At 39.5% G+C, this 144179-nt stretch overlaps 2 protein-coding genes across 7 annotated transcripts in view; one reads left to right on the top strand and one right to left on the bottom strand.

Annotated features, from left to right (window-relative positions):
• vav3b (vav 3 guanine nucleotide exchange factor b) overlaps nucleotides 1-7051 on the top strand; it is a 53638-nt gene extending 46587 nt beyond the window's left edge. For 3 of the 4 annotated variants that reach the window (XM_065954312.1, XM_065954311.1, XM_065954310.1), the window contains exons 26-28: nucleotides 3241-3294; nucleotides 5817-5965; nucleotides 6180-7051. In XM_065954312.1, the coding sequence (XP_065810384.1) occupies nucleotides 3241-3294; nucleotides 5817-5965; nucleotides 6180-6221 (245 nt within the window). In that variant the 3' untranslated portion in view covers nucleotides 6222-7051. The remainder of the gene's footprint in view (nucleotides 1-3240; nucleotides 3295-5816; nucleotides 5966-6179) is intronic. The other variant, XM_020629629.3, reaches the window with a different exon arrangement.
• An 18300-nt stretch (nucleotides 7052-25351) lies between these two features.
• LOC109975356 (netrin-G1-like) lies at nucleotides 25352-97272 on the bottom strand. 3 transcript variants are annotated; one of them, XM_020625861.2, is made up of 7 exons: nucleotides 96921-97272; nucleotides 90567-91216; nucleotides 64015-64658; nucleotides 42512-42684; nucleotides 36143-36169; nucleotides 34168-34212; nucleotides 25352-26345 (listed from the first exon to the last, which is right to left on the bottom strand). In XM_020625861.2, exons 2-7 carry the CDS (start codon nucleotides 90810-90812, stop codon nucleotides 26119-26121), a joined length of 1362 nt encoding a protein of 453 aa, XP_020481517.1. In that variant the 5' UTR covers nucleotides 90813-91216; nucleotides 96921-97272; the 3' UTR covers nucleotides 25352-26118. The 3 variants fall into 3 exon arrangements, with proteins under 3 accessions (XP_020481517.1, XP_020481471.1, XP_065810381.1); XM_020625815.3 differs by lacking the exon at nucleotides 96921-97272 and adding an exon at nucleotides 95480-96039; XM_065954309.1 differs by lacking the exons at nucleotides 34168-34212; nucleotides 96921-97272 and adding an exon at nucleotides 95480-96039.
• Between the last annotated feature and the right edge of the window lie 46907 nt (nucleotides 97273-144179).

Raw genomic sequence — 144179 nt, 5'->3', positions numbered from 1 at the left:
ACTCTGACTGCATTGTATTCTGCGTGCATTTGTAGGTTGAATTAATAAGACATCCTAATACAGATGGCGTGTAAATACCAGATGTAAATGGGGGAAAAATAGAGACGCGACAGGAACAAAGGGAAGGCAGGAGGTTGAAAAGAGAGAGAGAGAGAGAGAGCAGAAGACAAAACAAAGTGAGAGAGAGACAGTGAGTTAAAGAAATAGAAATGAGCCTCAGCAGCTCACCAGGCTCGGCAGAGAGGTCCCAGTTAGGGCCCGATGCCCCAGGCAAGCACCAGGAGCCTGCTACTCCAAACGTCACACTCCACACGCTGCTCAGCTCTGAGATGGCTTCACAATTTTCCTGACAGGACATGACATTTCACTTGGGGTGGCAGCGGAGAAAACCGCGTGACAGCCGCCCGCTGACACACTCCTCGGGGATACCCCTGGTCCAACGGAGAAGATGCGCCTGTTTCTGCAGAACTGGGGGGGAAAAAAGTTTGCAAATACGATCTGATGTAAAAGAGGAGAAAGCAGCTGGAGGTAAACTGTCGTAACTTAAAGAGAGGTGTACGTGTAAACAACCACGGTGATGGCGTCAGGAGCCACGGCAGGCGGAGGAACGCCGGAACAAAGTCAAAGTTAGCCCTTTGTGTCTGTTCGGATGTAAAATTCTGCTACATCCTTGTCCCTGTGCCTCCTTTGACAGCCTCGGTCTCCCAGCGCATCAGGCTTCAAAGCAGCTCGGCAAGAGGTGTGTTTGTGCATCAGTGCCATTCACAAACGCCCTGTTCTATGAGAAAGCCTTGACATACCCGCTGTTGCCTCAGTGCATTCTGGGATAGATTATTATTGCCTTAAGTCGTCCACCCCCATAGACAGACTTAGTGTGGGCACCCGCGTTCTCTTGTCTGGTAAACAGCCTCCATGGAAAGACAGATGTCATGCCAGAACAAAAAAACACACACACGCAAAATGGTTTGGATCTCAAAACAGACTCCTCATAGCGAAAGAAAACAGAATGAAAGGCTGAGCAAACATTCACAAGATGCACAACTGCTGAAATGCCATCAAAACTCTGGAGTAATTTGTTTGGAAAACCCAGACAGCATCTTTAAATAAGTCTGTCTGAGTGCGTCTTATCTGTGTATGTGTGTGAATAGTAAGACTGGGAAGCAATTAAATCTGTCAGGCTAATATTTTTGCTTTGAAATATCATCATTATAAGGGTATATCATTCTGTTACCTTAAAGCTATGAGACACCTAAACCTAATATTGTCAGAATTTACTTGTTTACATGTTTGTAAGTATCTATATTATAGTACTAATACTATATATAGTATAAGAAATTTGGAAATGTTTTGACATTGATATTGGGTTTGAACTGCACGAGGTAATGTTCTTGTTTTTATCTCCGGTTAGTTTATCTATCCAAGTTAATTCTCTCTATCCAATGATAACAAAAAGCCAAGTCTGTGGTTCTTTAAACTTAGGGTTAGTTATTGTTACAGACCAAGCATTGATGGCTAAGGGTAAATAGTGACCGTAGTGTTCAGTTTACACTTTGAAAGTCTTTTTTTAAGGATTATTTCAGGACATTGTGAATGTGTCTTCATCAGCGTTTGTTGGGCATCGGAAGGAGCAGTTCAGCTTGGGAATCACACAACACTTTCTAAAGTTTCAGTGAGCATCCTTTAGCATTGCATTCATAGCCAAGTAGGGGCATCTCAGCTAAAATTGCATGTGGTGCTAACTGATATGAATAGAAAGCAATTTGTAAATTTGTAACGACCATTCAGCAGCCACTTAAAATTAATGTTTTTACAAGTCAGTCATTCAGCGTTCTCCAGTGAACACTCACTCAGATGACTCTCAACATATCTAGGGTGTCTCATTGCTGCTTATCACATGTGGAGATGCCCTCAAGGGTAGACAGGCAGATATCAATCAAAATGTGATCTCTGTGCCCACACGGTTGATTTGGGTTTTCTAATATTTCACTCAGAGTTTTTAAAGGGCACTTAATGAGACTCTCAACTTCGCTTTTTGTATATGCCAGAGGCTCAAGACTAACGATGAGCGGTGACAGCTATTCAAAATCAGTGGAAATGAGATCTGAGAATCTGAGCATTTATTGAACCATGAACCAGATATCACAAGATATTAAGTATGAGCTTACTTAATGCTTCATGTAGGCCGACAGTTCACGTTTTGTGCACCTTATGTGTTTGTTTATGCTGTGTGTACGCTTCCTGCAGGTATGTGTGTGGGGTTTATTGCGTACACTCTGGTCACAAAGTTGACACATATTGGCCTGCATTTACTTATCCCTGTGGGGGAGAGGAAGAAGCCATGGAGCCATATTGTCGTGGTGACAGGAGGAGTTTTTTTTTTTCAGTGTAAGGGTCTGCCGGCTCAGATGGGATTTCATATGGGAGCAGAAGTCGTTGGCTCGGTGGCATGGATTCCCAGCCGTTGCCTTGTCAGGGCACCGTGCTGTGCCCAGACGTATATTTACCCCCATGCTGCTGCTGTAGCCCACCTGGTCTGATACTCAAAATGTTGTTTTTCCTGTTTTGTTCCTGTTTGTTATGCAGTAAAAATCTGACTAAGGTTGTTGAAGCTACACTACATGGCTGAAAGTATTTACACAGTTGGACACCTGATCTTTACAGCCAAATGTGATATCTCATTCAAAAAACGTCCTAGGCATCAATGTACTGCCTCCAGTACATTTTTCTTAAACTGTCTGCAAGAATTTGAATCCCGTCTACAATGTTTACCACAAAACTAGTAAGTAGGCTACCCTAGTGCTAAGTCAGCTAATGTTGCTAATGTGCAGTGGAGACTTGTGAATAGTGAACACTGAAGGGTCATTTAAATACTTGTTTTGTAATGTTTACAGCCTGCTGATTGCATTTTAACTCGAGGTGTTATCAACTTAAGATTCGACTCCTCAACTCTTGAGGCTGTATTAAATATTCATATTTGTCAAAATTACACATTAAAAACCATATACCAGGGGAAATTACACACTGTCGTTACTAATGCTTTTATTGTTTTGCCCTCTACTCAACTCACTCCTCTCCCTTCGTTCTTGCTTTTTGCTTATTTTTAACTTTGCCAACTTTTCCTCTTACCCTCTCTCTCTCTGTCAAACTTGTGTTTTCTTTGCTTATGTTCTGTCTTTTCTCCCACCACGGTCTAACCCCCCCCCCCCCCCCCCCCCCATCACTCGCTTCATTTCTCTGTAGTTCCTCCTGGCGGCTGCAGCTTTGTTCCTCCCACCTCCTCGCCTTTTTGGTCAGGTACAGGTACAACTTTTCTATACTCTTTCTTTGTCTCTCCCTTGCTGTTTGCCCACATTTCCGGGTTTCCAAAGACTGTTATCTGTCTTGTTTTTCCCATCTCTGTTGAATAATAGAGTCTAATGGTGGTGCTTTTTACGTCATATTGCACAGAACGTACTGGTTGCCATGTGGGAAGAAACCTTCACTTCGTTCGCGTTCTTTGAAGCTAAATCAGAAATGCAGTGAATTTCTGACAGCTATGATATCTCCCACTTGGTGAGAAGAACTGCAAAATTGCCAACCAACTTGTGGCAGAGAACAGCAAAACCTCTGCTGGCATCTCCTTTTTTTTACCTAATTAATAAAATAACAACATTACACCAGAAAGTCAGCAGTTTGGAGTTTCCCAAAATGTGACAAACATAAAAAAAGGCTCATTTTGGTTTAATACCTTTTTATTGGATAACTACAAGGCTAATAACTTTAGCAAATATGTTGAAATAATACGAGAATCTGCCAACATGGCATGAAAAGAGCAGATTCGTCTACTTCAATGACTTTATTTTTCCCATCTTTGCGTGCACTGTGGTCCATAAGCATGTAGGTATACGCATGCATGTATGTATGAGTGTGCTGAGTCTGTGCTGGCATAATGTGGCTGTGTGATGCATGAGGAGGCAGATGTATTCCTTTCATATCTCTCCATGTGTGTCACCTGTATTTCCACAGATAAGGTAAACAAACCTATGCACACACATGCTCACATGAGATATGAGCCCTGACCTGCCTGTGTAGTGATAACCTTGAATAACCTGAATGTGTGAGCTGTGTTGAATATTAACTTTTAAAAAGATCAACACATGACAATGGTAACCTGTGGCCTTTTCTCGGCTGCATGTTTGGGGCCATTGAGCTGGGCTGCTGTGTGTATTTCTTCATTTGTCACCACTGAACATGATGAGTTCTCTCCACTTAATCTCTGTGATTTTATGAGTTTGACTCAAACACAAGAGTCGAGCCTCTTTGTTGTCTTAAATCCTACAACAGAGCCATACTCATTTTACTGTAGATGATACTTGGGAATAAGGTGTTAAAATACTTTGTACATACTGCAGAAACATCCGAAGATAAAAACATATAAACTAATGATACACAACTGTCAGGCCTAGGATAGGATTTAAATCAACATATGCAGATTTGATCAGTAATGTTAGCGCTATCCTCCTGGCTAACATTAGCTCCCTCTGCCTGCGCTCCGATCAGCCTTTGGAGCTGGCTGAAACATGTTCTTGTTGGGTTCAAATGCCCTCGCCAACTCCCTCCTTTTCTTTTCTGGCATCCTCACTTTGTGCAGGACCTGGAATGGCTTTACTGATTCCAAACTGGCATAGCATTTAAGTTCACTGGACCCCCTTTTGTTAGTAACAGAAAACAAAACTGTCCTTTGCTCGAGCTGCAATTGCCCGTGGCCTGAATAGCTGTGTTAGCAGGCTAATGTTAGCACACTTAAGTTAGCACATAGCTTCACATTGCACATAGATTGACACAGAATGACCGTGATCAACAAACTCTTACGCAACATTTAAATAAGCAGTGAGTAGGCTATTCTTCTTTTCTCTAGTTCTTGACTGAAACAGCTTTGTATGCAAGGCCGTCCTGTCCATGTAAACACGATGTAAACACAGCTCCGACAACAACAGAGCCAGCGGGACTCATGCTTCTCTCTCATTGTCGACAGTCATGACTCAGAGAGACATTTACAGAGGAAAAACTTGATTTCTGCTCTATAAATGTGTAAAATGTTTTTTTTGCTTACCTCCCTGGGCCCTCCCCATGAAAAAAAGCCCCATAAAGCCTTATCCCCTCTAATGGGCGGCTTTGACAACTGTAAAAACTAGAATAATGAAGTTTAGTTGAGCTTAAGTTGTCATAGTAGTGCCAAACATCTTGTTAGTAACGCTGCCCTGTGTGATTAAGTTATAACGTGCCTGTTTTTCAGTTTCAGTCAGTTAGGGGTTAAGTTAAAGAGTCAGTCATCAAACATCACTGCCCCTACTCGAGTGAGTGACAGACCTTAGAGTTAAAAGGAAATCTTTGAAAAAGTTTCCAATTCCAAATACAAGGGAGAAAAAATGGTTTGAAAAGACTTCAAAGGGGCTGACAAGTGAGAAGTTCTCCCAGCACTTAATGGCAGGGTATCTTAGATGAGAAAAATGCAACATCAGAATGTTTTATTATTATTCCTAATATTAAGTGAGTAATAAAGCTTGAAACTGTTGCAGCACCAAGGGGGTAACTCTTTCATCCACACTTTGGATTAGATTCTGATTAAATTGTCTTACTGGGAGTGACTGATTTGTTGACGACCATTGACAGCAGAGCGCCTTAAATCCACAGTGCTCAGTTATTTTCCATTTGTACGACCAGAGTTATTTGAGACCTTTACTGAAACACTCTGAATCTCTGATAGTATAGTCTCAAAATAGCTGAGAAATTGAAGGAGGTGAATTGCAATAATACTAAGGAACTCCTTGTCTCAGTGTTTTCCCCCAGGGTGGTGGGTATTGCAGTAGCACGCTATGACTTCTGCTCCAGAGACACACGAGAGCTCTCCCTGCTGCAGGGAGACATCATCAAGATCTACACCAAGATGTCCAACGGGTGGTGGAAGGGACAGGTCGACGGCAGGGTAGGTCTGTTGTAGGGTCCTGTCACCATGGCAAATACCTCTACACGTGTATACATGTTTTTCTTTGGTGTCACCCCAGGGCAGTAACCTCTTGTATATCAGTAATTAAAATCACTGTATTCTTAATTAACATGAATTGGAATAGTTCAATTACTCCCTGTGTGTTCAGATAAGTGCACCTGCCTAATTTGTATCCTGCCATTCTGCTTCTCAGGTGGGCTGGTTTCCCTCTAACTATGTGGAAGAGGAGGACTGACCTTGCTGGATTAAGTATCCATTCAACACTGACCACCTCCAGTGAGCACTATTCAGCTCAGCCACTCTCTGTGCCCTGCAAGTCAGATCTCTTTGATAAAACCCAGAGACTTGGACTGAAGAGGGAAGCGACAGTGCCCTCAGAAACCTTCTCCTGCCCTCTGACGGACTCCTCACACCGAGCAGACGTCAAATCACAGATTCCAGGAGCGTCGCGCCATATCTTGCCTTTCTGCCGCCACGTCTGCCCCCGCGGCCAACTGGGAAGTGCATGTGCTGTGCCCAGATAACTCTTCCCCCCCCCACACACACACCTCCCCTCTCTCCCTTCTTTCTCACCTTGTCTCATTATTGATGACTCCATTGGATGGTGTGAGACTCGCCTTCACTGTCATCATGTTTTGATACCAGGAAAGCTCAGTCACCCAACTGGAACACAGATCCTGCTGACAGGTTCAGTACAGGTACTCAACCAAGGTGAAACGCAGGAGCTGAAGAGATTTAACTTTAGTTGGAACACTTCAGCGTCAGACTTTTTGTGTTCAACTTTCTAAGACCCAATTTATTTTTTGCTTTTAAGGAAGACTTGATTGAGATTATATTTAAATGCCAATCGCCAAAAAAGGATTTCACACCGTCAAGAGGCAAATGAAGATGTCAGAACCCTATCCTGAAGGACTCTTCTGTAATTCACACATTATGTGTACACAGTCTTAATGATGTTAAGTCTTTTGGAACCTCCAAATGATTCAAATCCTGAAAGGAAAACACTTCTTCATAATGTCACTGATCCTGAAAGCCACTGCTTATAAAGTTGTCTCTGAGCTTTTATTCTTGTTTGATGACCATTTCTTTCAAATGTAAACATCTACATAAGGAGCACATTGATGCATACATTCCAAAAGTAGTTCACTGTTTTATTGGGAATCTAAATGTGAAGCAAAAGTTCAACATTTTCTAAAACACATTCACAGCATTCTTGCTGAAATGTAGATGAGAAGACTGTTACCACTGTCATGTTTGTTTGTTTATTATGAAGAGAGGCCAGTAAGCTTAGCTTAGCACTTAAGAGTTAACATTTTGAATGAGCAGGCTAAGCTCAAACAGCTTTAAGCACCTTGAGAGCTCACAATGTAACATTTAACTTTGTGTTTTTTCAGACCTAGCTATGTTAAAGCTCCTATAATGAGTTCAGAGCTGGTTATTAAACAAGCTGAAATTAATACTTAAGCCTCCATATGAGCTAAAATAGCAAAGTAGCTCATTAGATGCTATTGGCTATTTTTCTACAGTGATGAATAACGCCTGAAACCATTGATGTGGGGTAGGTGTCAGAACAAGTGATTTACAGTGTGCTCCATAAAAAGCCTTGTTTAACATTTTTTGACTAAAGAAAGCAGGATGAGATTTCTTATTGGAAAAACCCCCCACTATATTAGTGATAAGACATACATCTTTGTCCACAGGGGGGCGCCAAAATCAACCAAAACATAATTTTAAAAAAATCCTCACAGGAGCTTTAAAGGTATAGTGTGCAACATTTTAATATATCAGATATCAAATATATCCTCACTAAATATATTGGTCAGTAATGACTGATGAAAAAACGAGCAAAGTCAAACTCCCTCTGATTTGTTGTTCTTAACTCTGTATTCATACTGACTGGACAGCGCCTCCTTCAGCTTGTTAAGGGATGCTGTATGTTGATTCACAGTGGTAGATTTTTAGAGTACAATTTTCCAAACCAAAGAAAACATTTAGTTTGATTTACTTAAAATAAATAAGAACAGAATCATCTTTGGGCTCAGAGTGGAGATCAGTTCTACAAAACGCTGAACTCGGTCAGAACAAGTGGGGTAGAATGGGAAAGGGTGCGCTAAGAGACAGTGGAGGACTTTGAATGTCGAGGACACTAAGATGTCTCGAGCCTTAGCTGCAGCTTGTTTACTGAAGTTGAGAGTTGCTGGTCGCTACTAGAGCAGAGCCCTAATATAGAGACCCTAATTAAGAGCAGCATCATTCTTCTCAACACATTTTAGTCAAATAAACTGATTTACCAAAGACATCAATTAAAGTCAGTACCGACCACACTGACATCATGTATCATCAGAGAAATGAGGAGCAAATGCTTGGATTATGTTACACCATGTTTGCGATGGCACCAAAGCAAAAACAAGATGCCTGGTTTCAAGGTTCGGCTTCAGACGTGTGAAGTGACCAAAGAGGAATATTTGCACAAAAGGTAGGAAGCCAAACAAGTACTAAAAGTAGGCGCATGTGTCGTTGGTTAGCTTGTGTATCTGGAGGTGAAAGTTTATACTTCAAATATTCTCATTAATATTTGGACCACTCACTGTGGAAACAGGAGAGCTCTTTTACATTCTGCAGATTTTGTGTTTACCTCAACTCTTTTTGGTTTCAGAATGAATGATTCAAGTGTGATGTAAGAGCTGCTAACTGCAGAGCAAGGTAGCACAAGGGCGTTAAGTGATGCTGTTTTCCTTCAAACGTTAACATCCCGCCAAGCATGTGTGTGACATCAATATTTAATAATGCCCGCTCTTTGAATTGTACTTGATAGGATATTCTTCCCTCTTCAGAAAAATCTTTTCATTGCACTAACAAAGGCTTTTCAGTTGCATCACAAATCACATCTGTGTCTGTCAGGGTGCTGGAGGTGCAGTGGAGAACTTCCAGAGCTCAAATAATGGCTTAACAAACAGAACAGAGGAGAGAGAGAGAGAGACGTATGAAAGCAGGGCTGATATGAGAACATGTCAGCTCATCCACATAGCATGTTTCCTTTCTAACTTTCCTGAAATGGGAAACAATCCGCGGTCGCTCTCATCAAATTTTCATAAAGTGAGCTGCTATTTGCCGAATGAGATCATTTCTCTCTTGTTTAAATCGGCCACATTTCACGAGTTAAAACAAACACTCACTTCCGAATTAATCTCCCATCTGCATGGCACAAGTCATCTGCAGTGTGCTGCTTGCAAATCACTTTGGTGAAACAGGTCCCTTGTTTTGAGCCATTTCTTTTCTTTGCCATGTTCTGCACAAACCAGCATATTATTAAAAGCTTTACAAGAAGATATATTTCTATTCTAAGAGAAAATGTAGAGATAAAAAGTCACTGCAGATATCTGGAAGTTATTTTTCTCAGTGTGCTTGCAGGGATCTTTGTGATGTGTATTGCATGCATTGTTTGGACAGAAAAACTCACTTATCTCTCAAATAAATAAAGAATAATGGCTGTGAAGTTGAATCCTCTATGATAGTGATCTATGCTGTGTGGACATCAAATTTCACACCCTTACTGGATTTTGATGTAAGTGGATCAGAGAGTTAATTGTTACTTACAAGCTAAAATGTTGCTTTGATTAGACTTTAAAAATTGGAGCGGCCTAATGTAATAATGCCATATTCATCCATTATTGAACTTGCAAGTATTTCTTTTTAGCGTACCAAAGCGTATTAGTGGGCATACACAAAAGTATGAAGTATTAAGTGCACTGTTTTCTCTCTCATTCTGCGTGCGACTGAGCAAGACGAGTGAGAACAGAAACTTGTGGAAGGACGTATTTCAGAAAGCAAGCCAACACGTGTGGCTTTACAAACACAGTCCCTTGCTTGCGGTACCCCAAACTTCGCTATCCCGTGATGGACCTCATATAGCATTATAGCCTTTGGCCAGGACCCCCCTTTCTGAGGTAGGTCTGCTTGAATTTCTGTAATTCCTTGTTCATAACGGAAGCAAATATAAAAAATGAAACGTAGCATTGCTTAACAGGTAGGTAGCTTTTCAGAGGTACAGCAACTTTCTGATAGCCTGTGTCAGTGTCACTCATAGCTGCTGCTTGATTCTAATTGGCTAGAGTGATGGGGGTTGTTTCTTTGAAATTCAAATATTGGTATTGAAAAGGAACAGAAAAATGTTGCGGTGATAAATAACATCTAAAAGTAAATACATTATAAAAGAAAATGTTATTTGTTGATTTCTATTTTTGTTCAATTTCCCCCCTCCTCCCTTCAAGCTCCCATGACCCCCCATAGCTTCCGTAGGGGAGCTGCAATTTGAAAAACACTGGCCTATACGATGAATAAAGCTTTATAAAAATGACATCAGAATCAAACATTTTATTGGCTGTAATAAATTCTTCGTCCGCATACTTAAATATGCTGAGGCAAACCAGTATAAAAAGACACTCCTGGGAGAGACTGTCATCACTGCACCCATACAGCAGTATTTATGTATGTTCATTTTACGTTCCACTCTTTTGATTTTGTACAGTACATGCACCTCCCTTGAGCTCTTCAATCAATTCAATCATAAAATTCAAGTTATGCTTTGTGTCAAACCTGTTTTTGAATCGTAACGTGTCGCAAGTAGCCCCATTAACGTCTTTGTGGTGACAGATTTAACAGGAGCGACTATTTATTCAACGTGTTAAAGACCTCTGAAACTGTTGCAGCTGGTAACAGTCAAAAGATCTCAACTACAGGAATATTCACACTGGGGTTATCACATATTTCTCCTGCAGTGTTGTCATGCTCTTAATGTGATGTCTCCACGACTGTGCGGCTTAGCAGTTGATCTGCTCTCTCTGCTGTTTTATACACCAATATTATTCTTGTTACCCTTTTGCATCTTGGAATATAACACTCGACAGAAGTCCACTGAATGCATTTTTACATGAGCGTCTCAGAAATATCAGTATTCTTGTAATGTAAACACTCCCTCAGGCTTACGCCCCCCCCCCCCTCCCCGCTCTGTAGCTTCTCTAACGACCAAACTGAGCAGGGCTCTGCTGCACTAACAGCACCCCTCCCTCACAAAGAGGCAGAAAGAACGGCTCCCCTAATACTCTTCCTCTCCTTAATCTGCCTGTTCCTGTCTTAGCCAAAGAGATGAAAGGCAGCGACAGAGATGTTGGGCTGCAGCCAGAGAGAGAGAGAGAGAGAGAGAGGGGAACGGGTGTACAAGGTTGCATGGAGTAGATAAAATACATGGAGAAAAAGGGTTGTGTGTGTGCATCTGAGATAGAGAGAGAGAGAGACAATAGGCAGCAGAAAGAGAGAGAGTGAAGTCATGCATCATCTTCATCTGTCTGAATGATCTCCTTAACCCTCGGTCTTTGCCAGTCAGCCCCTCTGGAGCTCTATATGGGGTTAAAAAGGGATTTAACAAAAGCTGAAGCTGCTCGCAAATACGGTGAGCTCTCCGCTTCCCTCTCCTAAAGACTTTATCTGTAAGATTTATATTCAACTGCTGACTTGTGACCAACAACCTCTCCCCTCAAAAATCATAAAAACTTCAGCCGAAGAGTTCCTCTGTATTCAGAAAAGGTTTAAAAAGACGCCTTGCGACGGAAAAGAAAAATGTAAAAAACGAAACAGAGATTACCACACATCAGATCTTATTTATGTCTAATCTATGACAAAGATGAGCACTATTTTAGACCTTTTTGGTCTATTTTCTCATTTGTTTCAGAGACGATCCTGAGACATAAAGGTGGTTCGTCTCACAGTGAGCCCTGTGTGAGCCCAGCATGAGATCCGGTATATTTCTTACAGATGTGGAGAATAAGGAGACTACAGCAAGCTCTCACACAAAATAAAAGTTCAGTCTACAGTCCTTGATCCTTGATTTGTCTAACAGATATCTCAGACAAACACGAGACGAGTCCATGTTCTTTAAATTGTCTTGGCTGTCTCGTTCAGAGATGTGAGCTCAAAGAAAAATGAGACAAGTGTGAGATCTCAAATAAGCCTCATTATGATCTTAACAAGAGAAAACACCAGGGGCCTATATGTCTACTGTATATACGTCTTATCATATACTGTAAATCTTAACCCCACTTTGCTATAATGCTATAAAGATGATTAATTTATGGGATGTGCTATAAATGTTTTATTCACATGGAGGAGTCTGTGCAACTCATAGAAGTGATTTCACACACAATTCATATCATTCAAAACACATCCCCATAGAGCGGAAATCTTTCTGTCAAATAGATCACTTAAACAGAAACAGTGTTTTTTTATTTACTATTTTGAGTAAAGGATCTTCCATTTTTGGACAATCATTCACAAAATCATTTTTTTTTTGCCTTGAGCTCTGCCTGAGAAAGTCATTGGATAAAACTTTCAGTGGTACTCCATGTTTGGGTTGAATTAATCGATTTGAGTTTGGAAGCTGTAGTGTAGTAATTAACATCACTGCCCTGCTATCAGAAGATTCCAGGTTCAGAGCCAGGTCAGGACACTAAGACCACCTGCAGCAGGACGAGTTAGAGCAATAGATGAGACATTGATTAGACATTGATAGGACCTCATCAGGATAAAATATTTCTTATTTGAGAGACTAAAATGAGACATAAATGAGACAGAGACAAGGTCACTTAATTATGGCTTTGATGAATTTCGCAATTTCTCGTTCTCAATCTCTTTCTCGTCTGATTTTACGCTCTGAAGGGTTCCTTTGGAGAAAGAAACTCTGACCAGACACAATAAATACAAAAAATGTGATTCTTTAAGGGAAAAATAAGTCATAGATTTTGAGCACATGTAAGAAATTGGGCAGCCCCCATTAGAAAATTAACAGTGATTGTTAAACGTGAATTAAATGATCCATGTTTCCTTGAACGTAACAGTCGTTAGTTTTTTCCCTCATACAGTAAATTATGTCAGAAGTAACACGATCTAAGCAAGAAGCCCTACAGTACATGTCTACCTAAAATACAATGAGGACGTGAGGGCTGAAGCTCAAACAATTGTCCTTATGTACCTTTCATAAGGACAATCAAAGGGAACCTTTCAAAGTGTCACTCCCCTTGGACTCTTCTGCAACCCACCTCAAATTTATGGATTACTTTGTGTTGGCTCGTTACAAACAATATCTACTTTTTATTTGAAGTTCTATTTTGACAAAATATGAACAGTATGTTCATGTTTTACTTGGAACACTGATTCACAGTGTGAGGGAGCGCAGTCCAATTACAAAATGTTTGCAGAAAAAGAACAAGAGCGCGTGGTGACCTGCACAGCCTGTTCGCTGACAAACAGAGCAGGTCAGGAAATCATCACTGAGACAATTATAAAAAAAAACCCTGATGTTCGCTCACTTGCTCTTTGACATCACGTAGAGTTAGGGATCAGTGTCTAGATGGATAAGCTGAATTTTGGTATTTAAACCCACTGATTGTTTCTTCTGATGCTGATTGTTGGCTCCATTAACAACAAAGGCAATCTGTTCTTAACCCCAAACTTTGACGGCAGGATTTCTCCTAATCTGAACAGAGCAACATTTCAAAGAGGAGAGGCTTAATGTTGTCTGAAAAAGTTGCAACATGTAATACTATCAGACCTTTCCCCTAGTGCAAGCTGCATTTCAAATGTATCCAATATAAATGTGTCATATCCTGTGAAATGTTTCCACATCTGCACACTGGATTGGTATAACAAAGAAATTAAAATGTTGTCTCAAATTTCCCAAAGTGTTATAATTTAGGTTCACTTTTACTGTTTCCTGTAGTTTTTTGTACAGTATGAGGAAATCGTCATGTCGGATACGCATTGATTGCTATATCTGTGAAGTGCAACATGGCAAATATTAGCATGCTAACCAAGTATACTGCTGCTGAACATGGCTGAGATTACCTGCTAAATATCAGATTCTAAAGGTTCATTTAAAGCCCAGCTGTGCCAAACTACATCCTGCCAAGGCTTACAACATGGCTGTAGAAGCTTATTCTTTCTAATCATTAGAAAACGAGAATGTCCAGGAGAGTCGATGAGTTTATCCAGAGAAAGAAGGAATGAGGAAGAGAACTTAGAGACACGACCACCCTCCTCCCTCCTCGCCTGGATGGTGTTGCGAAGTCTCTCTGTGAGGACTCTATCAGTGCTACCCAGCAATTAAGATCTCACAGATCAAAGCAGTCTAAATGAGCTAATCCTCAGAGAACCACTGCTCTCCCCTCCTTCGTCTATCTCTCTCTTCCCCTCTCTATCTCCCCCTCACCCTAGTTACTTCCCTTTGACTCATGGCTCTATGCACTGCGCTTTGATTCTCGGCAGCGGTGGGTCTCCTAAATGTAAAATGGTAAATAAATGTGCATTAGTGGGAAACACTTTCATATCCTTTCTGCCAATTTGCACGGGCTAGGGAGCATGTTTTCAAAGGTCTTAAGACGTAATTGGTGATCACGAGTCTCTCCTGCTACTTTATTTGACGCCCACATGCAGCGCAGCCCAAGCGCTGAGGCCCAGCACAAACTTATGGAGACCAAAACAGCAGAGAAAACTTGAATACAGCATTTAATAACAAGCTTGATTCAATCATCTTGGCCCATATTCAAAAATTACGATGCAACAAGTATCGTGGGGCAAGTGCAGCTAGTTAGAACATGCACTGGTGTGAAACGGAGTGACAGCTTTGAGGTCAGTGGTTGTTCAAAGGAGCGTGACTCCGCTAGCTCCTTAGCAGGTCGGCCATTATCATAGAAAAAGCAAAGCGTCTGCCTGTGACTCCTGCGGTCAAGTTTAACGAGGTGGCACTGCTTGTCATTGGGGCTCGCTTTGGCAGGGCCTGTCTGTGTCTAATCCTCACCCCTCACCCCCCTCTTTCCTCCTTGTTTCTCCAATCCCTTCCTCAATGTCTGCCAAACAGGGGTGTTGATGTTTATTGCTGCCTCCTTCCATCAGGGAACCATTGTTTCATGGCAGGCTTTTGTAATGAAGGCTTCTGTCTTTCTTTCCTTTATTTCTCTGCACTGTAACATGCATGTCTGTGTTTTTGTGTGTCTCTAAACTGCCTCTTTTTCTGAATCTGGCTCTCTGACAATCTCTATGTATGACTGTATCATCTCAAACTGCTTCTTTGTAGCAGCTCTTTGTTTAGGGATTTGCTGCCATCGTGGCCACCTGTGTCATTTTCTTCTCCAACACGACAGTCCTCGGTTTAACTAGTGCCATTGTCAACACTGATTTGTTACACTTATGAATCAAATAGCGTTTGTTCAAATGGAGGACTTCTCAAAATAGAGTCAGATGTTGCTTGGGCTGCAAATTGACTAAATTAAGATTTGCTAGATACAGCTCAGATATTTTTCACTTTCGCTTATTTCTCAACAGTGTTTGGAAAACTACAGTAAGCTAAGCTAGTTACACGACATGAAATTAACTGTCACTACACAGAAGCTACACCATGGACTGCATTAAGAATGGCCACAACAACAACTTACCTAATGTGAAGCCAAAAGATGAAGAGCTCCCCCTACTGGCTGGCTGCAGTATAGGTCATTCTTCATGTTAACAGATGAGACATTGCTAAAAGTTGGAAATCAAAATATATGTCAAATAAATTTGATTTTATCAACATTAGTTAATTGATGCTATAAATAGGTATAAAAGGCCATGATTGATAGGTCTATATGTGCAATGTGTCAGCAGTATTTTGGCTTCATCTTTGTACAATGGGAAGATGTTGAGACACATTGTCCTTCTGTTTATTTAGTCTTTTAGCTACACCCAAAGAAATAGTGCAATCTAAGCTTCAGCAAGATGACAAAAGCAGGTTACTTCATCAAAGTCATTTGCAATAAGTTAAGATTCATTGTGCCCAACCAATCAACAATCTCTGGAGTTGAAAAATAAAGCCAATATGGAAGTAAAACTCTGCAGTTCCTCAAGTGTTCACTTGAGGCGGTATGCAAAAAGCAAGGAATCCCACTAAGCGATACACACTGCAGAGGGGTTAACCTTTTTTATTACTTATCTGTTTTTATTGTATTAAGCCTAAAAGTTATTTGTACATTTGCATAATTATGGGCGTGGCTTGATTGACTTAACGGTGGGCATGTTGTAACTGTTTGTAAGGAGGCTCAATGTCTGCTACAACGCCCTCCAGTTGCCTCTTTGTCTGTTCCAAACTACTGGATGGTGAAAAACTGACAAAATTAGCCTCTCCACCATGGCTACAGTTGGTTTCCATCAGGTTTCTATCCATAAACAAATTCACCTCCTTGCATTGGACACTAGGAGGCATCAGTATATTCACCGACATAAAGACACCAGTCACGAACGTAAGTGGAAAACGAGACGTAATGCTCAGGCTTATATATTTTTCATTCAACAGACAGTGAACACTGAAACCAAAGTGGTCAGCTGTTGACTATTGCAGACGATTGTTTGCAGGCTGCACTAAATGTAAATGGCTAGCTTGGTTGCAGTGAATTTAGTACGACACACATCAAAACACCTGCACTTATTGTAATCCATGTATGTAAGCGTGCACAGTGTTGGCAGAGCTCCATGGGTTGATGTAAGCCAACACAGCAGCACACATCACTGTCATATTTCTGGTTTTGATCCACATTGACTCGTCAGAGTAGCAGCAGTTGTGCTGCATCACATTGGCTTTTTTCTTCTGTAGCTTGGAAGATTTTCCTGGTGATGTTACAGTATGCATTTGGTTTGGGTTTTAGGCCCTAAATTTGGCATGTATCAAATGACGGCACACACTCCACCATGGTTGTAGTTTGTAGTTTTTTGTCACGAGCCCCAATGGTAAATCTTAACTGCAAAATATGTCCCCACTAATGAAAAATTCAATTAACCAAAGCCAATTTTAAACTATGTGCATGCTTTCTTAAAGGTCCCATATTATGCTTTTTCTGGTTTTATATGCTCTTTAGTGTGTTTTCCATGTGTCCTGCATGTTTAGGCACATCTATGTGCAAAAATTCAAAGTCCGCGGAAACGTGGCTTCTCCTACGTCCTCCTGTTAGCTGTAGCATTAGCTGCATGTAACGCTCGGTTCTAGCCCCCCTTGATAAAAATTTGTCAGTGTGAGATCACTGATCTAAGCCCATTGGCTCAATGTGGCAGGTCCAGCAGCTCATGTTGAAATTTCTGAGACGCGTGCTGAGCAACTGACCAATAACGACAGGGTCTAACAGTGTGGGCTCAACAGAGCGTAGCTGACGGACTCAGAGCGTAGAGGGAGCAAGGAGGAGCAGTACATGAAAATAGACACTTTTTTTTTTACTTGTGAACGTACAAAAGTAGGTACATAGATTAAATATACGAACCCCAAAAAGGGCATAATATGGGCTCTTTAAGTCTCTCAAAATGTTTGCATTAATTTTCATCAATGCAGCATGAAGCCTCAGTTTTGTGTATCCTTGGCGACTTCTGTTCATAGCACATTTTAAAAATGGCATAGATATGCTTTTCAGGACCCACTGCAGAAAATGTTTTTATATCAGTCTTTTGCAACTGTAGATAATCTTTTACACATTCTACAGGTGAGTTATTTTTGTTTTCCCAGTCAGAGGTGCTCATAACCCAGGGACCAGCACAAACCTCACATCCATCGCAGCATGTGCAAAAATTGAGTCTAAGCCATTTTCTTCCAAGCCCCGGGAACTCTGAGACAGACTGTGAATGGTATCTTTTATTTATGGACGGCGTCGGTGTGATACATAAATAATTTCTTCAACAGGGTGTTGGGGGCTTGTGGTGCCAATCCCAGCCGGGGCTGATTTGCACTTTAGGTGTGGCACTGAAGGCCAGAAGTGCTGGATTTGGCATTGAGAAAAAACAGACAAGAGCTATGATCTTGTGTGACACTAAATTGGATTACCATCTGTAGCCGAAGAGCCGATTGCTGCCTTGGATTGTATCAAAATGAGATGACATCGGATTGGTTTGTGGACGTGACGAGAAAGCAGATTTTTCTGTTGGTATTTCTTTTGCAGTGAAACAGAACCTTACAGGGTGCTTCTTCAAGTTTCATTTATTTAAAAACATTAAGTCGATATTTTCTATTAATAATCCACAAACACATCAAACCTGTCCCACACAGGTTAGCTTTTGATTTAGACAGTGGCATTTTTCGAATCCTTCTGGCACTCATGGGCAGGGGCAGAGTGGAAATATTGCTTCCTGTTTAATCACCTTTAGAACTCTGAGCATGCGGTAGGGAGAAAGGTATTTCCATTATGTTCCAGCGGAGGTAGCTTAACTTCCTCTTTGTTCAGTCTATTGATTCCAGTGTACTCTTGCTCCGTGCACCAAGCCAGCAAACCACCCACCAGCTGTCCTTGCGATGTCAGGGATGTGAATAGGAGTTTGATAAGGCCACAGACGGCATGCTGCTCCCACCCCTCTGTAAGTGCCATTACTGATGTGTCGCCACATAAACGGAGTCGATAGAATATCTACTGCTGGAGCAGAAAAATTGATCAGGTTGGAGAGGGGGCAAGGTCCTATAGATGGTTGTTAGTCAGTCTGCCTGGCTGCATGTACAGTATGTATTGTACACATGAAAGAACATGTTCTACATGGGTGTGATTTTCTTTCCTGATGATTAGCCTCTTTTTACTGCCCTTCACATCGAATGTACATGGAGTAATTAGTTAACACAAAGTGTAATCTTTGCCATTAATGCATTTCCATTCCTGGTTATATTTGTATTAAACAAAATGTCTTAATTAGAAATGAATGTAGATAAAACATGAAAGGTTGATGAAAGTGATTACTTCTTCAATAAGGGGAATTCTATCCTGCATCACTCATTCCTCTGAGTTGTAGTTTCAAAGCACTTTGAATATTTGCTTGCTGTACCTCAGAAGGGCAGGAATCAAAAACCGATTCAATCATATGCAGGTCGCTGACTGAGGCTGAAATTTCTAGCAGGTCCCAATTACTTTGCCATTTGAAAGGACAGGAATAAACAGGCCAGTGTGTAGAGAAAGTAAAGAGACGGCCAGAGAGCAGTTGAAAGTCATTGTGCTCTGCTATGTTGTCTGCTAACTAACGTGTAATTAGAGTTGAGCTCAATCCTTACAACTTTCTTTGAGGCGTCCAAACACAACCGAGTTTATCAGACACTTTGTAAAGACAGCAGACACATTATTCTGTGCCAGTTCATCGTCTGACCAGGACTTTAAAAAAGTGATGAAATGTGTGTTGCTCAGACACTTAGATCACTTTCACCTGGTGAAATACATTCCTGGAATAAAGGAGCCCTGCCGTGTGTGAGCCGTTTTTATCTTTGTTTTTTGCTTGACTCTGCACCTGCACTATTTGGTTTGTCTGTGCCTGTGTCCTCGATTGTTGTACAGACAAAGACATGGAGATTAGACACTTCAAGAAGCTTTAAGACACTTTCTTTTTGTGTCAGTTTCGATGGCCATGAAGACAAAAGTCTTATGACTAACCTCTCACTCTGCATACTTTTAACTGGTATATGTATTACATATGACAACATTAGCTTGGGAAAGTTTGAATAAAGGATATTCTCTGTGTTAATACTTTAAATCACTTTGTCCGAATACAACCTATTCACAGGCGTTAAAAACAGATGTACACATGGTCAGTTTATTGCTGATTGTCTTGTAGTTCTTTGAGGCATCAGTATAAAATCCAGGCTGTCATGATCAGTTCAAAACTCCTCGAAGCAGGATAAAAAGGAAGAATAAAAAAAAAGAAGAATCTGATCATCAGTTGTGGAGTGCAGTCGTTCTCCAGCTGTTTCACTTACATGCTGTGCAGTAATTAGTTTACATTTGGTGCCTACAGTTGTTTGTTTTTCAAGACTATATGTGTAACTTTTATGAAAAGGTTGATGCCTTTGACAGAGAAACTTTCAGAACAACCAAACAAGCTGACAAGAAAATAAATAAATAAAGCAACTTCCATTGTGAGGCAGCAGGCGGCTTTTTCGCTCTGTGAGAATAGTGCTGCTTGCTCAAAGGAAGAGAAGGTCTTTGTGGAAACTGCAACTCTCCATATGGAGCTGCACTCCGAGTTTCATCGCTTTTGTTAGAGTGACGGTTGAGCCGGCAGCTGAAGCTTGCTCATTGTCAGGTCAAGGACGACTTATTGCTACAAACACATCAAGACTTGGGAGAAGTATACAGACCTGAAACCTCTACCTTATGGTCAGAGCTGTATATCACTGTATACATTCTCAACAGGCCTGACAATTACTGTAAGAGAAAGAAATGAAGCTGTACATTCTTTATAACTTTTCATTTGAAAACAGCCAGAGAAAGTAACTTACACAAGGCATTGCATCTATAATAAAACTCAAATGACTGCGGATGAGGGCCTGTGTCCACAAACTGAGTTTTTTGTGTGCTATAAGCCCCCTTTTTCTCTTTAAAAAACCCATGTAGTTAAGCGTTTTCAGGGGTACAAACAAGAGGTTTCTGAGGGTATAATTTCCAGGTCTTTGTTTATACCCAGACATGTTTCCTTTCCATTGTTTTTACATTTTCTTTGTAAAATGTACTTAAATGAAATTGAATCAAAAGCATTCAGAGCAACTTAAAACAGACCTGTCACTACTAAGGGAAGCGGAAGCGCAGCAAGACAATGTTTGTTACCTAGCAACGGTAAGCGCCAGTTAGAATCCTTTTTAAATTAAGGTTGTGAGCACTGTCAGCACAAAAACACCAACCAAATGTTGTTAGTGGACACGGGCACTCAAAATTTTCAGCTGAGAACTCCACACTGCTTGTTATCATCTATGCATTCAACTATGTACAACAAATAGTTCCAACCAAGTGATCGGATTGGACAAGATACCCTCAATGAGCGTTGGTATTCAGTGTGACATCATCTCATCCAGTGGTTCTGAATACAGTTAATTAACATGATAGCAAGTTGGGCATTGTCTTGAGTCATCAACCCGCTGCCTCACAAATGCTTAGAAGAAGAACAAGTGTTTTATTAAAGCAATGTCACACTCAAGTCTTTGATGTGGTGCTACATATCACTGCGGCCTCATGCCTACAAGTGAATCTCCACTGCGCTGATAGTCAGTGCAACATCACTCCCCCTGTGATATACAGTAGCTCCATGGTCCAGATGAATACTCTTATGATTGGCTACAGGGTGCCAGATAATAGATACCTATGACAAGGTTCAGGTAAAACTATTGCTGTTCAATTCACAACTTTATGTGTGGCCAAAAGAACCCAGACTCATCAAAAAACATATAGGTAATTTTGGGACAATGGCATGGCTGCCTAGCTAGCTACTGTAGCTGGTCTTGTTAATAATATACCTTGAAGTTATTTTTGTTTCTTTTAACCTTTCTCAATTTGTGGTGTTTAATCTTGCTTAAACTGTGTCCTGCCAGCACACAAGTGTCAGATATCACATGTCATTATGCAACATCTGATGCTCACTGTTTATACAGCGTCTGTTAAATATGTAACCCTGTGTGCTGTGAATATGGATATTATTGTTGCGCTAAGAAACACAGGCTTAGCCAGAGCATAAACGCTTTATAATGCTTTGCTTTGCTGGAGAATGCTAAGCTAAACTTCTGTCACGAAGTCGGTTGTATCTAAGATCTTGATGTAGCCTGTTGGGGTAATGAAAAAATAACTCTATGGTGTTATTAGATTTAGAGTTATCTCCTCTTCAAAACTGAAGTTTTTTCACTGATTTGTTTTAAAATTATTCTATTAACTGGCCTGTAATCATAAATGTCTTACCCATGTTGTTTTGTAATTTGTTTGTTTTCTAGTAAACACGTGTCTTACAAGTGTTTGTTGTCTTATAAATGTAAGTGTCTTACCAGTGTCATTTTTCTGTTGTCCTGCAAAGAAAAACTTAAGATTTTGATTGCAAAAAAAAGGTCTATTTTTTTTCTTCCCATTCTTTGGCAAGTAAACATGATATGAGCCATTATAGGTGTCCCTAAACTTGTGATAATGGACACCTTTCAGGCAATATGCCTTACGTATTCACTATGTTAACTAGCAAACATGTTTAGCTCTCTGTCCCTGAATGAAGAGCACCAATTAGTGGTAAGAGGAAGGCTATTTCAAAGGTGATAAGCCAAATATTGGTATTGGATTGCTTATAAGATTAGTTCTCCTGTCATGCTGCTGAGCCTCTTCTTTCCTCGATACTGAATACCTCTTGTCTTATGTTATGCAACTCTGTGTTGGTGCCACCAGTGCTGACAGTGGCAGAACACAAGGACTGCTCGTGTCTAAAAATGTCCTCCTAATACCCCCTCCTGAGTCTTAGAAGTGAAAGCAGGAAGGACAAGGCGATGCTGTGACACGGTCTAGTTGGGAACATAAAGTGAACAAAAAACTAAGGTCTTTTCTTTGTGCTTTAAGTTCTGATCCCTGCAAAATAGCCTCTTACTGTTGCAGCTCAAAATGAAACCAAAAAGTAATTCTCTCAAGATGCTCGATTGCTGCTATCTGAACAAATCAACATTTTGTAAATGTATTGTATATGTTTTAATATGTGTTCAATAATGCACTACATTTTTGTCTCTTAATCTAGTTTAGAAACAGTAGAAGTTGCTTTAGATATTGCAATGCCCATTCTCCAGCATTAAGAAGGCTGTGAGGAGGAATTATGATGCTCATTTTACCTCAGTGGCTGACGTTGGCAGAGTGTTTCTTTAGCTTTTGAGGCAGAACAATAGTCTCTTTCCAATTGTTCTTCAGCTTCTTGTGACATGTTCTGCATTCAAGTGCAAGAGACTTGGATTTAACCTTAAAACTTCTTGGTGCTAATAGCAGCCTAAAGCCAGGAGCTAGTATCATAAAACACCGGTTTTATTGCACTAACATGTCATAAATGTAATTGTCTATCCCGCACACACACACACACACACACACACACTGTGGCCCTTAAACACAGCTCCAAAGCTTTTTTGCTTTAAACTGTCACCACAAACGGTCCCAGATGTGCCATTTCACATTCTGCAAAGCCAGTTCAGAGAGAAGAACCTTGAACAAAAAGTATTAAATCACAGACAGCGGTACAGTTGTAATTCTGCAAAGATGTAATGATGCTACTGTAGTTTTGGTTAAGAATTATTTTTCAGGTTTAAATCATATTAACAAGCTTAAAACAACCCATCAACCTGTCGCTTATCTCCACATCCCTTAAATTATGTTTGCCGCCACTGAAACCTCGAGTTCAGGCTGGTACTTAGGTGTTTTCAAAAAATCAAGTCCCATTGGCATTCTTGAGTAATAGTCTTTGTTTTCAGACAGTTGCTGTACCTTTTGTTGGCTAACAATCTTTTGAAAGCTGTAATGACAACATTTGTTTTTCCTGTGGCTGGCTAGCTATGCATTTAAGCTAAAGTTAGCTGAATTAATAGGTTAAAAACTGACTTTAGCTAACTTCTTTAATTGGAGGAACTTTTCAGATTTCCTTCAGAAAAAAAGGAAAGGAAAAGGGCCTCTAAAAGACCCTATTTATTGCCCACATAGGCATGGTAGTTTTAAGTCAGAAGAAAAGCAAAAGCTACATGCTAGCTTAAAGTCAGCATTATTATCCAACCCCCTCTAACGACATTAAAATTAAGAAACCGCATGTTGAGTGGTTGTAGAGCTTATTCTAGTACTTTGATAAGTTTCAAGCAGCTTTGCATACATGCTTTTACAATAAAACAAACATCTCTACATATGTATTACAGTATGCTTCACTTTAAACATTTCAAACTATAATGTTTAAGATGACAAACACATTTGTTAACAAGGATGAGGCCTAGCTAGCCTTAACACTGATCCATTTTTTAGGAACCCTTTCCGTCTTTGGGAAAACCCACTTTGAATATACTACTGTGTACACTACTATTTACATCGTATTGTTAAAGTAAGCTGTAACAAACTATAGAGCCCGCTCTAGAACTGTAGTACTGCTAGGTTTGGTTACTGTTAGAGGCAGTGAGCTAGTTAGTCACATCTGCTCACATTTGAAGCTTAATGTAGCAAAAGCAGTTATTACAACATTCCCTGGAGTTCTGCCTTTTTGTTTTTAGATTGAGAAGGTGAAAAAAATCTTCATATCACTGCTCTTAGTATAGTCCAATGTGAATTATTTCAGCAACGCCCAAAGCTTGACGGACCAGCTGTGTTTAGATACACAGCCTATTTGTAACTCTAACAAAAGGCACTAACAAAACACTATTGTTGTGATACGTTTGGCAAACGGTCCATTTTATAGGATGGTCTGAAATTGCTAATGGACAACACAGAGTTGCTTCTTGTTTTTTAAAGCAGATGTACTGACCATGACCGTGCGTTTAAAAAAAGGTATAATATGGTCCTCGAAATCAAAACATCCGTTCCTCTCCACTTATATTACTGAATTAAGCCATTTCAGATGGCTCATTTTAGTTTCCAAAAGTTATTTTCCCAGTCTGTCAAAAAAGGCATGTGCTACTCTTTTCATTAACAGTGGCATTTAATGAGAGGCACTTACAGTAGACTCTAACACAATTAGGTATTTCATGACAACCTTGGGAGGAAAATTAATCTCTCAAATGAAATTGGTCTCAGTGCTCAATATGTCACCCAGTGGGATGCGACTTCATTTCTATTCATTGACCCTCCATGAATTAAAGCTAATTTCCAGAACGTGTCGCTTCTCAGAGGCTCCCGCAGCAGGATGCAGGCTTTCAACCGTACCAGCTCGAAAAACCTTCCCCTCTTCCCATTTGATTCGAGGATTAGATCTGATTAAAGATTTGAGCTGGACAACCTCTGCAACAGCCATGCAATCTCCTTTTTTTCATAACCAAGTCTTCTTGTTAAATTTACATAAAGCTGATGGGATTTCGGCTTGAGATTTGTCTGATTCTCCCACATTTCACGAGTAGGAGGATGAATTACAGCACACTGGAAAACACACCCTTTCTAGTTGTAGAACTGGGAAATCATTCGTTGACTGATATATTGTTCCATGCAGCTTTTGCTTCAGTGAATGGGTCATCGATTGGCAATGATTGCTTTGAAAAAAAATCCATAAAATAACATTCAGCTATTGTCATTGGTTTTACGCCTATCTACAAACAACATCTGTACACATCTGGTCTCATATGTCTTGTTAATACTTGATCATATCTCTAATGTTCAACAATAAGACAAAGACATGTGTTTCTTTTTCCCTTTGGTGGAAGTGTATTGTGTAAGTATGTATGTAAACATAGTTTTGACAGCAGATCTCGAATGAAGAGAACCATGTGCCACACAAGCAAAGGAAATAATACAACCAAACTCCTTACGCACTCATATAGTCCACGTCTAGGACAGATCTGCAGCAATAGAAAACAAGTAATACATCCTTTTGTTTTGCGTAGTCATGAAAATATCTGTTTTATACAAAAATTAAATACAGTTACAGTATGTTACAACTTTTTTTTTTTTTTTAATCCCATACAGGTGAGCTCAAGCATGACTACAAAGCCTCCGGAAAAAGGAAAAAAAACCGAAAAAGATTGGTACTCATCTAGGGGCTCGTTAACATTACATGTGCAGCATTTTGCAGAAACAACAGACACCCTTCAGCAAAGTAAAAATCACCAGAGTCACCAAAGCACAGGGAGGAGCAGTGAGGGACAGAGTGAGGGAGCGGAGAGAAGAAGAAGGGAACAAGGAAGGAAGGAGGCAGTGAGGTGAGATGAACTAAAATGTCCCCGTCCACATTATTATTTTTTAATTACTTCAGATGATACTTAGAAATCATGTGTCTAGTTTTGTACAGTTTGCTCTCAGAAGGTGGGTAGCTCTACCCGAGTCTCCAGTCTGCCTTTTTAATGAAGCATCAGCCAATGACATAACCGCAAAGCCAGCACTCCAACCGTGTCCTCTGTGACATTATAAGACTGCAGCGACTTTACCAATACGTTCATGAATCCATCTAGTATTCGGTATAACAGATCCTGTTGCACTAGTTACACTTTCACCCACACCTGTGGCCTTGGATATACAAAAGAGTTGCTTATATTGTATGCCGAGCACATTGTCCACACGTCCTCTGTTCTTCAAGTTGAGAGTTCAGTCTCAACATATGTGGTCTTAGGGTTTTGGTTAAGGATGTGAGGCCACTCTGGTCTCTCAGCAAAGGGGTACAATCAATAGCAGGAGCACTACGAGGGTATAAGCGATGGGGTGGTTATGGAAGGCGGCCCGTCCAGACAATTGGTCCTCGCACTCCCCTGGGCCCTGGCAGCGAGCTCTCTCGCACAGGACGCCCGTGAAGCCAGGGGGACAGTGGCAGCGCTGATGGTGGTGGCACGTGCCGCCGTTCTGACAGCGCAGCATGGCGTTGTCACACACGCGAGCTGCGGAGACAAAGCGAAAAAGGGCAGGGGAGACAGGAAGGGGTGATTAATAGATCACTCAGCGATAGAGCAGCAGAGAACATCAACAGGCAGGTTCACAGGGCACAAGCTGCCTCTTCGTGTCCTGTCTGCAACGCTCTGTGTCCTGAGCACAGCTGACACATTAGGGAAGGGTGAAACCAAGGACTTTTGAGTAAAGTGAGCAGACAGAGAGGAGACACATACAAAAAAAAAAACAGGACATCATAGTGCATGAATACTAGAAAAGCCTTTACATGTAGGACTCTGTTATGGAAACACAGACATTATACTGATATTTTTAGGTGCACAAATGGGAATGTAGGGAAAATAATCCTGGCAAAACAAAAGAGCAAACAAACCATGGCAGCGATGAGGTGAAATCAGTGATTAGTGAATCAAAGGATGCCAGAGTATTGTGAAACAGCCCCCCATGTGTTGGACTGGAGGAATAAATTTGGCATCCCTCTGGCACAGTGACACTCGAAGAACAGAGGAGACAGACACGGGATGGATGCCTGGCTCCAGCTACACTCCCCTCTACCTTTCATATGCAAATACAGGACTGCCAGGTAATTTGCCAATTGCTGTTATTTTCTTCTGCAGTTAACCTTACAACAAACCTTACAACCCTGTTAGAGGAAAAGGACATAATATCCACAAAGAGATTGTTGTCGTGGCCTCCAAACATGTCTTTGTTTTGATATAGAATGATAAGAACGACATAAGCCGATATCCACATTTCCAGACAAAAACTCACGACTCAATTATCCCAGGAAGCCCCGCTGCTGGCAGAGGTGAAATCCTAGTAGAGGTAATATTTGCCAAGAGATTTCAGTGTAATTGGATATCTCTCCCTGCATAAATAGTAATCATATTTTTTGGGGTTTTCAGTAATATGTCTTATGCATGAGAATAAACTTGACAAATAATCATTTCTCCTTGCAAAACTAATTAAAAAGGCATTGGTATTGCATTTTACTTGAAAACACTCCCTTCTACTTCAACCAAACACAACTGAAGTTATGTGCTTTAGAGGAGATTCTTTAATTTTTGTGAAGAAGTCCTGTAAAAACCTCTTCTAATGACTGCAATTTCCTTGCCTCATTTGACTTTATACTTTTTTTTAAAAACTCGTAGAGACTTGATGCGACAACTTTGCTGCATTGAACATTTTTACATGTTGTTTAAGAAAGCTCGATAAAGATCTCAGTATTGGAGTAAATATAGCTTTTCTACCCATCACTCAAACTCATCACTTGAAGTGCAGCAGGTCTTGGGGAGGCATTAAGTGATAGATTTCTCTGTGTATGACTTTTGAACACCGGATGCAAAATAATGAGTCTGGAGACAAGCCACTGCTCTTTGATTCAGGGACTGATATCAGAATCTGACATGTTCATAGAGCGTTGTTTGAGACAGATTTAAAATAAAATGGGCCACACAACTTATTAGAATCAATGCTGGAAATATGACTTTGTTAGAATTTTGTAAACACTCACAACAGATCCTGATCCGCAAATCATATTGTGAATAAGCTGTTTGTTTACATTCATTTCCCCTAAAGGGCAAATCAATGTGAAGCAAGGGGAAGACTTATGGCGCAGATGCATTTGAGCATGCTGAACACATTTTTGATAATATTTGTAATTGGAGGCGGTAAGTAGTGCAGCTGTTAAGGAGGTGTATTAGAGGCTGGCATAGCCGATTGCTCCTTTCATTCCTTTAAAAACTCTGTTCTCCTTTCCCTGACCCGTAGACAGATCCTGTTCAGCAGCTTCTACAAAATAAATGATAATGAAAATGCCTGAAGTGCAAAGCAAGGGGAAGCAAGACATTTTTTGGTAGTTGTATTCAATATTTTAACAATAAAAATGTACTAACGTTCTACTTGATAAGTAATGAAAAGTCTCCCTCAGCTCTTCAGAAATTTGAAACTCAAGTGAAAAACTTTTTTGGTTTGTGTAGATGTTTGGCTCCCCCTGTGGACAAAGTGGTACCTATTATGTCTTTGCTGATCTTTTTCTATACATATTGAAGTTGTGTTTTTAGACAAACTAAATAAAAGCCCTCACTGTGCAATCTTTTAACAGTCAAATGTAACACTCATTATGACTCTTTATAATTGAAAATGAAAAAAAAAATAGAGTCTGTGTTTGCAGTGTGCTGTTCATCCTTTGTTAAACCGACGGTGTCAAGCACTGAACATTTCTGTAGAATGATCAATTATGTCAATTTTGCTTGTGTAGGCTATAAAGAGGTATCAGTATTAATTTCAGTGTATTTCACAACCAGTTAAAAAAATCCTCAGAGGAGCGTCTTTTAGCTCATTGTATGTTTTTAAGCCTTAGTTTTGGTTCTGTTTCACGCACTAATACTGTAGTTTTTGGCAACTGCAGGCAGCTGTTTAGCTAAAACATATTAGCATTGGCGAGCTCATTGATTAACAAAGAGCTACTTCCTATTAAACAGCATTGGAGTATTTAACAGCTTAAGAGCCAGTTATGTCCCTGAGCTGAGAGCTATCAGGGGAGTGAATACTGGACCGTAATTTTTTTTCATACGATTTTTATACTTTATTTGTAATGTTGTCATCAATATAACCCTTACTCAAACCTGTCCAAAAACTCAGCATGCAACACAAGCTTAGGCCGAGTCCAAATGTGTCCTGACAGTCCAGGCCGAGCTCTGACAGGACAAAGACCTCAAGACACTCCCGACATGCCAAACAATATGAACCTCTTTCTCGACAAAAAGATGTCTGAACTTGAACTTTGCGTGCCAGAAAAGGACTCCTGATTCCCAGACTGCTTCTTCCGTGTCCTCAGTGGATTGAGACATTAATGGCCTCCTGGCTACGCCCCAAACCGGTCTGTCAAAGGAGCTTTCCCATTTTACTGCTAATGGAATACACCTGCTATATGTGCATTTCTAAAAATGTCCATGGGATCAGCTGGGTCTCCATTGTATAGTCTAGACATTAACTTTGTGGCTTGTGGTCGAAGGATAATCTGCATGTCCTCCAGCAGACCCAAAGGAACGCTGTCTTTCTAAAAGCATCTGTAGCCCAATTAGTTTGCTTATCCAGAGGATTAAGCATGCGGTGTCTTTATGCAGCCACAGGGTCCGACTGTCTGACAAAATACACTGTAAAATAAGTCAATTATCCCGTGTCACTTAGAAATCTCACAAAGTGACTTGGTATCTGTGAAATAATAAAAGTTTGTAACTTAGATTCAGTTCCTATCAGTTATAGATAATGAAGGATTTTCAGTGACACTGTACAGGATGGTGTGCAACAAGATGCTTTCACACATGTATAGTAATCATCAATACAACTCATTTAAAGGTGTAGTATTTAAATCACATTTTTAAAGAAATCTGAAAGTGTTAATTATGTCAAACAAAGTGGGTATGGCAACAGTCTAAAGGATCATTTCAGTGATTAAGTATTGCACTTTTATAAAATTGGTAGACATGGATTTAAAAAGTTTAAGCAGCAAAACCTGACATATTCTCACATCCATTCAAAAGTACTGCCCATGCACAAGCTCCTATATTTCCCATCATGCAACTTAGGGAGGGTCATATTCCTTAATATATTTCCTGCTGTGTTAACTTATCAGACAACCTCAACTTCATGCAGATATTTTACAAGGGGAGTTCCAGGAAAGGAAGGGTGAAAAACTTGGCCGTTTGTGTTCACACAAGCAGCTCACCCCCAAAAAATTTGGGAAATTTTCAGGAATTTTGTGCATTTTCAGAATATTTTTCAGAAAACATTACTTAGCTGATACACATGCCGTAGTAGTCGCTTTGATGAGGACATTTTGCAAGTTTCCCTTTTATAAGAGATGGTAAAATACACTATAAGGTCTTTAAATGAATTTCAGCGAAGAGCTTGTTGTCATATTATAGACGACAGTTTTGCCTGGTATGACATCACTCTCTCTCTCTCTCTCTCTTTCTCAGACTTTGCTGGCAGCTGGTGAGAACACAGCAATTCGAACTCTGGGCTGCCGAGCACTAGCATACTCTCTCTGGGACATATGTGCACCTCACACCTCTGTCAGATGTGTGACATTTTAGCTGTATAACTGTTGTGACACATCCATCATTGGGTCTCGGTGTTGCACGAAGCAACATGGAGAAAATCCAGCACAGCAACATTGCAACAGTGATGGATAGGAAAGACAAAGAGCTGAATTTAATTTCATGCTGCTGCTTTGTGTGAATGGGAAAATAATGCACATGCATGTTATTTAACTGTTGACTGTAATCTTCTGTTAAACGACCACATTTTACTTTATAACATAGTGTAAAAGTTTTGTAAAGAAGAATGATATCCTTTATGAATTAGATAACTCTTTCTGTGTATTTTCACAGAATTTGTTAATGTTGTTGTTAATTTGTTAAAAAACAAAAAGACAAAGATAAAGACCTGCTTGTATTTTTCGACCAAACCTCTGGCAGTTTATTACATTTGTGTTTCTGCAACGCAAATCTATAAGTTCTTTGTGTTTCATTTCTTAATGGTCTACAGTCCTTTTTAAAATACCAATACGATTTTTAGGCTTTTCTTTTTCAGATTTTGGAAGAATTTACATTTTTTTAAAGCTTTAAGACTGAGCTATCGGATATATAGGATAGTGGATCAAGTAGGAAATCAGGAGAGAGAGAGTATAGGCAATAACGTGCAGGAATGATGCCACAGGTTGGATTCAAACCTGGTCGCCTGCTTGGAGGAGTATTCCTTCTTCCATGGGGCGCGACCTAACCACTAGGCCATCTGTAGCAGAATGACTGCACTCTAAGACGTCATATATGTTAAAGCAAGCAGTGTGATGGAATTAATATGGGGAACTCTCCCTAAATGACTGTAACAGATAATAGTTATGTTTGAGAAAACAAAATGCTTTTATTTTTCAAAAGTCATTTAATGGCCCCCCCGCTGTCAGAGAATAACCATGTTTTCAATCTTTTACAGAGTAACAAACAAATCGACTACGATACTAAAATGTTGGACAAACAAATCCCTATATTGGTACTGTTTTTTTAGAAGATCTGTTGGTGTGTTTATGTCCTAAACATACTCAGGCAGTTCTCTAATCTCTCATCTCAGAGAGAACTCAGCTCTTGACGTCCTCAGACTCTCTTTGACAGAAGTCTGTGAGATACAGAAATCACTGCATGATGCAAGTTAAACAGTCAGAAATGAATGAAGATCCTGTCACAACTTTTTTTGTGGTTGAGGATTTGGAAAAAACAACAGCATTCATTCTTATCTGCTGATCTCTACACGAATCAAATTCGTCATGTGGAGCGTCAAAGAGAAAGACCCTGGAGAATAGTTGGCAACTCAGTTTAATTACACACAGAGAAGAAAATCTTATTTAAAAATCATATTTATAGTCATTTATTGAAGCGTTTTTAAAGACGCTTTTACAACTATAGATCGGCCAGTGCAATTAAGTATAACTGGAGACAGTTTCCAGATACAGGATCTGCTAATTATATGCACCGAGACAGAATAGTGTTTCTTCAATTACACTGGATCAATATCTTTTCCATGATGTCAGGGAAAGCTGAAACCTGTTATCATATTAACATGGAGGCTTCATCATTAGTCATGACTCCAGACTCACAAGTTCAACATAAACTGCCTGCTGAATACTTAGCACGTTGTCGTGGCAGGGCTACAATTCTGCCTGGAATAACAGGAGGGGCCTACTGTTGCTCAAGAACGTGTCTAACAAAGGGTAAGTAAACGGTCGTCAGATTTGAAAATTAGAAAGTTAGATTTCGTGTATCTGTCAGTGGTTTTGGAAAATGTCCTCTGTTGTTGATATTTAGTGGTTTAGGTTTAGGGTTTCTGATATTTAGTTAAAAAGTTTAACTTGAATGTAGGCTAATTTAAAAGCTATAGCCAAGAAGCATGTTAGCTAACCATATCACAGGGCAACAACTCACTGGCCTTTGTCCAATATTAAATCATCCATACTAGCAGCAATGAAGCTTAAAGAATATGTTGGATCATTTATTAAAAATTCAATACTTTCTATTTCATTCTTAATTTTTAGTTTGTAGTGTCCACATTTTTTTGCCCTATTGCCTCCCTTTGTTGGGAATATGAAGTAGAGAATGAGGGTGTGATTTTGGACATCTGTTATAAAATATGGTCATTAGCAACCTGAGTTTTTATTTCTTTGCTGATTTTGTTCTCTACTTGTGTAAATAGAATTGAACAACAAAGCATCTCATACTGCTTTCAGGTATGTTCCTCCTATTGAGGTGTCAGAATTCACATCAGTCGGTTTCATAACCAACAAAAAAAGAAATATTGCCTATTTTTAAGATCATTTATAAGGACTTCACCCTTTATTGTCAGTCTCCATTTGTTGCTTTACATATCTCATGTTTTAGTACCACACTCTTCTATCATTGTTGCTAAGAAGAAGTCACACAGGTGTCTTTGTATTGCCTTTATAGGCCTCGCTATAAGAGCTGCAAATCAAATCTTTGTCAGTCTGAAAACGAGGTTGGGTCTTACTCTCTCAGTGAATCCCTACCGGTACTTAAGTTGATTACTGTTTTCGAATGTCAGAAGTTAAGCAAGTGTTTCAACAATCAACACATACACATAGTATATTTACAGGAACGAATATCAGAAAATGTTCTGTCTGCAGTGTCAAATAAAAAGGAGTACACACATTTTTTTTCAGTTATATATCAGTGAATATTGGTGAGTCAAAATCTTGTTTTACTGACTGGCTGTTCTCTTTAGTATTGAGCACTGTTGTCATTTCATCAAGTTTCGTCCTGTCTTGTCGTTAGTATGTAAAAGGAGTCCGACTCAATTACTGCAAACCAAATCTACCTACTGTTACAAATAAAGTGACCTTACCTTAGGAGGTTGACGTTACTCAAATGCTAAATAACTTTCTTGTGTTTATTTTAGAAAACATCTAGTTGCCCTGTTTAGAGAACTGCTAATAAAGTAGCAGGTAACGCAACACATCCAATAATCAAATGTTCATAGGTTAGATCAGCTTAGGCAGGTTTGATTGACTAATACTCGCACACTTGATTTGGAAACAAGCACAATTTGTAACCCATTCCAGAGCAGTAACTGGTTTCCTTTCACCTCTGACAGCAGCCAACACTGGAGCATCTGGTTCTCAGCTTTGCAAGTCATGAAAATAGAAGGAAAACAATCCCTTCCCTTAATCGTAGAAATCCCAAAAGTCCTTTTTAATTTTTTTCTCCCTCCAGTCTGTGAAAGCAGTGGTGCAGATGCAACTTAACACTCACTACACAGGATATCTGGGCCTGAGGATTAGCTGCAGATAGCTGGAGATCAATCTACATAAACCCCCCTGGAGCCTCTTCTCTCCTTCCCTCTCCTTCTCCTCTTTCCTCCCCCCTTCCCCCTTCTGATCACGGCAGAAAGGGTGCCCCTTCAGAGAGCATTCTGGGTATTTAAAAAGCAGGATACGATCAAAGGGGTTAGGAAGCTGTGGACTCTGTGATCCTGAAGCGCGAGGTCCATTCCCTTCAGTTTCCCCACAACAAAAGGTCCGTCTTGTAAGGACCTGTGTTTGTTTGTGTGCATGCAGGGATAAAAGCATCTGGGCTTTGGGAAAACAACCTTTTGCAAACTTCCATTAGCAAATTCTACATTACACCTTCAAAGCACTTTTTTTTTTTTTTTTTTTTTTTTTTTTTACGCTTCCAATCAATAAGCAATCAATTCTTTCTATGTATCGTTAAAGTCATGCTGAAGTTACAAAGCCTATAAGCCTACCTTGGTTACGATTTGCAACACCAAGAGATGAAGCATTTGCTCGATCTGTGTGGAAATGGGAAAGGTTATAAATTACACTCGAGTCGTCAGATAATTCATGCTGTTATGTACTTAAAGAACAGGGCCAGCATGCATCAATTCTTGCTTTTTAATTTTTTTTTTTTTTAACAATAATCTGTTTTATGTCTGGGCCTCAGAACTGTAGGAAAACGTCTGCCACATGTTTGGAATAGTAGGTCGACTAATGTAAATGGTGTGCATGCAACTTAAATGGGTGAATCTTTCCACAAGACAAAGGCAGAGACATGGACATATGGTAGCTACTGTTGTTATCCAGCATGAGGAGTCACCTTCAGGCATCAACATGCGTAGGGGTGCATGGTGGGAACCAGGTATTCATAATAATAAAAATGGAAGCTTTACTTGTGTTTGGCCTTGGGCAGATATCCGTCTGTGAGCTTAGGGCTAATATTCTAGTGTGGAAGAGAGAGTTCCTGCTGATTCACTGACTCAAACATGCAGGAGCTCTACCATATTTCATGAACTACACTCAGTCTTAAACTGTGCCTGTGTTGCACCTCAACTACAAATGACATACTTCATATTCATGTGTACTATTTTGCAAACCCCTTGTGAAAAAAATTAAGAATTTCTGCCTTAAGGCAATGAATGAGTTGAGGATAAGGTAGCTTTTAGACTCCCTTTGTCTATTGGTTTATTTCAATTTATTCAGGAACAATATGAACAATCAAGAGGCGACTTTGAACCTGCACAGTGTGTAACACATCCAAAAACTTACAAGGCTCAAAGGATATTAAGTTGTCTGCTAATTTTATTCTATTCCAAATGTGGAAATATATAAAACTTCGGGCTGTCAGCGTTAACGTGTTAAACGTGATGCAATTAATGTCCACAACTAATACACCAATCTTTTTAAATCCCATTAATCGTGTTCCTTTTTTGTCCCTTTCAGGGCACCGTAATTAAGCCATCGAGCGACTTCCTGCCTGCGCAGTGAAAGGAAACCATGACACCGCCGTGCCACTCACTCATTCACTTAAAAAAAAAAAACAACAACCAGGCGGCTCAGTTGGCAATTCAAAACTTATATGAACCTTATGAGATCAAACATTTCACTTTTTTACGGTTCCCTTTAATTTATTTAATTTACTCCGGTAACTTTTGTATCGTTAAGCAGTTCCTCTGTCAACTCTTAATTTAATGTCTTAACTTTCAATCTACCGGATGTTCCTTATAGTCCTCAGCTTATTTACATAATACAAAATAAAAGCACAATAAAAACAGTTTTAAATGGGAAAATAATGGAATTTCAAATCTTTTTTTCAAATGTGATTAATTGCGATTCAAATGTTTGAATTGTTTGACAGCCGTATAGTAAAAATTAGACAATGACTACCATTACTTACCAAAGCATTCAGCCTCATCTAACACTCCCCCCAGCTGATCACCCACTTCCTTTCTCCTTCATTTGTTTGTCTCTTGTTGTCTCCCATTACACCCCCCCCCCCCCCCCTTGGGTTTCATGAAAGGCGCTATATAAAGTTATTATTATTATTATTATTACATTTTTTTATCAGTCAGGTAAGAAAACAATATTTTTAATTTATTCAAAAGGAAGTGTGGTTTGCACAACAGTCGCAGGAATGTGAAGTATATTATTTCTTTCATAATCGGAAGATAAACCAAGAATGAACATTTAAATAACTATAAATGGGCTAATCTGTGGGATAATTTCCACTTTTAAAGATGTATTAAAGTCAGGTATAATGAAGTTATTCTTCATTGATGAATGAATGTTAAGATGGATTTTTTTCTTTGTGAAAAAAACAAACTGTTGAATTGTAATGGTAATGCACGGCACAATGTGTCACTCCAACATAAGAGTTAGTCATCACTGAGGGGGGAAACTATTAGTCAGCATGCCAACTTAGAATAAAGAAGCATGTTCACTTACGCACTGGTCCGTGATTACTGGGAATACCTGCAAAAGAGCAAAGAGAAAATGTTTTAGTGGCGCATTACTCATGTCTGAAATGACTCCCATTAAAAAGCAAGCAAACACTATATACTTAAGTTGTTTCCTTCAAGCAATTTATGATGACCACCACTTGGTCTCCTCTGTGTGCACTGATTAACAGCAGCTGTGGCTCTTCAGTGAACCTGAACAACACCCGCCTTCTTCTGATGATAATAACAGGTCTGCCAGCCATGAAATGTCAACAGAATCCAAAGTTGTCATTCATAAAAGACCTTCCTTCAGCACACAAAATTTAGTTTGAACAACTAGATCGTGTCTTTGTCTCAAAAGTTGAATTTTCTGTGAATAATCTTTCAGCCAAAAGGTCTCTGAATTAAAGCTCCTGTGAGGAACTTTTGCTTTGATTTTGGTGCCCCAAGTGGACAAAGTGGTACCTCTCATCTCTTTGCTGATCTTTTCCGATACACATGGAAATTATTTTGCTTTGTATTGCTCTTATAGAGGCATTGGTATTCATTTCAGTCCATTACACAACCAGATTGAACTCCTCACAGGAGATTTAAACCAGTTTAATTGAATCTGTAAAAAGACAGTGTTATCAACGTGTCAGTTTAGAGGAATCAGAATCAGAATCAAATACATTTACACATACAAGGAATTTGACTTGGTGTATTGGTGCTAAACAATTAACAAGGAAATAAAGCAGAACTAACAACAACTTAAATAATACAGTATAAGAAGCTATTACAATATATAAAATAGAATTTAAAAATCTGAACTCTAAAAAATAAAAAACACAAAATGTACAAAAGGTGCAATGTAGGAGCTGTGCAGTGGACAATGAGAAAACATCTTATAGTGTATGCAACCTACTCACACAGTGCATGTAAAGAAATAAATTTAAAGTCCAGTGGGCGTTAATGTAACACATAAAGAACAGTTTCAGAGTTTCCAATAGATTCCTGAAAAATTAAATTGAAAAAACATATTGATAAAATTACTTATTTATCTAAATAGGAAAATATGACTACCCACCGTCTGTGAAATATAAAAAAAATATTAAATACATTAAAAAACAGACACTACCAAGCACTCGCATAAAAGCCCGGCCTACAACTCAAACCTCGATGCCGTTTTTGTCTCCCACATATTTGTTATCAGTGTTTGTCTGTGTGTTCATCATCTTTGTGTTTATTAGTATAATCAGCGGGCATGTCCCATCCTATAATTAGTGGAAAACGTTTTCCAAGCTTTGTCCTTCTCAAATTATTTTTCAGCTGGGCTTCATATTGTTAGCACCCCATTCATCACTTCATTACCAGTTTGGGGCTGTCACAACAACTGTTGGCATTCACCACAGCACCGCAGCAGCCCAGGAAAAACATAGATTTTAAGCTCCAATTTGCAAGAAAGCAAGCAAACTGCAGCAAACAGTTGTTCTTTGTGCGAATTGGAGGGAAAACATCATTGGCCTTTGAAGCCAAAACACATTCTACAGTCTGATCAAAGTCTGAGCCGCAGTCCTTCTTAACCTGTGAACCTGCTTTGGAACACCAGATGAGTTGACGCTCTCCTCCAAAGTGGACTGTCAACATAATTCTCCAAGTGATTCCTCTTCTGCTCTGCGGGCAACTCACAGCTTTTTCTCCTGCTTCTTTTAGAGAAACCTCGGATTTGAATCACGATCAGTCACTCCCTGCCGCTGACAGCCATGCCCCATAGCAACAGAGGGCTCCATTTTTGGCTCTAATTTATTAGATGAAGGGTCACGTATGTCCATATATCTGAATACGCTGGGATTTAAATTTGTAATAGACCTCGCCCTGTTCATACCTGTGAGATAAAGGACTTCAATGATTAAAGAGGAAGTCTTGATGACAGATGAAAGCTATTAAAGCATAATTACATCTTGCACGTTCAGCATATTTGTCTTTATATGATATGCCTGTATGTTTAATATCTTTACACAAAATATGAGCTCCACATAATGAATACAGGCACGGGCTTTACTTATGAGAGAAAGAGGAATAATTTAAGAGAAAAGCACGTTCATTGAACACCTGGGGGACCAATATCGTTACGTCACTTCCATGTGCAACATTATTGCATTTTATTCCGCTGCCAAACAAGTGTGCTAATATTGCTTTTGATATGGCTAGACCCCTGGTTTCATCAGTCGGGTGCAGATGCGGCCAAGTGTTGGATTTTTTAATAACAGCCTGTCAATCTGGCGGTGAGCAGCACATTGCAGGGAGTCTCATAACACGGAAGAGGTGCAGAGGTAAATCGAGCAATATCTCCTCAGAGTTCACAAAAACAAACTCCCAAACGCAATCAAATGTGCTGCATGTGCACACACATGCCGTTTGAAGCACACGCGTGAAAACAAACGTGCAGTTTCACAAGATACATGCTAATACAAATGTGTGTAATCCCTTGAATTGTCATCAAAAAAATCACCCAAAGAACACATAGATATAAGCAAAGCAAATGTTTATATGTGCTCAGTGGATCAATAGCAATATCGTATCTTTGTACAGATCTAATCACAGCGTCTATGTCTGAGAATCTGAGTCAGACAATCAACCTTAGCATCTGAAAAACCTGCTGTCAATCCCTCCAGACTGCTGCCATGTTGGGTTTCTGACTGTAAGGCTGAATCAGTGTGAGCGGAGGACCAGAGGGCTAGATCTTCCACCATCTGGCCCTCGCCTGGCCGTCCACCACCACATCCCTGAGTGGCTGTATTAGATTTATTGAGGCAATGAGCCCCCTGCCTCAGGCACGGGATTTGATAAATGTGACTCAACTCCCGTCCAAGATTATAATGGGGATAATTCAAAAGAGCACCTTCTGCCTCAGAGATACCATGTGAACAGGCAGGGAAAGATCCAGCATTAGTTCACCCTTATTATGGCGTAGAGGAAGGGAATACTTAATTCAATGTTAAAGTATTGGAGGAGTGTTGTTTATGTTCACTTGATGTTGAATAAATTAAACATACCAAGATTTATCAATCCCCCAAGGGAAAAAAAAGGCAAGACATAAATACATGCAGCAAGTGCTCATTTTCAAATATGTCATTGTGGACCCTAATGCCTTAGAAAAGGGCCCATAGGATTGTTCTAAAAATGTCAGCTTTCAGTACATTCAGAAACGCTATTCTTATTATTTTATGTTAAAGCGACCAAAACAACCGTTTTTTATTTATTTTTATTTTTTGCCAGCCCTCAATTAATAATTGGGTGGGCAGGGTTGTTGATGTTTATATCCTGCAACCGGTGAGCAACCAATGTGATGCAACTGTTTTCGTGCGTATAGTAAAGTAGATTTATTCTCTTTCTTGCTCGCCAGTAGATCCTTTACTACTCTTTTTTTGGTACTTTGAATATTTACCATATCAGGGGCATGTCCAGACTTTTTGGACTGGGGTGGCCCAACTGTGGCACTGACTTATACAGGGGTGGCCTTAAGTGTGATGTGAGCACAAACTCACTCAAATAAAGATCCATTATTCACAAATCATAACAACTTTTAAAACAAGAGATAATGGCAACATTAGCTTAATTTTTATGACACAAAAAAAAATATGTTTAAAAGTCACCATTTAAAGTACTTAAAAAAAGTGCATGTGAAATTCTGCACAGTCCAACCTGCAACATATTGGTCCTGACACATTCCCAGTTAGTTCATTGCAAGTAAGACAGTGTGACTTACTTTCATATGCACATTCTTATTTGATAGATATTCAAAGTTTTTCTTTTAATTTCAAGTACAAACCAAAAATTGCTACACTGATATGTTAAGAAAACTACTAGCAGCCTTCTGCAAAAGAAGGCCTAAAGACCTAATAGTTGATTTTAACACAAGTCTCCCATCTGACAGGGCAAATAGCCAATGAAAGTTTGGGATTTTTGGTGCAGCACCTTGGGTGACCAATCACATTTCTAAAGTGGCCCATGCCACTCCTGGCCTACCCCTGGACATGCCCCTGTACAATATGTAGCATAGATATAAATGTAAAAAATGTCATCAAGGGGCCACATCAATCCATCCATTTCCACTTCCTCGTTTTTATGGCTTGTCTTGCCTCCTGAGACCTCCACCCCTCCAGTCCGTCAGGAATAGTCTCCCGCTGTGAGGTGCATATGTGAACAGGCAAATCAGAAGGATTTCAGGGGCAGCCTGTACTGAAATCTTCTAGAAATTCTAGTGCATGCGTGAAATAAGCTTTTGACAAAACTGTCTTTACTTAAGGTCCATTTACAATTGCTTGGGATGCTTTTAAGTTACATCTTAATGCCCTTTCGTACCAAAGAGGTTATGTTGAAACCGTCACTTCTTGCAATATGCTTGCCTACAACGTTTTACACCAAGGCGGTTAGATGAGATGTCTAGTCTGCTTCCAGTCTAGGTTGTTGACATCAGAAAATAACCTGAAATGTTAAGCTCATCGCCTTCTTCTGTCAGTCCCCTTTCCTTTCTGACCACTGCTGCTCTTTAGTTGCTTTAGAGCTTGCAAAAGAGACCTACCTACCATTAACTCATACAAAGAAAGCTTTACCTAATAAATGTAGTATTAAGTTATTCTCACCCTTCTTTGTCCCTAATAATGCAAACTGTGCTTCAGGAAGATGACTCGTTTAGTCAGGTAATTATTAAATCAGCCACTGGCAACCATCACAAAGTGATCCTGGGCTACACGATCAGCAAGAACAAGTTGAACTTCAACTGAAACTTTTCCCTGCAGTGTTCTGAACCTCGCCTTGAATTTTGGTCTCAAGTGTCCTTTACTGTCTTGTGAACAGACGGAGTTTGCTCAGTTGTCATGGAGATGGCTTAGTGGCCATCACTTTGAACTTCACGTGGACCTTGGTCAAGTTGTAACAGGTGTTCCTAAATAAAAGTGTGAAATTGTTGACCCTGTGTCTTTTCAAGAATGGGCCTGGCCTTGGATGTGAGGAGATCAAACTGATCAGCGAGGAGCCAGTAGACGCCCAGACAAACATCAAGGAGGCCTCTCACATCCAGCATCAAAGACAGGTGTTACAAAATGTTTCAACCTCCTCCCTGGCTGTGTGTTCAGACAGAATGTGAAGCGAATTTTAGAGAGAGCATGATTGCATGAAAAAAAAAAAAACACAAATTCGCCCAGATTTTTTTCAGTGTGAGCTGCACGTTTTTACTGCGGTGACTACTAATTGCAATCAAATGCTAATAATTAAATAAACTACAATAAGTATATAAGTTTTTAAATTTGTCACCCTCACTTTTGAATTTTTTTGAAACTGTCATTTTTTTTTGAAACTGTCATCATAACTTCAAACACTGTGGCTGTGCCCAAAACCACATACTACCGTACTGCCTACTACTCAAACAGTACTGCATACTACTAACCCGACTGTTGGCATGCCTTCATTGGATCCTCTTCTGGATGTGTTACAAACATGACACTGCGACTTCCATCATTATTAGATCATGTCCTGCCCCTCAGAGACCCTCCCCTCCAATCCCACCGGGGAAAAATCCTACTTTGAAAGACATGTGTGAATGAGCAACTTTTGAAAATGTCAGGGGCAGTATGTGCTGAAATCATTTAGATATTTATGGGAGTTCATATGTGAAAGGGGCTAATGTCATTGACATACAGAGATGAGAGGAGAATAAGGGGAGAAACTCGAGGGTGAAATAACAGAAAGTGTTGTGTAAACACAATCACTGACAGACTCTGACAGAAATGATTGGGGCACATTTTGCCAGCTAGCTTGAAACAATATCTTGTCCTCTATCAGAACACACACCAGGAGGTTTTGAGGGGAGATAGATGTATGTCTACTTCCACATTTCATTCATTTCATTTCAGTTCAAAGAAAATCTTAGGTATGCATACGGTTTGAACAAACTACTACATTTGTAGTTATGCTCATAGCTTTATAAATTACAGTGCTATTTGTTAGTCATTCATTGTACGGAAAGATATTTAAGCTATAAACTAACTCATAAACTGACAGCCAAATGACTCTATATTGTTTTTTGCATGTTAGCTCTCTCTCACTGGCAGATTTAACAAATCCAAAAAACTTGCTTAAGATGTTTTGGAGAACAGAAGCCTAGAGGCGAACAGCTAATGTGATTAAGAGGTATGACAAATTTCACTTTCAAGGGCAAAGATTTAAACTAAAAAACAAATAAAGGGTATAATGTTTCATTTTTACAACCACCCTCAGATTTCAGTGTCTGCTATAGCCAGACCAGAGATTGTGTTTTGCTACAACCAGTGCCAGCAGTATCTCCAGTTAATTAGCTGCAAGTCCAGCCTAAATTACCGAACGTCACAATACTTACATATATTTGCTGTTCCTTTGGGTATTGGAAGGTAAGAGCCCACACTCCAGGCTCTGCCGTGGTAGTGCCTCTTGCAGCGGCTGCAGTCTGGCCCTGTGGTGTTGTGTTCACACTCACAGCCCAGCTTCCCCTTGTCAAACACACAGCTGTTGGCATGCAGGTTGCACTTGCACCTGAGTCAGAAAGATAACAAAAAAAGACAGACACATAAATAGGCATCATTCTGCATCCAATGGAATCAATGCCCTTTGGAGGGGGGGATTCACAAAGTGTGCCCTTGCTGTGTGTGTTTGCGCTTTTCATATTTTTTGACAGGGGTAAATTGAAATCCTGTTGGGTTATCTGCCTTGGATCGTGCCTTCACAAAGCTTCATTATGCCCTCCTTTAAAACAAAAACAAGGCCTCATTTGTTACTGCCCCTGCGGAGAGAACAGCGATGCAAATAAGGTCACTTTTGCCTCTATGAGAGCTAAATGAAAGACACTCTGTGAGATTAACTAATTGAGCACAAAACACAGATCTGACTGGAAGATGATAGCGTGATAAAGAAGCAGCATAGCAGGAGATCTTCCCTTTTTTCTCTCTCTTCAAAGTTACCATGCTATTTGGCACGGGAGCCTTCAGGCAGGGAAGCCTGCAGGTTTATGGAGCTGGTTTATTAGACAGAACTGTGGCAGAGCTGACAGATGCTCCTGACAGGAGAAGTGAGGAGGCCTGACGGCTTTCAACGCTCAACCAAATCCACCCCCCCCCCCCCCCCCCCCCCCGATTTGACCACATGGAGCAGGCATGCGTGCATCTCCAAGTGTGGGGGGGAAAAAAACAAGCTGGGTGCTGTTGGAGTCTTAACTGTGTGTGTGTAAAGATTTATTTTTGGGCTTTTTATGCCTTCATTTCACAGATAGAACAGTGGATAGTCAGAAACTGGGGAGAGAGAATTTGGGCCTATGTACAAGGGGTGCACACTTACTTCTACTGTGTGCGTTTTTTACACCCTAAGTGAGCAAAGTTACTCTCTTCTTATTTCATTTTTTAAAGCTGAACATTCTCCAAGAATGAAGAATGAAATATGAAATGAAGAGTTCTATCAGAGGCAGAATTCAATGCATTTGTTTTCATAGTGGAAAAATCCCTTTGGGGTGAGACATGACCCTTCCGCTTTTTGCCAGGGATCCTGCTCACCCTGTTGAGATCTCATTTCCCAACAACAACACTTTCATTGTATATTATCCCTTACATAAATAATGCGTATTCCAAATATAATCCTCCATATTTGATTTTATTCCTCAGGGGGCTAAAGGTTACAACTAGTGACCTCAGCTTCTTGGTGAGTTTTGGAGGCTGATATAGAAACAGACATTGGGGGAGATGGGGTGGGGGTGGGGGGCTTGCAGCCAGAGTTGATCTGACACACGACCCGTCCACAGGGGTTTTGGGCGGATCATGGTTTCATCTCATGACTGTGTTTGTTTTTACAGAGTCCTTCTGAGGCAGATTTCGCCCATTTGAGACCGAGCGTCCGGGTATCTGTTCCCCCCGTTTAGCAGTGAACATGAGACAGAGAAATGACAGCAGCAGTCAGAAATACATCCATTCTAATTGACTTCCTGGCCTTACGGTGACATCTCACATTAATGATAGATAACTGCGGGAAACAAGGGAAACTGAAGCCCGCTCTATGTAGCTGATAAAGCAGCAGTGAGATGTCAGTGCGAGGTCTAAGTTAATGGAGATTTCTGGTAACATGCACCCATGGGCACCCAGATATTAATATGTGTGTGTATTTATGTTTACAGGCTCTAACTATAACTCCTTCTATAATTACTTTATCTAACATTTATTATACTCATGTATACCAACTCATATAAACACATACAGTATGTCTATGTTTATGTTTGTCCTCTTATATCGCTAACAGGACTGTTTTGTAAAATATTATGGCAGTGTGACAGCATGGTAATCATTCCTATATGTTTTTATTGTATTGTTCCTATCAAACATTAACAAATACAACAAATGGTTAATGTAGTGAAATGGTTTCTTTCCAATTTTATGCACCAAAACAGTTTGTTTGGGTTTAAAAATGAGGATATGGAGTAAAATAAGAACACCAGTTATGCTAAAAAAAAAATAATAATAATAATTTTACACAAGTAGCTTTATGTACGCAAGTCGTGAAACCCAGGTGATAACTCTAAAGAAGTAAATCTTTTCATGAACTCTCATGATAATCCTATCTGTCTGAGTCGCCATTCATCATACCTAAAAAACACCCAAAATGACGGATATACGGATATCTTTGGACTAAGTCACTTGGCCCCCAGTCTTTTCACCTGTAGGACCTACAGCCACTAAAGGTCCCAGCTCACTGTGAATATGTTTCCTAATCACCCTATATGTACATTGTGTGCATCTATTTAAAATTATATCAAAGGCCTACATTTATAGCTACTGTATGCAACAATAGATGGTTTAAAATTTTCCCCCCACTGAAAAGATGAACAAATGTGGAATGTAAGAAAATAATTGTTATTTTGGAAAGAGCAAGGTGAGTCACAGTAATAAAATATATGTGGTAAGAAATTCTCACTTGACAAAAATGTTGCCAAAAATAGAGTTCACATTAAGAACCCAGGAACAAAAGTTTTATTCTAATTCTATGATAAGATTTTTTATATTTCAATTACTAACATTACAACGCACTGCAATCTAATTAAAGCATCTTAAACCTCAGGTTGTCATTCAAACACACAAAAAACAAGCCAAAAAGAAATAATGAATTGAAGCAAAATGGATTTCTGAAGGTAGAAAAACATTAACCTGGTAAATATTTATTACATTTATCTGAGGAAAATCACCATATCTCCTCGGGGTAAGTGCGGTCTCACATTATAATAAGCCATTATAGATGTGACTGAATATCAGCACACATGCATAGCATCAAATGTGACTGCCACTTTCCGCGCATTCCCCACAGTCCTTAACTTTTTAATCAATTAAAGTCCCTGCCTCCATAAAATTAATGATGGGGTGTCGCTCTTCTGCCATGCAGACAGCAGCGGATCCCTGAAGAAAAGAGTGATGAGATTTGACCTTCCACTTAATTAAAAACCAGCAAAATTTGGATCATCTGGCCCAGCCGGCGCAGGGAACACGCTGATAGAGTACAGGATGTGGACTCAGGGGAGCTCTGGGATGTGATGCTTTTGCCACCGGCATTGTCATATTGAAATCAGAGAGTTTTTAAATCCCCGGTTTCAGTCACAAGGGGGAAGAGATCCCCTGAATGTCCAGCCTTCTGAACCAGTGTTATTACAAAGACACATTTCATGGAGTTTTAACGACCTTTTCTCCAGCCCAATAGCATTTGGTGTTTATCCATTATCCAAACAAGTGACCCTCCCTCTGGAGACTCTAGAGATCATCTAGTGTCTTTGTCCTTCCAATCAATTGCATTTCTTTGGCTGGGGTTAGAAGTGCTCTTAGAAAGGACAAACTCAACAGTTTAATGGATGGATTGTGTTTCTTCAAGCCAAATTGTATGTGTGTTTTTGTGTGCACAAGAAAGCGAGAGTCAGAGTCATTATGAAAGGGTCACTTCATTGCAGTCTGGATGTGTTTAGCTGTGTCTTCTTTTCCCTCTTTTGTTTCAACATAATTGTGAAACACAAAGCTATACGGCTTCGATATTGTTTTAAAAAAGGGGGGATGCTCTTGCAGGGGCCAAAATGCTAATCTATTTGCACCAGGGTTGGACCCATAGACCTGTATAACATCTGTAATGGTGGTTGCAATATTGGAAAAGCTATCTCAACCCAACTATTGATCAATCTAGTAATAGGCAAATGGGTAGAGCTGGGGTGGGCCTTAAGCCTCCTGGCAAACAGCTACAATGCCTCCACTTGTCAGTCAAACAGTTGTTAGAAAAATGAGCTAGTGATACAAAATTTGTTTTTTTTTTGTACCAGGCTGTAAACATTTTTATTACTGCTGTAAAGAAATGTAATATGGGACCTATTTGGGATTCTGTTGCGTTTGCATCCAGCCTCTAGTGGACACTGGAGGAACTGCATTTTCTTTCAAACTTCCATATTGGCTTAATTTTTCAACACCTCAGGTTGCTTCTTGGTTGTACTGCAAACTTAGCTTTAAACAGCCAAGTGTATGCAGCATGATATTAAGTTCTCTAACCAACAATACTATTAGCACCACTGTGATAGCAATGTAGTCAATAACCACCCACATCCCAAAATACTCCTGCAGCCAGCTCGAAACATACAACTTTGAGGAATTCTCCACACAGTAGACTACTGTTTACATCCAGTATGCAACCAAAACTCAACCTTTCAATATTTTAACTGAATTTTATATTCTTTCCATAACCTAAACAGGTTGTTTTTGTGCTTAAACTACAAAAAGCAACTATTTTACAATTTCCTCTCTAGCCAAAAATAAATAATTTCACACTGGAACAAAATTCCCTCAATAAGTCAGTCTCTAAATATCCATCGACTGCTGACACTTAACACCTGCAGTCAAAAAATATCTCTACATCACACTGCACTCAACTCCTGCTAAAGAAAATACACAACTGCGGACAACTCTTAGCACCAGCCGCTGTCAATAACCACCCTCTGTCCACAATCAACACCCGCAGCTGAAACTAAACGCCCACGGCAGTCAATAATCACCCACAGACGGTGCCCATGGCAGGAAGTTGAATACCTGCAGTGTTGCTTTTCTCACCTAGATGCAAATAAACAGACTGTAAAAAAACCAAAAAAAAAACAGAAATATATTTTTCTGGAATAAGATATGATAACAAAAGATACTTTATTGTCCCCTTGGGTGAATTTTCCTTGGACTCCATCTGGCTGAAATTTTAACAAGGCATGGAGTCCTTGTCGCAGATGTCTGCGCCGCCTGGAACTGGATGTTTGTCCCAGAATGGTGAACTTATAGTTATGGGATATTTCTTTTGATATAACTGGGAGACTGCCTCGGACTAATTTTATCAATGACATTTCTTCAAAATGCTGCAAAAACTACAAATTACATTTTCTTTACATTCTTTGATCCTTGTCGGAGATCAAAATGTAAGAGAGGATACCTCAAAAACCTTGGCGAATAAAAACAAAAATATCTTCAGGGGTAGATCAAATGTGAGATATTTTAGTAAACAAACCTTTAGGTGTGATTCGAATAGACCTATGCTTAATTACCTTTTCACTTCCCCCTTTCAAAAAGAAGACATTATTACAGAACTGCATCTGGTTTATTCTGCAGCAGGTGTAAAAGGTGACACAGATGCAGGTTTTTATTTGGACTAGCTTGTGGTCTGTGAGTGTGCATGTTAAATGTAACAAGTAACAGATCTGTACAGTGAAGTAAGGTGAGTCAGGGTCTAGGTTATGTTGACAGGCTGGAGCAGACATCAGCAGTGCCCTGTGTCTTCTCCTCTGGCTGCTGCCTAACCTTGGTTTCTCCTGGCTGCTTGGCACTGTGTTGACAGGCTCACGATGTCTAACACGGCTTTTCTTCCCCGTGACAGCTTCTAGCATCTCTGATTCAAGACAAGAGAGGCGCACAGAACTCGTTAAAAAAGAACCTCAAAGCAGAAGAGCCTTAGCTGACAGCTTTTGGGAAACTTTCAATCTTTGGAGTTGAACCTTGCCGAGACTTCCAAGGAAAATCTCATTCTAGCAGAATATGTCATAAAGTGTAAGTTTTGCTTAGGATGAATGGCTGTAAATTAATGTTCTTGCTGTTTTGAACACATTTTCTGTCATCAAATCTTTGATTGTTATTGATCTAACTGGATCTTGGCCAGTATAACAATACATGTCCCTGTAAAGACGGTTTCCCTGAGTATAATTACCATATGTTGCATTATCACATACTTATTCTCAGAGAATAAATAACATAAAACTCACTGTAGCAATAACCTATAAATGTTTTAAACCATGAGAATTAATGACTGCGAAGCCTTAAACGCTACAGAGATAAAGATTGTGATTGATAAGGAAAAAATAATGTCATAATTATGTTAACTGGGGCACTCAGTTGTGACATCATTATGTAAAAATATATAGGAAAAATTCGATGCAATCTTTTCAGTTCACTCCAAGTAGGCTATACTCTGTATGAATTATTTGCCTGCCCTCCTTGTACTCCCACAAGACTCTCTGGCATGCTAACAGGTGTTTTTTACTGTAGTATACATTGCACCACAGAGACATATTAAGCTACTTCTAGGCTAACTAAAAGCAGAGATTATTATTATTACATTATTATAGTTATTTTCTTGGTCTTGATCTTTCAATTTTATGTGCGACACATTTACTTCCAAAATTGCTTGATTGTTGACGACAAATGAAAGAAAAGCTGACCATTCAGTGTAACATTTTTAGTTAACACTAAGCTAACATTGCTTGCTACTGCTGTCTGAGGCCATTTTCTTTGTTGTGGAGGCTAGCAGTATGATGATGGAGTCCCATTTACGTTTAGCACTCTTACAGGTTCTGTTTCAGTGAAAAGACAAGATATCCAGTGTCCAAGTGCTGCTCTTTGAGTCACACCAACTTGTTAAGGCAAAACAGTAATGGATAGATATTCATTTGCAACATTTTTTGTTGTTTGTCAAGTTGTGTGTTCCTACTATGACAACTTGACATGCCCATGCTTTAAAAAAGGGATGTTAGCAGACTAGTAGACGGTCTGCAAGAAGGGTTTGTTGGCCATTTAAAATACCTTAAACCTTCGCACAGATCTTATCCATTTGAAACACTGAAAACATCCTAAGGGAATGCAGGGTCTTTTATCCATTTGTGGAAGATTTTGGCTTTTAAAGAACAAAAAAACATAAGCACTAAAGAGGTTTCAGCCAAAACTGAGCTACATTTAAAGCTGTAAGATAACCTTCCAACAGCATATCACTGACTATTTTTTGCTCTTTTTTGATGTGATTGACCTAATTTACTGTTTGCACAAATCCTGAGGCAGTGAAGATAAAGAAAATAAATACCACAGTGTCTATCTTTGGGGAAAAAATAAGCAGCAGCTTCTACAAAATGTTTCCTCCTTTGAGGCTTTTGCATTAAACCTGAACGCCTTTAAACTGTTTGCAGTATTCAGTCTTTTTCCATTTAAGAGTTAACCCATGACTGGCACTCTGACTGATAAGACTGACCGAGCAAACCTGTCCTCCCTCAGCTCCATATCATACCTGATCCCTTACAAGTAGCTCATGGTCAGAGCCTGTAATGTGCCTCCATGCTGTATAAATACATACTCCGGTCTCCTAAAACTTTTCCTCGACAAGACATTTAGAGAGCCTCACACCTCCTGACCAGTGATTGCTCTGACAGGTTCGCACAGATCATGGCTGACGAGAGAAACTTTGGCCTTGCAGAAAGTTTTAGATGAATGTCAATGTTTTTACCTGCACGAAACAGGATCTCCCATCCAACACTTTACAGGGAAGGAGAGGCTGCTGGATGTGATTAACATGAGAGGAAGAAACACGTTTATACAGGTGTGTTACAGGGGAGCAAAACATTTCAGAATTTTATTTAAAAACATGAAAGTTACTCCTGTTTCCTTTACCTTCACAAATACTGGGATCTCATTTCTTACTGTTACAGAATCTCAAATTGATGAACTACACCTCACAATTACAGTGCGGTTGTAGCACTGTGTATCGTGGAGCATTGAGGTTCCTCACAAAGTTTAACTCATTACTTTTGCTGAACATTTTGGATAGTTTTCCTTGTCCATACGCAGACTTACTGTATGGTGTATTCTCATCTACAAGTCTATTTTGTGGTTTCCTTCTTCATACCTACATCAGTCAGGAGAGTACAGGAATCTTACAATATTTGGTCCTCTGACCTTTTCTTTCTTTCTTTCTTTGTAAAACATTTTTTAAGGTCAGAACTGAACAATTGGAGAAGGCGTTTGAGTTGCTTCTCCCTTTATTTGAAATTGATAACACAAAAACCTGAAGCAATTGTTCTAATGAGATCCTTTGAAAGTTTTTTTCTTTAATGACTTGGAGGCAAGCACATCTGGCTCGTTGTTCTTCCAGATTTATTTATTGTAGTTCATTTTGACACATTTTGGCTGGTTTAATGTGCTACTCTAAGTCTTTTGATGTATTATAGAAATGTATATTGTGTTATGTTTGTATGCATGACCTGCTCATGGTTTGTTGAAATCTTTGTTAACTGGGCTGTTGTCGGTCTTGGCTAAAAAATAAAAAAAATTTAAGTCACAATTAACTTTTCCTGGTTAGATACAGGTTTAATTAAACAAATAATGGAGACTGGGATATTTAAAAAATGACACACTGAAAAAAATATGTAACAGAAATTATTGTGAAAATCAGCCTTGAATTTCCAAAAGTTAAATTTCTGATAGTATGTCCAAAAGCTTATAATGCGTAACCAATGCCTTCATCTTGATCGTTACTGGAATGGTACTATTAAAGGTCTCTTTAAAATAATGTAAATTAATTACTTTAAATGACTTCTGTTGGTTTTTCAGATAATTGATTTGGTCCAAAATGCTTTTCATGCCCAGAGCTCTCAGAGAAAGGAAGCTTTGAAGCATTTCAGATTGCCTTTTGTGACATTTGGAACTTTAAATTCATGTTGTGTCTTTATTTTAAGATGAATCTTGTTTCAGGTCTTAATGCCTTGCTTGGCCATGTCCAAATGTTATCTCTTGAATTTTCCTGATTTGAACACATTTCATTTATTGAAAGAGTAATCCCAGTGGTATTTGTCCCCATATATTTTAATTGGACTCCTCGGAAAACAAGTTAAGCCTTCAGTATATCCCCTTTACATTATTTGGTTGCTAAGGCTCAAGTGTGGATTGGGGCTTGAAATGGAAATTAGACTTTACTATAAATGAATAATGAATGCTAGGGAAGCTTGGACTCATGATGTCAGTTTTTCTATTTGATTAGATAAACTTTATTCCTGTAGGATGTACAGCCATTGATGTATATTCAAAGATAGATCGCTGGTTTAGACTACATACATTTTTAAAATTAACTAAGGAGATACTAAATTGTGGTTTTTAGAAATCTCCCTAAATACATGTAGAGATGTTTGTTTAGCATACAGCAACGTTTCCTGCTTCAACAACAGTCATATCAGTAGTAACATATGACATCCAGCTAACAGAGTGAGGTTACAGTGTTACCTTACAAATATTCCTTTCCACATTTGGTCTAGCATTGAAGTTTTTCTTTAGGAGAGGAGGGAGAGTCACAGAGTCACCTCATTACACCAGGCTGTGTCACCGTGAAATTGAAGAGTCCGATTAGGCTTGTTTTCGTCGCTCTGTGCTGTGGCCAATTTTGTCATTCTTTGGGGTGGTAATGTAATACATCTCAAGCAAATTGTTTGTGTCCCCCCCTCCCCCTGAAATATAAAGCAGCCCCGCCAGCGCTCCCCAAATTGTTGCAGAAATATTAGGAACGGATCACAAGTTAATTCCCCATGCTTCAATTTTCTGCCGAGGCGAAATGAAATTTGAATTTGCGAGGCTTGGGCCACTGCCACTGAAAGCCTGTGATTTGTTTCAATGACAGGGCCTATTATTGAAGTTGTGCATTGATGTAGGCATACAGTATGGTAATGTCTACCTCCCCCCCTTGTCCCACCTCGGCCCTCATGGTAGAGGGGCGTCTCATTCATGTGATGTAAGCTGCCGAGACAAGGAGGAAGCCATGAAGAAATCGGCAATGGGGAGACTTATTAATATGGAAATCAGAGCCTGGCTGCATACTCTGTGTACAATATTGTGTGTGTGCGTTGTGTACATACAAGTGCTGCTTACTGCATGCACTAACCAAGGCTGGAAGTATAAAAAGTAAAAATCTATTTTCAGAAAAGAAGTGATGCAATAAGAAAGAAAAACCCTGCTCACATAAGAACATCCTTACACACACATATGTACACCCTATCTGAGGCCTGAGCTATACTAAGCACATTCAGGCTTTATTTTGGTTATCCAGCTCCACTAACTTCACTAAGTCACAAAAAATGGTTATCATGGGCGTATAACCGGTTAGTTGTGACTGTTATAAGTGAAGCTATTCTGTGACGCTGAGATTCTCTTTATCAAACACAATTGATTCTCTGCCAGAGAACAAACTGGACACAAAACCCCTTTGAAATGTCCCAGCTTGTCTAGCTCCTACATACATAATATAATTACACATGTAAATCAGGTTAACTTGTTGTGCACGTGTAGATAGCTTGCTGTAACTATCAGAATAATTATTTCTACATGATATATAAAGTAAATTATAAATTATCAGATAGCGAGGTCAGACACAAAAATATACCAACACAAAAAAGACTGGATAACTAAGGGGATGGATAAAGATGATAAATTAGCAGACAAATTGAGATCAACAAAATCGAACAAAAGGCGACAGGGGAGTGGCCAAAACAAATGTATTTTATTTGAACAAAAGAATGAAAAAACAGAGGAGGGAGGGCTGCAAACTGCAACACAGGTACATCATGGAGTCCCGAGGTCCGATCATACAACAGACAGTCGCTAGGTAATTTGTAGTTATTATAAGGAAAAACAATGAAAGATACTGGTTCATATTTGACTCTGTTGCAGCACTGGCATGAAAGGAGCGGGTCTTACACATCTCACACAATCACACACACAGGTGCAGGCTGTTGGCTGCACATCAACATATTTAAAAAACATACCAACATACTTTACTATTGAAAATTGAGAAAAAGCAATTACATAATCCAGGTGAAAAAAAAACCAATAACACAGCGGCAGGAACAAAGGGCAAGAAGGACAGCTGAGGATTTTTAAAAATGAAGCGTTCTCAACATTTCAACACACCAGGCAAAGCGTTTGAGCCTCCTAGTGAACAGCTACGTACCAAGCACCCGCTTGCAGTCACAACCCTAATTATGCATAACTGTTATCCTTCATGGAATCAAAACATATGGGTTATAAAAACATTCACCCCCCTGTACGGTGTGTTGATAATGAACCATTTAGAGCAAAATGGGTTTTTTTTGCACTAGGCTGTAAACATGTTTATTTGTCGGAGACCACCCAAAGTTGACACTCAATGAGCGGCAGGTTTTTGTGCTTCTACACTGACTTCATTTTTCAACACCGGGGGTTGCTGCTTGCTCGGAACACACCTGCCCTCCTGAGGCTTACCTCCCTAACATGAAATCCTGCCTCTGAGCTCATAAAGCCACACCAACCCTGTCTGCTCCACTACCTCTGACGCTTGATCATACAATAAGTGCAGAAAAAGGACATGTTGACGATTTTACTATTCAAGGCTGCTGGCCCACCAGAGGCAGCTTATGTTGATGTACTTTCCCTCCATATATTATTTACAAAGAAAGCGCGGGGCCTTAATGAGCTCTAATTAAACGCCTGAGACTGAGAGATGACTGGCAGGAAACATTGCAACATGTGACAGGCATCTGGTGGAAGATAAGTGAGCAGGCGTTTGGCAGAGAAGCGTGTGGTGGTAGAAGAGGATCGCTGGGGGTCGTCTGAACCTGACTTTCAATCTCTGTCAATCAAGCTGGCTACAGCTGTCACGGTTCACAGGGCAACGGTGCAGAGGATCGGAGGCATGTGTGTGTGTGTTTAGTGCAGGTTTAGAGCCAGAGAGGATGTGCTTGGCACTGATATGGTGTGTGCAGTTTATGTTGGATCATATGGTTATGTCAATTGTACCATTGCAATGTTGTGGGGACAAGGAAGGTTGTAATCCAGTACTAGAAAGGACATTGTGTCCACTGCACGATCAACTCACTTTTTCTTTGGCTTTCTAATCAGTCACATGTTCATCTGCTCATTCAGAGACGGCCCAAAACACTCGTAGGTGAATCCTTCTATCATATCTGACCTCTTACTAGAAGGCTTTTAGCTAAAGGTTGTCTATTGCATTTTCTTCAAATTTCCTTTCAACACAAGTGCAATAAGGTTTGTCTGTGAATCTCTTAACACTTCATGGTGGTCTTTTTCAATAAATGATTTTTTTAAGAATAGCATTGTTGAGAAATGGCCCCAAGATTAAAAAAACAAAAAAAACAACTTCAAGCAGCGCTAACAATCAACATTCTGATTTGCTAAATGTAAATTGCTTGGATAGTAAAAACAACAAATCTCTCCTGACTTTTGCTCTGTAGTTTCTGCTTTGCATATAAGATAATCACAAATCTATTAAATGTACATATGAATGACAGCCTGGTGTTACACATGACTGTAAGATTCAAAGACATTTCAATTCCATAATAGAGGCTGATGACGGTAAAGTATTCTTATAAAGCTCTGTGCTGTAACACAAATCTTGACTGTAAAGGATTTACTGTTACCAGTCTGTGCACGTTTCAAATGCAAACAGGAGAGCAACAAATGAACTTTGGAATCAAACAGTCGGCTTTGACACAGTTCTCATCAGACATGAAAAACACCCATCTGAGGCAACAGATGTCCAAAGTGTACAGAAACGGAATCTTCTCAAAGATGACAGCGTATCAAAAGCATTTTGCATGAAAATGACTAAAGGAGGGAAACATGAAACAAAAAAAATAACATGGGCTGAATAAAACAAGGTAAAAAGCCATTTATGCGCTGAGCAACTTTTAATGTCATGCCAACTTGCCAAAGAAAAAAAACATCACGTTATGCGTCAGCCTTTTAAAAGGGCAACAACCTACAGCTTTTCTAAGCGTGCACAACATACTTGGGGGTTGATTGCATTAACAGAAGAGAAGAGGTCAATTGTGAATAATTACACACTTTGAATGGTGCACAAGAGCGGTTATATTGAAAGTACAAAACAAGCTGATGGCAAACAGATAGAATCAGTACTTCTCTTTTGTTCCCAATCACAGTGTTGCTTCACTTTTACATTTGGAAAACGGTCATACATTGTGTTCTTTTTGAAGAGTATACTTTGCAATAATCTCAAATACTTTTTGCAGCCACTGAACTTAACACCACCATGTTTCTCAACAACAAACTTTACTCAAAAACTCCAGTCAGTCAGAATACAACTATGTTTATAGTCAGTAATATGAATTAAGGAGGGAAACTTCTGGGCACATTATGCAGGTTATATGTTGAAATATCCTCAGTCTGCTTTTGCCTGAGTTTCTATAAGCAGCCGTTGGAAAGCACATACTGTAGATATCCTCGGGGTTTAGATCCTTTCTGTGTGGTTCAGCGAGGTGCGATGCTTGTCATGTGAATGCGCTGTGGAGGAGTTACAAATTTAGACTCCTTTTTAAGTGCAAGATACAGTTGGGGAGCGTGTTTCACTACTTTTATGAGCTCTGGATTCCCATTGGGAGAGGGAGATACCGAGTTTGTCTATAGCTGGAGGGGAACATTGGGGAGCATATAATAACACTACAATGTTTCATCCCTTAACTCAAATTAGTATTCCCTTCAACCCAAATTGTCTTTGAATAACTCACATGTATACCTCAGAGGGAAGGTTCAGGATAAAATGTGCTCTCTTTTGTCTTGAAATTTGCTTTTGTTTAACATCTGTCAGCAGACTAAAGTCAGCGGGGAATAAAACATCTCTTTTTAATTTCTACAAGCCTGCAGTCGTGTAACCAGTAGGTATTCTTACTTCTTCGTGTGTTACAAAGCAGACGGTTCACAGGGAATTGAATTACACAAGCACAAAAAAGAAAGCGTATTGTGTTGAATGAAAACTGTTTGAATGTTCTCAATTAGCAATCAACAAGTCCCTGGGGAAAAAAATATAAAATCTGTCTTTGCAAGTGGTAATTCTGGCAAGCATGTTGCATCAACTGCGAATACAAATTAAAAGATCTATGGAGCAGGAAATGTGAACTAATGAGTGAGTAGCTCTAAGTAGTTCTTAAGTATAGATTAGTTTCATAATTACAATTAATAAATGCTCGATTTTCTGAAAATTCTAATTCAGATTAAAAAAACGTTATTTGTCCCATGGGGGCCATTCAAAGGCAAATAGAGCAGTATTATGAAGAAGAAAAAACTAAGCTAACATTAGACAAGTTTGGATGAAAATGTAGCCGATTGACTTGATGCCTCATCGTTTAAGAACTCAAACTAAAAAGATTACAGTCTCTTTAAGCACAAAACACAATATATATAGGCTATAAAATGATACCAAAATGACAAATGACATCCGTTTAGTAAACATAATTTCCACTAGCTCTAATCTGAATGTAAAAACCACCAACTTTGAAACACATACTGTACATTTAATTGCATGTATCAAAAGCCTTGTATACTTTCTTGCAAAAAAACAACAACCTCAATCTTAGTTTTTAAAATTGTTTCCATGCGACATCCAGCGACTTTTATTCTCTGATTGAAATCCTAAATACATGATTATATTAAGTTCTCACCGTCCCCACACCCTCTCCAGTGGGCTACATGCCTCTCATTTTCTACGTTTTAAATGCTTAATTGAATGACTTAGTACTTTTAAATGAGCAAGCTAGAAATAGCTTCTAATATTTGCAGTTTACTGGATAGCAATACAGTGCATTTACATATAAGGAGGTATTCATATGTACATTTAAATAGCATGTAGTGTCCATAGTATACATTTTTAGGTTTGTCAAATTGCCACTAGAGGAGTTTCAAGTTTCTTGACTCTTTGAAATGCTGGAAAAATCACCTCGATTTACACTCAACTTTTAAAGAGACCAGGTGTTTCTGGAGTTCTATTCTTTAAATTTTTAGACCATAATCAACCTAAAAAATAACCAAAAATGATATCTATGCAGAGAACGAATTGTACAGTCTCCATTTACTTCATACATTATGTTATTAAGGAGGTGTTCACACATCCAACTAGCACATGAAGTAGGTGTGTAGGACAATCACAACAGTTGTGATTATTTTCTAATAGATTGGTGAGGCTTAGCAGGAGGAGTGTGGGATTTTTTATTTTCCAGTGATATATTACGTTATAAAAGTTATTTGAAACACAGATCTGTTAGAATTTTTATCTGAGGATGACTTTCCTTACAAAGTTTCTATCACCTAAAATCGCACGTCTTATCTGATTTTCTGCTTTAAGATTTATAATCTCAATTACAGGATGCTTGGGTCTTTTTGGGAATAAAATCAATAAACATGATATTGACACTTGAAATGAGACAAGGCTCTTTCATTGTTATTATAGTACTCTGTGTATGTATAAAGGAAAGGCAGAAAGAAACATTGAAGTTAGAAAAAAAAGAGCACAAAAGAAAAGGTGAGGGAAAAATAGAGAATGACATGTTGGGGTAGGGGGGGGATGAGAGAAATAACACATTAGCACTTATGGATTAGCTGCCTGTGATTCCCAGGCCCCGCTGCAGCCCTGTAGATGTGCAGCTCTGACCGAGCAGTTGCCCGGCAGCGGTCATGTCTTAATTAACGAGCAGACATCTGATCAATATGTGAGGAACGATGGAGAGCAAGACGTGAAAGGTGGGACAGCTTGCATGGTTCAAGGTTTTTGTTTCCCGTTGATGTGGAATAACATTAGAAATCGATGTTGCGGAGGGCCCGGCCACACACTCTGACGCTCCACTAGGGAGGGGTGAAAGAAAGAACACCCATAATACTTTCCTATTATAGCTCCAACATCCCTTTTCTACCATTCAAGATCACTGTACATGGTGATTTGTACCTTCTGTACTCTTTGTGCAATGGGAGTCTGAGCCTTGAAAAGCAAGTTTTATAACTTGTGCTCTGAAACAATTCTTAGATCATTAAAGAAAAAAGCTGCTCTGTCCTCTTACACAGAGTTATTCCTGAAAAAACTCTGTAACCTTTGTTGGTGTACCTGATTATAAACATGCATCTGGATGTGAAATTTGGGATTCCTGTCCTTTCTCACAGTGACTTTAATAGTCTACACAGCTTCATCTTTGGACATGTCGTACCCACAGCTTATGACAACTCGAGAATAAACAAAGCAGATAATGTTGTTTTTATATTATTACACACATATGTCATTCCCAAGCAGATCCACTGTATTACCTAAAGTGGTTATTGTCACAGTTCCTAGCTAGTTATGTGTATTTTATTTTGTTATCCTCATGTTTCTTGTCTTGTGTTTCCTGTTTTACGTTAGTTACTTACCCTGTGTCTCGTTTCAGATCTGATCCTTCCTGCCCTTACCCCAGTGTCTGATTACCTGATGATTCTCACCTGTGTCTTGTTGTCTCCACTCCCCTTCAGTATATAGCATGTTCTCCTCCTTCTGTGCCAGTTCATCTTGTACCTTAGCATCAGTGTACTGGCAATTATTTCCTTGTGTTTTCTGATAGCCTCGATCTGATCTGTTTTTTGGGTTTTTGACCTAGCCACTAGCCTTTGGATTTGGAAACCTCTGCCTTTGAGTATGTGGGTTTTCTGTGTAGCGACTTCTTTTCTACATTAAACAGACTTTGAATCTGGCTTCTGTTTATGAGTTGTGCATTTGGGTTTATTCCTGTGGTTCAGTGTGACAGTTGCGACATAAAGTTAAATATTTGTTCACACTACGTAAACCACTTCATGACTTTTCTTTCACTTTACCAAGCAAGACTGTCATACTACAATTACTACAACTAATACAAATAATCACAAATGTAAATGAGTTATAGTACTCCTTACAAAGCCTAAACAGTCACAATATTTATATGATGTCAAACTGGCAGAGCCATTCCAAGTTCATTGCGAGAATATAATTTGGTGTTTTTTTAAACAGCAGCCATTCACTCTGACATTCACAACCATATCTGCAGGTTACCATTGCAAATATTTGGCTGTGTATGAGTGAAAGTTCATCAGCATTTGTGGAGCATTCTGGGAAATCACGGACAGGATGGCCATTCTGCGATAAGGCTTTCACATTTGGTTGTAGCCAGGAGGCTGCTGAGGCTGCTGGGAACTCTAATCAGTCTCTTCCCACCTGTCTCACCCACCCTCTTTCAAGTGAGTTACTGATCCACCTCTGGACAGAAATCGTATGTTTATTTTCTTTTCTTTCTCACTGCAAACTTTTGGTGGAAAATTGAATTTGATGCCCAGGGGCAGGATGGAAAATTGGGCAAAATAGCTTATTCCCCCCCCACCACCCAACCTTTTGCTTCTCTTTCTAATGAATGGCAAAATAAGATATCGGTGGGAGATGGTATTCTGTGCTGGGTACCAGGCCAAGCAATTTAGAACTCATCAATTCAAGTTTACAGTATGAGCATGAATACTGGAAGAGTGTGTCTGACTGCAGAACATGTATACATCTCTGAAAAGGCTGTGTTGAGAATATCAGGGCACCATTATGAAACTTGTTGTGGCATGTGATCAAAGCCATCAAACATAATGAAATGTTGTTAGATTGTTTGCCCGTTTTGACAGCTACAGCTCAATGACTGAGCTGTTCATATTTCGCCGGCAGCAGTCATGATGATTAAGAAATACTGAAGATATCATGAAATGTGTGTTATTTAAAGCAACATTATTATATTCCTAAAAAAGGAAACCTCCTAGATCACACCATAAATCTGCTCATCATTGAACAGGGCAAGGCTAAATTTGGAACCACAGCCTGGCAATGCTGTATGTCTCCACGTTTCACTGACGTGTCTCCGATGATTACCATTTAATCAGCTGCAAATGCTCTTAATTACAAGATTAGTCTCCTACCAATTAGCCAACGTGCTAATGGTTCTAATCTGCCATTGAAGTCGACTGAATCCTAATTAGGGAGTAACTGTTTCAAATCACACAGGGCCCATCTGATGGGTCATTACCAACCTAGTTATCCTCATATAAACCAACTGCAGCAAGCAACACAGGTCCCATTTGGAGAGCAGCTGTAGAGGCTTTATGATCGTCATGTGGGCCATTTCCATGCGTCATGAAACCACAATGTTTCCATTCCCTGAAAATCGCAGAGGCATTGTGATGACTCACTGATGCAATATACTCAGCAGCATTGCAAGCTGTGTTAATGGCATATGCTCAGAATGTCTTCAGAGTATTACTGGAAATGCAGATTTTAATTTGTGAAAATTTGAACATTGACATTTAACCTTATTTGGATAGGAAGCATGCTAAATTGGTTGGATCAGTATTTTTATAATCACAATAGATCAAATGAGTATGTGTTATGTGAAAAGAACAATAACACTGCTCTTCTGTCTAATCAGCTCTATATATTTTTTCAACGAGTCTTTGGAGTTTTGCTTTGGTTTTCATGCTTGTTAACCAAGGTTTTCTTTATCCTCCTATCCAGGGATGAATTATGAAACTCTCTGTACACTACCTGCTCAGGCCCAAAGGCTTGACATAGCTGGCAAATAGCTGGTTAACATCGGCCAAAAAGTTAGACTAATTTGTACTTTTATTTAACAAGTAGGCTAACCACTGTGATAATGTAATGTTTCGATGCATCTGGAATAAGTAACTGTTTGCAAACAAGATTCCCCCCCGATTACTTCATTGTAATGTGTGTACATAATATAGTCAAGCTGCGTTCACATCGGCCACTACTGCCCCCAAGTGGAAACAAAAATCATTCAAATGTGGCTTCACACTAATATGTTATATTATGAGATTAATATTAATTAGAAATTAATACATCTATTAAATGACCATGACTTGCATTACTTTGCAAAGAAAAAACGTTGTTTTGCCCCAAGCCAAACAAATAAAATTCACTGCTCAAACATCCCTTTTTATAAAATCTAATAAAACGTTCCCATACTCATTTAGGGGAACTCATCAGAAACAAAGGACATTTTACTAAAAAGATATTGCTCGACTATTAATCATGCAATTATGAGCCATAAAACAGACTTTGACTTCGGTTTCACATGAATCACTGTCCTTCTCTACAGACAAACCAGACTGGAGCTCGTAATAAAGTAACTGAAACAAATCCTGCAAACATAGATATTTGACTTGGGGCAAAATGTGGCTTTGTGCCTAAATGTATTTCATCAGACCAAAAAAAACTTCTCTCTGCTGTCTATCCATGCAAGATGTGGCTTCCTCCTCTTGCACCCTTTATGTTGATGCTAAAAGATGACACCTTCTGTGTTTGGGCTGATGTACAGAGTAGGAAAGAAATGCAACCAATATTTGATACATGAAACTTTTGCAATGCAAAGTGTGTTTTAAACACCAAATTGTGGATGTTGATATTTGAACATGTTCACAGAAGGTGAAAAGTTAATAATTCATAACAAAGAGAAACATTGCCCAGCCACACAAGGTCTGTGAAAAGTTCATACCTATCAAAAGTCTCAGTGATTAAAGGTAATAACCAAATCAGTTACTAAGCTGTACTGACTAAAATGTTGTAAAACAAAACATTTATCCAAATGATCTGCTACCTGACCCAATAATGGTGATCATATTTTACAGGATAATGAGACATCTGTGGAATCTTAATGTGTGTCGGCCATAAAAAATGCAGAGAGACATGCATTAAAACTCTTCTCTTCGCCATGGCTCACAGGAGGCGAGCTCAGCCCTCTGTCCTTGTCAAGTTAGGGTTATAATAAGTAATTTAGGAGAGTAGAGTTCAGTATCTGCAGCCGGCTGCCAGCTCTTTTTTTCTGATTCAGACTTATTTTAGAAATGCAATTTTGGGCTGGGTTGAACTTATTCTAGGCCACAGAGCACTTTGCCCTTGTAAACCCTTAGATGTGGAATTATGAAGGACTTAGGCTCAAGGAGGTGCTGGCTTTGAAGATTCTTTCCTCTGCACTTTGAAAATTCAACCAGTTGTAATCACCTATGTGATGTCTTTATCAAAATACATTCATCGACATTCATTCATGTTGGACTGTGATAGTCAGCTTGTCCAGTAAGTTAATTATTGAGTCATAACAGGATAACACTAGGATAACTCTACAAAGAGGCACCTCAAAGAAATAGAAAAAACATAATCACGAGTATTTCTACCAAAAAAGAAGGTTATTTACCCCAACAAAGGGAAGCCCCATTGTTAGTTTTTTATTCCTACTAATCTACTCTACAGGTAAATTCACTGCTATGAGTTTTCATCCACTATGTTCAGATATTAGAATTATTTATCAGTTTTTAAAAAATCTATCTGCAGGATCCATCTACAGCAGGGGTGTCCAAAGTGCGGCCCGAGGGCCATTTGCGGCCCTTGAGGGGATTTTTTGCAGGCCGTGACTTCAAATGAAGAATCAGAAGATTTTGTCCCGAGGCCTTGATTAAGATCGGCACATTATCTTATTTTTCTTTTTCATGTTAACAAGGGCTGAACAATATTCCTAAAATACAAAATGTTCAGTAAATCTACAGCTTTTACTATTTTCCACATTTTTTTGTAAACTATGAAAAAAAACGTATGCAAAGTTTTTGCAAACAAGCGGACTGTTGTTTAACCATTTAACAACCTGAGCTAAATGAAGAAAGCTTTTCTAAAAACATGAACCACGTTACAGGCTCTGAGAAAAAAACAAATAAAGTAGAACGAAGAAATCAAAATATTTGATTTCCTTTTATTAAAGGGTTTCTTTAGGAGCCTTTTGATTCTGATCTGCAAAGCCTTACTATTTTTTCAACTATATTTAAAAAAACAAAACCTGTGGCCCGCGAACGATTCTAACACGACAATTTTGGCCCGCAAGAAAAAAAGTTTGGACACCCCTGATCTACAGCATCAAAGTCTTACAGGCTATTGACACAGTGCCTCATGGTTTGTACTGTTTTCATTGAATCTGCAATTCTGTGATTCTCCTGGTCAAAGACAAATTGAATTCACAGTGAAACGCTGAACTATTGGGTTAAGGTTTTTTGGGGACTTTATGGACAGCTGTGCCATATTTCTTGTGTAAAATGTGAGTGATAGTTGGTAGCGATAAACAGACAAAACTAGTGGTGAATATTGCCAACAAGTAAAGCTGAATTAATTCATTCATTCATTCATTCATTAGTGTTTTGGTAGAAAGAAATGTATCCAAACAATTCTAACTGATGTTTTTGAAGAGGTATAATGTATCATAGCAAATGTTTGATGACCAGAATATTCTGCAGTGGAGATTGAATGAGGTCCAGAATTTGATGCAGCATGCTAGTTTTCAACTGGAAGGCACTTATCAAGAGGGCCTGGGTTGCTGACGCATCCAAAGTCTGAATCTTGTTTAAAAGGCATATTATGTGGCATTCTGAATATCAATGTCTGAAAAATTAGATATACCCTATGTAAATACAGTGGAACCTTTTACTTTACTGAGTTTTCCTTAGTTTTCCTTCGTTTTACCTTAGAGAGTCCTTCTAGTGAAATGTGACAGCAGGAGTGGGGAAATGTGGAGACAGAAGGGGAGTGGGGAGCTGAGGGATGATGGAGGTGTGTCTGAGGAGAGCATTGTTTTGATTTAAAAATATTATCTGAACGTTGCCAAGTACAAGCCTTCAGACTGCAGAAAAAACAAAACAAAATCTAAATGTGTCTTACCTTCCCTGCACCTTGATGTCAGAGATGGCATAGAAGTATCTGGAGAGGTTATTCTCATCCACCATGGTGGCTCCGGTGGCTGGCTTCAGCAGCTTAATCCTCAGATCAGTGATGGTGAAGAAGTCCCTCAGGTTCTTGGTTGTATCCAGCTGGCCGTACAGCGAGGCCATGTTGTGTAGCCGAGGTCCGGCAAACAAGGCGAAGCGATCCTTGATCTCAAAACGCACCGTCTTGTCGTTCTTCCATACGTAGCCTCTGGAGTAGTCCTCGGTGCAGATGATGTCCAGCAGGGTGCGCTGGGTGAGGTCATTCACCGTCTTGGGTTCCATGGTGAAGGCGTCCAGGCAGTCGGTGGCGTAGAATTGGTACGGGGTCCAGGTCCGTCCGTAGTCCAGTGACTTTTCCAAGACCATCTGCTCGGGTCGGCCGGACTCAAAGGTCAGTACAATGTCATCCGTCAGCTCGATGGTTTTGTTCCATGACAGAGTGATGTTGACCTGAAGGGGCTTTGGGTATTTCTTCCAGGAGGTGGACTGCCAGAAAGTTGTGGGGTTCCGACCCTCAAAGTCAAACATCAGCTCTGGAGGATGAGCCAGCTCCTCTGTGGTGGCGTCACATTCATTGTTGCACATGTAAGGATTCTCCTGTGAAAGAAACAGATGGATCAGCATGTGTTAGTGTACACTACATTAAGGGTACAATGTTGTTTATAACACCTAGATATTGTATGTTTTTTCATGACCAATTTGAAAGCTGTTTTAAAATAGTATATTTATCAGAGTGTAGTAGTTTTGATCAAACATTAAGTTGATTAAATTCTAGGGTAAAATGTGGGGAAACAAGCCCCTTCTTATTGAGGAAAGAAATGTATTCCTCCCTTGGTTTGGGACACAGATATCGTCTTCTTGCTAGCTGGGGAGAAGGTAACTCTACAGCAAGACTCATGAAAGTTTGATCAGAATTGATCAGCATGGTGGTGAAATAAATAAGAAATCAAGGCCCATGCTGAAAATATCTGAAATTTTCTGTTTCCCCTTTTTCAGGAAGAGGTTTGACAAAACTGACAAATGGTAAAGAAGAAAAGCAGTTAAGAACATTAAATACAAAAGGGGTAGAGGCTTTACAATGTTCTGCCCTGAAAAGAGATCATACGTGAACATTTGAACCGAATGTTTAAAGACTACATACATGGAGTTTCTTTATTTGAACTACTTCAAACAAGACCATTTCTCAGAGTTCCAGTGTTTGTTTAATTCAAAAATAAGTATCAGCTGTTTGAACCTTAGGCTCTAAATGCTGCATGCAAGCAATGTTTAATTAAGACAAGAAGATCTATAATTTTGCCATTGATGGAGTGTCCTAACGCTTGTATTGTATATGACTTTAATATTTAAGAAATGTGCTAATTTATAGCAAATTCAGTGAAAATTGCACAAATTGAGTTTATGCTTTGGTCCATAAAACAGTTATGTGTGGCTCCTTGTGTTAAGATTTCAGATATATGATGAAAAATGAGTCTACAGGATGCTAGAGATTGTTTAAAAACCTGCTATAGCTATTATTGGAGAAAAATTCAGTCTAAAATCTGAGTCTTGGAACACTACGCTTTTAAAGCACATAGCTTTTATAGTCCCACCCTCACTATTACAAACCCAGAAGCCTCCCCCAGGTCAGCTGCTGGTCCAGGTTGTTTATTTTCTAGTGGCTCGTTACCCTGCCATCCCATTAGGATTCCGGCACTGTACTCAATAGCATTTCTATCACACTCAGGCCAGCGTGTATGTTATAATCTGCACTAGGAATGCTGCCCCCCAGAGCTTCTGGTGACAGTGACCCTCTCATTAAGATGACACCGTGGATCCCAGATTCTCGTTCAGCAACCATTCCTGCCTACTCTGCCACCCAAATTGCCAGTGTAATTGATATTCCTGTGTGGTATCTCTGCTGGGATGGGAATAGAATCCCGATGAGTGTTTCTTATGAAACACGCAAAGGGATATGCATTTTTCATGGGCCTGCGTCTGCTCTGTACCACAGACATCCACTGGAGGAGGCTGGCTGTTTGTGTGAGCGTGTTCGCGGGGAGAAAGAGGAGCTCTTGATGCATTTGTGTTTGTTTGTGAGAGGGGGATAGAGAGCTCTGAATGTGTTTGTTTGTGTGTGTTTGTGTGTGTGTGTGTGTACACGCGGTTATATCCTTGTGTGCAAGTGTGGAGGAACGGCAGAGAGAGAAAGAGGGAGCTGAAACAGAGCCAGAGAGCACAAGACACACTCCAATTGACATTCCTCTCACCTCTGCTCCAGGAACAATGAGGTTAAGTGCAGATGAGATTCAGATCAACTGTAAAGCGGTTCGATAATCAGCAATCATCCGACACTCTACACGCAAAATTATCTAAAGGTGAGAACAGTGCTATCTGCAACATTACTTGCTTATCTCTCCGTGCATTCAGCTCTGTCTACCACTTTGTCGGGCGCAGATCGCTGGCAGGAATACTGATAAGCAGACGCCATTATATTTCATTTGAAAAGACCAATGGCTGCTTTTCTGTCTTTGAGTAAAGACCCTAAATTCCTCTGGCTTAAAGGAAGAAAAAAAAAACTACTTGATGTTTATCTTCTCCCCAGAAAGATGAATGCATGAGCTCCCTGTTTTTTTAGATACAGAACTTGTTCATTTTATTCAATGTTGGACTCTGATGTGCTATCAATGACCCACTCCTCGGCTGGAAGTGATAACTCTGCGCCGAGGTAGAAGCAGACTAAGGGATTGTGGGTCACTGGGCCTGCTCTGCTGACTCAAAGGAGCATTGCGTGATCCAATTAGGAGGGTAATAAGGGTTATACTGCCATAAGACAGAGAGAGAAAGAGTGGGAGGGACAGAGAGTATAATAGTAGAGACCTTTTAGCAATGTGTTTCTTATAAGAGCGATCTTGGTTGCTAAAAGTGTTCTCTCACACCCACACAGATCCAGCAAGAAGCTTGAAAGGCCACAGTGTAGCCTGAAAACAGAAAGAGAGGAGAAAGAGAGAGAGAGATATCTTAAAGAGAGAGGGTAATCGGGAGGATGTTTGCTGCCTGAGTTTGGCCACAGGGACAATAAATCGTACTTGTGTCAACTGTTTGCCGATGATGTGGCTCGTTATATAGGCTATTTTCCCCCCCTAACAGCCTTGGAGGTCCACTCAGACCTTGACCGTACGGGAGGGAGAGAAGGAGGGAAAGAGACAGAGTAAGAGAGACAGATTCCCCTGTTGTCATTCAAGCACATGGGTTTTCACTGAAATTTTTTTCATTTGTTGTAACAGTGATGTTCAGGGTGAGCAGCGGGATGGCAGCCTTTGCATCTACCCCGAACGGGGAGCCTTATTCTAACATGATATAAAGCAGTCAGACCGCGGCGTCTGTGGCTAAACAATTTCCTGGCTGAACAGTGAGAAGCAGGGTAAATAGCAGCTTTGAAGGGAGAGAAATTTGCTTTATCACGCCAGCAGAAGATGTGTTCAGAGACCAGTGGAAAGCAGTCATAAATTGAATCTATAATCATTCTCTCTCTCCGCCTGCACCCAACTTCAGGCCTTCAGGGAAGTGATTATTCTAACCAAGCAGCCGGTTCAAATATGGCCGCTGCTGCGGACAAACCTTTCATGAAAGCACCTTTTCATTATTAATAACACTTTTTAAATCTAACATTAAGTGACATGAGCACTGTTTACTTTTGACCCATGAATCCCCCTGCATACTGGAATGCTTTCATAAAGTCCAGTGGAGGTGGAGTGGATAGTGACACAGGGAAAGGTCAGGACCTTTCATCGGATTTCCTGTGGTGCTTATTTAACAACAAAAACAATGCATTATGAAGATCAATAGCTTCTGTGGTCATTTAAGACTCAGGGCTGCACTACCATTGCCGGGGGGCAGCTATTGGAAAACAATAAGCCCTCTCAGCTTGATCCGTCTCCTGTGATCATGGCTGAGTGAGAGAGGAATAGTCAGCAAGGAGCTCGAGAGAAACAAGAGTTTTAAAAAAAAAAACGAGATATCGACCAATGGAAAGATGCCCTTATAAAAGAAATGCTGCCATGAAAGCACAATGCTGAAAGGGTTATTTATGAAGTTACAGTAATGATGCCATCGAAATAAAACATGATGATGGAAAAAGATGTTGGGAATGACAATTTGTACATATGAAATATATTTATTTTATGTTTTAATGAAAACAGCATGCCGATTACCCTACATTTACCTATACACTTCATTATTATTGGCACTGTTTGATACTCTCTACTTATTATAAAAACAAGTGTCTACTTTATTAAATTACATCTTCAATACACACTGCATCGTGTATTAAACATGCACCTTCTCAGTTGTGTAATGAGATGTTTACTTGTATTGATAAAGCGAGATTATAACCTAACCGCTGTTTTACTTTAATTAAAATATGATAAAATATGTAATCATCATGAACGTATTTCTGCAATAATCCAAAGTCCAATGGAAAAATCACATCGTTTTGATGATGTCATTATGATATCATCAAGGTGCTCACAACTTGGGATTTAAAACTAAAATTTTAAAGGTCTATGTTGCAAACTGGAAGCTTATAACTTAGATCTTTCATTGTTTTTAAAAATATAACCGTTTTTCCAGGACCACACAGAATTTTCTTTTCTATTATATCCTACTAATCTTTTTAATACTAAGATTTACACTTAAAGGACCACCATTAGCCCCTGTCACATCAGTTAGAAAGTCCTCCAAACTCCTACATTTCAAACCGCTCTGCCGGGGGTTTCTAATGGCCTGTCTCTTGTTGGTATTGCTGACATCTCTACTGCCACCACGGCAGCGGTGTAACCGAGCCCAGCTGCTTTCTATCAGTGCTATATGATCCGACCGGGGGCAGTGGCTTAATGCAGGAGGCCCAGCCAGAGAAGCCAGTCTGTGGCTGGTCACAGCTAATGATGTCCTGATCTCTGCAGCCTATAAGGTCAATCCAATATCAGGGTGTCACACAGTAAGAGAGCAAGAGAACAAGGGAAGGCAGGCTGAGACTTGAGCTTGGAATGTACATCCAAATGTCGTTCACATGCGATACGAAGCAATCAGGACATACTCGCTGCAGACTGTCATGAAGGCTCGGCAGATATTTAGATGTAATTTCATGGTTGTGTTCAATGGTTTATTGAGGTTTTCTATTACAGGAATCAACGAACCGTGACAGGACAACGAACACACGCAGAATACATTTGTTGCACATCAATAAAATCTTTGAAATATTGACACAAAATTGAACTCAAAGTGCAGTTTTTTCTCTCCTAAATTGGATGCACTGGATTAGAGTTTGGGGGCGGGCGGCAACAACATTCAAAAACTGGGGAATACACATGAACACACACAAAAATGTACACACACAGGCATGTACACACACTTGCGGTCAGGCGATGATGTGATGTGAGGCAGTTGCTTAAATGAGTGACATATGGCCGATGTGATTGATAAAGCTCAACCTGTTGATGTGGCTTTTGACACAAGATGCGGCTCTGCAGATAAATTCTCTGGCCCGTGACAGGTCCTGGTGAAGGATGGGTGCAGGCAAGCCAACCAATCAGTTTAGTTGACAGATTCCTGGACTTGAAGCTCAGATTACAGATTGAACTCACCACTGTTTCCCACTCAAGTCATCTCCCTTTAGGCGAGCTTGTTCTTTCAGCGTCATGACATTCAAGCTGGAAGTTTGAGATGTTCTCTCTGCTTTATTTCTCTGTAATTCTCTCCAGGACGAGCAGTTACGCTTAGCAAATGCTCTCTAAATTAATTTGGCTTGACTTGGCTTTGACTGAGGCAATTTTTTGTCAGAAAAAAAAGGAGAAAAATCATGCTATCAGTTACCAAACCGTCCTGGGGGAAATTTATTTTGGCTTTGAACAGAGACTCTGAGACTATAAAGAGATCATTCAGCACACAAATTACACAGCAGCTCAGTGAGAACAACACTGGGAGGGAATAATAATGGTGCTCATGTTAGGTTGAGAAATTATAACTAATCAAATTGTGTGTCAATCAAATAATGACTCATTCAATTTTGATTCGTTTGGCAAACCTTCCTGTCCGCATAAACAGTGCATATACAAAACACCTACACTGAAACTGTATTCAGGCAAACATACAATAAATACTCTATACATTGATAAGCTAATCTTTTGAGAAGGATGCATGGCAGTGCACTTCCAGTGAAGATGAATTATTTTTATTTCATTTTATTGCTTTTACTGAATACAGTTTTTAAGTTCAGAGAAAGCGATCAGATGTGTGGAGGAAATGTGTTTATACTTCACACGATAAAGATTCAGGAGACTCAGACGGCTTAAGAAGTTTTTCATAAATGACTCCAGAGGAGAAAATAAATTATCAGCACACATGTCATACAGTTTCTGGCCAAGCCAGTTCTGTCAGACTGTCCTATAGGCTTGGTTTTTATCCTCAAGATGATGCTAAAGTCGGGGGCATGTTACCCTACCTACTCTACCTAAAAGCTTGAGAGAAACAAGACACTAAGTCTAACAAACAGCCAGATATGAGGGGAGACTCAGAGACCTTGGTTGGTGTAGTCATGGCCTGCCCTAATCAGTACAGCTGTGACTATAAATCCACAAATGTCTGTACATTTACAAAGATGCAGAAATTCCACCACAAGATGCTCTGAAAGGTTTACACTAATCAACAGTTCCTTTCCTCCAATTTTTTCAAAAATACTTATTTGAATCACTTTCAATACATCCTGGAAACTGTTTCTAACAACTTCCGATTCTGAAACTTTTGAGTTTGGTTCTTTAATTGGATATTATTTCGACTACAAACACCTGCTAGGGCAATGGAGGGATTTTCTGAGGTACAAATAGGGGGTGCTCCAAGGACAAAATGATGGGAAGACACAGGGCTTAAGTTATTTTTGTCACCATGAATTACAGGGTCAGTCATTGTTCACAATGAAGAGTTTGGGTAACAACTTTGACATTCATCTCCAATTTTTCTCTTTCAAAAAAATCTAATTTGAAGCATTTGTTGAAAACAGTACAACAAGCAATGTACTGGGTGAGTATATTCTTACTATTATAACAATGATATTAAAAAAATAAATAAAACTACACTTTCCTTTTAACTGGATGCTCTAATACCATTGCGTGTAAAATATAAATTATTTTTTGTGTGTCTGTTGAGCACACTTGCAGATGGGACATGCAGTTATATAAAATGAAAGAGTCAGTGACCTGTGTGTGCTTCTTTACTTTGTACTCAACCCTCATCCTCTGCTGCTGTGCGAGGAGTCTCTCCCTCTGGACCGGAGGTGTTGCTGGATTAATCATCCCATCATCCTGCTTGGCTTTACACCTCCTAACCTGCCGCATGACACCTGCAGACCTGTCGCCGGCCCAAACCCACTCTATCACACCTCGGAGTGCCCATCCTCATTCACGGGGTGCACCAGAGGAGCAGAGTTTTACAAATGACAGCTTGCTGATATCACTCGCCTGTGATTCAGTGTTCAGGGAGTTGATCCAGGTTACAAAAAGGAAGATGATTTGAGCCGAAGCACCACTTCACAAAAGCAAAAGATACCCATCAGAGACCACAATAAATTGTCAACTTTCAGTCAGAGCAGAAGAGGTGCACTCTCTTTTCCCTGCACTCACACTGTACCTCGATATGACTGAAGATGATACGTTTGTTGTGATACACAGAGGACGGGCCAAAAAAGAGGATGATATCAAGGTAGATCTAGGTCGGCTTTTTAGAAGTGGGAACGCTTTAGTGTATAGTGAACACAGAGACTGGGTGTTGATCCTTTCAGAGCTCTGTATAAGCTCTGACGGAAGAGACAGCTGAGATGAGCCATGGTGAGATATTGGGAGAGTCAGAGCTTTGGCAGAAACTCAATAGAGCTTTAATGACCTGCAGTCATGGCCAGCAGTGGCTCACAACAGAGCCAGGCTTTTCATTCTTCTGACCTTCAGAGGAATGAAGGACGGGAGGATTGCTCATCTGACCCTGTGAGTGCTCCGTCATATCATATCTAAGGTTGAAGGGTTACAGACAGGGAAGACTTGACAACCAATGATGAAAATTGTGTGCATGTTCAAGAAAGGCTATCCAACATGAAAGTCTGATAACTTAAGTGTTCAGGACACCAAATATGAAAACTCTGACATTTGAGAGTGTTAAAGCTTACTAGTATTTTCTAATGTTTAATCAGTTTACTTCATTTCACATCTTTAAATCACACTTACATAAACTACAGAGTTGCCATTGTCTTTTACAATGTTTTTCTACCATTACAGATAAAAACTGCTTTACATTTTCATTCATGCCCAAACAATTATAAATTAATAATAGATAATAGATTCACAAATTTCTTTCTTGAATCATGCAAGGCTCCGGAGAGTTTTGTTTTCCAACTACTGAGATGGTCATTAAAGTGACCTGGTTTCCCTGAAGCAAGCAACACCTCTGCTTCTCTTTTTAATCTCTTCATGAAATTGCACGAGGTAACGGTGAACAAAAAACAAACAATTTGCAAACTGCTCTTCATATGAAGCCAAACGTAATAGAAACAAATACATGTAAGGTGCTTGGACTGATGGGAATAAAAATAACATGAATAATCTGTTAAGCAAAAATAAAGAGGGTTCAACATTTTTAGTTTAAAGGGGAACGCTCGCAAATACACATCAGTATGCTAATTTAAGTGTCATGTTCAAGGCTGCACTCAGTAAACAAAATGAGAACATATGCATCAGGTGGTTGGATAAACAGCACATCAAGAGGGTGCAGAGGCGACGGCTCTACTTGCTATCCTTACAGACGTCTGATCAAAACAGAACACAAACTTTTCTCCCACCGCTCGTGTTTTTGTTTTGCCACATGCCAAGCCCTCCGCCCTTTGGAACGTAGCCCTCGCCAGAGCAGTCCCTTTGAGGCCTGCAGCTCAGCCAGTCTGGCTTTTTGAAGTACACTGCTTGGCAAATCAGCCGCGCCTCGATCCAGGGCCGCAACATTGATTGGGATTCACGGGGTGTAGGGAAGGCGAGGGGAAACGCACTCCACATTAATTAACACCTGGTCTCATTATCTGTCCCATGTGGCAGAGTCCCACTGGGGTAAATTTAATACTGCCTTATTATCATGGGGGATGGTGGTGGTGGGCTTTGGTGTGTGTGTGTGTGTGGGTGTGTTGAATGAAAACCTTGTGTTTACATATGGAGCACTGAATCAAAGCCTTTTTTGTGTATGTTGTATTTGTGTGTATATGTGTCTGTAAGCAAGCATACCTGTATATTATCCTGCATATCAGCCTATGTGTGTGTGTGGCTGCATACATCAGTGTGTGTGAGCTCGCTTGTGTGTGGGATTAGACTCCCTCTGATGTCAGGATTCAATAAAAAGCTTTAACATTGCTATAATGAGAGGACGTTTAATTCTCTCCCTGGCTTTGTGGCGCTCTGTATTCCAAAGCAGAGCTGGATAAAACCTCGCCTGCCTGTGTGGTAAAAATGGAAATCTCTCTTGTCAAGAAAACTTTAGACAGAATACTTAAAAGAGGGCAGATATTTGAGAGCAAAATAAACACATCAGATACATTTACAGGCATCTCTTACTGTATGATCCTTTAGAGCGGGAGGGAAACACTAACAATGAAGGGGTTGGAGATTTGCATCTCCTTTGCTTTAGCTGAGCTAAAATATTATGTAGACAGTTAAGATGACCTCACCAACATATTAAGACTGATCCTGAGTGATAAAGTGTTTGATTTAATTATATACATATACATTTAAAGGTTTAGTTCAACGGTGAAATATGAAAAGCTGTTTTATTATTTTCTGGTATAAAAGAGCACACATGCTCTGGTATTTGAGAAAATGGACTCCTGTGTTTCTGAAATGTGTTGAAACACTTTTATGCTTTGGTTCTGAGAGTTAGATGGAAAGATCAATCTAAATCTCATGTCTGTGCTTTATGTTCAGAAAGAGTCAGGAGGTAATTAGCTTTCCTCCTATTGAAGAGAAGCAGAGGTCTGCTCTAGGCAAAGGAAAATGGAGTTTTCATGCAGTAACTTTTTGTTGGTTAGCCATGAGTTTTGACTTTAGGGTCTGGTTTTCAAACTGTAGTGGAACATGTATCAGAAGTGGGAAATCGCACGATATCTCACAATAAGATATTATATGATAAGATATTATATGATATGATAAGATACTACATGATATGATAAGATACTATTTGATACCATTCAAAATGATACGATGCGATGGGATAAGATACGATGTGGTACCATACCATATGATTCAATATGATGTAATATGATGTAATACATTATGATTGGATATGCAATACTTGGCCCATGTTAAAAAAAATTATAACAACACAGCAATTCAGGGATAATTGATACTTTAAAAAAAAGTATAATCATGAATTATTGAACTCCTTTGAGCGTTTTTAAGACAATTAGATTGGCTAATGCCATACAGTATATTAGCTGGTCATTGTATTTTAACTCAGAATTAAAGCCCCATATAGACAAATGATAACCCTTTAAATTAGGTCACATTATTGACCATTAACTAGCTGCTTATTAGCCTGCTAGCATGCGGGCTGTCTATAAGTCATTACTGCTTATTGATAGCAAGTTGGGAAGTTGTTGTACATGAATTATGATCTTAATATGCTTTGCTTAGTATGACCCTTATAATGTAGAAGTAAGCAAAGCATATTAAGATCATAATTCATGTACAACAACTTCCTAACTCACTATCAATCAGCAGTAATTAGGAGACTATTGAGAGCAAACTTAGTTAGCGGCCTATTAGCTATAGAAAATGGTCATGCAGAATAAGGTACTAATAAGTGCTAACAGGCACCCAGTATGCTACCAATTAGCCTGCTAATAAGTTACTATTTAATGGTGAATATTGTGACCTTCATTTAAAGTGTTACCCAATAAATGATTGCCCACATAAATGATTCCAACTGTGATTGGACTAAACAAAGCCAAATCTCGATCCTATTTTGCTGCTAAGAGACAATATAGTTTGAAACAATTCAAAGCAAAACCAAAATGAAATCCATTAGTTACCCTAGAATGCCTCCACCCTAACAACTAGCAGATGAATTATTCTAAAATCATTGCATTATTGATTTGGACTCCTGCTGGTTTCATACAAGGAGCTTTAAAACACGTGAAAATATGCCGCTGAGGAATTCTAAGTGTTCTCTCATTGAGAAGAAAATCAGAGGACACAGACTCGGTTCTCAGCCTTTTTACAATGAGATGCGGGGGTCATCGCAGAGAAATTGATAGAAACTAGGATGAAATTGAGTGAGCGAGAGAAAAGAACGGGAGACAGCGAGAGGGAAATTGCTGCATTGTTCAGTGTGTTAGCTCATTGTGTGTCAACTCATCCTCCATCTTTCCAATCTGCATAGTTATTAGAGGCTTTTATTAATTTGAAATGCCAAAGTGAGGAATAAAGCATTACTGAAATGTCACCCCTTTCACTGAGCATGATAAAATCGCACAAGCCACTTTTGGAAAAAGAACATTCTTCCCTGCTTTACTTTCATCCCTACACCTCTCACCCTCTCCATCTTTCTCTCGCCCTCTTTCTTCAGCTCAGTCTCTTTCACTCTTTCTCATGGATCGATACGGCCTGACAACATGATGACTTGGTTTCCTAAGGGGAGGTGGGTCGCAACAGTTGCCCGTCATCTTGTCATTATTTCTCTCTTTCAAGTCGTTCCCCCCTGACACAGTTCATGATTTCTCAAAAAAAAATAAAAAAAAAGAAAGTATACAGAAACATTAAATTCTGCCCTGCAACGCTTAACCTTTTCAAAAATCACAGTCAGTGTTTTGACTTCTAGGGGCTGTCAGAGGTAACATGAAGTACTGTACATACAAAGACCTTTAGGTCTGAGATCGGCTAATTTACTTGTATAGTTCATTCTAGAAAACAAGTGAAGAAGATCCATATGAATGCATTGTTTCTGTCTTAAGACTTTAGATCAGCAGCATAGACTGCATAAAACAGACGCAGTCTCAGTGACATCACCCATTGGTTTTTCTGAAAATACTTTTTTTTAAGCCCAACCATTGTGAACGCCATAATGGAAAGTGAAATCTCCACCTACCTTTCGATCAATAAAAAAGGAAAGAGGTGTAGTTGAGGCGAGCCTAACGCCTTGTGAAAAAGAACAACAGCGTGCCCCCCTGTCAGTCAACTCGGCATGCCCCTACTGTAAGTATGAAAATGTATGCAACACTCTTAGTCTTGAAATAGATGAGTTATAGAAAAATGACCCCCCTACAATTTTTATCAGTCAATCAATGATCTGTCTTGACCAAAATTGGCCAAACCAAACTGTAAACATGTTTACTTCTGCTGTTAAAAGGAGCTTTTTAACATGGGTGTTAATGACACCTGTGGCTTATGTAGCCAGCCTCAAGTGGACACTCAAGGAACTGCAGTTTGTTGAACTTCTGCATTGGCTTTTATGGAAGCTGCCACTTGATCTACAGCTGGAATGTCTCTAGCCTAACTTAGCATAAAAACTGAAACAGGAAAATAGAATACAGAGATGCAGATTCGATCATATTGTGAGGGTATTATGTGCTCTATTTTATACTGAAGGCTGAAGTCCCAACATCAGCCTTTCAAAAACAGACTTTTTAAAAACCTTTCACATGCGGATGACTTTGTCTCATTGTAAACAAGTTTCTGTCTTTCGTTTGCCTATCATTACATAATAACACAACTTAAAGCTCCTGTTTCTGTTGATTTTCTGGAACACCTCAGGACAGGGCTGTACCTGTTATTTATTTACAGCTATTCTCTTAAGATTCAAATACTGTGTCACTCACTGGCATTCAGTTAGCGGTGGAAAATTCAAACAAAGGCACTTTGTCTGATACCTACCCCTCAGCAGGGGCTTCAGGCATTAAAAATAAATATACAGAAATACAGAATCTTGTTTCTGATGGTCTAATTTGCTTTTGGAAGTCATAAAGATCTATCAATATTAATGTCATTCTGTTTAGTAAGATAAAAACGCCTCTCTTCAGCTTTAAGAACATAAATACATATTCTTGTTTATTTTGTAATCGTGCTTCTATTACATTCAGAGTGATGCTATGATTTGTTTTCATTAAGAGCAGTTGAACATGTTATGACACAGCTGTACTCCCATAAATACAGATGCTCGAGGTTAAAGCTTCCTCTCCCATGAGAGCCCGCTCTTATTGGTTGATACCTCTCATTTCTGGACAAAATTACAGGCGCTGTCTTTAGGGAGGGGAAGTCCTTCACAGTTACACGCATCTCCCTGCTAAGACAAAAAAAAAAAGAAACCTTTGGCAGAAGGGTGAGCCAAGTTGAGTCAAATAGCTTTTGACTAATTCAATTGCTGTATCTTTTACAAGAAGACAATACAGCTCGTTAGGCATGAAAAGGGGGCTGAATGGGTGTACAAGCACTGAAGGCTGCATGGGAGAGTGAAAAGAATTCAATTTAATGGTCAAGGAATTCCCCTCATTTTTAAAATTACAGATGCTGACAGCCTCAGTCTTCTGTTTCTTTTTTTTAAGTAGAAGAGCGTACCTGGATGAGGCAAAGCAGGATGGAAAGCTGTGAAAAGCTCTCTGAGGGGGAAAATTGATCTCAAAGTAGCCAAAAGGTTACTTAAGCAGCATCGTCACTTCACAGTACTTCACTGGAAGCTGGTAGCTTTCTAAAAACTACTGTCACTCTGAGATTGACACATATGCTGAAATATTTTTTTTTCCCGTACAGAGGTGTAAGACAAACATTATGATTCACAGATGAAACATTCATCCATGTTTTGCCGGCTTCCTTTGCCAGGCAAGCGGCAAAAAATTGCGTTGGCATGTGAGGCTGCAGCAAATGAGTCGAATGAGGCACGGACTACGGGAAAGAAAGGAAGCTGAGTCATACTGTATTGTGAGGTTTAAGAGGATTTACTTTAAATCGTTCCAAAATACCATCTTATCGCCTGCAATTTTAGCCCTCTAGCAGTTAATGCTAATGAGATTCGTCTTTGTCCCCCCTGTTTTGAAAATCCAAACCTAAAGGGAGCTAAATAGATTTAGAATCTTACGTGGATAGATTATTGAAGTGCGATTTGAGGAAAAGATGAGATGTAGGGATTCAGTTCAACTGAAGTTTTGTCTGTATTCAAATGTAAACCCTAAAAGTAAATCTAATAAGTTTGGTTAATTTAAATCTTTGTCAGGATGTGTCTAGCACAGAAACTTTTTTATTCCTTCTATAGGATGAAACAAATCCATTAAAATGATTTAAAAAAAAAAAAATCAACAACATGATGTCTGATTCTTCAGATTTAATCAGATTAAAGTAATTGACCATACTGCACAAGAGAGAACTCCCATGATTCCCCGCTAGCCTCGACGTCATCTATTGTTATTGTTTTGATTGAGAGGTGATTTTACATACTGTGCGTTTAAAGTGTTTGTACTTTACTGGTATTTTCATTTTCTTCATCTTTGACTTAAGATTTTGACTCTTTATGTAGGGGACAAACATTTTTTTTGTTCTCAAATCATTTGTTTGAAGCTTTTAAATATGCAAATATATATTCATTATTATAATCCAAAAACACGATATACCTGAAGGCATTTATTGTGAAATGGCTCTCACTGAATAATAAGTATGTGCAGTTAGTGTGTAAAATTTATTCCTGTGTTTGAATACATTTGTTTATAACTCTTATACAGTGAATTCATTTTAGACTTTATTGTCCCCATGGGGAAATTCTTTTTCACAGCACCGTTACTGTCACAACAGACAATTCCCACCAAAGAACATACACACACAAAACACAGAGTAAAACACAAACAGAGTTAGACTACAGCCAAGAGTCCCCCCTCTGGCCTGTTCAACGAGGCCTTTATTTATTCATTTTACAATTTTTTTATGTAACAAAGTTATTTTGCACAAATTCACAAGTTTATTTATTTTCACCAGCATCACTTTGAAACAAAAGTCTGATGACTCTACTTCTACTCACAAACATTCTCAGGCTCTCCTCGAAGAGATCCTAACTTAGCTTAAAAGGTTAGGAGGTGTGGTTGACTTTGTTGATAGGTATGATACATTCTTTCAAACGCTGTGATTGGTTGATACAAATAAAAGTACCCTCAGCTTAAGACAGTACAAAAAAACCCTAAGGCCCCATGTCCACCTAGCTTTTTTGCCAGGTAGAAAAACATTGACTGTGCGCTTGGAAGCGCTCTCATGAAGCGTCTGTGCACCGAGAAGAAAAGCGCTGCAAGTCCATCCTGTCTCTATGACAACAGTCTGTTGACAAAGGCTGCTGTATGACCGACCCGGCCCCGTTATTTTTTACTGTATGTTTGATATTTTAGGTAATTTATTTTTGACTCGGAGCGAGGAGGATGCAGGTTCAAGAAGGCGGCAAAACTACGGGGAATATCATACATTTGGAAAAGAGCGCCGGTGATGTCAACATCGCCTGAAAAGTTGAAAGATTTTCTACTCAAGCGCTCAGAGCGGCCGCACAAAAAGGCGTGTTTCGAAAAAAAACATGCTGAGCGCTGCTCTTTTTCACCTGGTGACCGCCTGATTCTGTGAACACTTATTGACACTCTCCTTATTGAAAACAATTTTTAAAAAGCACTGGCACTCATAAAAAAAAGCTAGGTAGACACTGGGCCTAACAATTTTTGAAGGTGAAATAATGACATTTCTAACACATTAATAAAAATGTGGATAATCACGATTAACTATTTAATCCAAGATCATAGAGGCTAGTCAGACTTGGTGTAATTATGAACACTATTTTGTAATTAATACTGCCTTATACTTTAAAAGTGCTCTTGCACAGTAGCCTCTTCACATGCTGACAGTTATTTTCTTTTATTCACGATTATTTAATATGCTGATTATTTAAGTGCTTAATCTAATTGATATTAATGAGGCTGTGACAGCACTGTCATTGTTTGTGTGATCACCTCGCTGATTGATGGTTGCGACCGGCCCAAGTCATCAGTGCTGCAGAAGTGATTTTTTTTATAGTTGACAAGAATCTTAAAGCAGATCATGCATTGGGCATGAGCTGAGTTGGATTTCTTCTGTGATCTACCACAAACATGATCCCTGAATGATACAAAATGTAATATTTTATGAATAAATGAACTCACTGTCTTTCAGTGTTTGGAGAACATTTCTCCTTTCGCTCTGTTATTTTCTTCTCTTGTTGAGAAACTCTTAAGCCTCTTAAAAGTCTTCAACTCTACTCCTATAGCTGAGCCAAGATGCTTTGTGAATAAATGATTCTCTAGCGGGATCTAGTCTTAACTTAACATTCTTAGAAAACATCATGATTCTAAGAAGTGTCTTTAAATGTTGTCTCTTAGAACAACTCGTTGTACTTGGAAGCTTTCTGAATACAGCCCCTGCTCTTTTTCTCAACTTTACCTGTACCTTACTAAGTCCTCCAGGCCCCTGATTGGTTAGTTCAGTTCACATATGTGACTATGAACCAGGAAGTGGTGTTTGTTTGAAATTGCAGAGGAGTGTTGAACAGTGAAGTGCTCCTTGAGAAAGTTATCCACCTCCATCCTGTGTTTTCTTCTCTTCAAGAGTGACAACACTGCTACACACTGAACCCTCATCTCACAGGTACTTTAGATTTTCATACATTAAGTTTATTTTGGTAGTAGTAACTCTGGGTAGGGTTTTTATGGTATGTCTCAATGTATGTTTCTATTATGACATGTCTCACTACCACTGTTTAGCACACAAAGATCAAAAGACCAAATGGGAATATTTTTAATTTCAATTTAACTTGATTGTTTTCCATAGCTGAAGACATAATTACAGGTTTTATTGATACAAGGCATAGTCACATCAAACGTCATCCTTGTGTCTACCCCGGAGCTCAGATTTTTCTCTCTCATATTTTACCATGAAAGAGAGGTTTTTTTTGTCCTTCTTTCCAAACCTGTAAATTATTGTTTACTGTTCCAAACAATTATAGTGGCGTTAACATAAAGTGTGATCAATCAATCACACTTTATGTGTCATAAACACATATCATTCAACTCCTGAGCTGCATAGTGATGTGTTCTTAGCGAACGAGTCGGCTCATACAGCAGGCTCTTTTATGTGAATGATGGGAGCTGGTTCACGTTTGAGAGCTGGTTTACTTTCCCCCTTTTTGTTTTATACGACAGATTAAAGAGATCATATTTTATCCACACCGCTTTTTTTCAATGGGTGTGTATTGGATTTTCCGGCTCACAGGCAGCAAGCCTCAAGAGGACACTTGAGGTACTGCAGTGTTTTGCACTTCTGTATCGGCTTAATTTTTCTACACCAGAGGTTGCCCCTTTTAAAAAGTGTTCAGCATAAGAAACGCGTTCAATACACAGGAGGACTAGTGCTTAATGGTATAATATTAATGCTTTTTACACCAAAACATTGTGTAGTGTAGTGTTATTCTGTAGATTATGATAGATAGTATAATTACAATGAATAACTGAAACAGAATACATGCACACATATCAATCATAGGTAAAAACATTGCTACATTTGGCTGATTTAATGAAAGCCAAATTAGTACCAAATGAAGAGCCATCTGGGAGCCATTTGATACTGAGCTGAGCCAAATGATCTGGATCACTAAAAAAAGAGGCTGAATTTCCATCAAGCTGCATCACACAGATACAGACGAATCATATTTCATCAATGTTTCTACATCCCTCTAACAATAACCTTACTCATGTTAATATTTAAAAAAAATACTTTTGCTGTTACTCGTTTTCTTTGAAGCATTAATAAGCTAATTTTGTTTCTAATTAGAAATGTACTTCTTTCTTTATAATGTTAGGGCAGATGCTTCATATTTCATGTGAGATTTAGTGCCACTGCTTTAATTGCTGCTGCTGTGGGGAGGCTGAGTAGTTTACAGTGTAGGACCAAGTACCTATGATTCAAATATGCTCTTGCTGTGTTAAGTGGAACTGTGTCATATTTCAAACACAGTGGGCAAACATTGTAGTACAGGATTTATCAGGCAGATGTTTGAGGGAGCTCAGTTCCATCATAGGTCAATAAAATTTACAATGAGAAATGTTCAATCTGTAAATTAACTGCTTATATTCTTGATCATCATGGTTCAAACTAGAGAGCTTGAATTGCTAAAAATGTGTATGTCTAATTGACGATATTTGTATAGGTGGGAGACGGCCGGACTACTTCAAGGTAAAGGTCATAAGGAAAACTGGATCTATCATCATTTGTGCCCTGAAAAAATTCATTCCTATAGGCCTCTTTGTTAATTTGTCTGCTTAGAAAGTTTCTCCAAGCAATACAGGAAGCATTATGAATCTGTTTGAGGTCGCTTCATTTCAGCAAACATGCATCCATACGTTAAGCTGTCCAGAAAGACTCTATCTAGCTGCACCACAAAGCCCATCACTTTCCTTTATATCGCCATGCATAATTCATCTGTCTTTGTATTTACAACCCCTCCAAGAATTAACCTGTCACAGATCCCGGAGAATAATGCCGACATATCTCTATCTGTCAAGAGCTCACCTCATACACAGCATCTAACCTGCGCGCGTTCAAACAAGGCATGGATATTATGCATCATCAGCTGACAGAAAACAAGGGACGGGGAAATTAAAAAGCCAGGAGACAAAAGAGGTGGCAGGCGAGTGAAAGAATAAGTGATGACTCCCCCCCCTCCCTCCCCCCACCACTCCCTCCTCTCCTGGAGTCAGGGGACATGTTGCATGTCATCTCGGTGTCTTGGTACGCAGTGGTGCGGTGATGATGTGCTGGGCAGGGCCAGTTCAGAACAGAGTCAAGGGCACAGGGTTGACAGGAAGCTAAACGCTCCAACTGTTCCCTGTCCCCAAACAAATATATGGATGAGTGAATCCCCACCACCCCCACCTCAAGAAGAAGGTTACAAAGATCAAAGAGGGGCAGTGGCATTTTCTCGCATGGCCTCTGAACTTCTGTTATTTTAGTAACTGCAGTCGCTTTTCATGATAATAAAGCTCAGACTGGTCTCCAGCACTCACAGGCTTTATCTAAAATCCTTCTAAACGTATTTTATAATCCCCTTTATATACTATACTTTATGTGACATAGTAGAAGTAGTGTTATTAGCATGTACAACACAAGTCAAACATAATCCCAAAATGCATTTTAGCCAATTTTATAGATTGAAGGATGCAAATAATGATGATTTATTTGTAAAAAGAAAATCTCAGTATACTGCACACTGTAGAGCTAACTTCTCAGTTTCTATCATACAGAACAGGGAGAAGTGAATATGTGAAAAGGGGATTAAATAAGAGCACATCTAAGGGGCTCCATGAAAGGAGTTGGATAAAGAGGTGGGAAAAAATGACTTTAAGTCTGTTGCCTGTAATAGAATTTATGCCTCTTGTTCATAGCAAACATGAAATAAATATCGGCTCATATTTGTTTAGTTCCCATTAGGATTTCAGGATTTTTAACTGACTGATTTTAACCAAAAAAAACAAATATGAAATATATTCCTGTTCAAGAATATTTGCTCTGCAAGCTGCAAATACCTTTCTCTGACACCTACCCCCCAGCAGCTGTTTCAGGTATTTAAAATAACAATAATGAAATAATAAATGTCGCCGATGGTAATGTTAACGCCTGTAGGTCATATAGTGCCATGAGTATCAATTTAAGTCTGTTTTAAAACTAGTAAAAACACTCTTTACAGGAGCTTTAATGTCACCAAGAAAGAGTTTTGATCAATAAAATAAGTAAAGCATAGTTCCCTGAAAGCTCCACACACAGTTTGAAGAAAACATCAATACAAAGGTAAATCAAAAAACATCTCAATCTATTTGACAATTTGATCAAAAATTGTGATTTGTAGCACATTCTGTCATATTGTTATCGGTCACCATAGGAAAGTTTTAGACTTAAATATTTTGTGAGCTGTTTCATGTTTGTGTTAAAACAACTTGAAGCGCTTTGTGCATTATTTGTGCATATTTGTGCATTCATTTATTTATTTGTCAACTTTTGGCAGATAAACTTAACAAAACCAACAGCTATTACTATTATTATAACTTGATAGGATCAATATAGTTAGAAAACAGTTATCACACCCAGCAGACACATAATAATGCTCACATAAAGTTGATTTTGCCCAACAACTAGAGAGAATAAGGTCTGGCACAGCTTAGTAACTCAAAACAGCTGCCCGCTGCAACTATAAATGAGGCTGTTGAGGGTGAACCAAAACAGTGACATTCAGGCCAAGAAGTAGAACAAAAAAAATACACCAAAAGACTCCAAAAAGCTGAGATGACTAGGGACTGCTTTTCATTAGTTGCAATATTGTTTTTACCATTGTTAAAAGTCAACAGCGTGTCAATACTGGTTACCAGGGGTGGCATGGGCCCCCCCTTGAAATCTTAATGGCCACCCAGAAAATCCTGAACTATGATGTTCTATTTGCCTTGTCAGAGGTGGAACTAATGTTACAATTGAAAAATTTGGACTCTGTTGTAAATAAATACTTTTAAAATCTGTTTTATAAGAAGGGTGCAAAGGAAAGGAACAAGTCCACAAACATTTGCAAGCAATCCTTCAAACCACTGGACAGTTGGCCGGAGTTTGCATGCGAAGTTTGCGTGACATTGGACATCATCTTTTCAAGTTCTTAAATAATTAAGCTATGAAAATGTTTATATCACCGTCCTTTTTTTTATTACTTGAAAGTAGATAGTGGGTTACGGTGGGTCACGGCTCTAACCAGGACCCTGGTTAGAGCCACCCAAGTCAAAAAAATTCTGCACACATCCCCTGATGTTCAAAAAGGACATTTCAGGACACAAACTCTCAAACTATGCATGTTAATCCAGGCTGAAATGACTCTGTATTTCTTCCAAAAACTGTCTGGCAAAGCAAATTCATAGGTTCTAAACATATCTTGAAGGAGATTAAAGCCATTCTGCAAAATCATTATTTCTGTCGATGACCTCCTGGCCTAAAGGTTACTTCCTTTTAGCAATTTTATAATCTATTTTTCTTTCTAAAGTCTATTACATCAGTTCTTGTGGGCATATAAGACACAGATTGAAAGTTCACAATGACTCCAGTCATTGCCAGCAAAGATAAGTCTGCTGCATTGACTGTCAATATCGTGGCAGTCTCCGAGCAGCTTAGTGGGAGCTCTCGTCTCGTCTCTCCTTCCTAAGCCTCCAAGGGGGCCGAGCGGTGAACTGGCAGCCACGTCTCCTTTCATCCATTCTAGAGAGCTGAATAAAGTTCAGAGGAATTACAAGAATCTACCCGGTTGGACTGAGAGTATCTGGAATCAGCAACATAACTGAATCAGTCTCACAAATGTTTGTGTTTTTTACATGATGTCGATCAACCCGTATGGCTGCAAATACTGCACAACAGTTAGATGCTAATGATGCTAAATCAAAGCTAACATTCCTTCATTTAGATAAGATGACGGATCAGTGTAGATACTGTTGGAGAACAGAGCGTCTCTCAAATTCTTTTCGCGAGATTTTCCCTGCCACTTTTCGAACCACTGGGTGAAAAATCTCTGATCAGCAGGGTGCTAATCCAAACACTGCTGCATCACAGCAGTCACATGGTGGTCCGATCAACAAAACAGACTTTATTTACCCAGCAGAGTCTGATCATGACGTGGTGGCAGCCATCTGCCAAACCTTTTTCTATGTTTAGTGGAACAAACATGCCCCATGCCCATAACTCAGCATATCCAAATGATTAAATCCACTTTTCATCTGCAAAAAAAATAAATGTTCACCTCCTCTATAAACACAATCAAATTAATTGGCATTTATCTTTTCACTAAAAGACAAACTGATTTGGAGTAAAAGGAGAGAGGGAAAGTGCTGTGATTAAAAGCACTCGTGTCTGTTGATCATATAAAAAGTGATTATGAGCTTTAAGATGCAGATGTCTCTCAGCAGACGTTCTTTTGCATTAACAGCTTGAGCCCATGTGGTGTGATAGTCTAATAAATGTCTCGCCTACAAGCATTCAAATGAGGCTAATTGTATGATTTGTACTAATGCATAAAATTGCAGATGATATTTTTTTGTCCATTAGTCGCATCAGAATGCATGACTAAGAAATGATTAGACTATTATACAAATTTGGATGAAATAAATCAATGAATCCAGCTTTGCTCTTGAATAACAGTGTTTCTAGCTCAAAACTTTATCTTGCACACTCTGTGATTCTTTAGATCGTTTAACATAAGAAAGAAAGAAAGAGCTGAAGCCAGGGCTGACTGATAGTGAGTGACAGTGCGACAGTGCACCACAGGAGAACAGCCTTAATACCAACACATTTTTGAAGAACCCCTGAAGGTCTGCAGCTAAAAATAAAAACAGGGCTAACTCCCCGATGCAGCACACCTGTCCTCCACTCTGTTTATCCCCGGACTTTCTTTATCTCATGTCCCAAACGTTGAAGAAAACACAGAATCAAAAACAAAAAGGCTATCGTCACTATTTTATCCAAAAAGTCAGATCTTAAATGTTAAAGTTGTAACAGATCAACTCTTGAATGATGAATGCCCTTTTCATGAACACAGACTGTCAAAGCTATATATATGATCTGCAAAGATTAGTTTAGATGAAAAAAACAAAAAAACAACCGCATCCTTGAACGACAGAGATGAGAATCGTAGGCAGAAGGCAGAAGGCAGAAGGGAAAGGAAGGGAGGGACATCCAATCTTTGACCATCCACCGGAAGGCAAAGCAACTCCTGGGGAAAGTGATTAGACCTGCGCTCACAACTGAAGGCAACATAGCGATTGGCCAAAAGAGCTCATTTGCATGCTCCTCTCATCTCCCACACAAGTCTGAGGAAGCACCCGTGGATAAGGTCACCGGTGTCAGTCTGCCTGTGTGCCAGACGAGAGTGTAAACAGATCAAACGCACAACAGCTGTTTAGGCGAGTGCAGAGGGAGGCCGTGTTCCTGATCATCTGGACAATGATGACCTCAGATTTATGTCAGAGGTGATGGACATTCTGGCAGTGAGATGTAGGGATATCTGACAAGTTACATAACAAAACCTTCATTGTAAAAAGGCATCAATCTAATGTGCATGTGGTGTTGGGGGAGTATTGAGTTTGCAGCTATTTTATTCTATCCAGGTTTTATTATGTCATATTTTGGCAGTTTTATATTTTCTGTATTGTAGGCATTCAACTATTTCTCCTTAAACTTTGCCTTCTGTTATATCTAGTATACCAAGTGACACTTTAGTCAAGTGTCCTTCCATTTTTCACTGCCAACAGAGAACAACTTGTCTAAACTGAAATGACTTCTCAGGGAGTCAAAATTTTTCGTATTAATTTTTTCAAAACTTTCTTTTATTCAACTTAATTCATTCATTCAATAAAACTCAGTGGATCTTGGAGGTCAGAGAATTTGACCAACCAACAGAAAAATACTGTACAATGAAATAAAATGATTGATAATCAATCTAAAACCATTTAACTTAAAGCAGTAAGGAGAGATTTGTTAGAGTCACTGTGTAGCTGTGACCTTACTGCTAATGTCAGCTTGCAAACAATTCCACAATGGCAGTGCCAATATGCTGATACCTTTCAGGTGATCTGAAACAGCAATCAATCTACTCGAGGAACTATTCTTTAAAATACAAATGCCAACCTTGGGGAGCTTCAAATGGTATAGAAAAAGACAATAAGATCATTAAGATTCTTCTCATTCTAAATGTAAATTCAAATTTTCCATTTTCCAAATACATTTAGTAGATTTCTGTATATTTCACAGGAACTTTTGCAAAGTGTGCTAGCATCTATGTCACTAGAGTAAAAGCCAGCTAAACATTGAGTTGGTACAGTAGGACTCATTTTCTGGATAAATTGAATGTCTTTGCAATATAGCAGAGCAATCAAGCTGCATGCAATCTCTATTTGTTTTATATAAATGAAGCCAATGAGGAAGTGCAAAGAACTGCAGTTCTTTGAGTGTCCACTTGAGGCTGGCTGCAAAAGCTCAGGACGCTCCATTAGGTCCTATATTAAAATGCCTATTTTTACAGTTAAAATGAACATTGAAAACAAATTATTATCAATAGCTGTTATTAATTATTGGAAACACTGCACAAGGGGTGATTAAAAAAACTGTTTTGCCAGGAGGCTAAAGACCTGCGTGAAGTCCACTTCTTTGATTGTTAGATAGACCAAAAGTTAATGTATAGGCAGCATTGCCAATATGGGGACTACAGTAGTTAGGCTTCAAAACACCTCTTCAGAAACCAAAGGGTGAAGTCATAGAGACTACGTCCATGTTATATACAGTCTATGATAGCAATCAGTCCAATAGTTGTTGAGCTATTTCAGTCTGGACCAAAGTGTTTGATTGATCAAGTGATGACCTGCTGACTGAGTGACAGACAAAGAGCTGTGTAGCCTGAATAATTCCCTTTTATTCACCTTGTTAAAATAAAAACAAACAAACCTGCAAACTGAAGATGCTGAATTTTCCCACAACATATATATGGATTGCGTTGCTTCGGCTTTGCATGTAAGAGCTCATATGATGGAATTACCAAGATTACCACATTATCCACCTATGTCAAGAACAGGTACATTATTTTTATAGGGCTCTGCTCCTGTAGGCTAGCCATCAAAGTAGACACAGCTTTCACGTATCCTTTCTATTCTTTACAAATTCAAAATTCAACACACAAATCCACTTTAGGTATTTACTGGAGCTAGTCACATAGTCACAAGCATGAAGAGTTCTACATACGAGTGACCAGTCTTCATGACAGCTGACTCATCAATGGTAGTATTGTAATATCTGTAATATATATCAACAATAACTATATAACACACTTCAGTATTGATGATAATGATTTAATACAATGTGTATGAAATGTAGTTTTTTAAATGGATTTATCTCTCCAACATAACTAAAAGGGAAATATGAACCACATTGTATTCCATCTTCAACTACCAAGAGTTACTGTGGTAAAGTGATGCATTAGTCCATCCCCTGCCTTCAGTTAGTTCTTTATGCTCTCAGTGTTGTGCATGTTGTGTAATCAGGGTAATATAGCAGGCTGATAAAGGTTCCACAGCTTATTTTGATATAAAGCTCCACAGAATGCCACACGTGACAGGAGACCGGCTCCTTTTTCATCCTACAGCGGCATTAAATGTCTCAGTGCCATCTGCTGCTGCGAGAATTAAAAACTCTCCTTTTTAAAGATTGCCCGTTTTAATTGGTAAATATTTACTCGCAGGAGCTCTCGGCGGGCACACACGACTTCTAATGAAGCACTTTAAAGCCTGTGGGCTCTTGCTGCTTACTTTGAGTGTGGTTCTTAACTAATTCAACCTGCGCTTGAACTGTTGATAATTGTTGATAAGGCCCGGTGAAACACAACGCTAAACGCTGTGGTGAGACTGCAGCGCATAATAACTGTGCCAGCACAATAACCCTGTCACTGCTAACACTGATCCTTCCTCTGTGTCTTTGTTTGTGTGTGTGTGTGTGTGTGTGTGTGTGTGTGCAGTACTGAGTGGGGTTTGACATTGTACTGTAGATGCATGCATTTGTGAAGGTCTGTATGTGCAGCATTATATGCTTGTAGGGCTTGTAAACAAAATGGTTCATCAAATCTTCTTTGATAATATATTCGGTACATTTAAAATAGAATATTAGCTGCTTTCGACTGAGTCCCCAAAGATATAAGTTTGACAATATTTTAGGTTGGAAAAAAAAAAGAAATACATGAAAGTTCAGCAATGGTATGCAACATTTTGCAATGAATCACGACAACTCTCTTGGGAATCTGAAATGTTTCTGCAAGAAACTGCATGAAGGAATGCAGAAGAAGGTATCTGCCTTTACTATCTGAAGAATTGCCCTTTCTTTGGCTGCACACATTTCACAAGCTCATACACACACAAGACATTTGTCACTAAGTTATCATCAGAGCAGCTGGAATAAAAACTTTTGTAATTTTGCTTGACCCGACTGATATTCAAAGCATTGTTTGTATTTTTCTGTACATTCACTTTTCATATCCGGGTCCATGGATGTAGTGTACTTAACATCTACTTCTTTATGCGTGTGCATGTCTGTGTGACTGTGTGTGCATGTCTAAAACAGCCTGTATGTCCTTCCTTGTGCAGTACTTGTCTGTGTGAAAATGTGCATGTGCATTCATCTCTGCGTTAACTGACGTGTGTGTGTGTCTTTCTCGTAAGTGTGCTGCTGGATGTTAGCACTTGCATCCTAATGCACTCGGCTGTCTGTGTGTTTGTGTGCATCAATCTCTGCTGCAGCGGCAACCCGTTGCCTTGTATGCACTGCTCTCTATCCCTGACCCAGTACGCTGTGCGATCCTGCCTACAGCCTCATTTGTCTCCATCAGGGGACGGCCGAGGTTACAACTCACCAAAGCGCAGTATGTTTCTGGTGGATCTCCACACGTGATATTTGGGGGGTCGAGGGCCACTCGCAGGTACTTTGTCATGTCGGTGGCTTCTGGCTGACAGGCCATGTAGTCCCAGGCCAGGCCCTCCTCTGTGTAGATCTGAGACTTGCACACGTCATAGTGTCCCCAGGCCGCTGGGTAATGCTGCATGGCATGTGCCACACTGGTGCACACCGCTTGTAGAGAGAACAATACGAGCCAAAACATTGCTGGTTCTTTGTGGCTGCTGTGGAACGTCTTGTTTTTTCTTTACAGCTGCTTCTTGGTCACAAATATGACAATATTGCTGGGAATTTTCTACACTAACTGCAGCTTTGCGAGTGGCAATTGATCATTGGGGAGCTGTGGCAGCATGTTGCTACCTACTTTTGAGTGAGCAGCTTCAGGCAACCATTAGCCCTATTCACTTCTTTTTTTCTCCAATTTTTGCCACTTCTGCCTGGCTGATGAGGGTTGTCAACAAGTGAGCTTCTTTACAAGTGTTGAGCGTTGATGAAAGGGTCAACAAGCGGTCAGATGTGATGTGCAGAGCAGGGTGACACTCCTCATAAGTCAGCGGCTGTCAGACGCCCTGAGCTCGCTCTCCTGTGGTTTTTGCCACAGGCAGCATCCTTAAGGAGAGAAGAAAAAAAATACCTTAAATAGACCACAAAAACACATAAAACAGCTGAAACACAGTATTAAAATTTTAACAATGCTTCAACATGGTTTAAGGGCACTGGGATAAGTAGTGCTTCTCAGTGCACACACACAAACACAATGCGAGCCTCCACTGTTTGTATCAAGCCCTCAATAATAACCTTGCCAAAATCACTATATACAATTCAAATGGGGCTTGTTCTCCAAAGCCTAATCTCCATTTGATTTTCATACAAAAAGGCTTATTTCCATGTGTCAAGTCACGACATTTAAGTTATTGCTTTTCACCCGACTCTTGCTCCCCGCTAGCCGAATCAGGAGTTGCCTCTGTCCCAAAGCCTTTAGAGGCATTTGGGAAATATTAAAGTAAAATTGGGAGACAGAAATGGTCTATTTGAGGGATTGTACGTTTCTCAGAGCTATCACAAGCCATCAGTCAGATGGCCTAACTCGTCAGGTAATGGTTGCCTGGCAGCAGTCAGTGGAGACCGGCACAATCTCAATGTCTCAGGTAAAAAAGAAAAAGGGTGTGTTTATAGGGGAAATAAAATGGAGCAGCTATTTACAGCTGCCGCCAACAGAGTAATGACACTGTAAATAGGAGTTAAGTTACTGTTGAATGTCAATATGCTCTGATGGCCTAAGGTTTTGGCTTTGAGAAAATTTAATGTTATTCCTATGGGTAGGTGTACATTACCTTTTAACCATTGCCCTCTGCAAGCATGAAAAATGGTCCTCTATTAATGCAAAGTCTAAGTTTGTAATGTGACATCATATTTAATCCAACACAGACTTAAATAATGCCTAATACAACCAATCTGGTACATGCAGTTGAACCTCTAACTTTCCGGTCAGCAGATTCATTCTCTTCCCCCCGGGCTACATCCGACCCTCTGCGACCAACGCTCACCACTGAAATATAGATTTTTCTTTTCCAGGTAAGCAGCGGTTTGAAACATGTGGAGAGTCTTTTGTGCTCAGAGGAAAGAGCTACTTTTTTCAATTTGTGTCAAAAGATTAGAGTTTTTTTGTTATCAAGAGATAATAGAGTCAAATCAAATTAATGAAGGAAAAACAATTAATTATGAAAGGACAAAGATTTAGATGAGATGGGGTGAGTGAGTCGGTGTAGCTCTCTCTTTCATAAACACACACACAGGCAGATCTCTGTTCTCCCTGCCGACATATGGAGGCATTAGGATTCAGTATTTTAACTTGGCCGTCTTGTCTCCGACTGAAAATTGAACCAATTTTAACGGGTTTGCCCACATTCAAACCAATTACTGCTTTCCACCCAACATAATGTCCTTTTTTTTTCTTTCTTACAAATGACTACAGGCTTGAATACATTCCAACCAGAATGAAAGATCCGAGCCTGAGAAAAGATCTGCACTGCTTTTCAGCCTGGACAGACCCCTTCAAAGTGAGCCCTGTCAGGAGGTACGGGTGGCAGGCTTCATTTGACGGACCTCTGCTGGGCAAAGGGAAGAAGCTAGTGGAAGAATGTTGGCTCTCTAAATGTGCTCGTGTCAATCATTAAGACTCCGAAGAAGGGGCCATTTACAAATTTGATAACGCCGCTGGAGCTCATGAGCGATGAATACGCCATACCTTTCAGTGGGGATGCGTGTATCACATTTCATGAATATAAATGTCAGTCCCAGATCACAGATGTGTCATGGGAGGGACCACTCTCATCTCACACACACACACACACACACACACACACACACACACACACCTGGATACGCCTCCATTTCATAACACCGAGGTTGACTTTCATTATAAAGGCAGTCAAATTAGGTACCGGCGGCGGGGTGGTGGAGGTCGCTTATCTTATTTTTATTTAATAGGGAACATTCAAAGCTAATAAGCGACAGCAAATGGAGCTAACCAGGGGAATATTGGATTTAATTCATAGACACCTAGAGTAATGAAATCTATACAGATGAAAGGACAGTGTCAGGAAGCTCTGTGGACACGTACCATTTAACATCAGAGCACTACTAAGGTGCAAGTGAAGGGAAAGAAAGCATGAAGTTTAATTTTTTTAAAAAAAATCTGCTTCATGCTCCAGGGATTATTTCTGCATAAAATAAGTGTTCTGACACCATTTAGGAAGCTAATTCATCTTTAACAAAGCTCTCTGCAGAAGATTAATTAACCTATGAAAATAACTGTGATTCATGTCATTTATAAGTGCTATCCTACCTCACACAAAGGCGTCAATAATTCATAACAATTACACAAACTAAGTCACAAATGCAATATGGTATAAGTGAAGCATCCTTGTTTCTCCTGTTCCTACATCTACACACCTCCTTTGGCGCTCAAAAATTCAAGGAGAAGCTTGGAAATGTCATAATTTCTCCGAGAAATATATGAGGTCAGATTCTATATTAAAAGTCATCAATATTTGAGCAGCTCTCCGTATGCAGGGAGGGAGCAAGAGCTTAAAGCTGAGGGTGACCACCTCTCTCTTCCCCCTCTCTCTCTCACTCTCTCTCTCCATCTCTCCATCTCTCCATCTCTCTTTTCCTTCACTTGTTTTTGTAGCCTCTGAAACACCCCCTTGTGTCCGCTTGCATTCCATCCCCTGGGCAGCTCAAGCATGGCAGAGTGTTTTAAAAGTCAGCGTGCAGCCGTGCCCCGTGGCTTATATTGGTTACAAACTCCCTGCTAGACTCTTAAAAACCCACGGCGGATGTATTTTTTTCTCCATTCACTTTATACTAATCCTGCTAAAGTGTGGCTTTGCTCTCAGTCTCCAAGTGTGGCTTTTTGTGATCCAAAACCTCTGGCTCGAATACAGGGCGGCGTTTAGGGGAGCTGTCCATGGTGCTGAAATACAGGACCCCGTACTGCATATCCACAGGGCCAGAACTGTAATTGCTGACGTCTGTGGTTGCAAGATGACACTAATCACAGTAAGCTAAATAATTTTAAAAAAGGAACCTAGACTGACGCTCCCTGTGTGGTCCATTTAGCAACAATTGCTATTTTTTGCCCTTCCTTTCAGCACCTATTCTGGATTTGGATGCACACAAATACAATACTGCCTTGTTATGTTTATTGATCTTGCAGACTTCCAACCAATTACTTCTGATCCACGGCCAGTTTAAACAGACTGATGCTTTGTAGCTGGCTGATGACTGCAACAATAAACAGGTTAATGCTTCCAACATTCATCGAGCCAAAAACCAGCCCTTCCATATGAGTCACAGTGGAATCGACTGGCAAGCAGAAGCATGTCTGTTCTGGCATGCGTTTGTGTTCTTATTGTCTCTCTTGTCCTTCATCCCCCCCTCTATTTTTCCTCTCTGTCTGTCAATAGCAACAATAGATCCGTAAGCACATATAACATATAAGTCCAGAGGGGTTGCACTTTTGACCTCCTCAACTGGAGACACTTTTTATTTACAACAAGGACCGGCTGTGCTCTGCTGCAAAAAAGCTCTTTTTCCTCCCAGCTAGGATGTGGTTGATGTGGGTACAATGTAAGGGTCTCTCAGTGTGGAGCCCACACAGATTCAGGGATACAGCCTTCACAACTGCCTCACATGAAACCTGCCGCCATACATTATTCAAATCCCTCTCCTGAAGCACTAACATGCAAAAAATGCAGAGCATGTTGCAAACATTTTAAAATGCCATGACATGTAACATTCATGCAATCAGAAACACGGGACTGGCAGAAAGGAAAAAGTCCAGTCGGTTTTTTTTATATAGTCGAATAGATGATTTTAATTTAGAACTTTCAGTAATCCAGACATTGACAGTCAGTTCTAGGTCCGATTTTTGCGCAGAGGCGAGACACACCTCATTCTGACTTTACTGACCTGCTGCGCAACAGGTTAAACTCTCATTATTCCTTCAAGGATAACGAGAAAACTTCCAAAATGACAACAGCTTTCAAGTATAAATATACTGTGTAAACACAGATTCATACGCTCTTACTTCCTGCAAAATAAAGAACACCTCCAAAACGAGGCTAAAGGTAAACTAAAACGCTGTGGATACATGCCACAGCGATTCTTACTCCATTTCTTTGTGGCTGCTCATTCCTTATTCATTTAACCCACTTCAAACCTGATTACAGCTAACGTTCCGCCCATGAAGCAGCCCACTGTAATTACCCCATTATCGCCCATTTAGTCATGATTGTCATCATCACACAAGTGACGGTTATAAAGAAGGAAATTACACAAACAGAATGCTCAAAACACAATACTCACATTAAAATGCGCTCCTGGGACGACAAGCTCATTCAACAAGTTATATGCAGAAGAGAGTAGCTGCAGAAGGGTTTTCCCCGCGCCTTTCACTGATTCCACTTTATCTGATTTATTCTAATTTCGCTCCAGATGGAACAATAAAAGCGAAACGTGGGCAGTCGCGCGTTCACGCGGAGAGAACCACGTTTTCCTTCTTTAAACTTTTCTATAAACTTTTTTTCCCCTCACTAAAGGAGCATTATTTCCTTTCGAATAACGCTCCGGGACTCTTTCATATACAATCCTTTTCCGTTCCGCGCTCACAAACGCCGTCGAGAACCGACTGGTTTCCACGCGAGCTGTTGGGCTTTACGCAGCGCTGCTCCTGGCACTGCGTTCATTGGAATGGCGCACAACAAACACTTCAAGAACCCGTTAAGGGGATTTACAGCCTGGTTGCAAATTCGTAAGAGCCCATCAACGCGCATTTCCACACGTCCCATTGGAGAGAAACTCTTTGGAGAGACTGTTTTCTTTGCCCAGCCGAGTTGTGGACGGGAGAGGAGGGGAGCGATAAGCGATCTTTCTCTAATGGAGCGACTATGTCCAGTTTCAAACGAGCGTTCCGCCGGGTCCTAAAGATTTCTGGCACCGAAGTCTCAACTTCAACCGTTGTTCTCAAGCGGATGTTTAACTCATCAGGCAGCCATTGAATAGTAGACTCATTTATTATCCTGAGTTTTTAATTTTTTTTTGCCACTTGGGCTGAAAATGTATTTATAATGCAACAAAGCAAGTTTCTCGCAGTGATGATTGAGGAAGGATGCTCCAGGAAATGTTTATCTTTCACTCTCCTTTTCTTAAAGGAGCAAATTCTGAACACTTAGCACGTCATGGTTCGATTCGTAATCGGAGGCTTATTTGCAGTGGCACTAAATTGGATTCTTCTATTTTAAGTTACTCGATAATTGCTCATAAATAAGCTGCATCGCTTTCTGCAGCGGCTTCCAACAGCTGCAAGCCCAAATGCACTGATGTCATTTTGGAAAACAAAAGAGCTAAAATACTGTGAGGGTGATTGCAAACGTTCACCTGAAATACGGTATAATACATCTACCACCTGCATCCCTGCAAAGTCTAGCCCATGAGCACACTCGTTGATGTTTTTATTATCACATTTCAGGAGGCACTAAAACGACAAGGGATGCATGTGGAGAGTAAATCCACAGAAACTTAACAGAGGCGAGTCTCCAGGGTAGATAAAAACACAGTTCAGCACAATTAAAATGCAGCCGAAGTTGCAGGAATACATTCGAACAAGAGGCAAAAAAAATACGATCAGAATATTTTTGCTTGTTTGTAATCGCCCGCAGGTTATATACAAATAATTACTATTACAACACCGCCTCAGGACTCCGGTTAAACAAACAAACAACAACAACAACAAAAAAGGACATCTTACCTTCTATGTAAGAATGCGAGGGATTAGTAATTCGCTTGCCAAAAAAAGGAAAAGGAAAAAAACTCCCCTGGCCGGAGTTGTTGCTGTAATTATTCGGTGGGTTTGCAGGCAGTGCTGGAAGAATAACTACAGTGAGGTGCGTCTCCCGGGCTCCCTTGGCGAGGAGTCATAGATGTCACCCTCTCCACTACAGGGTGCCAAGCTGCACGGCAAACAACCGCGGTGACAGGTCGCTTTGAACACGCATTTTAATTGTGCTGTAATGCCAACTGGTGGAGATCGCACGATAGGAACAACCGCGCCCACGTGAAGGTCACAGCAGTAATTGAGTAGAACGTTTTCCATGTCGGTGCAATAGAGGTTTAAACTCAGTTTATCAGTTCATCTCTAAGTCCCTGTTTTCTTCAGTCGCTCTTTTTTTGGAGGGTGTAACAAGACTGTTCACTCAAAGACACAGAAAACAGGGTTGCTATTTTCCTGTTACCTTTTTTTAGTGTTCCTACATTATAATCTACCTGATGTACTAACTGCATGTTCAGCACCATGGACAGCTCCTGCTCCCTGTACTCAACCCTGCAGTGATTTTTTAGTGGAACAAAAGTCAAACTTTGCACACAAAAACTAGTCTTTTCATGACTTTGTAACTAATGTCCAATGTTCAATTCATCATCAATGTGGTTTATGACAGTTTAAACTATTATGAGACTTCTGTCCGTCCCTCTGAGGCCCCTCGTCTACCTTACATTTAGTCATTTGGTTATCTTTCCCCCCATATTCTTATGTCCAGCATCGAATTATGTATTCATTTTCAAGGGGGTGCAGTACATATATGGAAAGATTGGAATCAACCATCTTGTTTTGAAGGAGCCCATTTGACCTTTCTTTCTTCTTCCTTCAATCTAACCCTTCCTGGAAACCAGAATATACTTGTCTAATTTCCCAACCTCCTTACTTTTCTCTTCAACACTCTTTTATTTAGCAGAATGTACGCTCTGCAGCTCAATGTTTAATATGCCCCCCAAAATAGAAGCGCAGCCCGTATTGATTTCTTTTTAATTAATATGCAACGAAACCCTTTGTAATCCCATTTAAAAAAAAAAGTGGCAATGCCATTTCTGTTCTGATAAAGTCAGAATTGGGGTCTGGACTGGGGCTGAATGACAACAAGTCTCCGGTTCCTGCTGAGGTAAAGTGGCTCACATCGTCTGAGAGGGTTCAGTCTTTGCTTGGAGCGTATGCTGCTCTTGACATTTCCATTAAATCCTTCCTCCTGGAAACACGATCATTTGCCCTGACACTCACATACATGACTGTGCTGACTCCATAGATAGATTGATAGATAGATAGATGGATAACAGTTTGTCCTATATTTTAATGGATAATGACGGTAACACTATAGGACTACAAAACATTCATATGAAGTGCTGATGCACTCATTGATACCATATACTGTCTTCAACATGCTCAAAATTACAACTCTGCCATGCTGAGGTTAACATGTTTTTTGTTCCTTTGTAAGATTTTGGTTTATCATGTTAACTTCATTATATTTTCTAATTACCATTCAAAACAAAGCATAACGAAAGCTGCTGGGATGGGCACATTTGTGAGTATTTAACAAAGACTGTGTGTATGAAGTGGGTGTAGCTTGTCGTTGCAAAAGTGAAGCTGACACAGCTGACCTTAAACTTGCAGTATTTCTAAAGGACAGACAAGGGAGACTTCAGTGGCTGCCGTGTCAACGAGGACAGAGAGGGAGCAATGCGTATCCAAATGTTGTCACTTTTGATTCCAAAAAACAAGATGGCAACAGTCCAACTCAAGAAGTAGAGGGTTGAAACAGGTGGCACTGTGTGGAGCAGTACTTCAAGCTGTGGGGCGTGCCCCCGCAAAGTGGGGTGTGATAACATAAAAAGGGAGGGGGTTCGGGTGAGATGACAAATCACCACAAGTGATTAAATTCGTAACAGTTATCAATAGTTGTAGATCATTTGTCTCAAAAACACAAACGCTAGACTTACACAAGAGGAAGTCAGAGGGCCACCAAGTCTATGAGTTGATTTTTCAGTGGACAGTAAATGTCTGAACTAAATACAAGCTTCAGCTTCAGCTGACTGAAAGTGGTGGATCAACATTGCTGTTTCAGTGAGTGTAGTAGTTCTAGTTTGATGTTGTACATTTGAAAACCGGGCTTTTTTTCTCCCTTTTTTGAGTTAAAGTTTAGCATTTCTGCTAACTGGTCCTCTATTTCCTACATTATGTTAGTGTGTTTTAAAAAATGCTTTTCCAACTTTTCATATGAGCTTAACACCTTTCCTCAAAGTAAAATGGTTTGGTTATTGCAGGGTTTCATCTTATACTGTATTTTGCTACACTACAGTACTGTAACTTCTGTTACTTTAATTTCCGTTATCTTAACTTCCTTGTTAACACATAAATGTATCTAAATAATTGGTTTCCATGCTAACATCTACTATATGCAGGTTATTAGTGTCCAGGAACAGGTGTGCCCCAGTTCAGATAACACACAATTGAACTGCTGTGACTGTTTGCTTGGATCAGTGACTTTTCACATGAAAACCTTAACAGTGTTTCTTTCTCCACAACTATAGGTATGTTTTTTGGGGCATGGATATATGAATTATAGAAAGCACGTGTGGTAAATTAATTTCTTTCCAACATGGCACTGAGAGAAAACCCTTTGAATGTTTTGTTTCTCCACAACTAGCAGCAGCGTTGGAGAGTAAATGGCTCAGAGACAATCTGGAGAAATACATCTGTGCTTTGTAAACAACACATCATATGGTCACATCAGCTACACACGCCTCACAGGAGGAGAAATTCACACAATCGCAAACCCAACTTGTGTGTGAAAATTGACCGTGGTGTCCTTCCTTATTTTTTTTTCTATTTAGATTCCAACAGTAGTAGGCTACCAGAGCAGTGTCACACTAAGTTCATTACATGTCTGTGTCTACGAACTACAGTAGTGCAGCATGGTGGGAATACAATATTCTGCATGGGCCGGTTCTCACCGTCCACCTCCGGTCAGAGGTGGTGGGGTCGGCTGGATGAATCCACAAAGCCTGCTTCAAATCACATCAGAGAGGCAGAAATTCCTCCATTCCTCCATTGACACTCCACACTTTTTTTATTTTTTCTGTTGGCTTGCCGCGGTGTACGGTGAAGATCCAGAGGTGGAGTCTGCCCTCTCACCCTCCGCCTGTCCTCTCCCTCTGTGCCACCGAGAGCTCGGGCTGACAGAGATGGAGGGTTTGCTGTTTGATTCAGCTCCCGGGGGTCTATTGATAGTTTCAAAGTGGAGTCCACCTGCCACTGCTTTAATCATCCGTGACCCCGGCTGCATGTCGGAAGACCGCAGAGGGGGGGCGGGGGACAGGATTAGGAGCTGTGTTTGTGTGCGAGCAGTCAAGAGAGAAGAAGAGACAGAAAAAGTAGACCCGAAGAGATGAGATCAGGGGAAATAATGAGTCTATTGAGCCACTTTTCCACCTTTGAGTGTTTTATGTGACTTTAAATTTTCTCCACTCATCATCCAGATTTGGAATAACCCTGTTTTTTTTACTCCATGCAGCTTCAGGCTTGTCTTTTCTCCCTCTTTGAGAAGCATTTCTATCTCTTAAAACGTTTTTAAAGGTGTATTTAATCAGATTTTTCTCCAGAGGTGGAGCAGACGGAATCAGCATACAGGCACAACTTATGGCTGCTAAATTAATTCAATTTATTCCAAAGCCTTTCTTAAGGCCAAGGTTGTAATTATGGCATGCAATTAGAGGGGGTATAAATATTAGATCACTTCCCAATTCCCTGTGAAAGTTAACCCAAAAGTTGTTGTTTTTTCAGGTATTAGTAATTTACATACGGATCTCTGAGTGCTCCTGGCTGTATTTAAAGGAGCATTCACAAAGCACTGACAAACATCACTCATTCATGATGCATTTCAGGCGAGAAGGTTGTTACAGCTGATCTCACTAGATTCCCTCTGATAATTGAAGTGAAGTTTCACCTTTAAAGGGACAAGTTGAGCAGCGATGTAGTGGCATATGACAGTGTAGCTGTTCACCCTGTGAGACATACTTGCTAATTCGAGTGGGTTGTTTCCGCACGTTAAAGTCTAGTGTGTACACGGAATAAGTGACACTTTTCTGGAGAATCTGCCAAAGCCACTGCTGTGAAGCTCAGACCAGGAAGTGATCACGGTAAGGAAGGGGACGGGGAGAGACAGGAAACACTCTTTGGAATCAGTTCAAGCACTGGGGTGTGCGTGTGTTTGTGTGTACCTGTGTGTGTGTGTGTCTGCTTTTGGAAGGTAATGCTCATTTATGACATACACATTCAAATGTCCCCATGTTGCTTACTTATTTCTAAAGAACCTCCATACTTCTATATATTTTCTCTTCTGATGCATGAATTATAGCCCTCATTAAATACAAAGCTGCATTTACTTTCTGTTTTCAATACATATTGAACGTTAAAGGTCACATATTATTTTCCTTTTCAACCAGTTTAAATAAGTCTCAGAGCTCCCCAAAACATGTTTGAGTTTCTGGTTAAAAACTCCATTCAGATCCTGTATTCTGTCATGCCTTTTAGCCCCTCTATTTCAGAACAGGCTGTTTCTGTAGCTTTAAAAGTAAGTGAGCTGGGTTCGACCACGCCCCTCTAGAAGGGCTTGGGTATGGGCTTTTTCCCAATTGTTTACAGCGAGAAGGCAGACGAAGAAGGCAGAACAAACACTTTGCTGTGTGAGTGTCACCCAACTGGGAGTGGAGTCACCTCCCTTTCTGATGTCACAAAGGGAAAATCTCCAAACTGCTTATTTGAGCACACATTTTCTGCAAAGTGGAGCTGGAAAAAGATGGAGAGGGGGTTTGGTCGACAGGCTACGGACACATATTAGTGTTAGAAAAACATTGTAAAGAGTATTTAGCATAATACGTAACCCTTTAACTTTCAGGAAGAAAACCATGGTGATCTTTTATATGATCATGAGCTTTTTCTGCTAATATCTTTGCCTCGTTTAGCAGTTCCAAAAAGGTCTGGAGTTATAGATGGCGGTTTTCACACGTTGAAGATTTAATCAGTAATCAAAACTTTGTACTAAAAATTAAAAGAGGTGTTGTCATCTTCATATGCAGCTAGGTGGCAATCCAGCTAAACCTTTTGAAAACAGCAACAGAATGATGGCAACAAAATTGCCTAAAGTACGGATAAGTTTGACACCACTAGGCTGAAATACCAAACCTTTGAAAATGCGTATTGCTTTGACTTGTCAACATGATCTTCAAGCTTCTGTTATAATCTTTTACATTATGCCGATCCCTGCACCCCCCCTGTGGACGGAGCAATACCTCTTATCTGCATATGTGCTCCTACACATGTGAAAGAAGTGCTTTCGGACAAACAATCAAACATATCCCTCTCTGACAATCTTTGCTGCATGGAAAACATAAAGAAAGGCTGTTTTGGCAGCATTCTGTTTTTCACGGACTCTGGGACAGCGATAGCAGACACTAAGATTTAGGTCTCAGATATTCTTTTTTTGTTTTGTAGGTCATATTTAAGCATCAGTAATAGTCTGTTTCTTAACCGACTAAAAACTCCCTACAAGGGCATAAATCAACAGTTGCACAGTTCCTGGAGGTGACAATTCCATTATAGGAAATTTTGGTAAAACTTTCTATGGACTACAAATGCTGCCATCATAACTTCTGTATCTAAAGTTGACTTTACTTCATTTTGCTGCAGTGTAGTGGGGAATTCAGCATAATGCCATTATGAGTCATAGAACTATTGTCAAAACTATAATTTCACAATCCATTATGAAAACAGATCTGTCTCTGTGTTGCTGTATTGTTCCACATTTGCACTTTTGTGTGAAAACTCAGAAACAAAAGCGAAACATGAGGCACAATAAATGAAGTAAAAGGAAATCCCATTTCAGTTTGATGTGTGGTATAACACTTGCAGTTTTACTGAGCACTTTACCAATAAACCATGTTGTTTCTTGTCATGTGAACCTGTTCCCGCATGACGTGACTGTCATCTCTGTTCATAAGTGATTGTTCTTTAATGTACCAATGGACTTATGGAAGCTTGAGTAGACCTCACTTTTCTGTCAATGGCATGCCTGAAGAAAAACATGGGCAGTGTTTCCATTCTATCCAAACTAAGCCTCTATGCTCCTTGAGTAGGCGGCTGTGGCTCAGTGGTAGAGTTGGAACAAGGGTAGGTCAAGGGTTTCAATCCTAAGCTCATGCAGTCAAATTTCGATTTGTCCTTGAGCAAGACACTTAACCCCAAATTCCTCCCGCTGCTGCGTCAGCAAGTTAATCCTGATGGACACTTTACACAGACGCCTCTACCATCAGTGTGTGAATGTGATGTGAATGGGTAGGTGTGACCTGCGATGTAAAAAGTGATTTGAGTTGTCAGAAGACTAGAAAAGCGCTATACAAGCTCAAGTCCATTTACCATTTACTTTGAATAAGGAATGGTAAAGGAAATCCATTGATTGATCCAAATCCAGTCTTCAGACAAAGTCGGTGTTAAATGGAATATTGAGGAGGGTAATCATGTCTGAAGCGTTACTAATGACACATACAGATGCATCCCAGTTTCCTTAACTCTCTGGAAAGGTATTCAAGGCTGCTCTCTTTGCACGTTGCACTCTGGAATCTGAACTCAGAAGTCTTGTTGAGTAGGCGGCACACTTCCATTCTTTGCCAGGTATTGGAGGCAGGCAGGCGGGCGGCACCTCAGCTGCACTAAAACCAGGGCATATAAGCAGCTGGAGCCCGGCTCCTCCTGCCTGGAGAGAAAACGGGCAACATGCCAACCTCTCTGGGAGCTGTGCTACATTTCACAACATGATGGATGGCACAAGTCGTTTTTAACCGTAACAATGAATCAGATCATCGACAGCCCGTTCTTAATGTTTGAGAAGCATCCCTGTAGGATCAAGGCTAAAATTCAGAGTCTAACAAGCTGACAATTGAGCAATCTGAGCACTAAGCCAATTGACACATTCAGAGAATTTCTTCTCCTTTTATTCGAATGAGATGCCACATGCAACAGGCTTATTTGAATTTGCAAGAGAAGATGTCCCTGAATAAAAACGTGGCTTTTAAAGATACAATATAAGTGTTTGAGATGCCACAAAACAAGCTTGACCAGAGTAGGGAAAATAACATCCTATCAGGTAACAGACCATAACCAGAGTCTGTTTGTTTTTTCTTCTTTCGTAATGCAGGGTTGTTTACGAAAGCTCTTAGTTTTGATTCATGTCTACAAAAACCCATGTGAGCCTTTTGACATTTATTAGCTACGGCATACCAAAAAAGTGTGCATTTTCCCTGAGGTTTATTTTGCTGTGTCTTGATGAGGTTTTTGACTTTTTCTGCCGTGCAGAAGAGTTCTGAAATGTCCTCACAGGATTCCTGGCGAATTAACAAGTCGATAAACGCTTTACATCCCACAGCTTTTGTTAGTGTAAATGTTTAGTGCTTGAAATTACACATGTTTAATAGCTGATCATAACGTGTTAATTGGCTTGATCTTTGCCAGGCTGACATTTGGTGAGGTTTAGAGCCTGCTTCCTGTGCCATCTGATGCTGGAGCACATTTAAAGTTGATGAAATCCCATCTCTTTGTAACGGAATCAGTCTACGATATAATTTCTTGGCTCTCCAGTCATGTCTTGAAGCTATTCAGCAGTTGTGTGACCACTAAACTATTTCCCAAAAGACAGACGTGGATGGAAAATATCCCAGAGTCAATTATCTATAAATTGGATTGTATTACAAAGAACAGTAGTGCTGAATATGTGTAGTTAAGGCACGGGGGACACAGTCAACAGAGTGTACCAACCAACGCCAGGCGCGTGTTAACACGCTTTAGCACAGACAAACGTCGCCACTGCTATTAATTCAAATTCCAAGCAGCCATTCATTATTCCTTCCTCCCTGCTACATGCATCTCTCTATCTTACAAGCCATGCAAAGTGTCCTGCAAACATGGAACTATTAATTGATTGGATTTTTCTTGTGTTCTGCCTTATTAATCACCTGACTAACAATTAGGCCTGCACAGCCTGTGCGGAGCAGGATACTCTCATATATCATGGTATTTGTTTCTGTCATGTTTAGAGCGGTTCATTATTCCTAACATGGACCATTGGCGGCCGACAAGGTAGTCATTGACCTCTACCTAATCGTCTTTTGATTGAGGGTAACTCATTTTGATGGGTAGACTTATTGCTAATGCTAAGGCGCACTTTGAATATTGATCCAGTAGGTTAGCACACACTGTAAAAGTCTTGATTTGTGTGTCTAAATGCTTGACTAAGCATTCACTCACCCGAGTCTAATCTACTTTTCATTGAGGTTAACACATTGGGATGCTGTAAGCCACAGGGGCCCGTGCTGCTCATAAACTGAACTCTATTTCCAAAGGCTGCTGTAGTATCAGAACGAAAGAGATCACGTCTTCAAAACAGCAGCAAGCTCAATGAATAACAAACCTCTCACTTCCCCCAGCTCCCTGAAACGACAGGCCTTTTATATTTAGAAATTACAATAGGAGAGAAATACATTTATTACCTTTTCTGATATAGTTCTCCTGTTTGGAAATAAAATAGAAAGATCCCATTTCTAAATATACGTGGAACAAAGAAACATACCTACTGCATGTTATGTAATAGTAAAGAATAACCCAGTAATGCTGCTGTAGCCTCAGGGAGAGAGAGATTTGGACAACCTTAGTTGTCAAGTTAGATCCAGTTGAGTTTGAGGGAAACGCAGGTCCAGAGGTCACTGCAGTTCACATGCTTCCACCACTTGAGATAAATACTGAGTACATAAAAAGACATTCAAGCCTCTTCAAATTCAATCTTTGAAGGATTGAGGTTGATATTTCCAAAACATTGCAAAGTCTAAAGATGTTCATTGGTTTGTTGTTTTTTTATTGCTGTCTGTATTTCTCCTGTCTTTATTGGCTGTGAAATAATTCCTTTGTAACACGATTATGTCATTTTTTGAAATCCTTAAAACCGCTGGCAGAGAGTAGGTGTCAGACAAAGTTATAAACTGCCAACATAGATACAGCCTCCACGACAAAGATTCTCAAAGAGTGATACCACCACAGTGATGTTTGCTACAACTCTAGCCAATGCTCCTGTTTCCAGAGAAAGGCCCTCGGCCCGTCTCCTGAGCGAGCAAGCACTGCGAGCACACGTCAAGCTGGACAGAATAGATTGACCTGGACAGGAAGTCAGACAATTAAACTCACAAGAGCAAAAAACACAATATACAGTATGGACTCCTGTTCATATTTTCCATCACTTGATCCACATTAATTCAAAACAGGCACTGAACGACCAACAAATCAACCTCAGAGAGACAAAGCAGCATGTTGTTTGCACTTTTTTCTCTTGATTTCCGCGTGATTTAGTAGTTCTCTCATGATGTGTGTACAGCTGCTCATGGCTGCGCTCCGTCTTGAAACGCTCTCAGCGAGGCACCGTGTCGTCCGACAGAGCAAAACTGTTGCGCTGACGGTACGCAGCGCGAACACACTATGTTGAAATAGGCAAATTAGTTGTTTTTTTTAAAACACGACTTTGTCATCAAAGGTTGCCAAAATAAATATTTACCACAAGTTACAGGAGCTTTAAGAAAGAGGTGAAGAACTACTGTATATGACTCAGGTACGAGATATGTGCTTCATTTGATTGTACAGTAATTACCATATATAATGACCAATATGTGTTACCACAACTCATGAAATTCTATACAAGGATTACAACCATCTGTCAGGCGATCCAATTAGACATTTAGCTGTTCATATGTATGCTGCATTCAAATTGGTTAGTTTTTACGCTCAGGATTGACAGGCCTCCATATGTGTATTTCATCAGAATCTCAAGTGATTAAAAGCAGAGGAGAATGGATTTTCTGATTGTAGGAATGTCTCAGTCACAAGTTTTTGGGAGCGATGTTTGAGCACACTTTTATGTGGAAGATAGATGTCATCTCTTTTCTGCCAATCTTTCTCCCCTCCCCCCCAAAAAACACGATATTTTTAGAGATGGAGCTACTGTATTTTACACGCTTACGAATTCAGCCATAGATTTCTCTGTTCTCTTCCTATACTCCTACCAATATGTATGGTGCCTCTATTTATTCCACCCACACCAGCAGATACATGTGCACAGCAGCACCAACACACAAAAATACACACACTTGAAAAACGCCGCCCTCAAACCGCGGCATCTTCATCAAACGTTTTCCTGTTGTGTTCTCATCCACCGTGCTCCTTGAAGTAACCTTACTCATTGTGAGAATCTGCAATGCAGGCTCTGCTTCATTTAGGTGTTTGTTGGGTGGGCAGGATGCAGGCTGCATTATTTATGATGAGGCAAACCGACAGCGAGTGATAGGCACCAAACAGACACGAGAACAGCCCCTCGTACCAGAGTGAAGCAATCAAACACAGTCCCCATGCATTTAGCGAAGCTTCATGACACCTCTTTTCATTTTAAACATAACACATTGCTTCTCCTCCTGCTGAGAGCTGAGGAGGGGACACAAAAGCGAGAAGCTGCAGAATAGGGGGTCCTGAGGGAAATTGCCAGCATTTCTCCCTCCCCCTAAAATGTTGGTGTAAAAAAGCACTGCTGCTGATTTGTCAAAAAAGAAAACAAGTGCGTAGGAATCATGATGAACAATTCCGCAGATGAACAAGGACAGATCTATCTCCACTCCTCATCTGGAGGAAATGTTACCTGTGAAACAAAACGTCACATCAGTTCTGAGACAGGCAGCCGTCTCTTGGATATAGACAGCTCTGATGTATTCATATTACAATGCAAATAGCGCCTATCCATTATCATCCACTACTGAATCCTCTTTGTTTGTGGGGATTTATATTAATCCCAGAATCCGAAGAGTGGCCGCCAGAAGCAGATTTACTTGTGATGTTCATGTTATGGAAAATGAGGGAAATGAATAAGGCATGAAGGCGAAGTGTTTGGGTGCAGACCGGGCTTTAAGGAGAAGACAGAGTCGGGTTAAGAGATGTAGGAATTGGGGGGAGGGAGGATGCGGTGGGAAGGAGGGCAGTGTGGAGGCCACAGGGTCTGCAGGCCAGGTCTGCTGAGAGATCCTCAGCTTTTCTTCAGTATGCTAGGCAGGTACTGGAATCCAGCGAAAGCTTTTAAATATTAAACGCCAACCACCTGCAGTTTTTCTCTGTCTTTCTGTTCAATAATAGAAAACGGCCGCTAAAGCTGTGATATTTCTGTGTGTGAGAATGACGGTTGCATAAGAGTGGATGGTTTCAAGAATGTTTGCTATAAGACCTAAACATAATCAGCAAGTTGGGTCCATGCAGTTGTCAGGTAAAAATCTATATTTAAAAAAAAATAAAATACACAGAAAAGATCTTGTTTTTTGTCCTCAGTCCCACTCAGGACTTGATTATTTGAATCTGCAATAAAAGAAAATCATTTGGGCTAAAGATCATGTTTTGGACATTTAGTGATTCATCAGATGTCAGCCCAATTCACACATGGGCTGCAATAATAATCATAATAATAATAATCATAATAATGATAATTCATTTTATTTAAAAACTGCTTTTCAGGTACTCAAAGACACTGCACATTAGTTTAAAGTCATGAAGCCTTGAAAATGTCCGAACATTTTCTGAGAGGGGATATATGTTCATGATTGAGGCAAACTATTTATTTTAAACCCTAAGTAAATACAGATCAACCAGTCTTGCATGCACACACACACACACACCCCCCAAATACACACACACATAGACACACATTTAATAAGCGAGAATAAGAACACAGAACAATCCTAATAAAAAAAACAAAGACCCTCTTCTCCCCATGTTTCAAAGGTGATTCAGGAACATTTCTATTATGGATGACCTTTTTTAGCTCTAAGTAACATTTTGGAATGTGTACTCTCAGGAGTCAGGAGGCCTATATTTGTCATTTATTAATTCAATAAACTATCTGATGTTATGATGTTGATGGTTTCCAGCCTTGTAGACACTTCCTATTTAACATTTAAATCAGACATGTAGCGTTAAAAGAAGGTACCACAGTTTGATTTCTAAGCATTGGAGAGAGCTGTCTCCCCCTGTAGCCTCCTTCCCGAAAAGTCAGTGTGCATGCAAGTTGCGGACATGGAAGAGTCAGTGGTTAATCGGCTCTGCATCGGTCTTGAAACCTTTCTGTGTTCTATCCTCTCTCCATTTATCATAATCCTAGTTTTACCACGTTTCTGGTTGCAGAGCTTATTAGAAAGATGCAGAAGCTTTTTAGGTCGGGTAGAATCAGTTATATCTGAACCACTTCGCTTGCCTGCTTCCTTTGCTTCAACACCTGTTGGTTTGTGGTGATAACTGGTCTCATATCTGTCAAATAGAGGGGCGTCCAAAACAACCATGTGTGGGTGCCTTAAAATTGCTTACCTTCAAAATAAATACTAACCATTCAGGATCGGAATCAAAGCTTAGAAGGAGGACATACAACATGTTTCCTTAATGTCTGATGATATAGTAAGTTTATTCTATGTTTTAATTCAGTAGATTTCTTACATATTGGACCTTTAACCAACAGTGAACCTGATGAAGGTCTATTACCGAAACGTTGCTATGTATATTTGGAAGTTAAACAGTTTGTGAGAGTTTGCTTGAAACTTTTGATGGGTGCATTACTCTCTTACGCACATGTGCTATGAAAGAGATGTGCAAAATCATTTTCGGTTTGGAGGTCCTGAATGTCCTGAAATTGTCCAGAAATCGTTCCGAGTTTATATGCTAAAGCGGTTTCCTTTAACAACACAGCTCTCTATGAAATGGCTCGCAGATCGTTCTTCTTATCTTTGTTATAAAACAAAATTTGAATTCCCATAACTCTCCCCTATATTGCCTAGTCTCTTCAACAGCCACAGCCTCATTTGTGTAGATTTAACTTAATAAGATAACCACAGGCTTTGCTGTTTGACAAACAGATAGTTTGTTGATCTTCTCATTCCCAGAATTGACTTCAATCCCCAAAATGGATTTGGGTTTTTTTCTCTGGAGGCCCAGTGCTGGCCTCATTTCCTGATCAAAAGAGTTCTCTCTTCCTGTCTGGCACAAATCAGGGATTAAATGGCTATCTTTGATGACTCACTTAGCAAAATTACTACCCTGTCTCCAAAGATTACCCTCCTGCTGCTTTCTTTTTTCCCCCTTTTTCTGAGGTTGAGCCAGTTAAAGGACTTAATTTGTAGATGTCAATCTAAAATCAGAGCATTTTGGGTCTACTTATGGGACAATCTGTCTTTTTACAACTCAGTTCTTATGTTTTTCAATTAAATGGTTATATCTAGGGACTATAAAGACAAAGTACTAATGGTAATAAAAGTAATCAAATACTATATTCCACATTTTAATATTTGTGTATTTATGTTGCTAATATTTGGCTCAACATAGTTGTGAAAATAAATTAAATATGCACTACAAAATGTCCCCATGATGGCGGTCTTTACTGAAAGCAGGATTTAACACTTTAAATATTTAAGAATTACCCAGCCCAGAGGTCCAAAGGGAGAGTTAAGTTACCATGTTCCTGATTTAAGCGCTCTTTGATAAGAATGAACTCATATTCTGCTGCAGTTTTGGATTTCTCTTTAAGTTTTGACTCGTTTCTGCCTTTTGAAAATGTTTACCAAATGCAAAACCCCAAATTAAAGAAATAGTTTGACATTTTTCCAAACTACACTTATCCACTTTTTCTCTACATAGTGGGAGGAGAACATCAACACCACTTTTATATTTGTGTTTAGATTGTGAGCTGTAGGCAGACTGATAATAGCCTGCTTTTATCTGAAGGCTGGAAAAGTGCCCTAAAATTCTGATTTTATATCGATGTTTTATGTACAAATCAAACAAGCATGATATTTAGGGAGTCACAGAGATTTTGGAAGGCTTCAATAGAAGCAGGACAGCTGTTTGGAGCATATTATTTTAAAGGATACTGTTTGCATGTTATATTTGGACGTTAGATCAGTATTAATGGTAGATGTTGTCTATGAAGCAAATACATTCCTCAGTCTGTGTTACCTCGACTGAGATCTCTGAGTTCTCTATGGAGCCTTGCCAGTGGGCCTACATGTTCCAGGATGCATTGTGCATAAACAACCAGCACCAAACAGTAGATTTCTATGCTGCATACACTCTGGTTTGAATAAATAAGGCTTGTGTGATATGATCACAGTTATAATTTGGCATGCCCTTTTTTTCAGTTTGTGGTGTACTTTCATGGCCAGGTTACAAATCAGGTGAAAGCTGAGACTAGAAATCATTGAACATATCCTTTGGTTTTTAAGGGTCCCACAACTATGTCACTGTACACGTCACATGATGATGCTAATGCCAGAAGTATAACAGATTTTGCAGCTTTGCAGAGCTGCACCCTGGCACACACAGAACATCAGCCACAACTGCAGGCGTTTTTCACACTATTTACCCAACGTGGACAGAGAAAAGGTTGGAAATTGAAGGATAATCCCTTTAAATCTTACCCTGTGGCATTAAATGTGGAAGGCAGAGCCAAAAAAAGGCTTCCAATCTTTGCACGCTCTATTCAATTAAAGACAATACTGTAGGTATAATTATGAAATTTTATGAAGAACTGAAATTAGATACTAAATCTGAAATTGTTTTTATGAATCTTTTGAACCAAAGCAGTGTCTATGTTAATACTCAGTATTAAGCAAATACAGTAAGTATATTCACCAAAATGTTACCCTGCTTTTCTAAATGTGTCAATACTTATGCCCCCTTTTCTCCTCAGCAATTAAAATAATAAAGTTTAATTTTGATGTTTGCTGCTTTTACTTTATTATCCATACAGTTTTAATGAGCAGACTTGCAAATTAAATTCTGCATTGAGTCATTTCCTTGTTTTTTTTGTTTTTTTACTTTAAATAGTTCCTCACAGATACTCCTCTTTGTCTTACTTTGGAGCTAATGGGAGTTAAATAATAGACCTCGGAGGTTTGATGCAGCTGAAACAGAGAATGTCATCTATATGAATGTCAAAGATGTAAGGAAGAATATCTATACCTCCGGCGAGGCCGCAGAGGATGAATATAGAGAGCCACTGCTCTCAGTCAGTGCAGGGACGAGGGGGACACATATGGGAATGAGCTTCCTTCTGGCATTTTTTTCTTTCTAATATTGTGCTTAGTATAGAATTAGTATCTGGCAACCAATGGGAATATTATGTTGGACAAAAAAGCGAGTGCCTATCCTGTAAGAGCATTAAAAGCAGACTTCCATTAAAGTTTTTATTTTTAAGCAATACATTGTGCCGCTTAACCCCCTGGGTCAAGGCTAGGTCCTTATGTCATTAAGTGTTTTCTAGTGTTATGGTTGCTAGCATGTCACAGGATTTTCCACAAAGGATTTGTTGTGTTTTAAATGGAAAAACTAATTTCAAATGCATTTGTGTTATGTCAGTAGTTGAAAGATCTGCAATTGATAACAAATACTGAGCAAACATAATTTCATTTTTTCCAAATTAACCACGATCACAGACTGAAACCTAAAACACACCTAGGGGAATTGGTGACTCTAAATTGCCCGTAGAGTGTCACTGGTTGTTCATTTCTATATGTCAGCCCTGTGAATGACCACACTATGCAGTCTACCCACCACTTGCCCATTGACAGCTGCGATCAGCTGCACCCCCCTTGCAACTCCTGGATGGTTGGGTGGACTGATGGATGGGTGGGTGGTTAGACAGATGATGGATGGATTGATGGATGGATGGATGGTTGGCAAACGATGGATGGATGGATGGATGGATGGATGATTGGCTGGATAATGGATAGATGGATGGATGGATGGATGAATAGTTGGGCAGATGATGGATGGATGGATGGATGGGCAGATGATGAATGGATAGATGGATGATTGATTGGCTGGATAATGGATGGATGGATGAATGGATGGTTGGCAGATGATGGATGGATGAATGGTTGGGCAGATGATGGATGGATAGATGGATGATTGATTGGCTGGATAATGGATAAATGGATGAATGGATGGTTGTCAGATGATGGATGGATGGATGGATGGATGATTGATTGACTGGATAATGGATGGATGAATGGATGGTTGGCAGATGATGGATGGATGGATGGATGAATAGTTGGGCAGATGATGGATGGATGGACAGATGGATGGATGATTTTTGGCCGTATGATGGATGGATCAAAGGATTGAAGTATAGGATGGATTGATGGGAAGATGATGGATGAATGATGGTTGGGCAGATAAAAGATGGAAGCAGCTCAGGACACAAAGAAAACATGAATTAGAAACTCCTGCTGTAACCTGGACAGTTGGTTTCGAGAGTTTAAAGACTAAATCGGGATGAAACGTGCTGCCATTAACCTAGAAACCTTAATTTGGGTCTAGAGGAATTGTGTCTTTTTTTTCTCCTTAACATATTATGTGTAATGCTATATATTTTGACAATCCATAATATGACATTTGTCAGGGATCTTATGACACCACAGCTACATTATAGATATTTATTAACTCCCATTTCTTTTCCCTTTATTCCTGTGTTGGTTTTTGTGAAAATGTGTTGATTTGAGTACTTTCTGAACAATTTCTGTAATATTCTGTATGTACGTATGTATGTAAGGTACATTTTGATCTCCATCCATAAATACGAGTGGAAAAAAAAAGACTTGCATAAACAGATAAATACTGCCTTTAGAAAGACGTTGTAGTATGTGTTTAATTATCCAGATCTCATGTGGTAACAGCAGTTATGGGTTAGAATTCCTTAACTACACTAATTACTCGCAGTAATGTGCCGTTTGACCAAATACATTTAAGCTAATAAAGACAAAGCCTAATTAATTATTTTAACTGCAACATATTACACATTAACCTCTATTTCTCATGCAGAGCTTCTGCCCTATCGCCCTATAGGCCTAAGCTAAAGTCTTTACCACCTTATACCAGGATGGCTTGAGATCTTTACTTTATATCAACACAGCAGAGCGATTGATAAAGCTTAATCAGTACATTTAGACATCAGCAATTATGAAGAATTGTCTTTGAAATGTCCTGACAAACGTTTGATCATTGCTGTTAAAATTTGTACTCTTTCATGGCGCCCATGCAGACGATGTCTCAGATCATGATTTTAGCGATGCCTTGTCCCCTTCACTCTTATGCGACCTTCCAATTTAGTTACAGTAAAAGAACACGAAGGAGGAGGGAGAAAAAGCCATGAAGCAGTGCAAATAAACAAGAAAATATTTTCAGTTGGAGGGACACTTCTGTGTCTTTATTGATCAACTGTCAACAGCAATTCCACATGGAAAACATAACGACAAAACAGATCCAGCTTACTCAAAGAAACACTTACACCAAGAAAGCTTGTTCTTTAACTATTTACCATCTTTTATGTCATTATTTGTATTGCGCATACAGACACTTTCACGTTAACATTTTTTGTGTTTTGCTTTGCGAATCTTTCCAACACTCTTCTAAATCTCTATTTTTCCTTTCTCATATCAGTTTTTTGTGTGTTTCTAACATTTTTCTTACAGTTAAAATAATGATAGGACAAACAGTGTTTTTCTGTGGACCTGTGACAATGCCCCCTGACATCATGACAACAGCCTCGACTCTGACTCACACTCATCCATGCTTGAATCATTTCATGAAATCTCAAAAAAAGACAATTCAACAACTTCCCCTTTAATAGAGCAGTCAGCTGGGTTTCCCTTTCACGGTGTCATCTCGTGTTTATTTGAAAGTTAATCCCATTTTTTAGGAGCAATAGTGAACCTCGGCACAATAAGATAATCAGCTATACAGCCTCTTCTTGTGTGAGGTGAGATACTAGTAACAAGGCTCAACAGGGCACTATTATAGGTAAACTTCAACTGTCACCGTCATGTCATTGTGTCGCCTGACAGCTGTGAACGCCAGAGACAAAGAGCTCAGAACGGGGAATTTCATCCGCTCTCCGGCTGAGGGGCCGAGCAGACTGAGACATGTGTGCCTCTGTCGAGATGAACCAGAGCTCGGCTGACAGATCACTGATACCTGGGCTTTAAAAGAAATGAGAACGAGAGCAAGTCTAGGGCATCATAATCCCTTTGGAAAGGTTTTCCATCTGTCACAAACGGTGGTGACCGGGCTCGGGTAATTTCCCCACAGGATTTACAGAGAACATTAAAAAAAAAAGAGCTGTGTAATATTCTACTCAGAGAGGCTGGCAGGTAGAGAGAAGCAGCAGAGCTGAGTATGCAGGGATGTGAGGATCCACCTTTTTCATTTCACATTTAAAGCCAGGCTGGATGTTTGAATGGCTTGATAGGCTTTCATATGAGGAAAGTTATGCATGTGAAGATCAGATATTGCATATTTTTACATCCAGACATGTACATTGTCTTATGGCAGGGGTCTGATCAAGCCTCTTTGCGCTCACTCCATACAGAAACACATTGTTGCTTTACACAACTGAATGATCACAGGATGTGTCAGATAAAGATCAGCATGTTTGTGGTTAGATCCATTTTGATTGAGAGTGGTTTGGCGACAAACTTGAAAAAAAAAAAAAAAAATTTCTTCAGAGCTCCCTAAACCTGAGAAATTGTTGAGAGCACAAAATAAAGGAAAAAGCAAAATCTCTCTTGTGAAATAACAATAGAAATCTTTCTACTGTTCATAAAAATACACATTTATACATTTTAAATTTTCCACACTTCCTGTTTCACCTAAAGCTTTTGTTTTTACATTTTCAGTAAATTCTTGGCAATCTTCCCATATCCACTTGAAATGACAACAGCTGAACGTTAACATGTTAGAGCCTTTTCATTAGTGTGTTAAGGTTAGTGAAGAGCATTTTTAGTGGAATAGTACTGTTAGTGTTAGGGAATTATACAAACTCAGTGGGTTGTGAGAGAGGACAGGAGTCCTAGTCCGATGGTTAAAAAACAAAGCTTTTAATAGTTTTGTCTTCTAAGGATAAAGGGTAACAAAATATATTCACCTAGAAATCATAATTTCTAACTAAAACTCATAATAACAAAGGTAAATCATCATCATTAGTATTTCAAATATAAAGAATAATGATGTAAATTAACCACATCAGAGACAAAATCAAAGATGTAATGAAATCGTGACTTTCTAAAATGCTACTTTCACATTTTAAACAAAAGGAAACTTACATTTTAAACTCCGATGGGGCGATGAGACACCTGCAGACAACCCAAATGAGTTTGCTAAAGGTGAGCTGGCAGGCTTTATTAGAGCTTAAGCTCCACTCAACCAGGAAACAGAGAGTCAGGTATAGAGAAGAGTTGAAGTATTGTCTGATTTTATGAATGAGAAATCCACTGTGACTCAAGACAATATGTGTTATTAATATTTAACCAAAATCATGATCTCTATGACCAAAGCACTTTAGTTTCAATAAAAATTACTCACAGGTGTCTGGATGCAAACCTTTGACCCTTGTGTCATAGTTATGGTTTTGCATCACTACTTTATTGAGACTGCCTGGAAGTGAGTACTCTGCTAAGCTCATCACCACACGCATACATGACACACCAGTGTGATGGTGTTTAGGCAGCAGTCTGTCTCCTCAGTGAGCTTCATGAAGACAACAGCGGTGACCATAACAGCAGTAACGACCCCAAAAAAACTGACGACTCGTTCTCCTTTTCTTTCAGGGATGAAGGAGACATGGTGGTACATGGTGGTGGCTTTCTCTCATCATGAATTTCAGCTTCTGAGGTCCATGTAGACGGATGTAAAAGAAAACACGTTGGTGGGAAAATCAAGAAGTGACAGAAACAAGTGGGTCAACACACAGAGCTTGCAGGTAAGATGGGATACATTCTTTGATGGGAATAATAAACAGAGATGAAGTCAGACTCTGGCTCAGTTTTGTAATAATGCACAAGAAGGGGTTCTTTAGCCTGAAAAAAACAGAAGTAGAAGAGAGGTAGAATCAAATCAAAACAGCACATTTCTTCACTCAATCATGCAATCAGGCTTCAGCAAGGTACAAGGCCACTGGACCTAGTGTGAGTGAGCCCTTAAAAAACAAACAGGCACTTCATGAATGGTTTGCTTTATTTTGAAAAAGCATGAGTTTGACATTATTATATATATCTGCATTATTATAAAGTCATTTTGGCATCCTGTTGCAATTTCAACAATCATATTAAAGAAAAACTTTTTCATTTTGTTTGTGTAAGTCTGTTCAGACTTGTGCAAGTAACATAGGAGAAATATTCACTTTACGTTCTATCGCACAAACTTGAAATGATCGTTTTGTTTTCTCTACTTTGCAATCAGGAATACCATTTTCTTTTTAAATTTGGTATAATTTGTAATGGTCTAAAACCACTTGGAGGTAATACGTTTGCTTTGCTTGTTTAGATACTCATTTTGCATGATCTTAAGTAATATTCACAGTCGACACTCAAGGTCTCTGCCTGTGTCCTCTGCACCAGGAGGAGACCTCTGTGTCTCTGGGACTGTGCTTTGTGTTCGGAGGTGTTGTTGTACCTCATATACCTGCCTATTCTGCTTCCTACCACCTACTGTTTGGCAGCTGGGATAGCTGGTGGGTGGCATTGATGTGGGCGAGACCGGTGGACGAGGAAGACACCTGTGGGTGTTATAGAGACAGATGCCTCGGCATGCTTTGCTTTGCACTAAGTCAAAGCTTGTGTGGTGTTCTGTATGTTTCCACCGTCTTTGGAGAGGTAAAGCTATGTGGGAAGTATCTTATTTCCCTGATGGTTGGTGAGTGTCAGGTACTGTACAGCATGATCTGCTCCGGGCAGAGACCTGTGAGTATGAAAAGTCCGCTGCTTTGGTCTTTGAAATGTGTCTGACACCAGGCCAGTGTCTGCTGCACTTAATGCTCCTCTGGTCAACTTCTTGTAAAGTGACAGCTATTGAGCTTTAATCCTGAAGCAAAACATTGCTACCTTCTGGCCCACTGCCAAGAAGCTCTCTGGATATGCTGCATGTCCCATGTATAGAACAGTGTAATCTTGTAAAGCCCCCAAAAGCCTTTATATAGTAGAGTTCTTTTTATATAAACAGGACACACAACCTCTATGGCCACCGTTATAACCCGTTTCTGGACAACGTGCTGTCACCAAGAAGGTCTCAGGACCTAATCATCTAAGCAGTCCATATATTCAAAGATCTCAGTGAGCAGCTATGGCCACCATCTAAAGATGTAACGAAAAGTGAAAACGGTACAAAAGTGAAAATTTTATCAACAAAAATTTGACGATGTAGACTCAGCATCTCTGTTCAGACCAGATTTAGGCTGTAACATCAACGCCAGCTAGTCAAACTCTATAGATCAACATTATGTTTCTACATCTGTGTACATGACAAAGGCGTCAATCTTTTAGTAAGTACTGTTTTCCATCCACTTTCTGAATACATACTGTACATGTGAAGTGGAGACTCGAGGTGTGACCAGGTGTGTTTGACTGTGTTTCGTCCCTGCATGATGAACTGTCCAGTTTGTCTACCATGTTTCTGCTCTGTGTATGTCAGCATACAGTATGTTTAGGCCTCTGGGTTATAACAGGGTCAAAGAGTTGAGCTTGAAAAGATTTCTTCCATAAATGATATATTTTGCAATCAAAATTTACCATTCATAATTTCAAAGTCCTGAAATAAAACAAATTCCCCCGCTGTTTTAATCGATCCGTCGCTTGTTGCCGTCTCACCTGTTCACTCTTTCTTCCCTCCCCTCAGCTAAACAGGTAAATATGGCTCTGAATAATAATGAAAGCATCGGTGCATGGCCTTGAAATTATGCCTGTCTGATGCTCACCCTTGAGACACAGTTGAACAGTTCAGTGCTGTACCAGAGCGGAGCAGCATGAATGAATATGCACTTTGACTGGGTGAGTGGAAACCATAACCTCCTCAGCCAGCCCGCCTGACAACCTCCTGCTGTTCACCACTTGACTTGTGGCAGCTTACAAACTTTTTGTTTTTGTTATGTATGGTGGCTTATGTTTTGGTGGATCACAAGCTTAAGCACTCTGAAATGAGAGAAGCCAAACTTAATAAAAAAAAAGTAATTTTGGCGCCTTGTAATGCTCAAATATTTATATTATATACTGTTTATTATATGTTATGGTCCTTTTTAATACAGCTGACAGGATGGTTGTGACTTACACCTGAAGTGACAGCTGAATTGATTTATTCCAGTAAGAGGCAACCAACAGTATGTATCCCCCTGTTGACAAACAACCAATATATGTGCAACTGCCTTACATCAAATATAAGAACAAGACTGCAGAAAAAAAAGCTGAATAATTAAGTTTAATTTCATAAATGGAGTTGGATTGATAGAGTTTTTTTTCAAAAATTAGTTTATACACAATATACAATATATTATTTTTATTATTTTTTAACCCTGTCTTTAATACTTCACCTCCTTGAAAGTTTGTTCCCATTTTTTAACATTCTGCCGAAGTGATATGAAGATGTGTATTGTGAAGTGCTGCTTCTGCTGTAGTCATAGCCCCACAGCAGCACTTTTATGACTCTTTCATAAATAAGACCCTTACAGTAAAGGGGGATGTGACTCACTGTAATGCACTGCACTGTACGGGCCTGTCACACTGAAGAGCGGCTCAGTGGAGCGAGAGGAGAGAGGACCAGAGGGGGCGAGGAGAGGAGGACGAGGGCTAAGTGTTATGCGGAGACAGGCTGGTGACCTCGTGGGAAAAACGTACACACCATCGCGGTTCATGAATTGGTTCCAGATGGGAACTGGCAAGTGGGAAAAAACGAAGGAGAATTGTATCGACAAGCCATACCTGGGCAGGCCCAGAGCGAGGCCATTAGCAATGTTGCCAAGTCACCAGGGAGCACTCCGTCAGTTCCAGATTTCACTTCACCTGAGTGTTGATGGGGTCTCTCTGCGAACACCCTGGATAGCGACACAACACAAAGGGCAGAATCCCAATCAAGGTGCTGATGAGAAAAGCACACCAAATCCAAGTAATAAATACCTCTGATGTAGGCATTGGATTGAGATAATGGTCCCTGTGCTCATCAGCCTATTTTTTAATGAGATTATTGCAAGGTCCTATTATCCAAATGACTTGTTCTGTCCTTCCTTAACTTTTTACTAATTCCCACACTGTGGGAGGCTGTTGTCGCCAGAGGGCCCATCAGGAAAGCAACGTGTTCTCAGTCACATTATGGCTGTCACTAGGAAGGGGAGACTTTAACTACAGTAAATACGGAAACAGTTTACTTCTTCTTTGAGCTTGAAGTTTTTATGAAGATGAAACATTGCTTACATATGTATCCCATGGTGGCTTTTAATAGAGGATAAAAGTACTTATTTATTATGGATTTATAGGCTCATTGCACTCTCATCCATCCATCCATTTTCTTTCGCTTATCCGAGGTCAGGTCGCGGTGGCAGCAGCGGTGCACTCTGCTACTGAAAACTGTTTATTCAGAATACACAGGAGCTATGAGAATCTCTACAGTTTTATCATCAGAGCATTGACATCAACTTTTATAAGCAACTTTTTTTCTCATACATACCGTTTTGCATATCTTTAAAGTTTCCCACAGGTTGATTAATGCAAAAAGGTCTTATTACAACATTTCACAAATAACTTGCAGAAAGTTACGTACTTTGTCTCTACCTCATCCAAATCATTTGCCTTCCCTGAATTGTGTTAAAATCAATTTTCCATACTTCCATTATCTAAACCGCTTTTCCTGTTCGGGTTCGCCGTGGGGCTGGGAGCTGATCCCAGCTATCATTGGGAGAGAAGTGGGGTACACTCTTGACTGTTTGCCAGTCAATCCCAGGGCTGACTTATAGAGACTCACATTCATATCTACGGGGAATTTCAAAGTAACCAATTAACGAGCATGTCTTTGGACTGGGGGAACATGCAAACTACACACAGAGAGGCCTTGTCCAACAGGGAACCTCCTCACCGTGAAACATAAAAAGCCCAAAAATAAACCTTTAAAAAAAAAAGTTTTGCTGCATGTTGAGTGCCTTTCTTAAACTCCTTGTCTCTTGTACTGCTCGATGTATTTTTACTATGGCATTTGGTTAAGATCCCGGTGTACATTTCCAAAAATGTTGCTGACAAAGCAATTTTTGCATGCCTTGACTGCATGCAAAATGTATGTTCTCTTGGTAGTGGAATTCCAATAGTTCACATCTTCAGCATTTAAAAAAAAAAAGACAAAAATTACCTGATACCACAGATATGTAGAAATGTACTTCAGTAGAAGTATTCAGAAAACAGAGCTGCTCTACACGTTTAACGAGTTCACTACTCCACCTGCAAGCTATGACTTTTTTGGTCTTGAGATAAACTCCTTAAATTTAATGCATGTAAAATGTGTAGAAAAATGAGATCTGAGCCACGGCGCTGCATTTTATGTTTCAACTGTTACAAACAAATGTTTTCTGACTGAACTATTAACTAATGTCACTTATGTCACTTTGTACTGTGATCATGGATATCTCAGTTTTGTAATGACCAGACACTGACACTATGGCTATTTGTATTGGTAAAATTTAAATGATGTTTTTGATTAATTTAGATTATGTTTTTGATATATATAATGATAGTTAAGACTGAAAAAGTAATCCCCTGTTCGTAAAGTATGTAACAACACTTTCATGAACTGACAACTGACAGCATTTTATGCAGAAAAACAATTAATAAACTTTTTACACTGACTGAAGGGTGTTAATTTTTGTTCTTCATTAAGGGGAACTTTTCACTTCACAACAATGACAAAGTACTTTGTATGGATCAGTCAGTGAATTATAAAGCAATACACAAAGGTATTTTATGCTTTTGATAGAAGGATTGAGTGATATTTTGTACCTCAAATGAGGATGAGGGTTACTGAGACATCCATTTCTACAACATGCACAGTGTATTTTGACATATTTTAGTCTGTTTCTTTGCAGTATGTGTTACATTTTGTGCACCAGTCCAAAACCAAACCACCTCCTGACAATAAATCTGAAATTCTTCAGAGTTTAACAAGATGTTACAGACCATTGCCATGTTGTAAAGTGAGCATCCAACTGCGGTGCCCACTTTCTGACAGTGGTGACAGACTGTGATGTGGAGCTGAGCCTAGCAGTGCTGAGAGAGGCATCTATTCTGATCGGCTCCACTCAGAGCAGGATATTTGGAGTGAACACTGTCAAAACTCTCTGCAGCCCTCGTGTCAACGCGAGACAACTTGTGCCACAGCACATCTGTGAAAGCCTCAATACCTCTGTCGCCATGAAGGAAAATTCGGTGCGAGTGTATGCATACGTGAAAAAAAAAGAAGTTTGCAGACGACACTCTGCTTTACTGCAGAGCCGAGGCATCAGGATAGACAAGCCGCAATCAATTTTTAATAAACCCCACCGTGCTAGAAGTCAACTGAATGAGAAGAAGTATGAAATACTTTTTAAAAAGAACATATTTGTAGCATTTTAAATGGTTTACAGATTGTCACATTGACTGAGAGGCGTTCTTTGCAGGTAATAGAATTGTGTCATTAATATAGAAAGGTGAAATATGAATTGCATTTACAGCACATTTTTCTGTGCCTCCCTAACTCCCTATCCATCCACTTGTCAGCTTCTCTATTGCATGTGTCTCTCACCTTGTACAGTATGTGTATGAGTGTGTTCTTCCTCTTAGTTGTCTATCACCACCTACATACAGTATGCGCGGTGTGTTTGTGTGTATGCATGTGCTCGCTGTCTGACTCTCTAAACCAGGGGAGTCGAGGGAGTTGTCAGAAGGTGGTTGCCCTGGTTTTCTCCGAAAGAAAGATGAGCATCTCCTGCACAGCCCCCGAGATTAAACCTGCTTGAGTGCAGTACAAAAAAAAAAACACTGAAAAAAAAAAGCTTCCAATGGAGTGAAATTCACCACCAGAGCCAAACCAAAAACATCGGATCTGATAGAATTGAGACTAATCAACACCTCTGCTTTTCCTTTCCTATGTGTCTTCCCAATAAATCAGACTATGTGACTCTTCAGTCCTCATCTGATGGGAAGCAGCCATTGTGACAAAGAATTATAACTCTTCCACATACACATCTCTGCTTCTTGGAGGCAGTTTTGTTTGCCTTGCTCCCACCTGATTTCTTACTGCCAGCTGATGGATTTTGCATATCCCTCGCAGAGCCTCCTTGGGCTTTGCTAAATGAATTAGGGAGGCCTGAGTAGCTACATTTTTAGCTTCATGCACTAGATGCACATTATCCTGAGCCGTTGAAAGCTTAAATACCTGCTGGGCCTCGCTACGACCGGTCCGGCTGCCATCAAGAGCCCGCAGAGAGGTCGAAGAAGGAAGGCAGAGAGAGCACGCTGGAGAGAGTGGCTGATGACAGCAAAATCGATTAATTGAATGAGTGGACAACTCTTACGCGGATTGAGTTACACCGCTGTGATAAAACAAAGTGCACATTATGTTTTAAAATGAGTAAAAAAAACGAGTTAAGCAACCGAGAGGCCCGGCATTGATAGCGACTACGTTCACTGCTTCTCATCTTTTATAGCTGCAGAAGCTCGCCGAAGCTTCACTGTAGCTCAGACAGACGCCGAGGCACCAGAAGACGCCTTAGCTTTTTCCCTCCCAGGAGATCCACTTCCTGCATCAATATTTAAGTTTGTTTATGTTTAGCTGCTTCACTCTATTGACCATACTCAGGGAACTTTTATATTTTCTTTACTTATCTTGGTTTTTCGTAATGCAGCAGCCCTCTTCAAGAAGATTTGTGTTTTTTTGTGTGTGTGCAGAACTCACAGTTTCACCTCAATTATAAGCACACAGATAATTATGCCAGGGGCTTTCATTTCCACTTTTTCATTAAAGAAATGACACAAGCTAAAAATTACATATTGATACATACAGTGTTGCTTATAGGTTGTATACAGTCAAGGTCTTCTTTTCATGTGCAGCAAAGTGATATGTAAATACAAACAGCACTCCTTTACCTTCCCTGACAGCGTAATGTTCTCTGCATGCTTAGCAAGGCTGTAGCCACCCTCAGCACCATCATTAAACTCTGCCACGCTAAGTTGTCCCTTATAACAGCCAGTTTAAAGCTCATGTAGTTGAACTCTAGTCACTGATCCATGACAGCACCATAACTCTTACAAGAAGCTCGCCGGTCCTCTGCCAGCTTTATCTGCAATCGAGATAGGGCGAGATAACCAGATCACAGGTGCACTACATCCGTCTCTGCTAGTGTCAATGGGATTACCTGTCCTCTGCAGACCGAGCTGTACGGAGGGAGGGATGGAGCACAGAAGCTGGGGAAATAGGTCAAGCACACTGATAAGGGCAGGTGTTCTATTGAAGTTGTCTCCAGAGTCTCCGGGGGACCAAGTACAGCTGAACAGTTTCATGCAATAAAAAAAAAGAGAAAAGCTTTAAAAAAAAAGAATCAGTTCAAATGCAGCAGTTCAAGTGGTTTTATTCAGTTACTCTAAAGTGAATCCATTTCTGTCTCTGTATGTCTCAGCCCTTTAATTAGTTATATTACAAACAAGCACCAAGTAAAATCTTTACCCTTCCTTTTCCCTATCAACACAGGATAGTTTTGTTCCTAAAGAACATACTGTAGAGACAAGGATGAATACACAAAAGTCCTAAAAGTCTTATCAGGATTCAGATAAGAGAACTGTGGGGAAGTGGGGATAACCATCTGTAACGACACCCTGCTGTTTGTAAAACTGATCATGTGGTACTGAGGTAGGAGTAGAGAACATCGAGGAAAACAGACGAACTATGCTGTATACAACATGGATGTTGTTGCTGTGACATCCTCCACTGGTTTTGGGTGGTAATATTGGAAATGCTAACTCCCAATCAGCTTCTCTCTAGTTTGTCTCAAGTTTCATAGAGACACTCTCACTTTCATTGTCAGCAGATTGTTATTGTTCTAATGTATTTTCTTCTTTTGTGATTGGACAACTGATGCCGCCTGTCATGATCACATGCTTTTTTCGTAAACTATGTGAAAACACCAGCGCTAATCTAGCAACAGATGCACAACCTTCACTCCTGCACTTCAGCTAACTGAGTGACTGATGACAAAACTGTAGTCTTATAGACTTTAGAGATGCTAAGAAAGTATCTTCTCTTAACTTAGGAAACTATTTAACTTGACTGTAACAAATCGTTTGACTGCAATAACCCTGCTAATTCTGATAACAGGTTAATGTCTATTAACATTATGTGGTAGCATCAAGCTAACGAACCAAGATTTACATCTGGAGAATAATGCACAAGCCACCACTGATAAAAAAAGATGAGTCAATGGGACAAACAAGCGCATGCATGGCTATGTTCTATACCAGTGCAGTAACAAACTCTCCTAATAACCGTCGGTATATAATCATTTGATCATTATTACTAATACTATCCCTGGATAACAATGTATTATTCATCAGAAGCCTATATTTGGGTTTGATAATGTTAAATCAATACAAATAACTTGGTGCAGGTTGTTTGCCCTTTGGGCTCCGACTGATAATCATACAAGGGAACTCCACCTGGAAAAAGAATACATTCATTTCTGGCTTCTGAATATTGATTATTGATGAGTTGCTGAGTGAAAGTGACTTTTATAATTTACAGCAGAACGTTTCAAATGCCTCTAGAAACCAGAGCAACGGCTCCAGTATTTTTTTTTTACTACCTTGTCCTATTTTTGAGGCTTGGATACAAAGCAAAATAACAGATATGTCTTTGGGGGGAAAAAAAGCACTTAATAGAAGCTGAGTCGTTTAAAGAAATAAAACAGGAACTGAAGAAATGCTATCAGAAACTGTTAACCATGAGGAAACAACAAAGACAGGCTGACAAAGAATTTAATTCTGGAGTTTAGTAATAGAAAGAAAGTAAAGGAGTTATTGCAGACATTTGGAAACTTAGCAACATTGCTAAAAAAAAAAAAATGTGCAGGGAAAGAATCGGTCACACTATCAGGGTTTGTCAAAGAAGTGTGTGTTGATCAATTATCATACACAATGGAGAGATCTGGATTGGTGGGGGGAGGTGTATTTGGGTGTTAAAACATAGCAGCACACAAGGAAACTTTTTGGTTGTGCTTGTGAATTTTAGTAAGTAAGTAAGTTACGTTTATTTATGTAGCACCTTTCAAGAGCAGACATCACAAAGTGCTTCACAATAAAAGATTAATTAAAAAAATACATCAAATACAGTTACCTCATAACAGATAGACAGATAAACTAAGGCAAGTCTACACAAATGGGTCTTCAACTGCTTTTTAAAACCGTCCACACAGTTCTCAGTTCCAGCGGGAGAAAGTTCCAAATTTTAATCAAAAACAGAAAACTATTGTGAAAATATGACAATTTTAGAATCACAATTACAGGAGGAGAACGATCTGTCCCGAGAGCAAAGGCTTTAGACTCCCTGATGATCCTTGTGTCTCCTCAACAATAGGAGCGATATAGGGGATATTTTCTTCATTTTCATAAGACAAGTTCTCAGGTAGCCAGAGGGATGATGTCATTGTGATGAAAGGCAAAAAAAAAAGGTCACGGCTTTCATGTTGGCAATCCCTCCATTAAATAACAGATGAAAGAGCATCTAAAGAGAAAAGAGAGCTGGTCACGCTGGATAGAAAGGACAAAGCTAATGCTAAGAACAGGATTTCAAGGGCAGGTGGCCTTGTATATGCGCTCTGACAATGAGTCTGTCGACCCCCTCTGTCATCTTTGGGAGAAGCTTTGACCTTGGTGACGGATTTTGCATTTGGCATCCTTTTGACTTTCCTCCAATGCCAACATGAAAAAGAATTCAGATACTTTGAAGTGAGGTGTCAAAACACGAGTCCTCACTAGCTAGTGAATAAGTGATGACAGTTCCTCTCGTGGTCAAACTTTTATTCTTCAAGGTTTGTTCGGAGGATCTTCAGTAACACATACTGTATACTGTTATGCCAAGTTCACTGAAGAAATAATGTGAAAGAATACAATCTGAATGACGATGTAAATGGAGCTACTTAACCAGATGCTTGGTTTATTAAACAAACATCATGTTTCAAGGGTTTAAAGATAAATCTATCACTTGAGCACAATTTTGATGTACTGGTTTATTTTCATTTTATGATTTTGATAACTTCTCTTTCTCTAAATTTTAAAGGAGAATATGTTTTTACGTCAATGATTTGACAGCCATAGCTTCTTTGAAAGATAAGATGGTATGCTAAAAACAGAGTATGAGCTTGTGAAGGGCAAAACATTTTTTTGACAGTTTACAAGAATTCCTAAATGTGCTTCAAAAAAAAGTTATGTACTCGGAGCTATTTGTTAAATGTGGAATGTGTCAAAATTTACGACAATGTTTACATTTATTACATGAATTAAAAATTGACTAAACTGATGTTGTTATTTTTTTGTTGAGTACTTAGATCACCTCAAATATTTCCAACAGTTATCGAAAACAGAGAAATCTGTAATTTTATAGTTATAGTAACGTGGCCATGATGAGCCACCAGGACAGACACAAAATGTTTATCGTTGCCGTGGAAACACCGGATGTTACGTCAAAGACTGCTACACAAGGAAGCGTGAGCTGCTAGTGAAAGCTGCCGTACTGTTGCTGTATGTGCTGCTGTGATAAAAAAAACGTCAAAACTTAAATTATACATGGTTATGTCGTCTGTGAATATATTCTCTTCCTCAGCTTAGTTCCGCCCGTTTGTCTTTACTACGTCAGCGCCGAGTTCATTGGGAGTACTCCCATGATTCCCTGCTAGCCTCAACGTCATATTTTGTTATTGTTGTATTGATTGAGAGCCCCCTGGTGGCAGAATCTACATATTGTATCTTTAATCTTTCAAATGTCTGTAAGTTGAAAGCCAACCAAGTCTTGATGTAGTTTGTGAAGTAGTTGTAGCACCCAACGACTTAGTACAGTTTGTGTAAAGAGACAAGCTATATTTTTTAGTACTTACTGACGTACTTACTTGACTTGTTATTGAGTGTTCTCTTTTTAAAGTGAAATATGAGAACTTCTTTCAGCACTCACTGCTCATTCCAGAGGTGTGTTTTCTGTCTAAATATGTATCCAGTGCTGCAGATCTACAACTGCAGGCGAGTGTTTAAATCAATCATCATAAATGAGGGACAGCTGCTGCACAGATTAATTATTCCACTCACAGAGCTACTCCAACAACACATCAGCGACAGGAAGATGCACACTCCATAACACCGGTGGGATACAGCGCGATCACCCTTATTGTTTCCTCCTCAGCTTTCTGTACAAGCGCTCAATTCATAAACAGCGCGAGGGAGGGGTCTCTCCCATCTGTTTATGTTCATATAAAAAAGTGTTACAACCCTCTACATGTAGCTCATTATATTGATTTCAAACAAGCCATCATGATAGTGTATAGCAGTTTAGCTTGCCAACATCTAATTGTCTATTTCCCCAATGTCACTGTTTGCTCCAATAACCCCCCCGTCTCCTCATTTCAAACACTCCCATCCCGCCCCCTCATTAAGTGAATCATTTCTGGAGATGCTCTAATGGCTCCCAGAAAATTGTTTATGGGCAATTTAATTTGTGTGTAAGGAATCCTAATAAACACTCTTGGCACACAGATGAGTAATTATACGTTTGGCTAAATAGATAATTGGACAGGCTTGAAGATAGATTAGCACTTCTGTGGAATATTGCTCTCATTTGGAAATACAGTAAGTTTTGAAGAAATGCAAGCCATGGGATTTACAGTAATTGCATTCCATACTCGTATGAGAATAATTGAAATGTTGCTTGATTTGCAAGCTAATGTAAGAGGAGAAAACTAAACACTGTTTTGCCATTTTTTGTCTATTGTTGAGTATTTTCATCACGTTATCCGAACAAAGAGCCAATATGGAACCACTTTGTGGTTGTTGTTTTTTTTACCCTTTTTTTGTCTGAGCTGCTGCACTTTTATATGCCTTCTTTCAATAAGGTCAACTCTCACTGGAAAAACCTCATATATTGTTTCAGTCCACAGAGGAATACTAACCTCTGACACAAGAAGGAGATTTTCAAGAATGAGGTCAAGCACAATATAGCAGCAGTTCAGTCACAATGAGGCTGTAATGTGTTGGAAATTGAATTACTCACTTCCTGCATTAGTTCATTGATTCACAATATTAGTTTTTTCTTAAAAAAAAAACACTGACAAGAGCAAAAATGTATTAAAGTAAAATGCATGCATGTCTGGTTTTGTCCCCATACATTTTCATGGCTCTTTTGATAGTAGAAGTTTTGGTTAGAAAAAAAAAAACCATGGATTGTTTTAGCACATCAGCAGTGGCTTCTTGTGGGCTTTCCGTGGAACTTTTCATCAGTGGAGCACCGAGCAGCCTCGGTCTGTGTCAAACTGGAATCTCTACGCGGCAGAGCCTGAATGATTTATGCATTTGTCATTTCTCATTTGTTGAAACAAGGTGTCAACGTTTTTGTTCTGTTGCGCCAGTCAAGCCTGCAGAGACGGAGAGGTAAGGATGGAGCAGGTGACCTTGAAGAGGAAAAAGCAAAGTCAACAAGGCAATTTGTCCAGGAAGGCCTCCTTTCTCAGGTATTTTGTCTTGAAGGTCCAACGGTAGAAGACAATCAACTCGTGACTCATTTACTAAATCCTGATCTAACAGTACATATTTGCAAAGAGAGACTAAACACAGCCGCTGATTTAGGACAAATATCTCTGTTGCTCTGTCAGGATACTTTGTCATTGCAAAAACTGATGCCGTCCACTTTAATCCACTTTGACTAGAATGAATTAATAATGAATTAATCTGCATATTTTTCCTTTTTATTGTACCTCATTGATGGTAGTTTTGTACTTGGACACTATTCTGCTGCATTCCACTTTGTATGAATCTTTCCTAACTGTAACTCTGTTCCTTAATTATTGTGCACATTGTGATTAAAGAAAGGAACAAGAATAGTACTGATAGAAACTTGTCAAACAACAAGGCTGAAGGTAAAAACAGCTGAAAACAGGGTTTAAACTGGGGATTAGGCAGCTTGTTTTTCTGTCTTTCATTCACACTTCTTTTTTTTAATCCTTTTGGTAAAACTTTGATAACAGAAGACGACATATTCATAAGTATTACATGAAATATAAATGACAGGTGGAGGGTAGACATTTCAGTCATTCAGTCATTTTTGAGGATAAACAAAATACCACAGTCTATTCACTTTTTCCAAATATAATAGAACATGTCAGCATTGAAGTCAGGCCAATGTGAAAAGACAGAGAACATGATGTAGTTCAACTGTGGATGACTTTTGTTAAAAGCAACACAAATGAGTGCACAGCATCCATGTGCTCAGTGCTGCCTCTTGTGGCTGGAAACTATATCACAAAACTACTATTTAGTGCTTGTTGCAATGACAGCGTTAAGGACTTCTATTTCTGATGATAAGCATTACACATGATGTAAATACTTATAAGTGACTGAAATGTTCAGGATGCATCTGCTAGCCGCCCAGGGCCCCAGTACATTGTCTTGCAGCAGAGCTGATTTAATCTAAATACATCATAAAATGTACAGTCCAGTCAGCAAATACATGTAAAAAGCAAGCTAGAAGCAAAACAAACAGTGATAAGGGTCATCAGCTGTATTATCAGAACAATTTGACTAGTTCATATGCACATTGCATTTGATCCACAGCATGTATTTTGGACTATTCCCTTAAAAACTTTTCCAAATTATTTGACAGTGTGTAATATAAGGCCACCCAACTTAAGTGACACCACTTGCATGCAAAGGCACGCAAGGAAGTACTGTATCACTCAGCTCAATCTTGCATATAGTCACGTACAGCCACACAACTTTTTGGGGAAGCTTGGCCTCATCCTGTCAGCGCGGGAGCTGACAGACAGGCTTTTTCTATGTGTGTGTCAAAGGAAGTGGTCCGGTATAGACTTGAGGGATTCACTAACTGAACACTGAACAGGGGAAGAAAGAAGGTGAGGGAGGGAGAGGAGAGACAGACAAACAGAGGGAGTGACAGACACAGAAAAAGGCAGACAGTGAGGGAGAGCGAGAGAGAAGCAAGTGTGTGTATGTGTGTGCTGTGGAGGGGGGTTTAAAGTGCCTCGGGCTAAACCACGTGAAGATGGCAGGGCCTGAGAACTCCCTGCTGCCGGGGAAACAAGACAAAACAACAAGCCCAAATGTATAAACTTTAACACCCTGTCCTTCCTTGTAAATGCATGAGCAATACCCAAAGCGCACTTTGACATTTCACTAACTCAGTTTGGGACAGAGCACTTTGAAATTGTGCTTCCTATGCAGGTAGACACTGTTGAGCTGAGTTTCTCTGGGTTAAACTGAAATATCTGGCTGTTTTTTTTTTAGTTTGAGTTAAGCCCAGAAGCACAAGGTCAGAAGATTCACAGAGGACTTGCACATTGTTTGTTACCATCATCCTACATTAATGTACAAGGGGGGGGGGATTTTAAAGCCAGTGCACAGTTTGCCCCAAGGCAGAGAGTTATTTTTGTTCCTTCGCGTAATAAATTAGGTTTGTACAAGCCGACGTGAGGACACTTTTTTTCTTGTGATTTTGTTTTTCACAAAAACGTAAGAGAAAAATTGTGAGGGGTCAAATGTAGCCTTCTGCTTATTTCTCTTTCGAAAACTACATTAGCCTATTAGCATGCCCTGCTATACCATACTAGCTCTAACGTAAGGTCTTGTAATGGAAAATTACTTCCAAAGCCAAGGAGGTTTGCAAGGTAACAGGCTACATTTACATTCAGGACATTACTCTGATAGCTACTCCTGGATGCTAGCCAGTTAAGGCTAATGCTAGCAGTTTTCCTGCTTTTTTCATGGGGGATTGCTCTCCTGCAAGTCTAATCTAAAAATCATTAACTCAACAAACAGTTTGAGCAAACACTGTTCTAAAGCAATGCTGCCAAACTGGGCTGTTTTTAAAATAAATTAAAACATCATACGTCAATTATTAGGACCAGCTACTGTAGTATAATAAAAATGTTCTTAATTTCCATGTCTTCAACAAGGATTAACATTAACATTGAGTGTGCTTACCTTTGCTTGGGACATCAATCTTTTAGCATGGCATCATGTATGTAGCCTTTAAGAGCATATTTAAGACCCCTACTGCAATATTCACATAGAAAACAACTCAGCTGGAAATATTAAAAAGTCAGCCGGAGAAGGTTTCCAAAATTAGCTGAGATAGCTGCTATAGCTACACCTGATTGAATCTGGCAGTGACAGTCATTATTCAACAGTAAAATTAATGTTTGCTGCCTACAAACAGAAAGACTGTTTTTGTCCATCCAATTGAAAATATGGAAATATTTTCTTCAGGAAAATTACAGTAAAGTTTAGCTGGTAAACTTTACACCATTTTTATTCTAGACTGGATATAACTGATTGTAATTTAAAGCCCCTGTGAGTATTTTTTATGTGGTTAATAAACAGAATGACATTTAAATTAATACCTCTTTATGACCTAAAAAAGCACACCAAACCATCAGTTACAAGATTGACTTTTACTTTGTAATTTCTTACATCTTTTACTTCTGTAATTAACACTACACTGTTCCACAGCACATTTTAACAATGAGTGATAAATGAACTGTTGAAAGAAAGCACAATGAGATCTTTGGGCAGAAAAATGTACCTATGCATGTATAGGACAAAATCAGCAAAGAGATAAGATGTAGGGCTTGTAGCGCATTGTCAACAGGGGGCACCACAATCTACATAAAGGTTAAGTTCCTCTCAAGAGCTTTAAGTAAATAACTTTTTTAAATGTTGGAAAAAAAGTAAGCCATACCCTGTAGTAGTGTAGTGGGATCCCTCAAAATGTAGTATCGGAGCAATGACAGAACATTTTCTAAATCTGAGACAGGACAGAAACACTTTGAAAGTCAAAAGGCTGAGGGCAAAGGAAATGACTCGAGCACAATAGTAGTCTGCTCAATGTTCAATTATTGCTGATGAAAGGGACATTTTGTGGGGCCGACATCAGAGAGCGGGATTAGTGAAAGTGATTTCCTTGTCCTGGGTTGTTTGACAAAGTCTGCCTGTAATCCTCTTGAAAACTTTACCGTCGTGGCTTTTTTCCTCACTGTTGGCTTTCCTCTGAGCTGGAGATGGCCCACGGAGTAGGAAAGAGAAAGATGTCAAATTACAATCAGAGACATTTTAGAGGTTCTCAGTTGTTTTTCAATTTTATATGAAATTAACAGCATGAGCTTAATTCTAAAGATCCACTTTGATTTGGTGAACAGTTTAGCCTTGATTCTATAATGATCAATTGGAGTAAAGGTGGGGCGGTAGCTTAGTCTGTAGGGACTCGGGTTGGGTACCAGAGGGTCACCAGTTCAAGTCCTGATGTGGGTCCAAGGTGCCCTTGAGCAACGCACCTAACCCCCAACCGCTCCAATGCATTCCCTGCATAGCAGTGTGTAGCAGCCTCTGACATCTGTCCACTTATGCATGTCCACAGGTCCTGTTTGTGCATGTGTGTGATCAGGGCCTATGTGTTTGAGATGTCTTTAAACTAACAGAGTGTAAACCAGAATTACCCTCAGGGATTAATAAAGTATTGCAAAATCAAAACAAAAACAAAAACTGCTTGAATTGATTGATAAATTCATTAAATTCTATCATTACAGAACAATTCTTATCTACATAATATTACAAGTCTTTAGCTGAGTACAATACATTTTATGCAAAACTATTTGTCACTTTAAAAGTTCAAATCAGGGGAAGAACATATACAGTGTGTAAAATATATGCGCAATAGCACCTGGTTACCTTGTTCGGAAAGGCCATGAAACATTGTTCCTTATTCCAGTGTGCTCATAATAATTATTAAATGAATGCTTAATGAATACATGAATAGTTTGGATATAGCTAAAAGCAGGCTTTCTTTTCCAGAAACATTTATGCATGAATATTTTAACAAGGGCACTTTTTTTTATTCTTTCTAAACACTTAAACTTTTTCACTGTTGAAGATAAATTCAGAGGAACTAAAGCTTAAATTATTTTTCACAAAAATCAATAAATGAGATTAGGTCAAATTGTTCTTTTCTCTATTCAAGTCTAATTTCAGAACGTGTCTAAAAAAATGTGATTGTTTTCATCATGCCTGTGTCTCATTCGGCTCCTTGATCCAGCCAAGTGGATCCAAAGACATGAGGATTTAATGAAACATTGCAACATTTGGCAAACAGTCACCATTTGAATAAGGCAGGATTATAAAGATGGAGCGGGCTGATAGCAGTCAGATCCTGACTGCCTCAGGCTGTCACTGGGAAAAGATTTACCCCATAGTGTCCTGTCAGACAGTGAAGTAAAAAATAATACCTTCTATTCATTTCACATTTGCATGTGTACTGTGGATAGATGGATAGATGGATAGATGGATAGATGGATGGATGGATGGACATTGTTTTATTTGCAATTCATGTTGTAGACACATGGTGGGATAGATAGATGGATAGATATAGATGGATAGATTGATGGATGGATTGATGGACGTTCTTTTATTTGCATTTCATGGTGTGGATAGATAGATAGATAGATGCATGGATGGATAGATAGATTGTGGGATTTATGGATGGATGAACGGATGGACAGAACTTGTTTTATTTGCATTTCATATTGTAGTAATAGGAATCAGTGTTATTTTTAAGCAAGGGTTCAGCTCAAAAGTGTAAAAACAAATGTTTGACCCAAAAAAGTAAATGACCTTGTTACTGCACTTGAAACATGGTCAAGTCTAATGGACACAGAGCCATTAAACAGGCAAACAAATGGGTGTTTCACTAAGACTTTGTTTTGGACCTTGATTTGTCAGACACAACAAGTCTGTCTATAAAAAAATCCATGGTGCTGCCTTTCAGTTGCTTAATCATTCTCAGCCTCTACAATTGTACAATTGTAAGACAGAAAAAAAAGTCTACTAATGTATCTCTTGAACATGGTCTAAAAAACAAATTGAAAGTTATAAATCCTTGAATTACGTCCAAACTAATCTAATTTCAACAAAACCTGCTCCTAGCCTAGGAGCCCTAGGCATCTCGAAATTACAATCAGAACAAAGAAACTACTCTCTTTAAACCGATTTTGTGCCAAAGAGTGAATCTCAAGCATATGAATATGAAGTGAACAACGTTAGCCTATTGCTAAATGTATGCTGATTATATGTTGTAAATGAAATTGCCTATGCATATAACCACCACCAGTCCACTACTGCTTTTTTGTTTTGTTTTGTTTTTTGCGGTTGCTGGGTTGATTGTGTTCTCTCTGCAAACAAACTACTCCAGGCTTCGATTGGAAGCCAGTCAAGCCACCTATTCCAGGAGATCTGGACTCGCCTGTTTTTTTACTGCATCGCTTGCATTGAGTGTAATTGTTGTGGTCACATACAGCATGTCTAAATGAACTGGGCCAAGGGGGAAGCAGCCCCTTGTTTCTAGAACAACTTCTTCCAATAATCCAGTAGTGAAAGCATCCTAAGTGTTTTTGAATTTTTACTTGTGCCAAAAGTTTCATTTTCCACAGTCATCTGTCCTTTTAATTTGTTTGACCATAGTAACAGATGGCATTCAAACAGCAGAGACTGACACAACAGTACACTATTAAACACAGTAGTATGATAAAGTTTGTTTTTTTTCCCAGTAAATGTTGCCACCTGCACTCAGTGCCACAGCTTTCCTCAGTGTGCCACACGCTCAATCATTTTACTCAATCGCTGACAGAAAGTGACTTAACCAACATGTACTTTCATGAAAAATGTTCGGATCAATGCTAGAATTCTAAGTGATGAGGATAAAAATGCAAAATGCACATGAGATCAAAACAAAGAATTGACTAAACTCCCAAATATTTCATCTATATTTGTTCCAGTATGATGCCACGTCATTAGATTCAAAGTGACGTTTGAGCACAAAGAGCCGAAAAAGAGACAACCAGCAACACAAGCTCAGTTTCTCTCTGTGTCACAAGATTTCTAGCATTTGTCTCCTTTTTGAAGCAACAGCTGAAAGACAGGTCTGTGTTTTGCCCTCAGGGACTGAAGATTGGAGCTCAAAGATCCAAAATGCTTCTCTCTCAAACATTTATTTTCATTCTTTTTTCTTTTCAGCAGACAGTTTTGGTTCGATTGTATTGGCCACAAGTTGAACTTAGCCACAACAATGGCCCTGGTCAATCTAGCACATCCTGAAATACAAAGAAATAACTGTTGAAATAAGAGATCTTTGTTTAAATTATTACACATTTTGTGCATAAAAAACAAAAGCACCAAGGGAACATCTTTTCAGATCATGCACGTAATCTGCCGATCCAGTCCTCACTCCCTTCAATTAATGGAAATCTAAACCACATGCTGTGCATCGCCTTTGTCCTCAAACAAAAAATGTATCAGCACATTTTTTATTAAAACTCTACAATGTGCAATCTGCAACGTATGCTGAGCACTTGGCATACAGTATGTGTCAAGTAATTTGAAATGAAGGTGGATTACTGCTTTAATCTCCAGACTGGATTAAAATGCCAGAGACACAGTCTGGGCAAATCCATAGCTCTCAATTCAGCGAGAAGTGCTGGCCTCTACGCATATGTATAATCTGTTTAGTATTCCCAGGCAGGTCCAGTGCATTTCCTTCAGATGCTCATCCCTTTTCTCTCCCACCATTGAATCATAATAGGATATTTAAATCTAAAGACTGATGTTACACATTAGGGGGGTGAAGACACAGATCCTGCGGTGGCCATTATTCGGCAGACTAATGGGGGAACACCCCACAGCATTTTACAACACAGTGTTATCTGTTGATGTATGCTTGTTTTATGCATTAAGGCTTTTATTTCAGGCCAATAACGTATTTATTTTTAACAATCAGGGTTACATGTGCAGAAAACTACACAATGAATCCATTTTCAAACCCACATGTAGGCATTTACTGTTCTACTGTATGTACTTTAATAAGAAGGATCAAACTAACAAAATATGAATAAACATAAATGTTTTAAAGCCAAATGCCTTGCATAAATATGCTCATTACTTCCATGAGCCAATTTTCAATCTGAGCTGAATTAATTCATGTAAAGAAATTTAGAGAAGTTAATTTCAACCTTTTCAAATATCCCCAAAAAAATGCCTCTGGTGGAATTTCCATTTCAATTTTCAAGGCCATCTCCATTCAAATTATTCAACCTTAGATGAATAAATCACAAATTATTCACAGTGTATCCCATTGTTTTCTTTACCACATTCACTGTTTAAAGGCTAATACGAGGGAATTTAATCTATCAAATGATTTAGCTGTACATTACATTTGTTAAGTTGCTGAATATGCATAAAGCTAGTGTTGCTAATTTTCCTTTTTTTTCTTATTTGCCAGCTGACCACCTGCTTTCTAAAGATTTGTGTTTTTAGAGCACTTACACTTTGAGTTTGGATTAGTTTGGTGTCTTTGCCTCCTGTTGGGAACACAGGTGATTCATGCTCTATAGAACATCATCTCATTTAGATATTTAACCAGAAAAGCACTTCTGTTTCTGCAAACCTTTCTTCATCTGAATGTTTTGACAGTCCTCACTTTAGCACTAGCACATCACCTGACACAGTCACCTGCCTATCCAGCTTGTTGTTATCTTCAATTAGTTTTTGTAGTCTTAAAAGAGAGCTCAGCTGCTGCTACTTCCTTGCTGCTGATTGTCTACATTTTATAAACCTTTCAACCTGAAATCTGTTTTTCCTCAACACATCTGTTCTCAGAACATCTGTGAATTGTCCATTAACTTCTGGAGTTTATTTTTCTTTTCTTTATATTCTAGCTTTGTTTTTACCCAAAGACCAAACAATGTCTTGTTTAACACAGCTGTTGAGTGGCCATATGATGAAGAAAGAGCTGCTACATGTTGTCAAGTATAGAGTTGGCGGTGTTTATTCTCCAGCTGCTGGTTAGTGCTTACTTAAATCACGTCAATTACCATTGTTGACAACAGATCTTTTACCATGTCAAAGCAGGGAAGCCTGAATGTAAACTGATAACATACAAACCAAATGCATTCAATCTAGGTAAGCTAGTTCATGGGTGCTGTCTCTATCATGACTCAGTGGTACACTTTAAAGAAATGGGCCATTGTTGGCTTTGCTTGTTTGACATGATGTGATATTTGGCTTCACAATAGGAAACCAGGCTCTGATCTGAGTACACTTGACTCTAAACTTCGGTTCATTTGACCATTGTGAACACAAAATACCGTAATCGGGTACCATGCCCGAGTCGGCTTGAAAAGGTTCACGATTCCAGTGTACTCAAGTGTTGTCCACGGTAGATCTGAACGCAACCATGCTTAAACAAGGACGTGTACCGCTATATGACTTAAGGCTAAACAGCTCCTTTCGCTTCAAAAAACGTCATATCCTCGCAGCACGGGCCCATGAGCTGCAAAGTAGATGTCGCATTACGAAGAGGGTCGTTGTTGGAAAACATCTGCAGTTAGCAGGATGGACTCAGCCTGCAAGTCATTGCCATGGGGGCAGCAGTAGCTCAGTCTGTAGGGACTTGGGTTGAGAATCAGAGGGTCACTGGTTGAAGACCCAGCGCAGACCAAGTCTGGAAATTGGCCTGGTAGCTGGAGAGGTGCCAGTCCACTTCCTGAGCACTGCTGAGGTGCCCTTGAGCAAGGCAACTAACCCCCCCCACCAGCTCAGGAGCCCTCACGGGATCAATAAAGTATTTATTTCTGCTTCTTGCAGATGTTCAAAATAAATTATGCTGTATTAGACTGTGTATAAACCCAGGGATTGATGTTACTAATGTCACTTCTGCTGCCCTCTGTAATGTCCATTAGATGTGTTTCAGATAGCTCTATGTGCTCAGTATTTGCATCAGCAGCTCTACACATGGAAGTTGTATCCTCTAAAAGATTAGGTAGATTAATGTTGTCTCCGCCGTTGTTGTTGACAAAGCTGATGTTATATGTTCCGCCCTGTCTTAATTCTGATTGGTTGTTAGGCAGAAGGGACATTGGCGACCGCAGAGCTTTTCCAAAACCTGAGCTATTTTCAACTGAACGCGTGTTGTTTAACCCGTTAGCGCAGCGTCAAAAAATAGCTGGTGCTTAGGGGGTTTTTGCATTAGAGTCTGAGCACTGAAAGAGCTGAACGACATCGGTCTTATATGGAAAACAAGCGCTGCCAGCGAAAAAAAAGCACTCTCTGTGGAAACAGGCCCTTTTTACCTGACTTGAACACTGGTTATTCTGGGATAGTAACGTAAGCAGACTTAAGAAACCTGCAGTTGTACTGACAGGTACAGGGTAGGTATAGTCAGCAGTTAATAAAGGCCAAGAGATAAGAAGTTGAATTGATGACCTCCAACTTGGTTTATATTTGTTTTTTAACGCACACATGCTGGGTGAAATAAATTATATATTTCATTTATTTTCCCTTTATTTTCTGAAAAAGCTGCCAGTATGAAACCCACTCCTGCTTAGCATTTCCAGCAGGTGTGGAAAAAGAAATGCAATCAATCCAATGTCCAAAAAAACAAACCTAAATCAGTCTTCTCACTGGTATTATAGGATGAAAAAGGGGAAAAAATAGTAGATTAATCAGCAAAAATGCTAATTTTCTATAGGGTAAAGCTTGTGCAAAAACAAGCCTTGTTAATTATTTCAGAAAACTCCACTCAAATCCTTCTGTCGAGCTTCTTTCCCAAATGTTGAAACTCCATTACCGTAGACAAATATACGATCAAACATAGATGTTGTGAAGAAATTTACTTTCTGATTTGACTAGACCTCCTGGATAATTACCTGAGGGCCTGAGTGTGCTAACAAAAGCTTATGTTATTGTGTGATGACGCCCAGTAAATCCAGCTCCATATCAGCTTATTATTCGAGACAGCAGAGCAATGGCACAGGGAAGGCATCTCTTGTTTTTTAGACGTGCACACAGCTCTACAATGCCAGTCTGTTAAGATGTATTCTTTATGGCAATGGAAATCAAATATAATGATAATAATAAAGTTTATTTATATAGCGCTTTTCGCAGACAAAGGTCACAAAGTGCTTTACATTAACAAAAAACATCAACAGCATACATACAATGAAAGAAGATAAAATAAATGTAAAAAAAAAAAAAAGAGAAAAAATCTATAAGCAGGATAAAGATAATAGAGCTCCTCAACGTCACTGTTAGTCGTGCAATACAGAGGGCCCATATGAAATACAAACTAATAAATGTACTATTTCTAGAAACTGAAAGCAAGGGGGGTACAAAGTCTGTTTGATTTGATCCACATGCTTCTATTGTTGAACGCTTATTGACATACAGTGTTGATGGAGGTGTGATGTAGCAGTCAGAAGTTTATTTGACACTATATATGAACGGTGCAGAGATCTTGGCAGTAAGAATGTGTGTAGAGAATTCCCCGTCGGCAAAGGTTTGCGTTTTACATGTTTTACAATGCCGCAGTTCTGCTGTGTTACTTTTAAAGTAAAACAAAATGATACACATGAAGACAACATATATGTGATTCTTAGTTAAAGACCCCATATTATGCCCTTTTTGGGGTTCGTGCAACATGAGCTGCTTGGCTTGCCACAACGAGCCAATGGGCTTAGATCAGTGATCTCACACTGACAATGATGTCGGACTGACAAATTTTTATCGAGGGGGACTAGAACCGAGCGTTACATGCAGCTAATGCTACAGCTAACAGGAGGACGTAGGAGAAGCTGCGTTTCCGCGGACTTTGAATTTTTGCACATAGATGTGCCTAAACATGCACAGGACACTTGGAAAACACACTAAAGAGCATATAAAACCAGAAAAAAACAGAATATGGGACCTTTAATGGTTAAAGTAGAAAATTATCAGTGGAGATAGAAAGGATAAATAAAAGCCACTCGTGTGTGTGTCTGCACACTAACTTCAGGCCACCCCTGAATAAGTCAGTGCCCCAGTTGCAGCAGTCAACAAAGTTTGTTTCCACCCCTGCAAAGACACACAATGTTCCTACTTGATAATCAGAGTGAGAACTGCTATACAGTATTTGTAGGAGTGATAAACACCTCCTGTTGACATATTAACACAATGCGCAGGATATCATTATCACTTGAAATAAACAGCAGAGGAAAAATGCACATTCTATATTAAAGCACTTTTTGCATGTTTCTTCTTCGGGTAATCTTCAAGCCCTTCATTTAAAAATGTAAGTGTCTCCAGTTAATCACCCTGATGTTTTAAGCATTACATCTTTATTGTATTATCTTATATTCCATTTACACATGCTGTTCTTAGCTACAACCCCAACACCCTCAGATAAGTGTCAGTGTTACCTCAAGAAGAATGTCACAAATAACAGCTAAAATTAACACAACACTTACTATTCAATGGTGGGACTTTAACAGTTGAGTCGCTATGAATTTAAAACATTTCAGCAGTGTGAGTTCACAAATCTCCACATCTCTTGCGCTCCAGATATGTCACGACCGAAACATCAGGGAGCCTCCGTCGCATCCATCTCCCACACAGGAGTCGAGCAAACTACAGGGAGGCTTTGTAAATTTGTCAGTGTGTGAGCGACAGACACACGATCCCTCACAGGAAGAATACATGATGATAAATGATTGTGTGAAAGATAAACCACCTTTTGTGATATGATCTCAAAGGTCTGCATGGGGAAAAAAAAAAGTTGGCCTTGAATACTGCCGATCAATGATGATGCAGACAACATATGTGCCCACGTGTTTACTCTGACTCATGTGAGCTTCTCAAATCAAAGTCCCATTACAGACTAGACGAGGGGGGTGCAAAAATATTTATGAAGCAAAGAATGGAAGATTTTCACACTTTTCAGACACTAAAGTACAAAACACACCAGAGCAGAATGTATTGGATACACTTATGTGAGAAGTACATTTTCTAAATGTCTCTGCCTGAGAAAGGTTGGATCCAGGGCCTAAACCAGGTTTTAGAACATAGGGAGGTCCTGGTGTATCCGATTCAAGACATTTTGGGGGATACAAAAATACATGCCCAATAATACCTTCAAATGCAGCAGAAGCTAAACACCCAACCTACACAAACTTACACACATGTACTTCCTATTTGTAAAGTCAATGATCCATGGATCACAAGCAGCCAGAACCATAGGTGATGAGCCGAACAGAGCAGAGAGGAAAAATACAATTTTAAGCAGCTTACACTGCTTTTCCTACAGTCTGGTCAGTTTTTATTCAACAATTTGTGTCTTTTCTGCAGAACTTTATGATTGTAATCTAGCCTTTTTCTCATTTTTATTGTATTTTTTACACAATAATGAATGTCGTTTTCAAAAAAGTTTCACTTTGTCATGTATCACGACATCAACTTAGCGAAACCAAGAGAGAGGGCACAATCACATCGGCAGCAAGCAACAAAATGAACAAAAGAACGGCATTTGAAGTATACATACACTGAAACAGAAACATTCAACGACTGGTGTCATTTCGTTGAATACTTCTAATTACATGTTGCGTTGAGTCTGTTTACATACACTTGTGTATCCTGGCTTGCATCAGGTTTGTTGAATATCCTGTATAATCATATCATATTCTGATTTCAGAAACTGAGATAAGCTCTTATCCTGATTTTTAAGAAATGTATTTTGTACCTCGAGAAGTTTGAAAGAAAACAGGATACTGTGGCTTGTGTATATATATGCCTTACGGTTTCTGACAGTTGCAGACTACCTGCGCAGGCGCGGACTCTCGCCAAGTGCCGATCAGCACATCACACTGCAACTTTGTCTGTGTCCTTTTGACGTCACATCTTGCCTCTGCCAGGAAAAAATATCCTGCCATGCAACAACTCGGGGAAGATTTCAAAGGCAGGCTGTCCTGAAATTTTCAGGAGTGCGTATGATTTATAAAAAGGCCTGAGGAGTCTATTTGTCTTTTCATTTCTCTGTATTTCTAACTGTGTCTCTCTTTTTTTGTTATCTTCTTTCATTCTTGTCTTGTCATTCTTTGTGTCTTTAATCCTCTCTTTTGAACATGAAATCAGAGATATACTGTACCTGTTGAAGCATACCAAGCATTTCCTTCCTGAGTCACAAAAAAAAGAAAATCACAGTACCAACAGATATACAGGAAATCTTCCTGTAATTTTTTTGGTCTATGTTGTTATTCAAAATATCACTTTTATCATTTTAAAAAAATAAAAAATAAATATCATTTTTTTGCTGTGTTCTTGCAGAGCCACCGCCTCACTAAAACCACACAAAGTATTTTGCTTCTACTAAATTGTTGTGACAGTTTATGTCTGTGTTACTCTAAATTCTTTAACCTTAGAATTCTAAACATTTGCCTATACGTTGAATAATACATGACTCTATCACTTCTACAATTTCTAGCATCTTCATTAGTAAAGAAATCACATAATGTCAGACAGGATTGCGTTCAACATTTGGAATCATATGCACAGTTCTTCTTATCTCAATATTTATCCAGCTTTAAAGGAAATATGGCCAACTCTTACTACACCATTGCAGCATCCAAACAACAGAAGGTGACTAGAAATGAGAATGGGTGCACTATTTGCAAGACTCTCAAAATCTTAATGATGATTGACAGCCATAAACACCTACATACATAAAGCCGAGTTCAAAGGGGTTCATTTGCATCCACAACAAGATGCTTTTTGACAATTTCCCAGCTGCTCACGGTGGGAAACTTTCGAGAGATAATGATCCTCCCTGACAGATTTGGTGCAATCAAACTTGTTTCTGCAGGTTCTTTGGATTGCACATATACTCCACCCTAACAAGGACATTTTCAAAAGCTGGCAAATATGAAGGAGAAAACTTGTGTGTCTAAGAGAAAGTTGTAAAAAATGATAAATATGTGGTGTTGCTATGAATTTGTGGTATTACTTTGCAGCTTCCAAAAGAGGAAGCACTCTAAAAATTCTAGCAAGGCATGGGTTATACATTTAAGCAACAATGAAAGTGTTAAGGATTAAATTGTGAGTTCTTTCCAGGTTTTAGAATACATTTAAAAGTTACATGTAGCTGTCGAAATGAGCCTGTGTGTTTGAAGTTGTCCAA

This window comes from Labrus bergylta, chromosome 4 (genome assembly GCF_963930695.1).
Source record: "Labrus bergylta chromosome 4, fLabBer1.1, whole genome shotgun sequence".
NCBI classification, from domain to species: domain Eukaryota; kingdom Metazoa; phylum Chordata; class Actinopteri; order Labriformes; family Labridae; genus Labrus; species Labrus bergylta.
This window is presented reverse-complemented; position numbering and strand designations above follow the sequence as displayed.

Excerpts from the sequence above, each read along its gene's own strand:
- LOC109975356 (XM_020625861.2), bottom strand. The coding sequence starts at position 90,812 with ATGTTTTGGCTCGTATTGTTCTCTCTACAAGCGGTGTGCACCAGTGTG. Across the intron at positions 64,659-90,566 it reads CAGAAACATACTGCGCTTTG|GAGAATCCTTACATGTGCAA; the intron begins GTGAGTTGTAAC and ends TTTCTTTCACAG. Across the intron at positions 34,213-36,142 it reads CAGTAATCACGGACCAGTGC|ATCGAGCAAATGCTTCATCT; the intron begins GTAAGTGAACAT and ends ATTTCCACACAG.